Below are 144,179 nucleotides of genomic sequence, written 5' to 3'. Positions count from 1 at the left end.
CTAAAGGTAACTCAAATCACACAGAAGTAAAACAATAAACCAAGGATTACACAAGGAATAAAGATATCATGTGGGACAAAAAGGAGACTGTATCTACTATCTAGGAACAACTCTGATGTTAACACTGTAATGTATTACAAAGAATACTGCAAAATATTGAAGCAAGTAATCCAGAAATCGAAGCAGGCTTATTATGAGAAAAAGATGATTACATCGAACAACAAACCAAAAACTGTATGGTATATAGTGAAGACAGAAACGTGGGGCCAAAAAGGAAGGGGAACAGATAGCTCTAAAAATAAATGAGACTTCAGTAACAAGTTCATGTAGTGTTGCAAACCTCTTAAACAAGTACTTCATTTCTGTTACAGGCAGCTTGGTGTCATCAGGTTCGGTGGGCAGTGCAATTGTGTATCAAAGACAAGTCTTTAAAAATAACTTCACTAAAATAGAAATGGTGATCAGGTCTCCCAGAGAAGTAGCATCCATCATAAAATCCATCAAATGTAAGTATTCTAGTGGGTATGATAGTATATCAAAAGAAGTTAATCAGGCCGGCCGCGTTGGCCGTGCGGGTCTAGGCGCTGCAGTCCAGAACCGTGGGACTACTACGGTCACAGGTTCGAATCCTGCCTCGGGCATGGATGTGTGTGATGTCCTTAGGTTAGTTAGGTTTAAGTAGTTCTAAGTTCTAGGGGACTGATGACCTAAGATGTCAAGTGCTCAAAGACATTTGAACCATTTTTTTTAAGTTAATCAACGAGTGCTCGTGTGAGTTGAGTTCTATCTTAAGTTGTTTCTGTAATCCTCAAGCACCTGACTGCAAATAATATACTGTCAAAGTCAGAGTGTGGGTTACTTAAATGTTCTGATATAGTGAAAGCTATTAGAGGCTATTGGCATTTTCTGTGACCTGTCAAAAGCCTTTGACTATGTGAACCACACCATTCTCTTAAGTAAGTTAATATATTATGGTGTCACTGGCAGTGCTGTGAAATTGAATGTCTCTTATCTAACAGGAAAGAAAGGGTGTTGTTGTGAAAAACCTAAGCGGTCAGCCTTCATCTGATTGGGAATTAATTACATGGGGTGTTAAAGGTTCCATCTTGTGTCCATTGTTTTTTTCTTGTTTACATTAATGACCTCATCTGTTACATTGCCCTACTCAGATTTTCACTGACATTGATAAGTGATAGCATTGGAGGTGCTGCGCTAGGTCTTCACCTGAAATCGCAGTTCATTAGAAGTTAAGTGATTGGAGATATGTTGTTTCATTTACTTGTTAAATTATACTAGTTTTCTTGGTGAGGTCACCAGCTGCTTTGTTTTGTAATCGTCCCACCATTCTTCTCTGCTTGCCCACCCATGGGAAAATGGCTGTTTATGAATTGGGTGGTCGATTTTCGCTTGTGGAGTGGGGGCAACTTAGAGCAATCTGCAGTTCAGGTTGTTTGGTAATCTCCCCGTCAATCTGCCATACGTTAATAGCTGCCTGTGTCCTGTTTGTCGGTTTTGGTGTTAACGAATTTATTGCTTCAGGTGTAAAGGCCGAATTCCTGAAATATGTTTTTATCTTGTCTATCATCTTGCGAGGTGGTATATGTATAATGTAGAGCATGTTGGTATATTTTATGTAAAATTGCATTTAATGGATTTTATTTAAATGGTCAATTTATCATATAAGGGTTCTTTTAAAACAACTTACACTTTCGGCAGCAAATAATTTTTAATGTGAGTGTTTTGTACCATTTACAACCTCTTACAGGGCGCATAGTTTATGTGTTTGTGTGAGTTGTTAAAAATTTTAATTTAGGGTAATCTGGTGTTTTGCAGATTTGCACCAGTGCAGTCTTTAAGAGGTGTTGTGAGCGGTCTTGTCAACAGCCATGTTAAAAGGGAGCGGCAAGGTTCTCAGCCTGAAAGCTCATACCACAAAAAAAAAAAAAATAATTATTTCTGCCTCTGAATAAATTGAAACTTGGTATTTACAGGGTGCTTTCAGATAACAATTTTAAATCTGTTTAAAAAAAGGCTTTTAGGAATAAAAATTCCATTTATTGAAACTAAAATTTTTAATTTGTTTTTTCAGTTACCATTGGCATCTACTTACACGTTCACATAGTCCAATTAAATGTGTTAATGTTCTTCATGAATCGCTAGTAAATAAAATAAATTCTTATGGATATTCTTTGAAAATAAATCAGGTTCAATGGAGGAGGGGATACTGTGGGGAGGGTTTAGATCCAGTAAGGTGATGGAAGACTGACCAGTACTTGGATGAGTTTATAATTAGGGTATCATTTAGGCAGGTGCAGACCTGGCGCCAGTCCTAGCGTTTTTTGGCTGTGAGGAAATCACGGGCATGTCTTTGGAGTTGCCGGTGGCATCGGAGTGTGTCCCGGTCCCGTGTGTGGAGAAAGGCATGGTGGAGATGATAGGATTCTCAAAGGAGGATGGCATGTGGGGGGTAAAGTGTGGTGGTGTGCGTGAATTGTGGTAGTGGGCCTCAATGGCCTCAGACAGGGCCTGTTGGAGAAAGGAGGCAGCATGGCTGATATCATCCAGATGCTGGATGGTCAGAAGATGGCCACTGACCTGGGTATCTAGGGCTGCCCAGTAGCCATTCCAGTCAGCATGGACGAAATTTGGGCAAGGATTGGTGTGAGGAGTGAGGCATGGGTCTTGTCCATCTGTCACGGTAAGGAGGACACAGAGATGGTCAGGGAAAAAGAAGCTGAGGATAAGGTGTTCAGTGGGGTCAGGAAGGAGGGTTTGGAGCCCAACAGAGATCTGGTGAAGGTAGCCGATGGCAACTCCACCATGCGCAATCAGGTGGGGATTATTGGATTGTTGAAGTGGGTGTGGTGATGTGCTGATGATACATGGGGTCTGGAGAAATGTTTCATTGATGAGGGAGGCATCCACACGGTGGGTTGTAAGGATGTGCATGAAGAGTTGCTTGTTGGTAGGTAGAGAACTGATGTTGCTGAACAAGATACGAGGCTGCCGCGCCATGGTGTGGTTTAAACTAGGGTGTCGAGATGGTAGAAGGTAAAATGGGCTTGGTTATGGGAGTAGGTGGCGAAGGTGTTAGGGTGAAATATTGAACGGTAGCTAGGGAGATCTGTTGAAGGGTATGGGGGCGTTGAAAATGGCGGATATTTTGTAGGATGATGGTTACGAATCTAACGATGTCCTCGACTGTGGGGAGAGGGCAAAGGCTGCTTCCAGGAGGGGTGCGATCGTAAATCGGTCGTACGGGGACCAAGAGTTGGGGAGATGTGTGTGGTGGGGGGATCTTGCCTTACATTTTTCAATAGTTTCTTTTTCCATTCATGATCAGGGGCAGGCTGGCAGCAGCTTAAGCAAGAAGACATGTAAAACAATATAACGAAGGAAACATGGCGGAATATAGAAACAAAAAAGTCGAAACAGAAGAAAAGAAAGCATACAAAGCACTGACATTAAATGAGAGTTAAAAATCTAAAAAAATTATGGTACACAAAAAACACACACTAGATTAAATGGCACCAGGCAAATTATGGAAACCATGGGGTGGGGAGTATCTAGCCTGCAGACAGTGTAAAGGATGCAGGGATGTTGGAGGAAAATAGGAGGTGGGGGAAGGGTATGAGGTCGTACAGGAGGTGTGTGGTGGAAGGAAGGCGGATATGGAAGATAAGGCACAGCACATGCCATTTGAAGATATGGAGGGTCTTGTAAAAGCTGGTGGGTGCAGAGATCCAGGCAACACTGGCATAACAAAGGATAGGACAGATGAGGGATTTGTAGGTGTGGAGGATGTTGGAAGGATGTAACCCCATGTCCGGTCAGACAGGAGTTTCAGGAGGCGGAGGTGGGAATGGGCTTTCTGCTGGATGGTAAAGAGGTGAGGGGTCCAGGTGATGTGAGGGTTGAGGGTGAGGCCAAGGTATCTCAGGGTGGGGGTGAGCTGGATGAGACGACCATAAAGGGTGAGGTAGAAGTCATGGAAGAAGCAGGTGGTGCGATCTATGATCATTTCCTGGGTTTTGGAGGGGTTGAGATGAAGGGACCACTGGTTACACCAAGTGGTGAACAGGTCAAGGTGGTTTTGGAGGGTGTGTTGAGAAAAATTGAAGGGTAGGATAGAAAGCCAGGAAGGTGGTGTAATCAGCATATTGGAGAAGGTGGACAGGTGGGGAATGATTGGGCATATCAGCAGTGTACAGGAGATAGAGGAGAGGGGAGAGGATGGACCCTGGGGCACACCGGCAATGGGATAAAAGGTTGGTGTTGCGGAGGATGACATAGGAAGGACAGCGTGAGGGGAAGGAAGCGATCATACGGACAAAATTGATAGGCAGGGTGTAGGTACTTGTAGGTGGAGGAGACCGGGATGCCATACATGGCCATAGGAGTTTTGGAGGTCGAAGGAAACAAATATGGTGGAGCAAACGGAGTTAAGCTAGTGGAGATGAAAGTGAACTACGTTAAGGAGTTGGTTTTCTGCAGAGAAGCGGTGTTGGAAGCCACACTGGGTAAGGGGGAGGAGGTGGTGTTGATTAAGGTGCTGACAGATACGCCGGGAGATGATTGATTCGAAGACCTTACTGAAGATGGAGGTGATGCAGATGGGACGATAGGAAGAGGCGATGGAAGGTGGTTTGTTGGGTTTGAGGAATAAGAGGATGGGGGAAGTCTTCCACAGGTCAAGGTAGAAGGTGGTAGAGAGGATGACGTTATAGAGATGGGCAAGGACAGTCAAGAAGGAGATGGGGCTTTCTCTAAGGTGGCAGTAGATGACACTGTCATGAGACAGTGGGCTTTGTTGCATTTGGACCAGAGGAGAAGTTTAATGTCTTGTGCTGTGATTGGAGTGTTGATTTTGGAAGGGGACAACTGCCCCAAGTACTGAAGACTAGGGGCAAGTGGAGTGACCGAGGTATTGGCGCATTCCATGACGATGGGGAAAAGAGAATAATCTAAGTGGGGATCATCTGGGATGGAGAAGACCTCAGAAAGGTTAAAAGCAAAGTGGTTGGCTTTACTGCGGTTGTCAGGAAGGGGGCAGTCGTTAAGGAGAAGGGGGTAATTTGGTGCGGAATGGGAACCAGTGAGGCGATGGAAGGCGGACCAGTACTTGGAGGAGTTGATAGGCAGGGTGGAATTCAGTCGTGTACAAGTCTGGCGCCAGTCTTGGCGTTTCTTTTCTGTAATAAGGTTCTGTACGTTTTGCTGTATTTGCCGGTGGTGTTGAAGAGTATCCCTGTCATGAGTGCACAGGAAGGAGCGATAGAGGTGGCAGGATTCACAGAATAGGAGGACAGCCTGCAGATGGAGTGGGACGGTGGGGGTGGATGGTTTTAGTGGGAACATAGACCTCCAAGGCGTCAATAATTACCTTCTGAAGGAAGGACGAGGCATGAATGATGTTGTCAGGATGGTGATAAGTAAGAGGATGGCTTTCGACCTGGGTGGCGATGGATTCCCAGTAGACATCCCAGTTGGCACAATGGTAGACATGGATGACCTTGGGAGGGGGTGCAGGGCAAAGAGATGGAGGGGCGTGATGAGCAGACATGATGGTGAGAGGACGGGGAAGTGGTCGGTACCTGTGGGGTCAAAGATGTCGAAGGTGATACGCCCACGAAGGTTGGTGGAGGTAATGACAACATTGTGGGTGGTGTTGCTTTTGGGATGGATGTGTTTTGGAAGAGGAACAAAGTCACCTTGGGTCGTGGAGAGGAACTGATGCCACTACTGAAGGGGGGCAGGGGAGCAGCTATGGATGTTCATGTCGATGGCTATTACAAAGGTGCAGAAGGTGTGGTCAACGTGGGAATTGTTGGGATGGATGGGGTACAATAGGACCAACAGGGACAGTAAGCTCAGAGGTGGTATGAGGGGGTTTACACATGTGGCAGTAGGTGGGATGGGGGTGTTGCAGGTGTTACGGGAAGAAGGGGTGGCTAGGTTGGGGCAGTTTTTAAGAAAGTGGGAGACCTTGCAATGGGGACATTTGGGGAGGCTTTTGCAGTTGGGGGTCAGCTGATCATTGTACATGAGGCAGTGCTGGAAGTGGTAGGATTGGGGAGGGATTTGGAGGATTCAACTGGAAGGTGACAGTGGTAAATCTGGGCACCCTGGGAGTGTAGGTGGTCAATGGAGGGGGTGGACTCTGGGAAGACCCTCATGAGATAGGTGGGAACAGCAGCATTGTGGATACGTTGGGCAGAGCGGATTTGCAGGTTAGGGTGTGAGTTCAGTTCCACCAAACACCTCATCCTCTGTGATCACTGGGCTGAGTTTGGTCATCATGGCGGTGTAGGTGGGGGGATGATCGGGAGGCTGTGGCTGACGGGGAGAGGAAGAGGAGAGGAAGGGAGTCAGGGATGCGTGGGGGCAAACATAATGCACAGTAGTTTACGGAGGAGGTCTGTGTGAAAGAAGGGGTCTCGATGAGGACTGAGTCCCTGCAAGGAATCGATAAATGGTTCAAATAGCTCTGAGCACTATGGGACTTAACATCTGTGGTCATCAGTCTCCTACAACCGGTGGTCCCGGTCGCCTATGGTGGACTGGATGGCCGAGCGGTGACCTCTCCAGCTGTTAGGATGTTAGGAAATTGCTGTAGAAGCATCAGAAACGCCAAAGAAACATTATTAATCCGTAACACCTTTATTCGTGCCGAGTGCAATGTGACTTGGTGATGTCAACGACCTTCCCCGAGTTCTCGCTGACTCGTAGCGATGACACCAGATCCGGGCCGCACCAGTCTTGCTAGCGCAGCGCCGCGTGCAGTGATGTAGCGGCGGAATGTCCTCACTTTGGCCGCGCGTGGCTGCCAGCGCCCCTCTGGTCAGCCCGCTCGCGACAGACAGCTGGCTGCTGAACATAGAGGCTCTGGGTTGGAATCCCCAGCGCTGTCGGCACCAGAAGCGTTCTCGTAGTGCGGAGTGTACTCTATCCCACCCCATCTCCTTCCCTGCTCCTCCTGGTGGCTCGTCCGCGGTGGGCGGGCGGAACAGGCTACAGTCCCCCAGCGTCGTCGGCTCACCCGGTTGTGATGGCGGATGCACAGGGCCTAGGCCCCGCATGATATCGACGACGGCTCACTGATGTGGTCAGCATTGGCGGCGAGCGAGTCTGCCGCGATGTCTGCTAATCCTTGGTCGATGATTGTCAGTGGCAGCGGAGAGAACCAGAGCTGGTACTGTCCCCTCACGTCTATTGCTGGATGGGCCGCCCTTACTGCACCATCTCCTTAATAAAGATTAACATGTCGATCACCGACCTGAGCGCTACGCAGCAACCCAGTACACATCTAACTGCGAGTCTAACTGCGAGTGCGAGTGCCCTGTTGCTATCAAAGCTGGCGTATTTAAAGGAAGCACGAACGACGTCCTGACGTCATTCTCGTTTGTAATGACCACATTCGTTCCACTTATAGTGCTGACTTATCTGTCGTACTCGCCCCTTAGGTGTTCTTGCGACAGAGTTACGTGTTGTTTCGGCAGACTTACGCGAAGTTGTGAAATGCAGTACAGCTGACGCTATACCTCTGTCTTGCACTCTACGAAAGTCTCCGTCTAACACAAACCCGCGTGCAAAGCAATTCTCTCTCGCCTGTTGTGTGGAACCAGGACATTGCCCATGCGTGACGACACATTCCATACATGTGCAATCCTCTTACTTTTTGGCCGACCTACTGCATCTGGCTTTCGGCATAGGCAACGAAACTTGACAATAGTCCACATCTCCAAATCTTTACCCCTTCTGCGACACTACAGAACTACTTAAACCTAAATAATCTAAGGACATCACACACATCCATGCCCGAGACAGGATTCGAACCTGCGACAGTAACAGTTGCGCAGAATCACTCGACCACAGCGGCCGGCTGCGAGAAATCAGCTTTGAGATGGGAGCACCAGTGTCTGGGGTGGACAGGACAAAGGTTTGGAGGGAGGGGTGTGGGGTACGGTTGTCAGGAGGAGTGGTAGTGTCCATGGAGACAATGGGGGAGGGGGAAGAGGTGGTACCTTTTTGCTGGAGGGGTAGAGTCGGCAATGACGTGTTTGTGGGGTTCTTTGGAGACCGTAGGCTGGGAGGAGGAAAGAGGGATGGGGAGGAGAGGGAGGTGGCGAGCAGCAGATCCTGTAGGCGTGGTGGACGTGCTGGGAGAAGCAGCTGGTTCAGTGGCGGTGATTGTAGCATGGCATAGTGTGGTGAATGCGGTGGATGCAGATGATGAAGTGACAGGGGGGTGAGAGGGAGCAAAGGGAGAAAACCGACAACCTGAGAGGTGGCAGCGGAGGCGGCAGCAGAGGTGTACTTGAGGGTGGGGGCACGAGCTGTTGTGGGTGTGGTGGCCAGGGGAAGAGTGTAGATGTGGGGGGGGGGGGGTACACAGCAGAGGAGGAGATGGGCGAATGGGTGAGTGGGGGGAGGGGAGACGAGGTATAAGGAGGGAGGTGAGAAGCAGCACTCCAGGATGGGACAGTGGAAGAGGGGGAGGGAGAGGTGTAGATGACAGTGGAGATGGGAAGGTTCATGATGGACGGATAGCGACAGACAGACGGACAGCAGGCAGCGGTGACGATGGACAATGGATGGACAAATGGACAGATGGACGGACAGTTGGACAGCAGTTGGCAAAGACGATGGATGTCGGTGAACGGGCAGGTGGGCAGGCTGTCTGCCTGACATCCAGGGCCACACTGACACCTCTCCCTCACTTGGGGGCCACACCACCATCCTATCTCAACACCCCCATCGTCACACAAGACATCGTAACCACAATACACACGAATCGTAATATGGCTCCCGGGCACGACCGTATTACATACTGCCAACTCAAAGAAGCCCCCCTCTCCTTCTTTACAGTCCCTACCACTCTCTATAATGTTATCCTCTCCACCGGCTCGTACCCTGACATTTGCGAGTCTTCCCAGATGCTTATGTTTCTCAAACCTGCCAAACTCCATTCCGATACCTCCTCCTAGCGCCCTATGGGTCTCACGTCGGTGTTCAGCAAGGTCCTCCATGAGTATGATTGAACCCACAAATAATTAAAAATACTTCAAGAAAATTCCGCAAGACAGATCGTGGCTACGTCGCGATCAGAACAGCTTGCTCTTGAGCGTCTCCTAGTGCTGTGGCGGCTACCAGCCACCGGCCAGGGGCCCCATTCTGTATCGTTCATACCGACTGGTGTAGTAGGTTTGTCTCGGTAGTGACGTCATTTTGGGTTCTTTACCGAAACATCCTAGTCAGTAAGCTTCTGAGACGTGTTACCGAATGGTCCTCCCAACGATTTTACGACAATTGTAACGAAAGGTTTTGGATTTCGGGTGGCCCTGTTGATCGGTGAGCTGTGGTTTATGTATACCTATAATTTGTTATTTTAAACATATTTATCGGTTTTAGCTTTCGATTTAGTGATTGTGTTACTAAAGAATCACCAAAGGATGCATCCAGTGTGAAAGTGAGTTCTTAATAGACAATTTTCCTTTGTTAGAAATATGGTTAGGTTAGGTTGTTTCTGTTAACGAATACATAAAAAAATGTTTTGTTTCATTATTCTCTCAAAAAACATGTTATTTTTATGAAAATAAGAGTTTGAAGGTCATTAAATGTCAAGACATCGCCTCTGCTTACGTATATTACATGAGTGTGAACTGACGTTACTAGTGACTTCTTGTACTTTTTCCCACAAATGGTGTAGTTAGTAATAATCGAAACGTGTTTATAACTTTGAAGTAACAAAGGAAAGCAATTATTTGAAACCTGATACTGGAAACCTTCCAAACTATCATGTATTTATGACTTACGGAGCACCATTTGGCAACAAAGTCAGCCTACGTTACTGTGCACAATAGTACGAGAACTGAGCGCTATGTTTCTGTTGTTTGGCGTGGCCAAGTGGTAGCCGGCACGGTAGCTCAGCGTGTTCTGTAATAAAAAAACTGAGTTAATGGATCAAAAACAAACTGAAATGGATGTCTTTCTACGTCTGCACCGAGCAGATATAACGAACGAAAACGAACGAAATGAGAGTGTACAAAAAAATATAGTGGTTGAGCGCATGGGTATGCTGTATACAAACAAGCATCTGGGTTCGCACATGGATGGGTGAAAAATTTTTTTTCCGCCTCATGTATCCAGCACGTTGTGAGACATTGTTATTTATGTAAGTTAAGATTTTTGAGCAATATTCGTTATTACTTACATGTAAGAGCACACTTCCTCAGTAATGATTTCGTGATTTGTGTGTGTTTAAAAAACGAAATACGACATTGCTGGAGATGAAATTGCTGTGAGTGAAACAACCGACAGTGGCCTTTATATTTTTTCTTGTCAGATATAATTTTCCATTTCTTTCCGAATGTATAGCGATTTCCTAGTTTCGGTTAGACAGGAATCTAAGAGCACAACTTAAATTACTGGGAATGTAACTAGCAGCAATCATCTTCAGAAGCTTTCTTGTCACATCTGTTTATCTGCGATCGAATCCTCAACCACAGTAGACAGAGATGAATGGTCTCCATCGTAATATTTTTGGACTGTAGCGCCATATACGAAACGTTTTCATTCATAAGATGCATGTTATAAACTTCGACGAACTGCAGGAGCTCCCCAAAATGTTTTTTTTTCAGTTTTGTTTTTACGCCCAAATCGTTAACCTATCATATAGGGAAGTGGGCTACTTAATCATTTGAATCTCTAGGAGTGAGTTATAACCACATTCTGTTCATCTTCTTATTCTTTGAAACTCTCAGAATCAATTTTTCTGGCCTTTTTAGGTATATTAGTACAATGTGGTACTACACAATATTCCTTAACTCATTTTCCGAAACGTAAACTCCACCATAACCCAATGTCAGTGTCAATGATAATAAGATGACATAATGCGGCCTTTACGACAATCTGCAGAATACAGCCAAATACGCTATCGTTATTATGCATGCATGGAAACATGCGGACAGGGAAACTGTAAAAATTTCTATGCATTTCAGCTGAGGAACATGGAAATGGATATACTGCGCCTGATACTTTTAAGGAGGAGGTACGACCGATGAAGGCAGGCACATCAGCTCGATGGAATGCGGCGTCATGCGTTATGGCAACGTAAGCGCAATTTTCGGTACTTGGAAGAATAGCGCGCCTGTGTCATGTGCTACCAACTTTGTGTCCATGGTGCTGTGTGCGCTGCAGTGTGCATGCGCGGATCTGCAGCTGCTTGCTTTTGATTGGCAGGGACTCTAATTCGAGTTCTAGAGCTTTCGGTGCTCTGGAGTACCGAAACGATCGGCACAATGCCGGAAAGATACAGAATAGGCACCCAGACGCCACCCACTGCATGGAATCCGGCGCCGCCCAGGTGAACGAGGCGCGATACTGTCGTGTATGTATCAACCGTCATTTTAGAATTTGAAGTTCTAGTTATATCTTGCAGTTAAGCATTGGATTTTGCATACTTGAAAATTATGAACTACAGTTAAGCGTTGTAAAATTGGGTCGCAAGTGGAAAAAGGTATAACATCAGCAACACAATATTTGCTTTTTGTATAATAGAGGGCTGAATGCAGAGGAGGTAACTCGAATAATTTGAACTGTGTCTGGAGCGAGTGCTTTTGGTAAAAATACGCCAGAAAAAGATATTCTTGGTTCAACAAAGATCGTTCTGGCGTTAATGATTTTCCACGTTAAGGAAGTCTCGACTACTGTAATAAGTGATGGATTACCATTTAACCGTCATGCGACATTTGCATTCAACAGGCAAGGTTCAGAAGTCTGGTGTAGGAGTACTGGGTGCTTCAGTTTGAAACAACAAAAATCAATGGAATGAGTATTATAGCAGTTTGGCTTGAACGTCATCAGGTCGCTCATTGAGCATTCCTATGCAGTTCTGTTACTGGTGACGTGTTATGATGCTTTTATCGTTAACTTTCTAGGAAGAAATGAAAGGTTGAGTCCCACCAAAAGACGTAAACTCGAGCAAAGAGTAGTGTGAACATAATATTTTCCATCTGATAGCTCCAACAGTGTGTTTTGCACTACTACTACAGCTGGAATTTGTTGCCAAGAATTGAGACACCATTCAGTCGCAGTGTCTCTGCGTAATTGATTGGTGCATGTGTTGTTCAACAGACAGCAGTCGTCACTCTCACTGCAATCAGTGACTCTGTGTGTGTGTGTGTGTGTGTGTGTGTGTGTTCGATCTGAATCAATACTATCAACATAAGAGAGACAAGCAACAATAAATATTGCATCAAATGTAACTGTGAACCACTGTAATGTAGTGGCTAGTTACTAAAAATTGAATTTTTACCCAACCCGTGTCCTGCAAATTACGGTAAGCAAGTAAGATGTATAAACTCCATTATATCGTTGCCACAGACAATGTGCTCTTGTTGTCGCGACCGGCGACAAGTGCAACGATTAGCAGTGCCCAATGCCGTCACGATTTGTTTATGTTGGCTGAGCGTGGACGCTGCTGCAGACGCTTCTCCATAAACAGAAGGAAATAAACATGGCTCTGACTGCAGTGAGCGGACATCACTGCCTGCATTTTCTTATAGCAACAAACGTGAGACTCTACTCACAGTTGCATGGAGCAATTAGACCTGGTATCACGTCATTAGTCATCATGTTGTTAACCAGTTATGAAATTTCCACGCTCTTTGAATCCCAAAAGTCGGAACCTTCTCACAAAGTAATGTGAGATGATATCAAAATTTATCCAACACACAAAAATTAACTGCAGAGCTTTCATGCATGCAGTAGTTGCACACAAGGAAATATTATGTCTTGGAAGCGGATACTTCATTTCCTCCTCTCATATCAACGCCCTTGTTTTAGTATGAAGTGAGGAAATAAACACAAAAAGCTGAAGATTCTGAGAGGCACGTAAGCCATTTCCTCTTCTCATATTATATGTTTTGTTTTCGTATGAAGTAAAAAAATAAACAGTTTAGGGTTCTGAAGTATAATGTGACACCAGATTCTTGTCATACAATCTATTGGAAACGCAAAAAGCAGGGAGCTCTCCATTCTTTTGTCCAACAGTTTGTTTCCTTTCATGCATTACTACCGCACGGAGATTCTTATTTAAGGACTTGCGGGCATCAAGTTCTTAAGCAGAATGAGCCTTAAGTTATTTTGATAATTACGGTACGAAAAAATGCAACAAAGACGAGTTCTCCTAGAGCAGTGAAGATATTTGCACATGTCTGTATTCAGAAATGACTGCCAGGATCGCACCTACATGCAACCTGGTACCTGAGCGTTACTACTGTGCAACGAGGGACTACCGAAGCAGCAGGACACCAGGTTAGTGATACTAAAGCAGAGAAGTAAGGCAGAGTTGCTTCCTTCTCACTACAATGCCACTGTCGAAACTTAAGTAATTGTGGTTGCAGGAGTTACAAAGAGTTCTTCCAGAAGTATGTGGAAAAGAACTTGTATTTAGATGATCCCCTGAAAGAAACGGATTTAATATCAGTCATTTTGATCAAGTTGCCTCTGAGGGTACAAGGAAAATTGATAGGAATATATAAGTCAGATCTAAACGCAATTGTGCAAGCGCTGGACCAATTGGATTCATTTTCAGGGAACAATCAGAATCTAGAAGGTTGGAGAAGGAACCCCTGGGAAAATAACGGACCTAATGAAGATAGGATACAAGGAGAACTGACAAACAGACAGATACAATATCCTCAACACACAGATAATGGAATAACTCAGCAGGAGACAATGATAGACAGGACACACACAACTAGTCAAAGGATCAACTGAAAACCTCAGTTGGCTGGGGTGGCCGAGCGGTTCTAGGCGCTACAGTCTGGAACCGAGCGACCGCTACGATCGCAGGTTCGAATCCTGCCTCAGGCATGGATGTGTGTGATGTCCTTAGGTTAGTTAGGTTTAAGCAGTTCTATGTTCTAGGGGACTGATGACCCCAGAAGTTCAGTCCCATAGTGTTCAGAGCCATTTTTTTTTAACCTCAGAGGGCGTTGTGTTCTGTACAACACAAGGTGTTTAACAAACACCTGGCACTTAAGTTATTGACAATTTTATTTCAAAAAAAGGTTCAAATGGCTCTGAGCACTATGGGACTTAACATATGTGGTCATCAGTCCCTTAGAACATAGAACTACTTAAACCTAACTAACCTAAGGACATCACACACATCCATGCTCAAGGCAGGATTCGAACCTGCGACTGAAGCGAATATTATTTCAGTTTCCCTTCATATTGTCAATCTTCATCTTCTTTCAGTCAGAACTATTTACTATCATCTTTAATTCATCGCTATCCAACTTCAGAGTGTACAACTGCTTTGCAAGGTAAGGTGCGTGACACACACCAGGTGCTCAGGCATTGCCAAATTATTCCAATTCTATTCATATTGCCAATATTCCCTTATTTCTGTCAAAACGATGCTCTATCATCAGTCCCTGCTTCATCTTCGAATATAGGAACATGGGAATAGTGAGTAACACTGGTAAGTGACAAAAAGAGACGGTACAAAAAAGGAAAAGCTATTTATAAAATTGTGTTATCCTGTTGGAAAATGTTTAGCAAAATCTGAAATTATGTGATTATAACATGTAACAACCCTAAAAGACAGTCAGTACAACAAGGAAAAAGCTATGATTGGAGTAAACAAGGTATACAGAGACAAAGAATATTATCCTGTTGGAAACAAATTTAACAAATTCTAAAAAGACACCATGGAGACAGTGAACAAACAACTTAGCGAAAACAAGAAAAATAGATATTAGTGGGTATCATTCTGCAATTGTGCTTAGATAAGAGAACAGTAAAGAAATCGAATGGTAACAAAATTCGAAAGATATGTTTAGCCAACTGACAAGGTAAATCGTGACCAAAGGATAAAGAGGTAAGTGCAGCAGAATAAGATGAAGAATTGAAGTTATGTAAGTATGGGAACTGGGTCCAAACCCCAAGGAATAAAAGAAAGAAAAGGTATAAGTTAATGAGTGGCCGAGGATGGTATTACTATACATTATGAAGTGTAAAGATGATGAGGGTCATACAAAGGTGTCCCCACATCCAATAATGGGTAATAGTAACCCGAGAGGTACCTTGAGTAAAGATAAGAAGTATTGAAATAAGTTAGAGGGAATGCTTTATAGTTATAAGAGTGAGAAGGACGGTATTCGCTGGTGAAAAAGAAACAAAAAGTAGTGAACCAGTGAGTAATAGGACGGCAATTACTTAGCCGATGATTATGGAACATGTTCTTGTATGTAGTAGAAAATGGGCATTATAAAGTAAGATTAGCCAAATGCGAGTTTTATAAATTTTTGATTAACTTGTTCTGTACTGGATGTAGAAATAATTAATATGTAAATGTATAGATGAGCTAAAAGGAAGGGGCATACGAGTACATGTTCCATCTCAGATAAAACAGAAGTACATCAGAATAAGTATTCAATTTTAATTAAGGTATGTATTATATAGTGTTCATGGTATATCCAGAAATGATTTAAATCTAAAATGGTGCCACTCTCAAGGCATCAGATAAAGATCGAATCAGATAATGATCAGAAGTAATTTTAAAGATACATACTCACTTCAATGGGACATGTATCTGTATAGCTATATCGTGTTAAGGATGGTGTGATAATAAGAACAGTAGTCGATAAGCAATGATTGTAGAGTATATGTAAGATGAAGTAATACCAATGATTAAAGATGTAAACCGAAGGCAAGAGACACCCAACCGACAATATTTCAAAATTAAACACGGTCTTCGAGCATATTGAATTTTGAAAATAAAAGAAGAGGGGGGGAATGTGTAATGCACGTGTAATCCCTTCACGTGTTTAAGCCAAGTATTACGCACATTTAAGCATTCAGGAATGCTCAGTAGCAGCCAGGCTACATGTTCATTTGACAATTAAGCGTCAACAAGGAGCATTAGTGATGAAACCATAGGAGGCAATGTTCTGCAACCTTAGTAGGGACGAGATCTGTCTATTCGGGGTAGGATCTTACAATCTGAGACAGTGTTACGAGACAAACTTCCGTCACAATTCCCGCAAACATGATGTCAGATCCGCCTAGCAACAGCGATCTGAACGCCCATTGGCTGAAAGTTTGGATATATATATATATATATATATGCGTGTGTGTATGAAATGAGCGAAGTGTCCTCACTGGCTGAGAGAGAAAGGTGGGGTTTCTCTTGTCCATCGGGAAGAGTGGGCGAGTTAGTAGCGAGGCGCCACTGAAAAAGCACGTTCGAGTAACTGGGGGTGGCTCCAAAAGAACGATGACGAAGAAATGTTCCAGCTGTTAAACATGAGATAGTGAAAGTTAGTTATCAGTGAACGCCATGTGTCGTGGGCAGTGTGTATTACGATTATGGGAAGTTAGAAAAGTGTTAATGTGTTGTAAAGGGTTTAATAACGGCGTAGCCAAGAGCCGCCATATTGGAAATTCAGCGAAGTGTGTTTCAAAGCATTTTCTTTATTAAAATGAGTATAGTACAAAGCGTTGTTGACATTTAACTACTGGCATCCAGAAACACTCCACTTCAGCAAGATCGCCCCTTCATTGAACCTAGTGCCTGAGTGCTAATACTTGGGATGAGGGACTACCGAAGCAGCAAGACACCAGGTTAGTGATACATAAACCAGAGAAATAAGGCAGAGTCGCTTCCTTCTCGCTACATTGTCACTGAGGGCATTGTACTGGGTTTCCATCTGAGCTCTTGATATTCAAACAAGTGGTTCTCTTTTCTCCAAAGGTCTCTTTAATTTTACTGTATGCAGTATCTATTTCTTCCCTGGTGATATATGTCTGTACCTCCTTTCTCTTGTCCTCTAGCCACCCCTGCTTAGCCATTTTGTACTTCCTGTGGATCTCATTTTTGGGACGTTTGTATTCCTTTTTGCCTGCTTCATTTACTGCATTTCTAAATTTTCTCCTTTCATCAATTAAATTCAATATTTCTTCTGTTATCCAAGGATTTCTAATAGCCCTCATCTTTTTACCTACTTGATCCTCCGCTGCCTTCACTATTCCATGTATCAAAGCTACTGATTCTTCTTCTACAGCATTTATGTCCCCATTCTTGTCAATCGTTCCCTAATGGTCTCCCTGAAACTCTCTACAACCTCTCGTTCTCCCAGTATATCCAGGTACCAAGTTCTTAATTTTCTTACCTTTTTCCAGTTTCTTCAGCTTTGATCTACAGTTCATAACCAATAGATTGTGGTCAGAGTCCATGTGCAGAGCTAGTTGGCGCATAAACTTGTTCTATTGTGGCAGGTGTGGGCTTCGTGTCTATCTTTGTTACAATAAGGTGTTAACTATGCTGTTCACTGTAGCTCACCCGCACTCCTATTTTTTAAATTCATTATTAGACCTTCTCCTGCATTACTCTATTTGATTTTTTATTTGTAACCCTGTATTCGCCTGACCAGAAATCTTGTACCTCCTGCCACTGAACTTGACTAATTACCATTATATGTAACTTTAACCTATCCATTTCCCTTTATAAATTTTCTAACCTGCCTGCCTGATTAAGGGATCTGACATTCCACACTCCCATACATAGAACGCCAATTTTTTTTCTCCTGATTACGACGCCCTCCTCTGTAGTCCCCGCCCAGAGATCCGAATGGCGGCTGCTTTACCTCTGGAATATTTTAACCTAGAGGACACCATCATCATTTTACCACACACTGAAACCACACGCCCTCGGGAAAAATTACGACTGTAGTTTCCCCTTGCTTCCAGCCATTCCCAGTACCAGTACTAGTGGTCCCAAAAAATAACGTAACTGATAGAAATAACCAGTTTCTGAGAAGTAACGGTTACTGCTATAACCGTTCCTCTGATACAGGCAGTTATTTCAATAACTGTCTAGTGTCAACAGTGCCTTACGCCATCTCTTGACTAAAGATCATACTATGCTTTCCTGTCAACTCATCAGAGATCAGGCTACGAACGAAAGAGAGGGATACACCATTTGGAAGGCGTTCCATAGGCCATGGGAATAACTGTGAGACTGCGCGCCATCTGTTGACAAGAGCTGTGTACTATTTCGTGTGCCTTCGTTGCTTTTAGCACAAACAATTAAATAAAGTTAATGTCAGAGCGGTGGATGATAGGAGCTGCAGTACAGGCATTAACAAGTACGGTTGTTCTCTTGAGCCACCGCCTTATATGTCAATTTAGCGTGGATGGGTAGTATAAAGAGAGTTACCATAAGGAATTCTCTCCCACCATCCTTCCTACGTCACCATCCATAACACAGATTCCTACACCTTTTTTCCCTCCGCCAGTGTGCTCCAAGGCTCCATCCTCTCCCCCCTTCTGTACCTTTTGTATACGGCGGACATGCCGCCGCCGTCTCCCCCCATCCACCTTCTCCAGTTTGCCGATGACACCGCCTTCCTTGCCCTTGAACCCAACCTGCAGCGCTCCCAACAACACCTTCTCCAATCCCATCTTGACCGGTTCACCGCTTGGTGCAACCAGTGGTTGCTCAAGGTCAGTCCCTCCTTTTCCTCGAACGGATACGGGTCCTCTACACTTCCCGCAATCTCAATCCTCCTCATCCGCTTGTCTCCCCCATCCTCTCCCGACCCTGCCCGCTGCCGTGCCTGTATTTCCACTTCCCACAAGCTCTCCATCTCTCCACTCTCCTTACCCTCTCTCAAGGAGGCTTCCACCAGCTCCCCTTCCCTGATGATGCCCTTCTCCCCTCCATCTGCCCCTCCTACCATTATTGATACTCTTCTCCCTTTTCCTGTGTAGGCAAAACCATCCCTTCCTTCCGCCTCCTCGATTTTTATCTAACCATATATCTCTTTTCTCCCCTCTCCCCTCTCCCTCTCCCACCTCCCCTCCTCCTCTCTTGGCAGGTCCCCGGACTCGCGCACGCAGTGAACATTCGCTCACTGGATATCATCGCCATCAGTGTCTCGTGTGTGTGCCTTCGTTTTATGTTTAGTGTTCTTTCGCCATCACGCCACCACTGTTCACATGTGCCGTCTCAGTCATCCTTGTTATGTGCGCCGTGTCAACTATTGTTAGTGTTTTTTCTCGTCCAGCGTGACCAGCTCCATGTTTATTATTTTTCGTGTCTACAGTTTTTGCCCACCGTTTTAACTGTATTATCTGTGCCACCTATATGTAATACTTATTGTACGACTCGCGGCTGAAGAGCAGCGTAATATGCTGCTGCCTGCCCGCCTTTGTATAAGGTGATCAAAATAACAATAAAAAATTTAAAAAAATTTCCTCAAGGCTGACTGAAATACCTACCGGGATACACTCTCACCTACCACAACCCTGATGATATTACCTGTGCTGCCTCCTTTCTCCTGCAGACCTTGTCTGAGGCCGTAGAGGCTCACGTAACTTCCGTCGCCATCCACCCCCACCATCCTACTTTACCCCCACAGGCCGTCCTCCTTCTCTGTGAATGCCGCCGTCTCTACTGTGCCTTCCTTCACATGCATGAACTGGACGCAATACGACACCACTTGCAACTATAACGACACATCAGAAACTTGCTCGCGGCTAAAAAACGCCGGGACTGGCGACAGACATGCACCCGTTTTAGTGCTACACTTCCTATCATCTCGTCCAAGTACTGGTCAGCCTTCCGCTGCCTTACCGGATCTAAACCCCCTCCCTACTACTCTCTCCTTCATGATGATGAACCTTTCCCTGACAACCTTAGTAAGGCCAATCACTTTGCGTCCTACCACTCCGAAGTCTTTATCATCCCTGACGATCCCCAGTTCGATTGCTCCCTCTTCCCAGATGCCCACAATCGAACTCACACCTCTGTCCCTCCCCTAGCCCCTGGTTTCCAGTACTTGGACAACACTGCACACACCAAACTCAATGACCACATCACTACTCAGGATATCATCGCAACACTCCGCACGGAATGTAACACCGCTCCTGGTCACGATCATGTCACCTATCGCCACCTTTGTGAAGTTCCTGCCTCCTTCCTCTCCACTCTGGCCAGGCTCTACAATGTAGTCCTCTCCACCGGCTAGTACCCCGACCTGTGTAAAACCTCCCGCATCCTGATGTTCCTTAAACCCGACATACTACCGTCCGCTTTCTCCTCCTACAGTCCCATCAGCCTTACCTCGGTCTTCAGCAAGGTCCTGGAATCCATCCTTACCCGACACATCCACCAGCATCTCCATCAGCACCGCCTCCTTCCCGTTACCCAGTGTGGCTTTCAGCTGTCCTTCTCTACCGATGACCTTCTCCTTCACCTCACTCATCTCTTCTCCCAACAGCTCAATTCCTGTTGCTCCACTATCTTCCTCTCCCTTGACCTCGAATGCACCTATGACCATTTGTGGCATTCCAGTATCCGCGTCAAGCTCCAAACCTTCACCCTTCCTATTAACTACGTCCGTCTGATTGGGTCCTTTCTTTACCAACGTCCATCCTACCTCAGCATCCATAACACGGATCCCTACAACTTTTTCCCCTCTGCCGGTGTGACTCAAGGTTCCGTCCTCTCCCCTCTTCTGTACCTTTTACATACGGTGTACATGCCGCCACCTTCACCTCCGATCCACCTTCTCCAGTATGCCGATGACACTGCCTTCCTTGCCCCCACCCGCACCCTGCAGCTCTCCCAACACCTTCTCCAATCCCATCTTGACCAGTTCACCACTTGGTGCTACCAGTGGTTGCCTCAGGTCAATCCTTCCAAGACCCAGGCGATCATTGTAGGCAAATCCACCCCTTCCTTCCGCCTCTTCGACTTCTATGTCACCATCTATGGCCGTCCTATCGCCCTCACCCCCACCCTTAAGTACCTTGGCGTCACCCTTGACCATTTCCTCTCCTGGACCCCCATCTCCAGACAATTCAAGCCAAAGCACGCCCATGACTCCGGCTCCTCAAGCTCCTTTATGGTCGCACTTGGGGTCTTGACCCCTCCACCATCCTCCACACCTATAAATCCCTCATCCACCCTATCTTCTGCTATGCCCACCCTGCCTGGATCTCCGTCCCTCCTACCTTTTACAAATCCCTTCAAATCCTCGAACGCCATGCTCTCTGCCTCACCTATCGCATCCGTTTCCCCTCCCCCACGTGCATCCTGTACGATATTAATCCATTCCCACACCTCCTCCTTTTCCTCGAATGGATACAGATCCTCTACACCTCCTGTAAACTAGATCCCCCTCACTCACTTGTCTCTCCCATCCTCTCCCACCGCTGTCCGCTGTCGCACCTGTATTCCCACATCCCACCTCCTCTCCATCTCTCCACTCTCCTCACCCCCTCCCAAGATGGCTTCCACCAGGTCCCCTACCCTGATGATGCCCTCCAACCCTCCATCTACCCCTCCTATCAACTTTGATCCTCCTCTTCCACTTCCAGTGTTTTTTCCTCAGGGCACCCTCCCTCCCTTCTGTCCCTCCTCCCTCCCCCAGGCTTCTAATGTTACTTAAAATACGTCTTGATTGCAAATTTTTTATTCATATGACCGGTTTCGGTTCATTCAGAACCATCTTCAGATCTGTAAAAATAATGATACTATTTTACTATTTCACGGAAGCAAATCTTTTTCATCCTATCTAATCAACATCAAATGTACCAGAACGTACCTGATATTTCAGTTACAGGAGTAACCCATCCAAATCCAGCAACTTTCACATGCTACGTCACATAAAATTGGTTGACAGTGTGCCCGCCATTTATAGTAATCATAACACTATAACCGACAGGTGGCGTCTGGTACATTTGTTACATTCCATTTGCACCTACTGTATTCAGTAGATCTTTTTTTATATTAAAAATACTTAATTAAAATATGCAGATGTCAAGGTTAAAATCTGTACTTGTCAGAATTCAAAAACAGTAAAATTATCATTTTTATACGATCTAAAAAACATAGGGCGATTTATATATCTATGGTGCTGGTGGGAACTTGTTTTCCTCTACAGTCGGTCTGCTTCTGCGGTTTCTGCTATTTCGGTGTTGTGCCGCGGTCCGCTCAGTCGTCTGATGTCCATCGCCGCGGGCAAGAGGGCTGCACACGACGCCAGGCGCTGCACGCGTCTTCCGGCTTCTCCACCGCGCATCATCTCTCATCCCTCGGTCTGGATCTCCACACGCAACACTTGTCATCTTAGTAGGTCGTCATGAATGCTAAAATAGGCGTTACGATTGAATTCGCTTTGCTCGTTGAGGATTAAATCCGGATCTTTATTTTTGTGGGTGTATATTTCAATTTCTTCCAAAATGTTAAGAAACCGTCCCTTATGAGCTCTATGCAGTATGTCTAACTTGCGTTCAATGTTCGTGACTGAGTGCTTTGTCGCAGCCATAGGCGCCCCAAAAGCTGTTTTGTTTTTAGAGTAGGTGTGCTCCCTGAATCTGGTTTCAAAGTTCCTACCAGTCTGCCCTATATATTGTTTACAGCAGTCATTCAATTTGATCTTATATACCCCTGAATCCTGAAATTTATTCCTACTATTACATATTCTATGCCGGAGCTTCAATTTTAACGTGTTATTTGTTCGGAACCCTATTTAAACGTCGGATTTACGAAAGCATCTTTCAATTTTATCTGTAATTCTTCCATTGTAAGTGAGAGCTACATATTTTTTCTTGTTGTTCCTCTTAACTGCTACTTGACTTCCTTCTATTTGTTCCATTTGCCTCTTCTTTATCTTCCTATAAATATTCATCACCTGCTTACACGAATATCTGTTCGCTACGGTTACTTGTTTTAAAATACTTAACTCCTTTTCTACTTCCTGTTGGCTTTGTGGCAATCTTAGTAGCCTGTATACCATCCAAGTAAAATATGCCCATTTGTATCGCGGTGGGTGACAAGATCGCTCATTGATAACTAGATCCGTACATGTAGGTTTTCTGAATATGCTAAATTCATGCTTCCCATCTTACTTTATTAGTGTTAAATCTAAGTAATCTATACAGTTGTTTTCTTCAAATTCCATGGTGAATCTAATTTTCGGGTGTTGGGAGCTCATTTTTGTGCTAAGTTTTCGATATCATTTTTATCTCCTTTGTATAATAAAATGGAGTCGTCAATGTATCTCCTGTAATATACAATTTTCTCATCGATACTAGGATTTTCACAAAGAATTTGTTTTCTAAGTGATTTACAAAAATGTCAGCCAGCTTCCCAGCTAAACTATTCCCCATTGCCAGCCCATCTTTGTTGATAAATTTTACCATTGAAAGTAAAGTAATTGAACGACAAGACTTGATCCAACATTTCCACTAGTTCAATCACTTCCCCCAGTGCCAATTTACCATGAGTGAGGAGATTGTTCTTAATGATCACAATCGTTTCTTTTACGGGAATGTTTGTGTACAGATTGGTGATATCCAATGAAGTTAGTGACGCATTCTGAGGTATAAGTACGTCTTTAATTTGCTCGGCAAATTCGTAGCTGTTGCTAATGTTGAAAGTCCGACGATATGTATATGCCGCCTTCGATCTGTTATTTAGCTCTTTATTTAATTTATAACTTGGGCTGCTAGTGTTATTAACTATTGGGTGAATCGATTTTTCAACTTTATGGAGCTTTATTTGTGACCGTAATTCGGGGATTCGTGGATTCGTTACTTTCAGTTTAAACTTTTCCTCCTCTGTGAATAGAAACACACTGTTATCTATTTGTTTCCTTATTTCTGTTTGAAATTTCTTGGTAGGATCTTTCTTGACTTCTACTATTCCGTTTTCCATAAAGAACTTTTCAGTTTTCTCTATATAGTCTGTATCATGTATTAAAACCATAGTGCCGCCCTTATCTGCCTTTGTGATGATAGCCTTACATGATTTTAACTTCTTATTCAAGCCCTTAAGAGTTAGTAGTTCGTCTCTGTTCTTGTGAGCAGAGTGCATTTCATCTATAATCGACTTCTTTACTTTAACTGCCGTGTTGGTCTGTTCGTATCTATTCATATTTGCGATATCACATGCAATTTTCACTTCTGCAACAGTCTTTTTTTATTGTATTTGAGTTAATTGCGGGATTTAGGTTATATTGCAGCCCTTTATTTAAAAGGTTCTGCTCATCCTTTGTTAATTCTATCTCATTTAAGTTCACGACCCTCTCACAAAAATTATGCAACTTTTTATACGCCATTTCGTTATCAATATTAAAATCTACACCTAGGTTAAAAAGCTTCTTCTGATGTCTGTTTAGAGTTAGTTCTCGCTCCCTGACAATTCTATTTTCAATCTCTCTGCTTGCGTATGTGAACTGTAATGGAGATAAAATGTCACCTAAAATCAAGTGAAGATTGAAAGCTTCTCTATTTAACTTGTCTTTCATTTTATATGCTTCTCGAATTTGAGTTTTAACCCATAATACTTCACTTTTACGTTTTACTATTTGTGCTATGTTTGACATATTCCTGAATTTTACTTTTGTGTAATTATGAGTAATCCCTGCGTCTAAGCATGTTTTGTTAAATTTAATTTTCAGGTTTTCTTTCATTATCTTTGTCCTAACACATAAGAACTTCGTAATGTATCCCTAAGCCTGACGTGGCACAAACTTTGCAAAAACAGACATAATGTCTTATGGGATAACAGCAATCAGTGATTTTATAATGTTACTTAAAATCCGTCTTGATTGCAAATTTTTTATTCATATGACCGGTTTCGGTTCATTCAGAACCATCTTCAGATCTGTAAAAATAATGATTCTAATTTACTATTTCACGGAAGCAAATCTTTTTCATCCTATCTAATCAACATCAAATGTACCAGAACGTACCTGATATTTCAGTTACAGGAGTAACCCATTCAAATCCAGCAACTTTCACATGCTACGTCACGTAAAATTGGTTGGCAGAGTGCACGTCATTTGTATTAATTATAACACTACTACCGACAGGTGATGTCTGGTACATCTGTTACATTCCATTTGCACATACTGTATTCATTAGATCTTTTTTTATATCAAAATACTTAATTAAAATATGTAGATGTCAAGGTTAAAATCTGTAGTTGTCATAACTAAAAAACAGTAAAATTATCGTTTTTATACGATCTAAAAAAACATAGGGCGATTTATATATCTATGGTGCTGGTGGGAACTTGTTTTCCTCTACGGTCTGCTTCCGCGGTTTCCGCCATTTCCGTGTTGTGCCGCGGTCCGCTCAGTCGTCTGATGTCCTTCTTTCCTTCCCCGAACTCCTCTGCCACTTGCATCTCTGTCATCCATCTTCCTCCTCCCCCACCTTTTTCCCCTTTTGGCAGGTCCCTGGACTCGCAATGTTCAGTCAACATTAGTGCGCCAGACATCATCGCCATTGGTTTTGTGTGTGTGCCATCGTGTTTGTGCTTCAGTGTTTTCGCCGTGCACACTCCATCATTCATGTGTGTCATCTGCATCATCAGTGTTAGTGTACAGTGCAGCAGTTTGTTTGGTTTTCTTCACGTGTGAATGTCTTCATGTTTCTCTTGTAATACCTGTGGCTGAAGAGTGGCGTACTGTGGCCGCTGCCAGCCCACCTTGTCTAAGGTGAGAAATGACAATAAAGAAAAAAAAAATAATTTTCTCTGGTGATCGTTTTGGCTCACAGTTCTCGTTCTCTGGCAGTCATCGGGCTACCACTAAAGGTAACCTGGAAGTTGGTAATGGAATAACTGTGTGTCTGTGTTCCTGACACAGTGACTCCAGTCTTGGAACCCACTGATATTTTCAGAAAGGATAGTTACTGGAGCGAAATAATATTTTCGTACTTCTTCGAAAATAGCCACTGGCCATCGCGCATGACAAATAACATGTCAGAAAGTATAAATGGTTCAAATGGCTTTGAGCACTATGGGACTTAACATCTGTGGTCATCAGTCCCCTAGACCTTAGACCTACTTAAACCTAACTAGCCTAAGGACATCACACACATCCATGCCCAAGGCAGGGTTTGAACCTGCGACTGTAGCGGTCACGCGGTTCCACACTGAAGCACCTAGAACCGCACGGCCACACCAGCCAGCTCAGAAAGTATAACATAATAGATTTGAATATAATAATTATTATCCTCATCATTTGTCAAAATATGTGAATAATAGCTAATATTTACTGCTTGTGAGTAACTGCTAATAGTTACAGAATTGATACACTGTCAGAATAAAACACAGTTACGCACTTTTAATAAATATATCATACACAGAATACCCGATCTTGACTGTTGCGACCAAGTGCTGTCAAAACTGAAATATAGCAGAATTTTTACTTAAGCTGGTGTCTCTGTTAAGAGATCCATCTACAGAGTAGAAGGAGGGGTCAACGGAAGCGTCCGATTCCACCAGTCTGCTTTGACGTAAAGATGTTGTGGTGTGTGAAGTCATTATGACATGGTGTTTATGTGTTGTTTTGTGTGGGGGAGGGGGGGGGAAGGAGGGGGCTGGCTGATCTAGTTTGCAGTGCCAGGATTTGCTGGTGACAATTAATTTTTTTTTCTAGTTGTGATGTTTTGTGTATTTATGGAGTATTGAAAGTGTTTTAATTTATGTAGGGATGTTTGATTTGTGGATTTTTGAGGTTGTGGTTTTGGTTTTATTTTTCGCAGTTGTAGTTGTTGGTTTTTTGGCATCAGTAGTTGTGGTGGACGTATATAGGCCACTGGAAATGACCGATTCCCATTTTCATAGTTGTATGTGTTGATGTGTTGGTATCATCATCTGAGGTTGACCTATGTAGGTCAAGGGAAATGTCTGATTCCAATTTTCGTACTTTTAGTTGTGGATATTGGTGTTTTGGTATGGTCACCTATGGTTGACCTATTTTGTTAAAGAGAAGTGTCCGATTCCTGCCGATTTTGTTAGTGTAGCGGAATGCTGTATTTTTTTTTCCTTATTTCCTTATGTTCTTCATTTTGTGTTTTTGGATCATGGATTTTTTTTTTTTTTTTACTAGCTTGTCCTCACCCTAAAACCCCCAACATCCCGCAGTTGTCCCGTTGGTTTGATTTTTTTTTTGTGGGAGATGTTATTGTATTATTTATATGTATCTTAGTGTTTGTTGCCATGTGTATATAGTGACGTCATAGAAACACTTAAAATAGCCATTTCCGGCATATTGATGTCGTCCTGGGGCAAAGCACACGCGTGGAATCGGACATTTCGGTATCAAAAACTCTTTCAAACAGTCTGTAAACCGTGCTTTATCTAAAACCAAGTTTTTAATGGTTGCTGACTTGTTGGCAGTTTATTGAAAATGCATGTTCCTGAATATTGGACCCCTTTTGGACCAAGGTAAGTGATTTTAGGTCTTTATGTAGATTGCTGTTCCTATTTCTGGTACTGATATTATGTATTGAGCTATTGGTTGGAAATACTTGTAATACATTTCATTAAGGAATAAATATATTAAGAAGCAGTGGTTAGACTACAAAGTTCCTTGAACAGGTTCCTACATGATGTTCTTGAATTTATACCACAATCGATCTTTATTACACGCTTTTACATGCGAAAAACTTTTGCTCCGTTTGATGAATTACTACAGAATATGATCCCTTATGAAATAATAGAATGAAAATATGTAAGCTTTCTATATCTATGTCTCCTACATCTAACATCATTCACACTTTAAATACAGACCTGTTTAGGCGCTTCATCTATTCTGTGGTATGCCCATTCCAACTGAATTTATTATCGAGTTGTAGTCCCAGAAATGTAACACTGTCAACCTTTTCGATCTGCATGTCTTCATATGTTGTAAAGATGCTGTAGCTGGAGAAACTGAGCAGTTTCCAAATTGCACATAAAACTTGGATTAGCGTACTTACACTTACCCCAATAGGACTATCTTGTACAGGACAGGAATAAACAAATCTGATACATTATGTATATTTTTTGTTGTATTACAAGGCTGTACACTTATTCTATTAAGTGAGCAGCACAAGAAATTAAGCTTCGAATTTAATCTACACTATTCAGATTACATATTACTTCATACGTTACGCACGTTGTTAACATTTTACTCAAACAGTGCTGTGGCGAAGTTCCGCTTACTTTCTGTTGCAGCTGTGATGCTAATATTTCTAATAGCGACCGATAACCTACATACATATAATATGAAACACTAATAATCGTTCTAACATCAACTAAAATGTACCCAGAGTTAATTAGCTAAGGATATGACACGATTCATACAACATTCCTGCCATTTCACACTACTCGCAGTTATACTGATAACAAAACTGATGGATTCCAACTATGTCGTTATTTAACTGTAGCCCCATCGGAGTATTCGGTATTCGCTAGCGAAATATAACTTGACAGTTATTAATAGCCATTAAAAATAACGGTTATCAAAGACAAACAGAACTGTGATAAACGTTACTCCAGAATAACCGTTTGACCTACTACTAACCAGCACAATTAGTCCATTTAAGTTTACATACTCTCAAGCCTCGAACGGGCCCAGACCACAACATCACAATCAGGGCCGCTCAAAAATTTACTGCTTGAAAAAATACCAATGAAATAACAATACTACTTTTTTTTCTTTATTGTATTTCAATTCCCCTTCGGGGCGGGCTGGCAGCAGCATATGTGCTGCTCTTCAGCCAAAAGACATAGAACAAAACAATAGAAGACATTTAAAAACAGCAAAGGAGAGAATAAGGTGAACTTAGATATAAAAAAGGGGGAACATCATGAACGCCAATAGACAAAAAACGGGGTGACTGTAAAATGGAGATAAAAAACTGTTTAAAAGTAGCACACACAAAAAGTCACACACTGCAACGATTAAAAGAACACAACACACAGTATGACTGGAGCATAAAGGTATCGATTGATGGCATAGCACATAACGTAACACTGACAGCGAACCTCAAGGCAGTACACAATTAAAATCACACCTCTTGACGTACAGGAGAAACAGCACTAAACACAACACTGATGTGGCACACTGATGCTGATCAATACAGAGGATCTGCCAGGCGCTAGGAGATGAGGGAGACCTGAAGAAGGGAGGGAGGGGAAAAGATGGGGGAGATGAGTGGGGGGCGTGCTGAAGAGGGCCAGGTAGAGAGGGATGTGGGAAGGAAAGAGGCAAGTATGGGGTGCAGGGTCTCAGGGGACGAGGGGATGGAGGAAAATCCGCTCTGGGAGAAATAGGGAAGACGAAAAAGGGGGCCCTGGGGAGGGGGGGGGGGACAAGGCCAGGTTATAGTTGGAAGGAAGGGTAGATGTCACGGAGAAGTTCGTCATCTGGGAGGGGGAGGCGTTGCAAATTGCCCTGATGAAGAAAATGGAGGGTGTGAAGGTGGAGAGAGAGAGGGATACAGTGACAGAGGCGAGGCAAACGGGCGGGGGGTGGAGAGTAAGGAGGAAACCAGAGGGTGGGGGGGATCAAGCCTGCGAACAATGTAAAGGATGCGGAGATGTTGGAGGAACAGGAGGAGATGGGGGAAGGGGATCAGTTCATACAGGAGCCGTGTGGGGGAAGGAAGGCAGATACGGAAGGAAAGGCAGAGCGCATGGCGTTCAAGATTTGGAGGGCCTTGTAAAAGCGAGTGGGGTCGGAGATCCAGGCAACGCTGGCATAACAGAGGATAGGACGGATGAGAGATTTGTAGGTGTGGAGGGTGGTAGAAGGATGCAATCCCCATGTCCGGCCAGACAGGAGTTTCAGAGGGCAGAGGTGGGAATGGGCGTTCTGCTGGACGGTCTGGAGATGAGGGGTCCAGGTGAGGTGTCGGTCGAGGGTGAGGCCAAGGTATTTCAGGGTGGGGGTGAGTTGGATAGGACGACCATAAAGGGTGTGGTAGAAATCATGGAGGCAAAAGGAGCGAGTGGTGCAGCCTATGATGATTGCCTGGGTTTTGGTGGTGTTGAGACGGAGGAACCACTGGTTACACCAAGTGGTGAACTGGTTAAGGTGGGTTTGGAGGGTACCTTCAGACCGTTGAAGGGTAGGATAGAGAGCCAGCACTACTACTTTTTTTTTCTTTATTGTAATTTTAAGCACCTCATACAAGGCGGGCTGTCAGCAGCATATTACGCCGCTCTTCAGCCATAAAGTTCAAAATGGTTCAAATGGCTCTGAGCACTATGGGACTCAACATCTGAGGTCATCAGTCCACTAGAACGTAGAACTACTTAAACCTAACTACCTAAGGACATCACACACATCCATGCCCGAGGCAGGATTCGAATCTGCGACCAAAGCGGCCGCGCGGTTCCAGACGGTAGCGCCTAGAACCGCATGACCACGCAGCCGGCTTCAGCTTTAAGGGGTACAATAATATGACATAGATGTGACACAAACAATACAAGAAAAACGGCGGGCAAAAAAATGTAGATACAAAAACAATAAACATGAAGCTGTTCACGCTGGACGAAGAAACACTAACACTTGTTGATACGGAGCACAGAATAAGGACGACTGCGACGGCACACGTGAACAGTGGAGACGTGACGACGAAAGAACACTAACCGCAGACGAAGGCGCACACGCGAGTCACTGATGGCGATGATCTCCAGCGTGCGAATGTTCACTGAGCGTGTGCGAGTACGGGGACCTGCCAAGAGAGGAGGAGGGAGGGTGGGAGAGGGAGAGGGGAGAGCAGATGCCATGGGCAGGGGAGATAGGGGGTAGGGAGGAAGAGGGAGGGGAAGCCCGGGGGAAGAGCGGTGGATGGGGGGTACGGGGGAAAAGGAAAGAGAAGGGAGGGAGGGTGCCTAAAGGAAAGGACACAGGAAGTGGGGTGGAGGATCAAAGTTGATAGGAGGGGTAGAGGGAGGGGAGGAGGACATCATCAGGGAGAGGGAGCTGGCGGAAGCCACCTTGGGAGAGGGGGAGGAGGGTGGAGAGATGGAGACCGGGTGGGACGTGGTAACACAGGCACGGCAGTGGGCGGGGGCGAGAGAGGATGGGTGAGACAAGTGGATGAGGAGGATCGAGTTTGTAGGAGGTGTACAGGATCCGTATCCTTTCAAGGAAGAGTAGGAGGTGGGGGAAGGGGATGAGATCACACAGCATCCGCGTGGGGGAGGGGAGACAGATGTGATAGGCAAGGAGGAGAGCATGGCGTTGAAGGATTTGGAGGGATTTATAAAAGGTAGGGGGGGCGGAGATCCAGGCCGGATGGGCGTAACAAAGGATAGGGCGGATGAGGGATTTATAAGTGTGGAGGATGGTGGAGGGGTCCAGACCACACGTAGGGCCGGATTGGAGCTTGAGGAGACGGAGTCGGGAGCGTGCCTTGGCTTGGATTGTCCGGAGATGGGGAGTCCAGGACAGGTGACGGTCGAGGGTGACGGAAAGGTACTTAAGGGTGGGAGTGAGGGCAATAGGACGGCCATAGATGGTGGGATAGAAATCAAAGAGGAGGAGGGAAGGGGTGGTTTTGCCTACAATGATCGCCTGGGTTTTGGAGGGATTGACCTTGAGCAACCACTGTTTGCACCAAGCAGTGAACTGGTCAAGATGGGATTGGAGAAGGTATTGGGAGCGCTGCAGGGTGGGGGCAAGGGCAAGGAAGGCATGTCTGCCGTGTACAAAAGGTACAGAAGGGGGGAGAGGATGGAGCCTTGTGGCACACCGGCAGAGGGGAAGAAGGTGTAGTAATCCGTGTTATGGATGGTGACATAGGAAGGACGGCGAGAGAGAAAGGAGCCGATCAGACAGACGTAGTTAATGGGAAGGGCGAAGGTTTCGAGCTTGAAGAGGAGACCGGAATGCTATACGCGGTCATAAGCACCTTCGAGGTCCAGGGAGAGGGAGATTGCGGAGCGACGGGAGGTGAGTGAGGTGAAGGAGAAGGCCGTCGGAAGAGAAGGACGGCCGAAAGCCACACTGGGTAATGGGGAGGAGGTGGTGCGTGCGGAGATGCGGGTGGATGTGTCGGGTGAGGATAGATTACAGGACTTTGCTGAAGACCGAGGTAAGGCCGATGGGACGGTAGGAGGAGACGGCGGACGGCGGTTTGCCAGGTTTAAGGAATATGACGATATGGGAGGTTTTCCACAGGTCGGGGTAGTAACCGGTGGACAGGACTACGTTGCAGAGCCTGGCCAGGGTGGAGAGGAAAGAGACAGGAGCTTCACGAAGGTGACGGTAGGTGACACGATCGTGACCAGGAGCGGTGTTGCATTTTGTGAGGAGTGCAGCAATGAGATCCTGTGCAGTGATAGGGGCATTGAGTTGCGTGTGTGCAATGTTGTCCGAGTACTGGTAACCAGGAGCGAGGGGAGGAACAGAGGTGTCAGTTCGATCGCGGATATCGGGGAAGAGGGAGTAATCGAACTGGGGATCATCGGGGATAGAAATGACATAGGAGAGGTAGGAGGCAGAGTGATTGGCCTTACTAAGGGTGTCAGGGAAAGGGTGATCATCATGGAGAAGAGGACAGTAGGGGGAGGGTTTAGTTCCGGTAAGGCGACGGAAGGCTGACCAGAACTTGGACGAGTTGATAGGTAGGGTATCAGTTAAACAGGTGCATGTCTGTCGCCAGCCCCGGCGTTTCTTAGCCATGAGCAAATTACGAATGTGTCGCTGTAGTTGCCGGTGGCGTCGTAGTGTGTCCGGGTCACGCATGCGGAGGAAGACACGTTAGAGACGGCAGGATTCACGGAGGAGGACGGCCTGTGGGGGTAAGGTAGGACGGTGGGGGTGGATGGCGACAGTAGGGACGTGGGCCTCCATGGCCTCAGACAAGATCTGCTGGAGAAAGGAGGCGGCATGGGTGACATCAGCGGGGTGGTGATAGGTGAAAGGGTGGCTATCGACCTAGGTGGAGAGAGTATCCCAGTAGGCATTCCAGTTCGCACGGGAATAGTCATGGACGTACTTAGGGGGAGGGTCATTACGAGGGTCGCAGTGGGGGCGACGACCGTCTGAAACGGTGAGGAGGACAGGGAGATGGTCGCTACCAATAGGCTCCAAGACATCCACTGTTATGCGGCCAAGGAGGTTGGGGGAGGAGAGGATAACATCGGGAGTGGAGTTGGATTCGGGACGGGTGTGCTGGGGGATGTGAATGAGGTCGCCTTGAAGGGAGGAGAGGAACCGATGCCACCGCCGTAACTGGGCAGCGGAACGACTATGGATGTTGAGGTTGGCAGCGATCACGTAGGAGGAGAAGGTATGGTCGATGTGGGAGAGGAAGTTGAAAGGAATAGGGATGTTGGGGCGGACATAGATGGTGGCGCACCTAACGGTAAGGCTGGGGAAGAAGAGACTAAGGATCAGGTGTTCAGTGGGGTCGGGAAGGAGAGGTTGGAGCCGAACGGGGATCTGGCGGTGGTGCCCAATGGCAACTCCACCACGCGCAATCGGGAGGGGATTATCGGAGCGGTGGAGGAGGTAGGGCGAAGTGTGGAAGGTGTGGTGGGGTTGCAGGAAAGTTTCATTGAGGACGAAGGCATCCACGCGGTGGGTGGCAAGGGTGTGCAGGAAGAGGTTTTCGTTGGCGGGAATTGAGCGGATGTTGTTGAAATGGATATGGTGCTGCCGCGCCATGACAGGGATTTAAACGAGTGTGTCAAGACGGGAGAAGGTGAAATGGGCCTGGTTGTTGGAGTAGCTGGCGTAGATTTTGAGTTGGAAAACGGAGCAGGCGGCGAGGGAGATCTGTTGGGGGGTGTGCAGGCGCTGAAAAGGATGAACATTCTGAAGGACAATGGTGAGGAATCTGATGATGTCCTCAGCGGTAGGGGGTGGGTGAAGCGAGTTACCGGGAGGGGTGGGGGCGTCCAGAGGGCGGACAGGAACGGTGAGTTCAGGAGTGGTAGGAGGGGGCCAGGACTTACACTTCTGGGAGTAGGTAAGATGAGGGAGGTTACAGGTATTACAGGAGGGGTGGGGTACTGGAGATTGGGGCACTGCCGTAACAAGTGGGCTTGCCTACAGTGCGGGCAGGTGGGGGCCTCGCAGCACTCAGATGTTGGGTGCGCATTATACCGCAAGCACCTTTGGCAGCGGAGGGATTGAGGAGGGGAACAGGAGGGGTCAACCTTATAACGCTGGTTAAAAAGGAGGGCACCCTCCTTCAAAAGACGGTCTATGGAGGGGGCGTGCTCAGAAAAAACCCGCATAAGGTGGGTGGGACCTACAGCGTTGTGGATACGGCGAACCGCACGCACCTCCAGATGGGGATGGGCCTGAAGCTCCGCCAACACATCCTCCTCCGTGATCACTGGACTGAGCCGAGTGATCACGGCGGTGAGGGTCGACGGGCGATGCTGGGGTTGGTGTTGACGGGAGGGAGGTGGGGAAGGAGCAGGGGTGAGGGAGGCATGAGGGCGAAAGCGGGTGACAGGGATGCGGGAAAGGAGGTCGGTGTGGAGGGTAGGGCTGGGGGAGGAGATGAGTACCGAATCACAGCGAGGAGTGAGGAGAGAAATGAGGGCACCTGGACAATTCTGGCGAAGGAAGAGGGTGAGGTTCCAGGCTTCAAGGAGGGAGGGATCAGGACGGGAGATGAGGTAGTGGTAGGAGGAGGGGGTAGGGGAAGAGGAGGAGGGGGCAGGGACGGGTGTCGAGGCATCCATGGCATCAGGGGTGGAGGAAGGGGGACGAGGTGGAGCCTTTTTGGGAGCAGAAGAGGCAGGGGTGCCACTGGGGCGCTTGACGGCGGTGGATGAGGTGAGGGGGATCGGAACAACTGGAATGTGGCGGGTAGTGGCAGGTCCCGGTTCGATGGTGAAGGCGATGGCGAAGACGATGACGAGGACGATGAAGATAAAGGGTAAGGGGAGAGCGGAGCATGGGCCATAGCCGGCTGGGCGACCACCCTGGCAGGGGCCGCAGAAACAGAAGGAGCAGAGGGAGAGAGTGGAGGGAAGGGATCAGAGGAGGTGCGGGAAGGAGGAGCCGGGGACGGGGCGACAAATAGGGAGGGAGGTGAGAGAGTGAGGAGTGGGGGGATGGACTGAGGGGGGAGTGAAGCGGCACACCACGTGATAGTGGTGGCAGCAGCAGAGGGGGAGGTGTACATAATGGCAGTGGTGGTGGCTGTAGAAGAGGTGGTGGAGGTTGACATTATTATAAGGGGGAAAAAAACACAGTACTAGACAAAGGAGCAAACGAGAGACGGGCAGGGCAACGAGAGACACAGAGGAGAAAGGGACGGAGAATGACGAAGGAGACTGGGGCCTAAGCCCCACTCTGCTGCCGCTGGGGGGGGGCGACCCAGCTGGCTTGCTGGCTGGTGGGGACGCCTCTGTTGCTGCTGCTGCTGGCGGATGGTGGGGGCAGCTAGGACCACCACTGGCCGCTGGCTGCGACCGCTGGTGGCGGGGACTGCTGCTGGCTGCTGGCTGCTGGCTGGACTGACGCACGCCGACGGGCTGGCTGACTGGCTGACTGGCTGGCTGGCTGACTGGTTGGCTGGCTGGCTGGCTGGCTAGCTGGCACCTGCAACACCTATCACTTTGATTGGAACCAGAATAGCACTAATCGGAGGGCGGTATTCAAACGAATTACTGTCGGAGGTGACACTACTACTTTTTTTTTCTTTTTTTTTCCTTTATTGTAATTTTCATCACCTCATACTAGGTGGGCTGGCAGCAGCTTAATACGCTGCTCTTCAGCCTTATGGGGTACAATAATATGATATAGGTGACACAGACAATACAAAAAATGGCAGGCAAAGAAAGTAGTTACAAAAAACAAAAAACAAGAAGCCGTTCACGTTGGACGATAAAAACACTAACACTGGTTGACCCGGCGCACAAAACACGGAGAACAGCGACGGCACATGTGAACAGTTGAGTTGTAACTGCACGAAACACAAAACGAAGCACACACACTAGACACTGATGGCGATGATCTCCGCTGCGTGAATGTTCACTATGCGTGTGCGAGTCTGGGGACCTGCCAAGAGAGGAGGAGGAGGAAGGGGAGTGGGAGAGGGAGAGGGGAAAGCAGAGATGCCACGGGCAGGGGAGAAAGGTGGGAGGGAGGAAGGGGGAGGGGAAGCCCGGGGGAAGAGGGGTGGAGGGAGCGGACGGGGGAAAAGGAAAGAGAAGGGGAGGGAAGGGTAGAGAAGGGAGGGAGAGAGGGTGCCTAAAGGAAAGGACACCGGAAGTGGGGGGGGCAGGGTCAAAGTTGATAGGAGGGGTAGATGGAGGGGAGGAGGACATCATCAGGGAGGGGGAGCTGGCGGAAGCCACCTTGGGAGAGAGTAAGGAGGGTGGAGAGATGGAGACCGGGCGGGACGTGGGAATAAGGGGCGCGGCAGTGGGCGGGGATGGGAGAGAATCGGGGATACGAGCGGGTGAGGGGGATCACGTTTACGTGAGGTGTACAGGATCCGTATCCTGTCAAGGAAAAGGAGTAGGTGGGGGAAGGGGATGAGATCATACAGGACCCGCGTGGGGGAGGGGAGACGGACGCGATAGGCAAGATGGAGAGCTTGGCGTTCAAGGATTTTGAGGGATTATATAAAAGGTAGGGGGGGCGGAGATCCAGGCTAGATGGGCATAACAAAGGATAGGGTGGATGAGGGATTTATAGGTGTGGAGGATGGTGGAAGGGTCCAGACCCCACGTACGGCCAGAAAGGAGCTTGAGGAGACGGAGTCGGGAACGTGCCTGTGCTTGGATTGTCCGGAGATGGGGAGTCCAGGAGAGGAGACGGTCGAGGAAGACGCCAAGGTACTTAAGGGTTTGAATCAGGGCGATGGGACGGCCATAAACGGTGAGATAGAAATCAAGGAGGCGGAAGGAAGGGGTGGTTGTGCCTACAATGATCGCCTGGGTTTTCCAAGGATTGACCTTGAGCAACCACTGGTTACACCAAGCGGTGAATCGGTCAAGATGGGATTGGAGAAGGCGTTGGGAGCGTTGCAGGGTGGGGGCAAGGGCAAGGAAGGCAGTGTCATCGGCAAACTGGAGAAGGTGGACGGGGGGGTGACGGCGGCGGCATGTCCGCCGTGTACAAAAGGGGGGAGAGGACGGAGCCTTGGGGTACACCGGCGGAGGGGAAAAAGGTGTAGGAATCTGTGTTATGGGTGGTAACATAGGAAGGACGGCGGGAGAGAAAGGAGCTGATCAGACGGACGTAGTTAATGGGAAGGGCGAAGGTTTCGAGCTTGAAGAGGAGACCGGAATGCCATACGCAGTCATATGCACGTTCGAGGTCCAGGGAGAGGAAGATTGCGGAGCTACGGGAATTAAGCTGTTCAGAAAGGAGATGAGTGAGGTGAAGGACAAGGTCGTCGGAAGAGAAGGACGGCCGAAAGCCACACTGGGTAACGGGAAGGAGGCAGTGCTGGCAGAGATGCTGGTGGATGCGTCGGGTGAGGATGGATTCCAGGACCTTGCTGAAGACCGAGGTAAGGCAGATGGGATGGTAGGAGGAGAGGTGGACGGCGGTTTGCCAGGTTTAAGGAACATGAGGATATGGGAGGTTTTCCACAGGTCGGGGTAGTAACCGGTGGACAGGACTACATTGTAGAGCCTGGCCAGGGTGGAGAGGAAAGAGACAGGAGCTTCACGTAGGTGACGGTAGGTGACACGATCGTGACCAGGAGCGGTGTTGCGTTTTGTGCGAAGTGTAGCAATGAGATCCTGTGTAGTGATAGGGGCATTGAGTTGTGTGTGTGCAATGTTGTCCAAGTACTGGAAACCCAGGGCGAGGGGAGGGACGGAGGTGTCAGTTCGATCGCGGACATCCGGGAAGAGAGAGTAATCGAACTGGGGATCATCGGGGATGGAAAATACATCGGAGAGGTAGGAGGCAAAGTGATTGGCCTTACTAAGGGTGTCAGGGAAAGGGTGATCATCATGGAGAAGAGGATAATAGGGGGAGGGTTTAGTTCCGGTTAGGCGACGGAAGACCGACCAGAACTTGGACGAGTTGATTGGCAGGGTAGCATTGAAACGGGTGCATGTCTGTCGCCAATCCCAGGGTGGTGGTAGGGGAAGGGGTGGCTATCGACCTGGGTGGAAAGGGTATCCCGGTAGGCATTCCGGTCGGCACGGGAATAGTCGTGGACAAACTTAAGGGGAGGGTCAGACCGAGAGTCGGGGCGAGGGCGACGACCGTCTGAAACGGTGAGGAGGACAGGGAGATAGTCGCTACCAATAGGCTCCAGGACATCCACCGTTATGCGGCCAAGGAGGTTGGGGGAGGAGAGGATAACATTAGGAGTGGAGTTGGATTCGGGACGGGTATGCTGGGGGATGGGGACGAGGTCGCCTTGAAGGGTGGAGAGGAACCGATGCCACCGCCATAACTGGGCAGCGGAACGACTATGGATGTTGAGGTCGGCGGGAATCACATAGGAGGAGAAGGTACGATCGACGTGGGAGAGGAAGTCGAAGGGAATAGGAGCGTTGGGGCGGACATAGATGGTGGCGCAGGTAACGGTAAGGCCGGGGAAGAAGAGACTAAGGATCAGGTGTTCGGTGGGGTCGGGAAGGAGAGGTTGGAGCCGAACGTGGATCTGGCGGTGGTGACCAATGGCAACTCCGCCACGCGCAATTGGGTGGGGCTTATCGGAGCGGTGGAGGAGGTAGGGCGAAGTGTGAATGGTGTGGTGGGGTTGGAGGAAGGTTTCATTAAGGAGGAAGGCATCCACGCGGTGGGTGGCAAGGGTGTGCAGGAAGAGGTTCCTGTTGGTGGGTAGGGAGCGGATGTTATTGAAAAGGATACGTTGCTGTCGCGCCATGATAGGGATTTAGACGAGGGTGTCAAGGCGGGAGAAGGTGAAATGGGCCTGGTTGTTGGAGTAGGTGGCATACATCTTGAGTTGGAATATGGAACGGGCGGCAAGGGAGATCTGCTGGAGGGTGTGGGGGCGCTGAAAGGGATGAACATTCTGGGAGATGATGGTAAGGAACCTGATGATGTCCTCAGCGTTGGCGGGGGGACGAAGGGAATTGCCAGGAGGGGTGGGGGCGTCCAGGAGACAGACAGGGACGGTGAGTTCAGGAGTGGTTGGAGGGGGTTGGGCTTTACACTTTTGGGAGTAGGTGGGATGGGGGAGATGGCAGGTATTGCAGGAAGGAGGGGATTGGAGGTTAGGGCACTGCCTGAGGAAGTGCGCTTGCCGACAATGCGGGCAGGTGGGGGCCTCGTGGCACTCAGCTGTGGGGTGCGCGTTATGCACAGACACCTCTAGCAGTGCAGGGATTGAGGAGGGGAACGGGGGGGTCAACCTTATAACGCTGGTTAAAAAGGAGGGCACCCTCCTTCAGGAGACAGTCAATGGAGGGGGCGTCCTCAGAGAAAACCCGTATAAGGCGGGTGGGGACGGCCGAGTTGAAAATGCGGCCGACCGCCCGCACCTCCAGCGTGGGATGCGCCTTGAGCTCCGCCAACACCTCCTCCTCCGTGATCGACGGACTGAGCCGAGTGATCATGGTGGTGAGGGTCGGCGGGCGACGCGGGGGTTGGGTTTGGTGGGTAGGAGATGGAGAAGGAGCAGGGGTAAGGGAGGCATGAGGGCCAAAGCGGGTGACAGGAATGCAGGAAACGAGGTATGTGTGGAGGGTTGGGCTGGGGGAGGAGACGAGGACCGAATCATGGCGAGGAGTGAGGAGGGAGATGGGGGCACCAGGACAATGCTGGCGAAGGAAGAGGGTGAGGTTCCGGGCTTCAAGGAGAGAGGGATCAGGACGGGAGAGGAGGTAGCGGTAGGAGGAGTGGGTAGAGGAGGAGGATGAGGGGGCAGGGACGGGCGGGGAGACATCCATGGCATCATGGGTGGGGGAAGGAGGACGAGGCGGAGCCTTTTTGGAAGCAGAGGAGGCAGGGGTGGCACTGGGGCGCTTGACGGCGGTGGAGGAGGTGTGGGGGATGGGAACAACTGGAATTTGGCGGGGAGGGGCAGGTCCCGGGGCTGGAGTCGGCGCCGGAGATGGTGACGGTGACGGTGAAGGCGAAGGCGACGGTGACGACGGCGGTGGCCGCGGCGGCGGCGATGGCTAAGGCGACGGGGAGAGCTGGGCATGGACAGTGGCCCAACGGGCCACCACCCGAACCGGAGCCGCAGTGACAGGCTGGGGGAGTGGGGGGAAAGGATCAGATCGAGAGGAAGAAGCTGGAGTGGGGGCGACAAAGAGTGAGGGCGAAGGGAGAGTGAGAAGAGGAGGGATGGAAGCAGGGGGGTGGGACTGGGCACACCAGGTGATAGTGGTGGAGGCAGCGGAAGGGGAAGTATAAACTATGGCGGTGCTGCTGGCGGTGGCAGCGCTGGTGGGGGCGGACATGATGGTAGGGAGAAACAATAACGAACAGAACAAAGAGGAAAGGACAGAAACTGGGGACAGACTAAGACGAAGACGGATGAAGACGAAGACGGCCGTAGCCCAGGAGCAGGACCCAGGAGCAGGACGGCGGCGACGGCGGCGACCAGGCGGCAACGGCGGAGGCGGCGGGCACCGGCTGGCGGCGGCGGCGGCGGCGACGAACAGACGGACGGCGGCGAACAGACGGATGGACGGACAGCAGGCGGCGGCGGCGGCGGCGGCGGGCACCGGCCGGCGGCGGCGGCGGCGGCGAATAGACGGACGGACGGACAGCAGACGGCGGCGAACAGGCAGATGGACGGACAGACGGACGGACAACAGGCAGCAGCGGCGGCGGCGGACAGCGAGCAGGCAGGCGGACAGAGGGACGAACAGCTACAGCAGGAAACGACCGGCAGGCAGACAGACAGACAGACAGACAGACACAACCGTCGAAGACTGAGATTACAACCTGAGAGTAGCCCAGGCGTTGCAACCAGACGTCGTCGACTGAGGTGATCCAACCCTCAGATGACACTACTACTTGCGATTGCATTTATGAATAGCATTTGCCGTAAATAGTAGAAACGAGTATGAAGCCATCGTCAGGAACCATTCAGTCTAATTCTCACTCACATGATTATCATTAAAGAATAAATATCTTTTTTTATAAATAAGCTTTCCTTAAACGAATCGACCACGAATATCCGAACAGGGGCCGTAAACCAGACTTTTACGTTAGGCAGGTATCGAAGAACGGCACCACCCCTGCCGTCATCAACAGATGGCAGCACAGTAGCCACTCTTGCAATTGCTGCAGTGCCGATTCTTTCTCCCTTCAGTTTTGACTCCAGTTTAGAAGAAAGAGCGAGTTGAATGTTTTAATTAGGGTCTTAACGTGTTCGCCAGAAAAAGATAACAGACTACCGCCATATGTATTAAGGCAGTTCCCAGCAATTGCGTGACAAACGCTTTCCTCTGTGATGCAGCTGCTTCAGGAAATTGGCGTTGTCACCTGAAAGTGGCAACCTCCTGTATCCTGATGTTCTCCAAACCAAACAAGCCTCCATCTGATTCCTCTTCCTACCGTCCTATCTGTCTCACATCGGTGTTCAGCAAACTCTTGGAATCCATCCGTACCCGGCGCATCCATCACCACCTCCACCAAAACCACCTCCTCCCTGACACCCAATGTGGCTTTCGACCTTCCTTCTCCACCGATGACCAACTCCTCCACCTCACTCATTTCCTCTCCCTCCAGCTTAACACCCATCGCTCCGCCATTTTTGTCTCCCTTGACCTTGAAAAGGCCTACGACCGTGTCTGGCATCCCGGTCTCCTGTTTAAACTCCAAACCTACGCCGTTCCTGTCAACTACATCCGACTGATGGCCTCCTTCCTCTCCCGCCGCCCCTCCTATGTTACCGTCCATAATCCCAATTCCCGCACCTTCTAGCCCTCTGCCGGTGTGCCCCAGGGTTCTGTCCTTTCTCCTCTCCTCTACCTCCTGTACATGGCAGATATGCCCCAACCCCCCTCCAGTACGTCTCTTGCAATATGACGATGACACCACATTCCTCGCCCTCACTCCTACCCACCAACGGTCCCAAAGCCTTCTCCAGAATCACCTTGTCCTTTTTGCCACATGGTGTAACCAGTGGCTCCTGAAAATCAATCCCTCTGAGACCCAGGCAATCATCGTAGGTCATACCACTCGCTCCTTCTGGCTCCTGGATTTCTCCCTTACCATCTGCGCCCGGCTTTCCACCTCAACCCCACCCTCGCCTACCTTGGCCTCACCATTGACTGTCACCTCACTTGGATCCCGCATCTCCACTCCATCCAATCCAAGGCCCACAATTGCCACCCACTCATCAAACCCCTCTCTGGCCGGACATGGGGGTTGCACCCCTCTACCATCCTCCACACATACAAATCCTTAATCTGTCCCATCCTCTGTTATGCCAGTCCCGCCTGGATATCTGCTCCCCCCAAATTCTATAAGTCCCTCAAGATCCTTGAGTGTCATGCAATCCCCCTCGCCTTCTGTATACGCCTCCCATCCCCCATGCGGATCCTCTATGACCTCATTCCTTTCCACCATCTGCTCCTATTCTTCCAACATATCCGCATACTCTACACTACCTGCCGCCTAGATCCCCTTCACCCCCAGGTTGCTCCTCTCCTCTCCTATCCCCGCCCCCTGCCCCCTCTTCACTGTTGTGTCACCCTACCCTCCATCTCTACACCCTTCATCTCCTTTCCCAAGGTGGCTTCCATCAACTCCCCCTCCCTGATGATGCCCTCTCTCTCTCCATTTATCCCTCCTATCAGCTCTGATCCTCACCCACTCCTTACCTCCGTCCTTTTCCTGGGCTCCCCTTCCATCCTCTTTTTTCCCCACCTACCATCTCTCTGCCTCCCTTCTCTCCCCTGTGTCCTTTTGCATTTCCATTCTCTGCCTTTTCCCACTCCCTCTCGCTTCTGCCCTGCCCCTCCCCCCCTTATGAGTCCTCTACCGCCTTTGGTTCCTCCCCCTTTCGTTTTTCCTCTCCTCCCTCCTTGTTTTACCCCCCCCCCCCCCCATCTGTCCAGCCCCCCCATCTGCCCTCGGCTATGGTGTGTCATCTTTGTGCCGACATTTTAGTGCAATGTTTACAGTGAGTGTTCAGCGTTGTGTGTCTTTTCCGAAGTGTTGCAAACAGACGTCATACAGTCGCTGGGTGTGATTTTTATATCTCTTGCGAACGGAAACCCGACTGTGGCCGTGTTTTTTAATTGTCTGTTTACTATGTTACCTGTCTGCTTCCTGTGTATCTTATTGGCTTTGCCAACTGTTTGCTTTATGTTTTAGCTTTCCATAATTTTCCACCGTTTTACAATTTAAGTCACCGTTTTATCCCCTGTTTTTATTGTTTCTTATCTTCTTCTTACGTTTTAAAAAGTCTGTAGGCTGCAGAGCAGCGTACTAAGCTGCTGCCAGCCCGCCCCCTTAGGGCGGAATCGAAATTCAATAAAGGAAAAAAAAAGAAATGGAAGTGGCGCTAGCGGTAGACATGGCGTTATGGATATGGAGTTCATCATAAGAATAAACCTGGTGTAAAAAAACACAATCTCGATGATAGGTCAGAAGCACTAGCAGACGTACACTGGTGTTATTACGTTCTTGGAAGTAGGTTCTACTTATGTATTAGCTACATTACATAAAACATTATGATGTTCAAATCTATTAAGAGCCACCAACCTTTTTCTTAATAACGCTTTAGCTACGTATTTTAATTTAATTTCAAAAATGTTCTACAGTCACAGCCTCTTTATTGTTGAGCTCTGATTGTCACGCTGTTAATACGCGGAATGAAAATACCTGAGGCTGCAGACTTTTCCATAGTGAAACAGGGTTAAAAAGAGGGCCGAAAAATAGGTTGTTCTTAATGTTTTTCATAACTTTACAGAGGTAATCGGCTTAAAACTTTTCTGAGGGACTGTGTTAGACACAGTGCAGTTACACATCTAAACTGCAGGTTTCGCTGAATCGATAGCCTGCTGTGGGCGTTTGTTCCCTGGTTACAATTTCCCCATAGTCATTTTTTTTTGTCATTCAATTTGAAATAGCTACATCTCGTAATTGTAGAACTCATCATAACTTTTTATGAATAATGTACGAATTCTTGTTTCTAATTACATATTGCATGCGAAATTCTCTTTTTTATTGGGTATATAAATTCTGAATCATCGATTTTTATGAATGACTGTTAACAAAAGTTGCTTAAATTATGAAAACATAAGAATATAAGTTTTAAGAGAAAAATGAAAAACCAAACACTTTTATTTGAACTATCTTCATCGTTTTATACTACAGATGTAGATAAGCCTCGTAGAAACATGAAAAACAAATCTTTTCACAGCATCGAGCACGGCATACAAATTCTGCATTTTTACATTTGCCACTGTACCATTACAATACGAACTCAGCAGAACTGATCTGCTGCCAAATTAAGGGAATTGGTCCAAGAAATAACAAGACTTGCCAACTGCCAGACGTAGACTACTGGTACAAACGCACGCAGCTTTTTCTTACGTCGCGCCGAACGCTGGCGGGATACAGAACGACTCGTCAAAAAAGGGGAAAATGGGGCGGCTGGTTGGCTTCGTGTATTCTGATGTCGATAGGGTCGTTATCAACGTAGCAGGTGACACTTCCAGAACTGAAATGTATTTCTCCGACTCCGATAACGCAGGAGCTAAGAGATAACCAGATGACTGACTGCAATAAATACATTAGTGGCTTCAGTGTTCAACAGTACAATGAAATCCCTGCAGTATGCTTTTACATTACACACAGCTCGCTATGTTTAAGTTGGAAATTTTCATCACTTTTGTTTGTAATTAGAACACCATGTCAGGTGACAACAATTGCATTTCATGCTTGCCGTCTGGTGACTGAAGAAGTGAGCGGTAGTGGTGGAGTTTCTCCAAATATAGTTTCATTCTGTTTAAAAATTAAATGACATTCGAAGCTATCTTGTTGCTTTCCTCGTCTCGTTTTACATCTGAACTGCAACTGTTCACATCATTGCAGGTAAGTTGGACCGCAGGCTGGCCAGTGCTGTCCAAGTTTGATGCTCCGGTATAGCTGTTGTCCCGCATTATCGCTCCCTCTGTGTGCGTGTAACACAGCACAAAACGTATCCTTATGATCGTACTTGACTGTACTGGTCTCAGATTGGTTTCCGCTCCACGTGAAACGAAATCCAAGTATATTGAAGCAAACATACAAGAATACATGACGTAATGGTTACATCAGTTTTATTCTTATGATTAACAGATTATAATTACGCTGTGCTGTCTTCCAGCATCGTCATTATATCAAACCGGCGAATGCATTGATAGACGACATTGGAGGCAAACGACCAATCTGAATACTACACGGTTCGCGTTATAACATTGCCCCGATTTTGAGAGAAAAAAAACGTAGATAAAAATAATCTCAGGGACGTATGAATTATAATGTGATTGATTAAAGTATGAATTATAATGTGATTGATTAAACTGCGAATGACCGCTAACAGTGTTCGGCCATGACCCCCAAACAATCCCAGAAACAACTTCTCTCCGATACAGCCCGAAACTGCACTAAGAAATCCATACTAAACTCATGTGTAACGTGAACAGCAAGGAAAGGGATCTTCAAATGAAACACGGCTACTTAAGATGAGATTGACATAATTATTTCACAAAAGCACACGTGTGACACTACACAGCTTATCTCGGTACCGCAGGACAAAAGGGAGAGGGGAAAACAAGTCGCCTTCCACTTTTTTTTATATCGTTAGACAAACGAGCATACCTACTACATTTTGTTTAAACATTTTAACTCAAAGATACTTCTTTACAAAATAATTCATAAATAACTAGAAATTCAGCATCTCATTAGTACATCGTTTCTTTCAATTATATACAAATTTATTTTTATATGCAAAATTATTTACGATATTTTCAGGCGATAATTAAAACTAGGGCTACTTCTTTATACATTTATAACGTAACATTTCAGCACGCTAGCTGAACGTTCGTGAAGGGATGTGGCGGGACCGCATGTGATGACCAGTTATGAAAGAAAATGTAGCACTATGGATGTTCGGACATACAGCCACCTACATTGTTGAGAACAGCGATGCTACATCCTTCGAATATCTGTCCTACGTTGAAGGGGAATATTTTCGGTTGGCGCGCGATGACAATCATCGGAAAACATTTGGCAACATGCTGCATATCATGACCATGGAATCCGCGCAAGTACTCTCGATTGCTGCACTTAACCCATAACCGACACGCTATAGAAGAATTCCGTACAATGCTATAGCCTGTTCATGTGGGTGATACAGGTGCGAGATTAGTTGTAGAAGTGGGCAGCACGGGGGAAACAAGCACATGGACCAAAGGCACTTCATTAAAAATAAAAAAAATCAAACCTGATGTATGCTGAAATTCATGCGTCATCCTGACGATGACGATGGGGGCTATCGTCGAAAGCTCGCGATTTTATCCCGAATTGATGCGGCAAGAAAACCGAGAATGTTTTACATATAAATGCTGTTGCGAAAGACTTTCTTCTCATGATGATTAAATTCAGTCCGCTGTTTATCTTCAAATAAGGAATTTTGTTACTTACCAAGTCAGAAGAACGACGAAATCCTATCTATTTCTTCATTTCCATATCATTATTTTAAAAAATTGGGCCGTTGACAAAAGGCTGCCAAGCACTTCATTTGTGTATATGGGAGAATTAATCTAATTAGTATTTACTTTATTATACAGCGTGGTGTGAAACATGCAGATATATTTTACACTGTGACAGGGGAAAAAGAAGAAAAAGGTGCACCACAAACAACTTGTGCAGATTGGTCAAAAATTGAAATGAATGCAGATATCGACAGAAAATGCAAATTTGTAAACTTTGGTGGTCGATGAATGAATGTGTGACGCTGCAGAGCAATTTCAACGCGCAACTGGCTAAGTTAGTAAACGAGGGACATGTCGGCAAGAAAAAATACAATCTTTACGAATTTCATTCTGTGTACTCTTCTGGACAGCAACTATGCCTGGCAGACAGGTACGTAGACACTATATACAGCTGTCATCATTTGGGAGACTTGTTGGGCTGAAAGAAGGCAGTTGGAGTAATAGACGAATCGCTCGTCATTTGAGGGGAGTGATGCCACTGTTTTCCGATGTTAGCAGGAATGGGTAAACAGTGTTTAAACATAGCATCAAGAAGGAAGTGCTTGACCTCGGGAGATGACAGAACGTGAGGTCGGAGCAGTCATCAGAGAGACACTCAGAGCGCCGGATTTATCATTATTGTCGAGCTGACGTGCAACTGGTACTTCATTTACTGCAGGGACTATTAACAGGCGGCTCACAGAAAGGAGCTGTGTCCACGTCGCCCCTGTACAGAACCAAGCTCATATTCAGTGGTGTCGGGCATATTCGGCCTGGAATCTCTTTGAGTCGAGTAGAATTGTCTTCAGTGATTAGTCACACTTCAAACTGAGCCCCGAACACCAACAAACACTTGTCCTGAGATGCTGCAGACAGTGGTGGGATATCAAACAGACAGTCCCGCCATACGGGAACACAATCAGGTGTTATCGTCTGGGGTGCTACTACATTTCCCAGGGTATTTGACAATCTCTCTGTTCAACCAGTTCTCACACATCTGAACTCAATAAAGGGACATAGATGGTTAATTTACAGCCTTTCCCAATCGTACTTCACGATATCTTCTCGCTTGCAAAAGGATGCGCAAAGTACAGGGTTATTACAAATGATTAAAGCGATTTCACAGCTCTACAATAACTTTATTATTTGAGATATTTTCACAATGCTTTGCACACACATACAAAAACTCAAAAAGTTTTTTTAGGCATTCACAAATGTTCGACATGTGCCCCTTTAGTGATTCGGCAGACATCAAGCCGATAATCAAGTTCCACCCACACGCGGCGCAGCATGTCCCCATCAATGAGTTCGAAAGCATCGTTGATGCGAGCTCGCAGTTCTGGCACGTTTCTTGGTAGAGGAGGTTTAAACACTGAATCTTTCACATAACCCCACAGAAAGAAATCGCATGGGGTTAACTCGGGAGTGTGTGGAGGCCATGACATGAATTGCTAATCATGATCTCCACCACGACCGATACATCGGTTTTCCAATCTCCTGTTTAAGAGATGCCGAACATCATGATGGAAGTGCGGTGGAGCACCATCCTGTTGAAAGATGAAGTCGGCGCTGTCGGTCTCCAGTTGTGGCGTGAGCCAATTTTCCAGCATGTCCAGATACACGTGTCCTGTAACGTTTTTTTCGCAGAAGAAAAAGGGCCCGTAAACTTTAAACCGTGAGATTGCACAAAACACGTTAACTTTTGGTGAATTGCGAATTTGCTGCACGAATGCGTGAGGATTCTCTACCTCCCAGATTTGCGCATTGTGTCTGTTCACTTCACCATTAAGAAAAAATTTTGCTTCATCACTGAAAACGAGTTTCGCACTGAACGCATCCTCTTCCATGAGCTGTTGCAACCGCGCCGAAAATTCAAAGCGTTTGACTTTGTCATCGGGTGTCAGGGCTTGTAGCAATTGTAAACGGTATGGCTTCTGGCTTAGCCTTTTCCATACGACTTTCCAAACTGTCGGCTGTGGTACATTTAGCTCCCTGCTTGCTTTATTCGTTGACTTCCACGGGCTACGCGTGAAACTTGCCAGCACGCGTTCAACCATTTCTTCGCCCACTGCAGGCCGACCCGTTGATTTCCCCTTACAGAGGCATCAAGAAGCTTTAAACTGTACATACCAACGCCGAATGGAGTTAGCAGTTGGTGGATCTTTGTTGAACTTCGTCCTGAAGTGTCGTTGCACTGTTATGAGTGACTGATGTCAGTGCATTTCAAGCACGACATACACTTTCTCGGCTCCTGTCGCCATTTTGTCTCACTGCGCTCTCGTGCGCTTTGGCGCCAGAAACCTGAAGTGCGGCTTCAGCCGAACAAAACTTTATGAGTTTTTCTACGTATCTGTAGTGTGTCGTGACCATATGCCAATGAATGGAGCTACAGTGAATTTATGAATCGCTTCAATCATTTGTAATAGCACTGTATATTCATGTAAAAGCTTGAAAATTAGCAGTAGTTTCCCCCTACGAAACATACACTATGTGATCAAAAGTATCCGGAAACCTGGATGAAAATGGCTTACAAGTTCGTGGCGCCCTCCATCGGTAATGCTGGAATTCAGTACAGTGTTGGCCCACCTTTAGCCTTGATCACAGCTTCCACTATTGCAGGCATACGTCCAAACAGGTGCTGGAAGGTTTTTTCGGGAATGACAGCCCATTCCTCACAGCGTGCTGCACTGAGGAGAGGTATTGATGTCGGTCGGTGAGGTCTGGCATGAACTTGCCGTTCCAAAATATCCCAAAGGTGTTCTGTAGGATTCAGGTCAAGACTCTGTGCAGGCCAGTCCTTTAGAGGGATGTTATTGTCGTGTAACCACTCCCCCACAGGCCGTGCGTTACGAATAGGTGCTCGATCGTGTTAAAAGGTGCAATCGCCACCCCCGACTTGATCTTCAACAGTGGGAGCAAGAAGGTGTTTAAAACATCAATGTAGGCCCGTGCTGTGATAGTGCAACACAAAACAACAAGGGGTGCAAGCCTCCTCCATGAAAAACACCACCACTCCATAACACCACCACCTCCGAAGATTACTGTTGGCATTACATACGCTAGCAGATGACGTTCACCAGACATTCGCCATACCCGCACCCTGTTCATTGGATCGCCAGATTGTGTACCGCGATACGTCACTCCACACAACGTGTTTCCACTGTTCAATCGTCCAATGTTTACTCTCCTTACACCGAATGCGGCGTCGTTTGGCATTTACCGGCGTGATGTGTGGCTTGTGAACAGCTGCTCGAGTACGAAATCCAAGTTTTCTCACCTGCTGCCTGACTTTCATAGTACTTGCAGTGGATCCTGATGCAGTTTTGAATTCCTGTGTAACAGTCAGGATAGATGTCTGCCTACTACACATAACGATCCTCTCCAATTGACGGCGGTCTCTGTGAGTCAACAGACGAGGTCGGTCTGTACACTTTTGTGCTGTATATGTTACTTCTAGTTTCCACTCCACTATCACATCGGAAACAGTGCACCTAGGTATGTTTAGGAGTGTGAAAATTTCGCAAACAGACGTATGTCACAGGTGATACCCAATCACTTGACCATGTTCAAAGTCTGTGAGTTCCGCGGAGCGTCCCATTCTGCTCTCTCATGATGTCATTGATATGGAGTACCTGGCAGTAGGTAGCTGCACAATGCAGCACAGAGCTGGTTGATGTAGGGAATGGTATCTGTGGATCTGAATGCCGTCATAAAAATTAGAAATCTAGATTCCAGATTAGTATTATTTTGTCAAATAAAGGGCGCTCAGGCCAATCATGTCGATTTATCATTCCACTCCCAGCATCATTGTACATACATTTATCCATTTGCTGCCATGGATTAAGTAGCTAGAATTGTCTGTGATTGCTGTGTGTTTTCGCACTAAGAAAAGCCCGGCTTTCCGTTCCAATCTATCACGTAGTCTTTTGGCACTCTGCACAGCACTCAGAATGGGCCTGTATGTGGTTGGTAGAAATCAGACACGTGTTCTTCAGACGATAGTTTCGTTGTTTTGCCTGTCAGTAGCTCAGCAGAGTGGGAGGAGAAAAGCAGAGAGGAGCTTAAACAAGTGTCTAGGCATATGAAGATAAAGTGGGCCTGGTTGTGAGAGTAAGTAGCGTAGCTATTGAAATGGAAGACGGAGCAGCAGCAAGGGAGATCTGCTGGATAGTGTGGGAATGTTGCAGTGGGTGGATATTCTGCAGAACAATGGTCAGGAACCAGATGTCTTCAGCTGTAGGGGGTGGGTGGAGGAAATTGATGGGATGGATGGGCTGGTCAATGTGGTGAATGGGGACAGTGAGCTCAGGATTTGCATTTGGAGGAAAGGGTGGGGTGGAATTCGTAGCAGGTGTTGCAGGAAGGAGGAGGACAAGGTTAGGACATTGTTTAAGGTAGTGGGAGGCACTCCACGAGGTAATGGTGGATGCGGGGCAAGTAGAGGTGTAAATGATGGTGCTAGTGGGTGTGTCCATGATGGGATTCGTTGTCCACTGGCAATAGGAGTCACTGAAATGGGGAAATAGACAAATATGGAGGGTGGCTGTGATGAGGACAGGGGGATGCCGCCAGCGGCGGTGGTGGTGGGGAGCACCGGGCAGCAGCCAGCAGACAGATGGCAAAGGCACCTCGAGAGCAGCCCGGGTGGCATAATCCTCCGATTTGAAAGTGAGGGGATCCAACCCTCGAGATGTTAATTTTTTCCCCTTACTGAATGTCAATCCCCCCTGGCGATAGATGCGTAAAGCCCAAATAAGAAAAGAGAAAAAAAAACACATTATGGGAAGATAACAAACGATATAAAAAGGCAATAAAACGGTGACTTTGTTAAAAACGGTAAAGTGGCGGAAAAGTTGCAGAAGTTAAAACAGAGAAAATATGGGGATGATAACGCTAATGAAGACATATAGAAAGTACACAGGCAAAATTTAAAAAACATGGCGACGGTACGTTTTATGTTTGCAACGCGCATGCGTGTGAGCCCGCCGGCGACTGTTTCAACAAACCTATTCGTACTTCTCCTATCAACACCACCAAGAAACAAAGCTTCACAACGCCTGCAGTCACGTCACAGCTCTGCATACTGTATCACCTAGTTTGTAAATGATGAATTGTGGCGTAACACGATCAAGTGAAAAAGATTTATATAAATATTGGATCCTGTATCTTCAAAGGCAGTTCATATAGTCACAACTACCTACTTTTTAGAATTTTAAGCACTTATAGCGTCACCTTGCTGCTGATTAGATCTTACAATAAGGTAACCAACGCAATATTTCGACTACCTAAGGCATAATGATTTTCCTTGAATACAAAAAAAAAACATAAATAAATAAAAATAAATAAAAAAAATACACTAGGACCTTCAAAATTCGCCTACAAATAAAATAAATCATTTATCCTATTTTTTCAGTCACCACTACCTACTTTTTATGCAACGTAAAATTTTAAGCACTTACAGCATTGCCTTGCTGCATATTCAATTTTATAATAAGTAATAATGATTTTCCTTGATTGTTAATAAAATTACACTAGGACCTTAAAAATTCACCGCAAATAATGTAAATCATTTATTAAAAGTTTTTTCATTTAATAACTTACGAAAAAGGGGCATGTGATACTTAACAAGCTTCACTTTAATAAGTAAATGTCCAGAAAACATTTATTTCACAATTTTTTGTGACAAGGAGTCAGATGTCAAGACTTTTTCATTCTTTTGTAAATACTTACATCTTTTGTCACACACACATCATTTTTTAGTTTTACAAAGTTGTTTAGTAAAATATTTGCACTGCAAGTCAATATACAATGTGTGATAGATTCAAGAGTGTGACCTTTTAAACAATGGAAACCAAGAAGTAAGTCTTTTGGCACATTAATGGCTGCTTCTTTCACAAGCACATTTCTTTGATTTACTTAGTGCAGGAACAAATTTTTCCTTTTCTTTAAGAATTTTTTGTAGTGTTACGTATACATAGGAAACACATGTGACTACATCACTGCTAGGGTATGTTAAACCTCCCCTGTCATTTGCCATTATCAAATCATCTGCTTGTCTTGTTTCTTCGGATGTTACAAACCCTTCACAATATGGACAATTTATTTTAGATGCACTTGGTGTGAGCAATATAATGGAGTAATGGCCAAGTGTTTTCGTCTACTTCATCAACATCACTATCATCAACTATTACATTTAACAGCTCTGGGTTGTCGATATCTTGAAAGCCTGGGATTCTACAACAAGCAGCATCGACATTATTAGGTCTTACAACAACATCACCAAACACTTTGGACTTTAATACAAGAGAAAACATACTCTGGGCCCTTAATTTTCCTTGTGTTTCAAATACCTGCCTTAGCGATACATGGTAACTTCCCCCATTAAGCTGGCAGTATTTCCCAAACCTGTCCTTCAAACTGTCTGTCTGTATTTTCCCAAAGAGCAAATATGTCCTCTTCTTCTCACACAGCCAGTATTCACTAAAATCAATAAAGGTTGCAGTAGTATGTTTGAGAGCAAAGTGTGTTTCTCTGGTCAATTTCTTTCCTCCATTGCAATCTTCCCATGGCCACAACCACGAGAGAAAGTTTCTCAAAAAGACATGAATATGTTTTTAATTGAGAGTAATCTGTTCTTGGTAAACATTTCTTAGCCATTTATCCTTCAGCAGCGTTTCAACATTTAATATCAAACCACTGACTTATTATTTTTACAAATGTGGCAGTACTCTGCCAGTTTTCAATTTCTTTGTTGCACCTAGTTGTTGCATTGCAACAACTGTCATGTTATTAAAAATATGCAATGCTAATTTCACATTTTGCCATTCAAAAGAATTTGGATATAGTGACTTAAGTGTTAAAGTGCTGCCATACTGCAACAGTTCACCTTTTTCTAGTAAATATAGTTCCTTCAGTGCTGTAACAGAAGCAAGACCTACCTTCAAGCTATCACTAAAAGAAGGAAAGCATATAATTTGGTCCTTTTCATTACCCCAGTTGTTCCGTTCACATTTTAAAATGTGTACAGTATCCACAAAGTAGTAAAGTGGGCGGTCTGCAGAAGTCTGCTCAGGATGAACATATTTTATCTGTACACTAGGAGGGAGAGGGGGGGGGGAAGAAAAGTACGAAATAGCTTTCTTATTAGTAGCATTATTGTCAGCTACTACTCCTATTACCTGAAATCCCACTGCTTCTAGTTTAATTGAATTGTGTGAACTGGGAGAATATGCACCACATCTTTGTACACTGAATCCATACTCTGGATCATAAAAACGTAAGCACTAGTTGCACACAAAACCACATCTGTATTAAAAGCACCACCTACAACATTGCCACCTTTATAGTCAAGTTGTGACTTTAAATAAATCTCATCCATCAACAGGACAGTTTTATCATTCACAGATAAAGCACCAACTTTTTGTGGTATGTAACTGAGAAACTGATCACTCTGATGCTCAATGATTGGGTTAGTTGGAAGTTTACTGCAAAGTTTTGACAAAGTACTGGGACTTGGAATGGAATAATTACGAGCACTCATCAAAATCCTATATGCATGTGGCCTGATAGAATAAGCTAATGACCATAAAATCATTGAAACACTCCCGTACCTAATCTCTGTTGGACTATTAAATCTTGGAAATGAAACTTGTTCCTTCAAAAATTTAATTTTATGCTCACTTTCTGGTAAATTTTCTTACAAGTTTTCCAAAATGTCTTCAATGCAAGACAAACTTGCGTCAAATGGAGCCTCATTTATATGAAACATCACATACAACTCTTTCAAAATATTGCTAACTGTACCAGTATCACTTACTTGGTTTGGTAATTTAATCGTACCAGCACAATTTAGCTCAGCTTCCTTCACAAATGCACTTAACACTAAATCACTATTTATAACGACATGCCACACAACATTTAGATAAGGAGCATCCTTTAACACAAGACACAAATTATTTGATTTAGTTACCGTGACCCAGTCACTGTGCTTTTCACAATCAGATAATTTTGATTTAAAATCTTCTAAACTAGCAAATGAACTCTTTTCCATCATTTTTTGTGTGATCCCACACTCTGCTCAATGACTTTCTCAAGTGCTTGGTTCTCCAAACGTTCGCGATTCTCTGGATCTTCTCGAGCTGGTGCTTGTTTTGAAGATAAATACGTAGTTCATCCTTGCAACTTTGAAGGTACGGCATCTGCAAATAGAGAGAGATAAACATGAGATCCGTATAGCAATGTTTCATGATCTTAGATATTTAACAATATCGTAAGAAAATTAAGGAACCTGAACATTAATCTGAAAACTGATTACAAGTACCCTTTACGATAAATTTTCACGAACGTTTCTTTAAACGTGGACGGTCCAAAGGTGCTGTAAAGAGTTTGCCAGTTTTGGGTCGTAAGCACTGGTAATTTTCTCAATGTCGTCTGCAGTGAAATCAGTTCACATATCTGAAAAGAACCATATATTTTACTGTTAACGTAAAGACAGAATGTAAACCGACAAATGAAATCTAACTGAGGACTGCATAAAGTGAGCTTAAAAGTATAATGCTTCGTTATAGATAGGCTATTGATTTGAATTTTCAGTTCTGTAACATAACAGTATTAAAGAGTAACAATATAGAAATAAAGTTAAATTACAGATACTTACAACGAACTGTTTACTGGGTTCCCAGTCATTCCTATGAACTGCAGCGATCCGTTTCAATCTTAATGCTTCATCAGACGGGAATGAAAAGATGCTAACTGTTAAACCGTTGTCGTAGTTTCCCCTACAATAGGGCATACAGCACTTGTGTGACATTTTGAGCAGATTCTCATTAACAATCCGAATCGCATATGGCAGTGAGAACAAGATTTCCGCCACAAATGTTACGAAAATAAAGCCATGCTTTCAGTCACTGCTACGAAAACCGACCCACAGGCGTCTAAAGCTAGCGAAATGAGGGATGCTCAACTACCGGACCTACCGATAGATGGCTCTACCATTTGATTACTGTCGTCCGTATTGCCCGCCATATTTGAATTTGCCAAGAAGTTTCTCTCGGTCTGTACGGTGTATAAGGAATTAAGGATTATCGAAATGGTGATTTCTTGTTCCGCTTTCAAGTGTACGAAGCGATGGAGTAAGGAAAGTGACTTACCATTTCACAGGTAATAGGACTACCGGTACAATACTACAACAATACAGACTTAGTGCGTTTGCGAATTCGATGTTTTTGAACAGGTTTCCTCTAAAGCACCCAGAGCTGCTAAAGAAGTGGATTACTTCCGTGAAGCGGAAAGATTTCAAACCTACATCTTGCAGTTTTCTTTGCGGAAACCTTTTCCGGCAAGATGATTACGTAGTGAGCCCTGGAACGTGGAAGAAACGTCTCAGACCCGAAGCAGTGCCATCAATTGTTGACTTTCCGACACATTTGATGCCACCAAATAAACAGTCACGACGACATGTTAGCATTTTGAGTGACAACGATGCTTCTCCATTTGAGGCAGCTAATTAATTTCTTTGCTATGTGTGTGGTTTTGACCTTTGTGAATTTATTTCGTACGGACACTAATGGGCTACATAGGTCTACGCAATGTTGTAATACAGTTCCATATTTTTGTTTTCAGCGTTTTGTCCTGGAATCCGTGCTTGATTTGCCCTCTGCAGAAGCTACTGATTGCGTGGACAATGTTGTCAATGAGAATTCTTCCGTGGAAAGCATGTCCCATTTATCCAATGCAGAAGCTGCGAATTGTGTCGAAATCGTTAGTATAAGGATGTTTTCACACCCCCAAAGTTTTCTTATAATATTTTTTCATCAAGCCTTGAGTTATTTCAATCATATATAACGAAATTATTTCTTTATTTCAGAGTGCAGTTGGTTCTCAAGTAATTGATTGTGGTATACAGTCGAAAGTAGAAATGGAAGACAAGGCGACCAGAACTTGCAATTTTTTCTCAGACATTGTGCACGAATTAAAACGTAAACTGAAGTGTGTACGTGAAAAACTTCGAAGAAGAGAGAAGAAAGTGTTTTCGATGGATGACATCATAAGTTCATTGAAGGAGAAGGGGCATCTTCCTGAGAAGTTACATAACTTCCTCAATCATCAGAAAGGAACACAAGTGGAATTAGTGTGCAATTTAGTGGACAACTCTCTCTCGTCAAAGGGTAATAGATACACAACAAATGTGAAAATGTTTGCGATGACTGTGTACTTTTATTCACCAGCAGCATATGAATACCTGCAAAAATTAAAGCCTCTGACCCATAAATCATTGATTTCGAAACGGGTGGCAAGTGTCGACTGTGAAACTGGCTTCTTAAAAGATGTTTTTAAGTACGTTGATTCGAACCCAATCGTAAGGGACCAGTTCAGCGATTCATGTCTAATTGTAGACAGTGTGGCACTTAGGAAGCAAGTAGTTTGGGACCAAGGAACTAAGCAATACACAGATTTTTTAGAGTTTGGTGGGGAAGTGCCTCAGTCAAAAGAAGTAATAGAGGCATCTGAGGCTCTGGTTTTCATGCTTGTCTCTATTAAAGGCAAATTTATATGCCCGATTGCATATTTCTTTATCAACGGTGTACAGGCAAATAATCAGGCCACACTGATGAAATCCGCTTTAGAGAGGCTGCATAGTTCTGGCATTAGGGTTTAATGTGTTACATGTGATGGCTGCAAGGTAAATATAAGCACTTTACGTACACTTGGCTGTACTTAAAATTTTTCCAAGGGTGATTTTAAGAGCTACAATGTTTATTGTATGTTGGACATGTCATATGATGAAGTTTGCCAGGAATGCTCTAGCAGAAGTATCTGCTATTGAGTCTCCAACTGGCATTATTAGATGACATTTCATTGAGCAATTGAACAAGGTACAACAAGAAGAAGGTATGACATTTGCCAACAAACTATCAGGACAACATATAATTTATGTAAATAGAAAAATGAATGTTTCATTAGCTCCACAGACTTTGAGTTCTAGAGTGGCAGATAGTATAGAGTTTTTGAGGAGGGTTGGTGATCCAAATATTAAAGGAAGTGAAGCAACAGTAGAATTTTTGTATAATATTGATAGGATTTTTGATATTCTGAACTCCAGAAATCCATTAGGTAAAGGGTATAAGAGCCCCCTGAGACTTGACAACAAATCTTATTGGCTTGGTATTTAAAAAAAAAATAAATTAAAAAAAATGGTTCAAATGGCTCTGAGCACTATGGAACTTAGCATCTATGATCATCAGTCCCCTAGAACTTAGAACTACTTAAACCTAACTAACCTAAGGACATCAAACAACACCCAGTCAACACATTGGTATTTTCAGACACACTGAAAATTATATCAAAAGCTTAAAAATCATTGGTGTTCCATTGCTGCTCCATGCAAGAAATACTTTTGCTTTTGGGATAATTTTCAATATGCAATCAGTAAGGCACATAGCTCTGACAAGTATGCTTCGTGTTGAATCTCCTTTGAAGTATTTGCTAACATATAAACTGTCACAAGACCACATAGACCTTTTTTCCCCCTGCATTCGGTCCAGATGTGGTTGGAACAACAATCCAAATGCATACCAGTTCAAATGTGCCATGAGAAAGTTGCTCTTGGGTAACAGTGTCACTGCAATGAATGGGAATTGCTCAAATTTTAATGTGTGTTGTTTGCCACCTGTTTATGATTTTCATGCAAGAAAGCATGTAGTAGAAAGTGATGAAAGTGCTGCAGAAAATGAAGTAGAGGAGTGGTGTGCACTTCTTGATGATAAGATTAAGTTCTCATTTCACAAGTAAAACATACTCTATTATATTGCAGGGTATGTGTCATTGCACCTTTCAAGGCAGATCACATGCAAAGACTGTCTTCACATACTGAAGCCACCAGTAGTTAAATCTGCATTAGAATGTGATTCTCTCTATGCTTTTCCCAATATGGCCAATAAAAATGCATTTGTAAATTTTGTTAACTGGGGAAAACTGGTTAAAACAAGTGACTGCGTGTACTCTGTTGTAGAATACTCAGAAACTGTTTTAGATGTTTGTGACTGCTGGGGATATGTGACAGAAATATATATACAGGCCAAGATTTTGCATTGTGTTAAAAATAAATTTGTAGATTACCCATTTCCTGCTCTTGGTCATGATTACCATTATGAAATTAGGATAGAGGACTTACGTCAGACTCAACTTGTTTGTAAGATTGCATCCCTATACTCCTGCATACGCTTAAAAACATGTGGAAAAAAAGCCTGCTGAGAAAATTTTAAACAACAAATCAAGTATAGGGCAGAAGTTAAATAAACTCATATTGTTTAATCATGTATAGTGCTCAAATTGGAAAAATTATGTAATGGGACATTCCATGCAGATGGGTGTGACATTTTGACAGATTTTTTAAAACTATTTTGTCCATAGATTTGTTGTTGTGTAATGACGAACTTCAAAAGATGAATCACATTGAAGTAAAATTAAGTCTTTACATCCTGTGTAGATATTGTAACAAAATTATAATTGTTTATTATATAAGCTTATTTTAAGATGTTTGAAGTTACAAAATATGCACTTGCATTAAAAACAGGTGATTTGTGTGAAATTAATGAAAAAAAAAAATGTTCTGAGACTTATTTGACAGATGGCTTTCAGTGTGAGAAAATTTGTCCCTCAATAACTATGTTAACTTGAATTTTTCACTTTAAGAAAACAGTTTAATCTCAGGATGGGTGTGATCTAATGAAGTATGCAGTGGCCCTATGTTTCAAACAGGACAGGTATACAGTCTCACACACACACATATCCATCCACACATACAGACACAAGCAGACCTGTCCTTTTTCCCCCCTAAGATAAGTCTTTCCGCTCCCGGGATTGGAATGACTCCTTACCCTCTCCCTTAAAACCCACATCCTTTCGTCTTTCCCTCTCCTTCCCTCTTCCTGATGAGGCAACCGTTGGTTGCAAAAGCTAGAATTTTGTGTGTATGTTTGTGTGTCTATCGACCTGCCAGCGCTTTCGTTCAGTAAGTCACCTCATCTTTGTTTTTATATATATTTTTTCCCGCGTGGAATGTTTCCCTCTATTATATTGATACAGTGAATACAGGTACACGTGGAAATCTAGGAAATTTCAGTATTCATGTTACATGCCTAATTTTCATTAACATTTACCTTAATTATATGGTTACACTTTTTGCTGATTTGAACTGTGTACTACATGTTAAAAAGATTTTGTTTGGTCATAGTAATAAAAGCATTTCATTTTGTTAGTTCATATGTCCCACACGGAACTGAAATTATCGAGTTATGATGACAAAGGAAGGAAATAACATTAAGGAATCTTACTTCACAGAAATTATGTAACAATGGTTACACTTTTTGCTAGTTAACTTTAACATAAACCATTTAGTTTTCCATTAAGAGTGAAAGCAGTTGCATGAGTCACGTAAAGAACAAAGTTTCTCATAGGGAACTAAAGTATTTTACGTTTGAGTTATTGCAGACCCAAAGTATTGTGATCTTCATATTTCTATTTAAAAAAGTTTGTAACTCAAATTCACAGACATTTTGGAATCTGTACATACATGTGTGTAGCAAGGTACTTTTCATGTGCCATGTGGAACCTTTAATTTTCTGGTTTAAATATACACTCCTGGAAATTGAAATAAGAACACCATGAATTCATTGTCCCAGGAAGGGGAAACTTTATTGACACATTCCTGGGGTCAGATACATCACATGATCACACTGACAGAACCACAGGCACATAGACACAGGCAACAGAGCATGCACAATGTCGGCACTAGTACAGTGTATAGCCACCTTTCGCAGCAATGCAGGCTGCTATTCTCCCATGGAGACGATCGTAGAGATGCTGGATGTAGTCCTGTGGAACAGCTTGCCATGCCATTTCCACCTGGCGCCTCAGTTGGACCAGCGTTCGTGCTGGACGTGCAGACCGCGTGAGACGATGTTTCATCCAGTCCCAAACATACTCAATGGGGGACAGATCCGGAGATCTTGCTGGCCAGGGTAGTTGACTTACACCTTCTAGAGCACGTTGGGTGGCACGGGATACATGCGGACGTGCATTGTCCTGTTGGTACAGCAAGTTCCCTTGCCGGTCTAGGAATGGTAGAACGATGGGTTCGATGACGGTTTGGATGTACCGTGCACTATTCAGTGTCCCCTCGACGATCACCAGTGGTGTACGGCCAGTGTAGGAGATCGCTCCCCACACCATGATGCCGGGTGTTGGCTCTGTGTGCCTCGGTCGTATGCAGTCCTGATTATGGCGCTCACCTGCCCGGCGCCAAACACGCATACGACCATCATTGGCACCAAGGCAGAAGCGACTCTCATCGCTGAAGACGACACGTCTCCATTCGTCCCTCCATTCACGCCTGTCGCGACACCACTGGAGGCGGGCTGCATGATGTTGGGGCGTGAGCGGAAGGGGCCTAACAGTGTGCGGGACCGTAGCCCAGCTTCATGGAGACGGTTGCGAATGGTCCTCGCCGATACCCCAGGAGCAACAGTGCCCCTAATTTGCTGGGAAGTGGCGGTGCGGTCCCCTACGGCACTGCGTAGGATCCTACGGTCTTGGCGTGCATCCGTGCGTCGCTGCAGTCCGGTCCCAGGTCGACGGGCACGTGCACCTTCCGCCGACCACTGGCGACAACATCGATGTACTGTGGAGACCTCACGCCCCACGTGTTGAGCAATTCGGCGGTACGTCCACCCGGCCTCCCGCATGCCCACTATACGCCCTCGCTCAAAGTCCGTCAACTGCACATACGGTTCACGTCCACGCTGTCGCGGCATGCTACCAGTGTTAAAGACTGCGATGGAGCTCCGTATGCCACGGCAAACTGGCTGACACTGACGGCGGCGGTGCACAAATGCTGCGCAGCTAGCGCCATTCGACGGCCAACACCGCGGTTCCTGGTGTGTCCGCTGTGCCGTGCGTGTGATCATTGCTTGTACAGCCCTCTCGCAGTGTCTGGAGCAAGTATGGTGGGTCTGACACACCGGTATCAATGTGTTCTTTTTTCCATTTCCAGGAGTGTAATTTGTTTCATGAATTACCTTTAATACCAGCACTGTCTGAATGCATTATTTACCATTTAGAAGAAGAAATATTAGTGTACAGAATAACAAACCTCATGAAAAATGCGAGAAATTGTTGTGTACAGAACTTGGAATGGCTCTTTATCAATAGCAGGTAAAAAAGAAGTCTTCTATTAAATGTTCAAAGAAACCAGTCAGTACCTCTTAATTCGCCATAGAGGTGATACAGTAATAAAACAATTTACTTTTTTCAGAATTTCTGCTAAGTATTAAAAGTGTGAAGACGTATTCAATTAGTATTTGCTTTACCAATAACCTGAAGTACAAGCACACGTATAAGCAGATAATTATGGGAGGCAAGAGTTATGTTAAAATTAAAGATACTGACTGTTATTACTTGCTCACTGTGGTGTCACCGCCAGACACCACACTTGCTAGGTGGTAGCTTAAATCGGCCGCGGTCCATGTAGTACATGTCGGACCCGCGTGTCGCCACTGTGATCGCAGACCTAGCGCCACCACCTAGGCAGGTCTCGTGATACGAGAGTGGACTCGACCCCAGTTGTACGAGAACCTAGCTACCGCCCAGTTGTATGAAGCTTTTCTCTCTCATTAGCCGAGAGACAGAATAGCCATCAGCTAAGTTAATGGCAACGAACTAGCAAGGAGCCATTTGTATCAGTGCCTATAGCTTACGAGTATGCAAGAGAGATGTATTCCAAGGATTATTAAAGATAAGTAAAAAGCATCTACATACTTTTCTTCTTATTCATTTATAAGTTCTCATGTTCCAGACTTCACGCCCGCCTGCTTGATGCCGTGCGTGCACTATCGGCTACAGCGTTAGTCTAGCTTTCCTTTTCAGCAGTCCACATCGCGGTGTCGGTCCGGCTACCGACACTACAATTATTGGCGACGAGGGAAAAGGACCTTTTTCTGATTGCTTACATTTATTTCTGATTGCTTACATTTAATTGTGTCATGGCTTCGCCACAATCTCCAGATGTACTGTCCGAATTTTATCGCTTGCAGAATCAGCAGACGCAGGCGTTACTGGATGCCCTTGGACAGCTCGTCCAGGGTCAACGTGCGCTGCACACCGATGCGGCCGCAGCCGCTTCACCGCTACCGCAGCCACAACCTGCCGTTGCACCGCCTTTTAGGCACTACGACCCGAACCACGAGACCTGGCAAGAGTGGTCTCGTCAGTTCGCCTTCCACCTTGCTGCCTACAGAATTCAAGGTAATGAGCGGCAGCCGTTTTTGCTTTCTTGTGTCGGTGTGTCCACATACCGTGTGATAGTGAAATTGTTTCCCCGACGAGACGTAGCAACTTTGTCCTACGAGGAAATTTTGTCTGCATTAGATGCCTATTTCAAAGAAACCGTTAATGTGGTTGCAAAACGGTATACGTTTTTTCGTACAAAACGTACGGCCGGTCAAACTAATAGGGAGTGGGTAGCAACATTGCAAGGACTTACTAGGGACTGTGCCTTTGAATGTGAATGTGGTCTTTCTTATTCAGATACAATGGTGCGTGATGCAATTGCACAGAACGTTTCTGATGTTCGCATACGGGAGCAAATTTTGAAACTAGTTAATCCCTCCCTTCAACAAGTGATAGACATATTGGATAGACAGGACACACTGGACTGTGCTCAAGAATCTTTTGAAACTTCGCCAGCCGTGTGTAACATTAACCGGCCCGCTGGACGCGCTCCGCGGCCCGGAAACCGGGCCTCGCGCACGGACGCACAGCGACCGCCGCGTGCTAAGCCAGGTGTGCCGCGCCAGCACACAAATGCAGTGAAATCATGCCCGCGGTGTGCTACTAGACATTCGCGTGAACAATGCCCGTCACGCCAAGCTATTTGCTTTTTCTGCAATAAGAAAGGACATGTTCAAAGTGTTTGCCAGAAAAAGCTCAGATCAGACAATCACAATCATTCCAGGCCCTTTGCTTTGCGCCGGAATCGAACCACGGACACTCAGGCTCGTGGACCTTCGCCTATGGACATTCATGTCGTTAATTCCACTTCGTCCAGTGACACTTTCTCTAACTGTAACTGTGTTCGTCCCACAAAAACTGTGCGTCGACGTCGCCGGAAGTCACGTCAATTAGCAAGTGATTCTGTACCAGTGTCTGTTCCAATTGCACAAAACAGTCGCTCTTGTCGTCAGCAGGACAATAAACTTTTTGTGGACTTAGACTTTGAAGGCAAAGTGATACCATTCCAGCTCGATACCGGAGCTGCAGTTTCATTGCTCAATCACGACACGTACAAACAACTGGGCGCACCTCCGTTGCGTGCCGCACATGTTACGCTAACTACATATTCCGGACAGAAAATTCCTGTGTTCGGACAGTGCAGCCTTCTTGCAACATACAAGGGACAAACAAAACTTGTGTCATTTTACGTTCTTCGTTCTTCTTCTGCAGTGAACTTGTTTGGTCTCGATTTATTTAAGTTGTTTAACATGTCTATTGTCAATCAGGTCCTATCAGTGAATCAGGCTGTGCCTACAGACAGTGTTTCTCGGCTGTGTGACGAATTTGCAGACATTTTTGCACCGGGCTTAGGTTGCGCTAAAAACTATGAAGCACATTTAGAACTGAAGGTAAACGCGCAACCGCAAATTTTCAGAGCGCGCAATGTTCCCCACGCATTGCGTCAGGAGGTCGCAAGAACATTGAACAATGTAGAATCACACGGTGTGAGTGAATGTGCGCAATGCCTCTTTCATTTCAGCTCTGCTTCATCGCTTACGCCGTACAGGTGTTCCGTTTCTCTGGACGACGGAATGCGAACGCGCCTTTCGCCAGTTGAAATCGGCGTTGCTTTCTAATACTTGCCTTACGCCATTCGATCCCCAGAAACCCCTTTTGTTGATGGTCGATGCATCGGATTTCGGGATCGGTGCTGTGCTTGCGCACAAAGTTGGCTCGCATGATCGCCCTATTGCCTTTGCGTCCAAATTGCTCTCGTCTGCGCAAAGAAATTATTCACAGATAGAGAAAGAAGCTTTGGCTCTCGTGTTTGGTGTTACTAAGTTCCATGATTTCTTGTATGGTCGTCACTTTACCATCATCACAGACCACAAACCTTTGACATCGCTTTTTCATCCGACCAAGCCTGTACCTCCACGTACAGCGCAGAAATTCATTCGCTGGTCTATTTTCCTCTCGCAGTACCGCTACGATATCTTGTATCGGTCCACTGCTAAGCACGGGAACGCCGATGCGTTGTCCCGTTTGCCTGTTGCTGAGGATAAAGCATTCGATTCTTCCGAACTTGCTTGCATGTTCATTGATTCGGAAACCGATGAAGTGGTCGAATCGTTTCCGATTGATTTTCGTCGTGTAGCTACAGCCACAGCTGCTGACCCTGTCCTTGCTACTGTTTTACGTTTTGTTGCTACGCAATGGCCTTTGTCAAAGTCTCGGATCGAGGATCCGTTGGTTCGCCGATTTTTTGCTCACAAGGAGAGACTTTTTGTTCGACGTGGTGTTTTGTTGTTGCGTTCTGATAATGATCAGTCCAGAGTCGTGGTCCCACGTTCGTTACAGTCCTCTGTTTTACGGCTTCTTCACCAAGGACATTGGGGTATAGTGCGAACGAAACAACTTGCTCGTCAGCACTGTACTTGGTTCGGAATCGATGCTGCGATTACGAATATGTGTTCTTCGTGCCCGGCGTGTGCCGAACAACAGTCCGCACCGCCGCGGAAAGTCTTTGCGTGGCCAAAAGCCACTTCCCCTTGGCAACGCTTGCACATTGATTTTGCTGGTCCATTCTGGAATGCTCGATGGTTGGTTCTGGTCGACGCCTTCAGTAATTTTCCTTTTGTTGTCCGGATGTCTTCCACGACGTCCTCCGCCACCATCCAAGCGTTGTCTGCTATCTTTTGCATTGAAGGTCTTCCGCAGACTATTGTTTCCGACAATGGCCCACAATTCATGTCCGCAGAATTTCAGTCATTCTGCCAGGCCAATGGTATTCAACATCTGACGTCCGCGCCGTTTTCGCCTCAGTCCAACGGTGCCGCTGAACGTTTGGTCCGGACTTTCAAGTCACAGATGTTGAAATTGAAAGAGTCGCATTCTCGGGAGGACGCATTGTTGCTCTTTTTGTCTTCGTATCGCTCTCAGCCCCGAGATGGGCGCTCGCCGGCTGAGTTGCTCCACGGTCGTCCTCATCGCACCTTGATGTCTTTGCTGCATCCGCCGCATCAGGTTCCTGTGCAGCGGCAGCCTCCTGCTTTTGCTCCAGGCGACGTTGTATTTTATCGCAACTATCGCGGTTCACGGCGTTGGCTCGCAGGGCGCATTCTTCGCTGCCTCGGCCGCGCGATGTATTTGGTTTTGGGGGCCTCTGGTGAGGTGCGTCGGCATCTCAATCAGCTGCGCCTCTGTCGTCGCTCGGGTTCTGCCGCTCCCCGTCTGCTTTCAGCGACGGTGCCGTCCGGTCAGCGCCCTGGGGACCCATCTACTGGCTCGCCTCATCCCCAGGTGTTACCGACGATGCCTTCCGTTTTGCCCCATGGCGACGCGCCGCCGCCGCTGCAGCAGCAGCAGCCGCCGCCGCCGCCGCCGCCGCCGCCGCTTGTTCTCCCGCTGACGCCGACCGCATTCGACGCTTCGTTGCAGCCGCCAGGCGCCTCCCAGGGTCACGCGCCGCCGATCGCTTCCCGTGACCAGCTGTCCTCCGCCATGGAACTCCCGACCGCTCCGGACCACATGACGTCATCGCGCGTCGGCTACCCCGACGCAATGGAGGTCGACACTTTGGCCCCTCATGTTTCTTTACGGGCGCATACACCGCATGTTGACGTGCACCCTGGACTAGTTTTGCAGGCGTTTCCTAGCTCCCCTCGGACCGGATGGCCGGGTGCGGGTGGCACAGCCTCGCCTGTTGTTAGGCTCCCCACCTCATCGCATACGTCAACATGTGGTCCTCCCCACGGCGGGCGGAAGCCTTATCTCACGACCGTTCGCCGATTTGCGGGGGAGGAATGTGGTGTCACCGCCAGACACCACACTTGCTAGGTGGTAGCTTAAATCGGCCGCGGTCCATGTAGTACATGTCGGACCCGCGTGTCGCCACTGTGATCGCAGACCTAGCGCCACCACCTAGGCAGGTCTCGTGATACGAGAGTGGACTCGACCCCAGTTGTACGAGAACCTAGCTACCGCCCAGTTGTATGAAGCTTTTCTCTCTCATTAGCCGAGAGACAGAATAGCCATCAGCTAAGTTAATGGCAACGAACTAGCAAGGAGCCATTTGTATCAGTGCCTATAGCTTACGAGTATGCAAGAGAGATGTATTCCAAGGATTATTAAAGATAAGTAAAAAGCATCTACATACTTTTCTTCTTATTCATTTATAAGTTCTCATGTTCCAGACTTCACGCCCGCCTGCTTGATGCCGTGCGTGCACTATCGGCTACAGCGTTAGTCTAGCTTTCCTTTTCAGCAATCAACTCCACAGTGTCGGTCCAGCTACCGACACTACACTCACAAAGCATTGTAGTTGCTGCACAGTTTATGCTGTATGTGGTGTACCCAATGTGATTCCTGGAGGACATAATATTGTTATCCCATGGGAGTGCACTGGTACCACACCTTTTGAAAGTACGTTTTGTTGTGGAATAGTTGTATCAGATGTCTGTACCCCAAAACAAATCTCCACTGTGACACCCTTATGTTCTTGGTATGCTATTAGCCATTATTACAGGAATACTCTTCACATGGAGGAGGAAGCATAGTGAGATTATCTTTTTCATCATTTCCAACATTGTACACAACTTTCTTGCACTTTTATGTTATCACATTTTTTCCCTTGATAATCGAAGAGAGAGAGAGAGAGAGAGAGAGAGGGGGGGGAGGGGGGGATTTAAGCGAGCTTTCATAACTGAAAACTCTACTTGCGTCATTTGTTATTTTCAAAATGTTACTCTCTTTCCAAATACTGTCCTATTTCTTCAAACCAATTTTGAATTTCTCAGGTTATTACATATTATTTACTGTACGTTGTCCACCAATATTTCTGTTATTACCAGATAGTTTGTAATGTGGCACTACCTTTGTGCCACTGGTATTGGCTAGTGTACTTTTGCGGATAAGAAAATCGACTGGACTAGATTGTCCTGTCAGTATAGGACAAATTCAGACAATATGGAGCTTTTTACACTAAATTTGCAATATAATGTCACCCTTGTCTCACACATATTGTAGCAGCCATTGAGGTGCCTGTCTGGCCAGCTTCTGCAGCTTTCACTTTCAGGTTTGTTTTTTGCTTGGGCCGTATACTGACAACCAGTCATTCCAGTGATTGACACCATGTCAAAGACTGGAACCAAGATTCACAGAAATAGAATTCTATGGTTGTAATTCAAAGTGTAATTAATTTTGCTCACTGACATGTTTTGAATTCAATTTTAAAATTGTTTGGGTGTCACATGACTGGAAAATTACAGTTTTAAGACACCCCAACCTTAAAATTAGCAGCTGTGATCGAGGTTATTTCCAACAAGTTCCTTCACTTCCTACATCATCATGGATCAGTCTAATATATTATTATTGCTAGACTTAACTTCCAAATGATACAAGTCAAGCAGTTAAGAGGAGCCTTAACGTTGGGCTTTGTGCTTATCTCATTTAAATGTATTTCTTGTCTCGTATCAAAGACTGTAGCACTGTTAAAAACTGGTGCTTCTACCATATCACTCAGTTTAAATACACGGTGTCATGTACAGGCGTTAATAAAATCATGGCATTTAAATTACTGATCAAAGAGTGTTTCAAATTCGTAAGTGCATGTTGCAATTACAGTGTCAGCATATATGCAGATCGGTAATGCGTCACTTCAGATAAAGAAAAAATAACGATTTTTTCTGTTTATACGTAAGTAATACTTTAATAGTTCAGTTGTAATTTCTGTTGTCAGTAAAGATACCCCTAAGCACACGATGTCAAATTTTTTTCAAGAGACGTCTTCACTGTTGTCCACACTTGATTTTCCGAATTATACCAGTAGTTAAAACTTCGGCAAGTAAGGTAATTTGCTGACCTCCATTGAATCTTAAATAGTGTTTTAAAATGGACAAATAAGTAAAGCACTCATAAATAGTAAACAATTTATAGGTCAGCTTGTCAACCTTTCAAAACACACCGAATTTAGGAATTTCATAGCAGAACTGTCACTGTTTTTTCTCGCTAGATTAGAAACACTTAATTATGTTGATGTGTAGATATCTAGAACATCCAATTTAAAATACTTATGAGGGCGCAGAACGAAAAACATTTTCATCCGTGTTTTGACACTTCGTTTTTTTGCCAAATTCAGATATGACGGACACTCAATGATATAATCTCTTGCCGGCACGCGCTAGACCCATCTATCGGTAGGTCCGGTGGTTGAGCATCCCTCGTTTCGCTAGCTTTAGACGCCTGTAAACCGACCCATGCAGTGACCACGCTTCCAAACATGAAACACCGCTTCTACCACAGATAGCACTGCTCAACCGCAGAACGCCAACGTCACAGCTCCCACAGAATTGTGTGCGTAAGCTTTGTTTTTAGGTGTAGTTGCTCCAATTCGACTCGTTTTCGGCCAGTCACGAATTGCAGACGGAGCTAAAATGATCGCCATATTTTCTGAGGTAGCGTCTCGCATCTAGAGGGTTGGATCCCCTCCTTCGAAAGCGTCAGATTGCAAAGCCTGCTGGCTGTCCTTCGCCGTCGTCGTAACCGCTGCCGCCGCCGCCGCCGCCGCCGCCTGCTGTTTGTCCGTCTGTTCGCCGCCGACGCCGACGCCGCCTGCTGTTCGTCCGTCTGTTCGCCGCTGCCCATCGCCGACGCCGACGCCACCTGCTGCACGTCCGTCTGTCTGTCGCCGTTCGTCTGCAATGAGTACTCCCACCTCCACCGTCATCTACACCTCCCCCTCCCCCTCTCCCACAGTCACTTCCTGGAGTGCCGCCTCTGGCCTCCCTCCTTCCACCTCCCCTTCCCTTCCCCCACTTACCCACCCCCCTATCTCCTCCCCTGCTGTCTACCCACACCTCTACACCCTTCCTCGAGCCTCCACACCCTCAACAGCTCCCACTACTACCCCCGCCCTCACGTACGCCTCTGTTGCCGCCTCTGCTGCCACCCCTCAGGTGGTTGGCTTCCCCTCTCTCACTGACCCCGTCACTTCATCTTCTGCATCTCCCGCACTCATGACGTCGCGCCGAGCCACCATCGCCACCACTGAACCAGCTGCTTCTCCCAGTGCCTCCACTATGCCACAGGGATCTGCCACCCGCCACCTCCCTCTCCTCCCCGTCCCTCTCCCCTCCATCCAGCCTCCAGTCTCCAAAAAACCCCAAAAGCGCGTCCTTACCGACTCTGCTCCCGCCACTTCCCACAAAAAATCAACACCACCTCCCCCTCCCCCTGCCGTCACCATGGACACCACCCCTCCTCCTGCCACCCCTACCTTGGCCCCCACCCTCCACACCTTTGTCCTGTCAACTCCCGATCCTAAGTTCCTCGACGCTTGTACCCTCACCAAGGAAATACGAAAGTACTTACCTGGTGCTCCCATCTCCCAACTCATTCCCCGCAGGGACTCAGTCCTTATCAAGTCCCCGTCCCCATCCTTTCACACAGACCTCCTGCGAAAATTCCCACGAGTTATGTTTGGCCCCCACGCCTCTCTGACACCCTTCCTTTCTGCTTCCACTCCTCGTCAGCCCCAGCCTCCCCGTCGCCCCCCCCAACCTACACCGCTGTGATCACCAAGCTCAGCCCGGTGATCACAGAGGATGAAGTGTTGGTAGAACTGAACTCCCACCCGGACTTGGAAATCCGCTCTGCCCGCCGTATCCACAATGCCTCTGGTCCCACCTACCTCATGCGGGTATTCTCAGAGTCCGCCCCATCCATAGACCATCTCCTCACCCAGGGTGCCCTGATATACCACCGTCGCCACCCTGTTGAATCCTCCAAATCCCCTCCCCAATCCTACCGTTGCCAGCGGTGCCTGATGTACAATGACCACCTGACTCCCAACTGCAAAAACCCCCCCACCTGTCCCCATTGCAAGGCCTCCCACTTTCTCAAGAACTGCCCCAACCTCGCTGCTCCTCCTTCCTGTAATACCTGCAATGGCCCCCATCCCACATACTCCCACAAGTGTAAAGCTAAACCCCCTCCAGCCACCCCTGAACTTACAGTCCCAGTTCGTCCCGTCGATCCTCCTGTCCATCCTAACAATTCCCTCCGTCCACCCCACACAGCCGAGGACATCATCCGGTTCATTACCGTTGTACTCCAAAACATTCACCCTTTTCAGCGCCCGCACACCTTCCAACAAATATCCCTTGCTGCTCGCTCTGTTTTCCACCTGAACACCTCCACCACTTACTCCCACAACCACGCCCACTTCACCTTCACCCGCCTCGACACCTTAGTTTAAGTCTCTTCCCTTCCCTCTCTCCCCCCCTCCTTCCCGTCATGGCGCGGCACGAGTCTCGCATCCTCTTCCAGAACATTCGCTCCTTCCGCTCCAACAAATACCTCCTCATGCACACCCTCTCCCACCACCAGGTCGACACCTTCCTCTTGAACGAAACCTTTCTCCAGCTCCACCACTCTATCCGCACCTCCCCCTATATCCTCCACCGCACTGATCCTCCTGGTCCTCGTGCACAGGGTGGAGTCGCGATTGGCCACCTTAAGCATATCCCCGTCCGGCCACAACCTCTCCTCAATGACCCCACTGAACACCTTATCCTTAGCGTCTTCTTCCCCTCCCTCACCATTACCTGTGCCACCATCTATGTCAGCTCCACTGCTCTTCTTCCTTATGACTTCATCTCACACATTGACCACACCTTCTCCACCTATGTGATTGCCGCCGACCTCAACATCCATAGCCGCACTCCTGCTGCCCTTCGGCGGTGGCATCAGTTCCTCTCCACAATCCAGGGTGACCTTGTTCCCATTCCCCAGCACACCCGACCCGAAAGTAACACCACCCCCGATGTTGTCATTGCCTCCGCCAACCTCCTTGGGTGTATCACTGTCGCCGTCCTTGACCCCACAGGTAGTGATCACCTCCCTGTCCTTCTCACCATAACGTCTGCAAACCGCCCCCCTCCGGCTCTGCAACCTGTACCCCCTCCCAAGGTCGTCCATGACTATCGCCGTGCCAACTGGGATGCCTACCGGGACTCCATCTCCCCCCAGGTCGAAAGCCACCCTCTTACCTATCGCCATCCTGATGACATCATCCGCGCCTCGTCCTTCCTTCAGACGGTAATTACTGACGCCGTGGAGGCCCATGTTCCTACTAAAACCATCCACCCACACCGTCCCACTCTCCCTCCGCGGGCTGTCCTCCTCCTCCATGAATCCCGCCGCCTCTATCGCTCCTTCCTTCGCACTCGTGACAGGGATACACTCCAACGCCACCGGCAAATACAGCGACACGTACGGAACCTTATTACAGCAATGAAACGCTGGGACTGGCGCCGGACCTGCACACGACTCAATGCCACCCTCCCTATCAACTCCTCCAAGTACTGGTCCGCCTTCCATCGTCTTACTGGTTCCCTTTCCGCTCCCCACTACCCCCTTCTCCATAACGATCGCCCCCTTCCAGACAACCTCAGTAAGGCCAACCACTTCGCTTCCCACCTTTCTGAGGTCTTCTCCATCCCCGATGATCCCCACTTTGATTATTCTCTTTTCCCCACCGTCATGGAACGTGCTGATACCTCAGTCGCTCCACTTGCTCCTAGTCTCCAGTACTTGGGGCAGTTGCCCCCCTCCGACGTCAACACTCCCATCACAGCACAAGACATTAAACTTCTCCTCCAGTCCAAACGCAACACGGCCCCTGGTCACGACTGTGTCACCTACCGTCACCTTCGAGAAAGCCCCTATTCCTTCCTAACTGTCCTCGCCCATCTCTATAATGTCATCCTCTCTACTGGCTTCTACCCTGACCTGTGGAAGACCTCCCGCGTCCTCTTATTCCTCAAACCCAACAAACCCCCTTCTGCCGCCTCTTCCTATCGTCCCATCTGCCTCACCTCCGTCTTCAGTAAGGTCTTTGAATCCATCCTCTCCCACCGTATCCATCGGCACCTTGCTCAACTCCACCTCCTCCCCCTTACCCAGTGTGGCGTCCGACCCTCCTTCTCTGCTGACGACCAACTCCTCAACCTTGTTCACCTTCTGTCCCTCCAGCTCAACTCCCGTCGCTCTGCCATTTTTGTTTCCCTTGACCTCCAAAATGTCTATGACCGTGTATGGCATCCCGGTCTCCTCTTTAAACTCCAAACCTACGCCCTACCTATCAATTTTGTCCATCTGGTCGCTTCCTTCCTCTCACACCGTCCTTCCTATGTCACCTTCCACAACACCAACTCCCGTATCTTTTATCCCACGGCTGGCGTCCCCCAGGGTTCTGTCCTCTCCCCTCTCCTTTATCTCTTGTATACAGCTGATATGCCCAAGCCACCCCCACCAGTCCACCTTCTCCAATATGCTGATGACACCGCCTTCCTGGCTCTCTATCCTACCCTTCAACGGTCTCAACGTACCCTCCAAACCAACCTTAATCAGTTCACCACTTGGTGTAACCAGTGGCTCCTCCGTCTCAATCCCTCCAAAACCCAGGCAATCATCATAGGCCGCACCACTCGCTCCTTTCGCCTCCATGATTTCTACCTCACCCTTTATGATCGTCCTATCCAACTCACCCCCACCCTGAAATACCTTGGCCTCACCCTTGACCGACACCTCACCTGGACCCCTCATCTCCTGACCATCCAGCAGAAAGCCCATTCCCGCCTCCGCCTGCTGAAACTCCTGTCCGGCCGGACATGGGGATTGCATCCTTCTACCATCCTCCACACCTACAAATCCCTCATCCGTCCTATCCTCTGTTATGCCAGCGTCGCCTGGATCTCTGCCCCCACCCGCTTTTACAAGGACCTCCAAATCCTTGAACGCCATGTGCTCCGCCTTGCCTTCCGTATCCGCCTTCCTTCCCCCACACGGCTCCTGTATGAACTGATCCCCTTCCCCCACCTCCTCTTGTTCCTCCAACATCTCTGCATCCTTTACATTGTTCGCAGGGTTGATCCCCCCCGCCCTCTGGTTTCCTCCTTCCTCTCCACCCACCCCCCCTGTTGCCGCGCCTCTATCGCTGTATCCCTCCCTCTCTCCACCTCCACACCCTCTATCTCCTTCATCAGGGCAATTTCCAACGCCTCCCCCTCCCGGATGACGAACTTCGCCGTGACATATACCCTTCCTTCCAACTATAACCCGACCTTGTCCCCCCCCCCTCCCCAGGGCCCCCTTCTCCTCTTTCCTCCTTCTCCCAGAGCGGATTTTCCTCCATCCCCCCCCCCTGAGATCCTACACCCCATACTTGCCTCTCTCCTTCCCACATCCCTCCCTACCTGGCCCTCTTCCGCACGCCCCCCATTCCCCTCCCCCATCTCTTCCCCTCCCTCCCTTCTTCAGGTCTCTCTCATCTCCTTGAACCTGGCAGATCCTCTGTATTGATCATCATCAGTGTGCCACATCAGTGTTGTGTTTAGTGCTGTTTCTTGTGTGTGTCAAGAGGTGTGATTTTAATTGTGTACTGCCTTGAGGTTCGCCGTCAGTGTTACGTTGTGTGCTATGCCATCCGTCAACACCTTTATGCTCCAGTCATACTCTGCCTTGTGTTCTTTTAATCGTCGCAGTGTGTGGCTTTTTGTGTGTGCTACTTTTAAACAGTTTTTTATCTCCATTTTACAGTCACACCGTTTTTTTTTTGTTTTTTTTTTGTCTATTGCCTTCCATGATGTTCTTCCTTTTTATATCTATGTTCGCCTTCTTCTCTCCTTTGCTGTTTTTAAATGTCTTCTATTGTTTTGTTCTATGTCTTTCGGCTGAAGAGCAGCGCATATGCTGCTGCCAGCCCGCCCCGATGGGGAATTGAAATACAATAAAGAAAAAAAAAAAAAAAGTATCTCGCACTGACATCTGTTGGCAGCGCCCAGCAACACTGAAGTATTCAAGCGCTGCTTATTTTACTTGACAAGTACAGCAGGAAAAATATCGAGTAAGAAACAATTTCGTAGTTATATGAAGTATTTATTTCTATGCTGCTAATAAAATAGCAATAACCACTCTCGCCCTCGGTTTGTCTGTGAAGAATATATTTCATACCCACAAAATTTCTTGGTAAGGTATTATTTAGATATGGTAACTTTCAGCTGTAACCTGCATCTCCGGCGGTACACCGCAAGGTTACCGCCCTTCGATAGTGCCATTTTCGCGCTAATCGAAGTGCTAGGGGTTCCAGGTGCCAGCCAGCCAGCCAGCCAGCCAGCCAGCAGTTCCCGGTCCCGGCCTGCAGCAGTGGTCCCGCAGCCAGCCAGCCAGCCAGCCAGCCAGCCAGCCAGCCAGCCAGCCAGCCCTCCGGTGGCAGCAGCAGTCCAGCCAGCAGCAGTCCAGCCAGCAGCAGCAGCAGCAGCAGCAGCAGCAGCAGCAGCAGCCGCCGCCGCCGCCGCCGCCGCCGCCGCCCCGGCCCCGTCCGCGGCAGCAGCGTCCCTGCCTCTCGCCGTCGCCGTCGCCGTCGCCGTCGCCGTCGCCGTCGCCGTCGCCGTCGCCGTCGCCGTCGCCGTCCGTCGTCCCCCAGTGTGTGTCCTGTCCTTTTAGTGCTGTGTTTTTCTTTCTTCTTCTTGTCGTCATGTCCGCCCCCACCACCACCGTCACTACTACCACCACCGCCATCGTGTATACGTCCCCTTCCGCCGCCTCCACCACTATCACTTGGTGTGCCCAGTCCCACCCCCCTCCTTCCATCCCTCCCCTCCTCTCTATCCCTTCGCCCTCGCTCTTTGTCTCCCCATCTCCCGCCTCTTCCTCTCGTTCTGATCCTTTCCCCCCACTCCTCCAGCCTGTCACTGCAGCTCCGGCTAGGGTGGTGGCCCGTCGGGCCACTGCCCACGCCCAGCTCTCCCCATCGCCATCGCCATCGCCATCACCGCCACCACCGTCATCATCGTCACCATCACCATCACTGCCACATTCGCCTGCACCGTCACAGTCACTATCTCCGGCGCCGACTGCTGCATCCGTGCCGGGACCTGTCCCTTCCCACCACCTCCCCATCGTTCCCGTCCCTCCTGTCACCACCCGCCCATCTGCCGCTGTCAAACGCCCTAGTGGCGCCTCCACTTCCTCTGCTCCTAAAAAGGCTCCACCCCGCCCGCCATCCCCACCCCAAAATGCCATGGACGTCTCCCCACCAGGCCCCGCTCCCTCCTCCTCCTCCTCCTCCTCCTCCTCCCCACCCGGTCTCTACAAATATCTCCTGTCCCGTCCCGATCCTTCCTTCCTCGAGGCCCGGAATCTCTCCCTCCTCCTCCGCCAACATTTCCCTGGCGTCCCCATCTCTCTCCTTACTCCTAGACGGGATTCTGTTCTTATCTCCTCCCCCAGCCCAACCCTCCATACTGACATCCTCTCCCGCCTCCCCATCACCCGTTTTGGTCCTCACGCCTCCCTCACCCCTGCTCCCTCCCCATCTCCTACCCGCCAACCCCAACCCCCCCGTCGCCCGCCGACCCTCACCGCCGTGATCACTCGGCTTAGCCCGTCGATCACGGAGGAGGAGGTGCTGGCGGAGCTGAAGGCCCATCCCACCCTGGAGGTGCGGGCGGTCCGCCGCATTTTCAACGCGACCGGCCCCACCCGCCTTATGCGGGTTTTCTCTGAGGACACCCCCTCCATTGACCGTCTCCTGAAGGAGGGTGCCCTCCTCTTCAATCAGCGGTACAAGGTCGACCCCTCCCGTTCCCCCCCTCAATCCCTGCGCTGCCAGAGATGTCTGCGCTACAATGCACATCCAACAGCAGAGTGCCGCGAGGCCCCCACCTGCCCGCATTGTCGGCAAGCGCACTTCCTCCGGCAGTGCCCCAACCTCCAATCCCCTCCCTCCTGTAATACCTGCAGCCTCCCCCACCCCACCTACTCCCAAAAGTGCAAAGCCCGACCCCCTCCCACCACTCCTGAACTCACCGTACCTGTCCGTCCCCTGGACGCCCCCACCCCTCCTGGCAATTCCCTTCGTCCCCCCCCCACTGCTGAGGACATCATCAGGTTCCTCACCATTGTCCTTCAAAACGTCCATCCCTTTCAGCGCCCCCACACCTTACAACAGATCTCCCTCGCCGCCCGTTCCATATTCCACCTTAAAATGTACGCCACCTTTTCCAATAACCAGGCCCATTTCACCTTCTCCCGCCTTGACACCCTCGTATAAGTCCTTATCATGGCGCGACAGCATCGTATCCTTTTCAACAATATCCGCTCCCTTCCCGCCAACAAGAACCTCTTCCTGCACACCCTTGCTACCCACCGTGTGGATGCCTTCCTCCTCAATGAAACCTTCCTCCAACCCCACCACTCCATCCACACCTCCCCCTATCTCCTCCACCGCTCCGATAATCCCCTCCCAGTTGCGCGTGGCGGAGTTGCCATTGGCCACCACCGCCAGATCCCCGTTCGGCTCCAGCCTCTCCTTCCCGACCCCACCGAACACCTGATCCTTAGTCTCTTCTTCCCCGGCCTTACCATTACCTGTGCCACCATCTATGTCCGCCCCAACGCCCCTCTTCCTTTCGACTTCCTCTCCCACATCGACCGTACCTTCTCCTCCTATGTGATCGCCGCCGACCTCAACATCCATAGTCGCTCCGCTGCCCAGTTACGGCGGTGGCATCGGTTCCTCTCCTCCCTTCAAGGCGACCTCATCCCCATCCCCCAGCACACTCGTCCCGAATCCAACTCCACTCCCGATGTTATCCTCTCCTCCCCCAACCTCCTTGGTCGCATTACGGTGGATGTCCTGGAGCCTATTGGTAGCGACCATCTCCCTGTCCTCCTCACCGTTTCAGACGGCCGTCGCCCCCGCCCCGACCCTCGTCATGACCCTCCCCCTAAGTACATCCATGACTATTCCCGTGCCAACTGGAATGCCTACCGGGATACCCTCTCCACTCAGGTCGATAGCCACCCTCTCGCCTGCCGCCGTCCCGATGATGTCACCCATGCCGCCTCCTTTCTCCAGCAGACCTTGTCTGAGGCCGTGGAGGCCCACGTCCCTATTGTTGCCATCCACCCCCACCGTCCTACCCTACCACCACAGGCCGTCCTCCTCCTCCGTGAATCCCGTCGTCTCTACCGTGCCTTCCTCCGCACGCGTGACCCGGACACACTACGACGCCACCGGCAACTACAGCGACACATTCGAAGTTTGCTCGCGGCCAAGAAACGCCGGGACTGGCGACAGACATGCACCCGTTTAACTGCTACCCTCCCTCTAAACTCGTCCAAGTTCTGGACCGCTTTCCGTCGCCTTACCGGAACTAAACCCTCCCCCTACTATCCTCTTCTCCACGATGATCACCCCTTCCCTGACGCCCTTAGTAAGGCCAATCACTTTGCCTCCTACCTGTCCGATGTGTTTTCCAACCCTGATGATCCCCAGTTCGATTACTCCCTCTTCCCAGATATCCGCGATCGAACTGACACCTCTATCCCTCCCCTCGCTCCTGGTTTCCAGTACTTGGACAACATTCCACACACGGACCTTAATGCCCCCATCACCACACAGGATCTCATCAATACACTCCGCACCAAACGTAACACCGCTCCTGGCCACGATCGTGTCACCTACCGTCACCTTCGTGAAGCTCCTGTCTCTTTTCTCTCCACCCTGGCCAGGCTCTACAATGTAGTCCTGTCCACCGGTTACTACCCCGACCTGTGGAAAACCTCCCGTATCCTCATGTTCCTCAAACCTGGCAAACCGCCGTCCGCCGTCTCCTCCTACCGTCCCATCAGCCTTACCTCGGTCTTCAGCAAGGTCCTGGAATCTATCCTCACCCGCCGCATCCACCAGCATCTCCGCCAGCACCGCCTCCTCCCCGTTACCCAGTGTGGCTTTCGGCCGTCCTTCTCTTCCGACGATCTTCTCCTTCACCTCACTCATCTCCTTTCCGAACAGCTCAATTCCCGTCGCTCCGCAATCTTCCTCTCTCTTGACCTCGAACGCGCATATGACCGCGTATGGCATTCCGGTCTCCTCTTCAAGCTCCAAACCTTCGCCCTTCCCATTAACTACGTTCGTCTGATCGGTTCCTTTCTCTCCCGCCGTCCTTCCTATGTCACCATCCATAACACCGATTCCTACACCTTTTTCCCCTCCGCCGGTGTGCCCCAAGGCTCCGTCCTCTCCCCCCTTCTGTACTTGTTGTACACGGCGGACATGCCGCCGCCGTCACCCCCCGTCCACCTTCTCCAGTTTGCCGATGACACCGCCTTCCTCGCCCTTGCCCCCACCCTGCGACGCTCCCAACACCTTCTCCAATCCCATCTTGACCGGTTCACCGCTTGGTGCAACCAGTGGTTGCTCAAGGTCAATCCTTCCAAAACCCAGGCGATCATTGTAGGCAAAACCACTCCCTCCTTCCGCCTCCTTGATTTCTATCTCACCGTTTATGGCCGTCCCATCGCTCTCACCCCCACCCTTAAGTACCTTGGCGTCACCCTCGACCGTCGCCTCTCCTGGACTCCCCATCTCCAGACAATCCAAGCCAAGGCACGTTCCCGACTCCGTCTCCTCAAGCTCCTTTCCGGCCGAACGTGGGGTCTGGACCCCTCCACCATCCTCCACACCTATAAGTCCCTCATCCGCCCTATCCTCTGTTACGCCCATCCCGCCTGGATCTCCGCCCCCCCTTCCTTTTATAAATCCCTCCAAATCCTTGAACGCCATGCTCTCCGCCTTGCCTATCGCATCCGTCTCCCTTCCCCCACGCGGATCCTGTATGACCTTATCCCCTTCCCCCACCTCCTCCTCTTCCTCGAAAGGATACGAATCCTATACACCTCCCGTAAACTCGATCCTCCTCACCCGCTCGTCTCCCCGATCCTCTCCCACCCCCGCCCGCTGCCGCGCCTGTACTCCCACGTCCCACCTGGTCTCCATCTCTCCACCCTCCTTACCCTCTCCCAAGGTGGTTTCCGCCAGCTCCCTCTCCCTGATGATGTCCTCGTCCCCTCCATCTACCCCTCCTATCAACTTTGACCCTGCCCCCCCCCTCCCTCCTGGTGTCCTTTCCCTTCGGCACCCTCCCTCCTTTCTCTTCCCTTCCCTTCTCTTTCCCTTTCCCCCATCCCCTCCCTCCCCCCTCTTCTTCCGGGCTTCCCCTCCCCCTTCCTCTCTCCCCCCTCTTTCCCCTGCCCGTGGTGTCCCTGCTCTCCCCTCTCGCTTTCCCACTCCCCCTCCTCCTCCTCCTCCTCCTCTCTTGGCAGGTCCCCGGACTCGCACACGCCTCGTGAACTTTCGCGCGCCGGAGATCATCGCCCTCGTTTTAGTGTCTGTGCCGTCGTGTCTGTGCCTCAGTGTTTTTTCGCCGTCCACGCTCCTTCGTTCACGTGTGTCATCTACATCGTCAGTGTTTGTGCCCAGTGCCGACGGTTTTTCTTGTTTGTTTCATCAAGTGTGAACGGCTTCATGTTTTTTAACTATTGTATCTCCTGTTTTTTAAACCGCCATTCTGTTACTTGTCTGTCTCCCTTTCTTTTTTATTGTACTGCTTATGGCTGAAGAGCGGAGTACACTGTTCCGCTGCCAGCCCACCTTGTATGGGGTGTCCAAATTACAATAAAGAAAAAAAAAAAAAAAAAAAAAAAAAGCTGTAACCTGTTTAAACCTATATCGAGTTTACAGTAAAGCACCCACCTTACTTTTATTTTCGTGTTTATCTTCCTTGTCCGCCCAATCTGTAACTTTCATCGATTTAATGATTGCATGATAGTTTAGTTTTTTGTATGAAATTCCAAGCGTACTTTCGCCTTCCCTCGCTCCAGTATTGAAATGACAGTAAGCTTTTCTTTCGTCGCCGGCGCTCAGCTTTGGAAATCTAGGCAAGTAGATTCTAGATAGTAATGGGCTTTGTGGTATTGTGAGTTCTAAGAGACGAAAAGCAGAACACAAAATTGTTGGAGAGGAAACAGGAAATGTAATGTACATTCGGATTCTGGGATGCAAACAGGCTGATCGGTTAAAATGATTGTGGCTAGAATATCGTATTTTCCCATAGAATATAAATGTATAGGATCTATTTGAACTGTATGTACTAAAGCTGCACGTGTAGTGTTGTACTCGTGAACGTTATAAACGGCAGATTTATTTCATAGCTGTGTTGTATGCAACTTACTACAGTTGTAGTCGCATCCGTCATATCCATTCCTGAACAAAAAACAACAACCGATTAATTTAACTAAAATTACCACACGATCTACAATGAACAACACCAAATTAAGCTTCACACTCACTGAAACGAATTCCACTACAAACACAGCCGACACTCGCACAATTCTGGATAATGAGCAAAATCAAACTGAACCCATTACACCACACAAACGAAAACCCTGAACACACCACAAGAGAGCACAACAAACCACAACACGACGACATCTACAAACACGCCACACTCACAAGGCAAACTCCACGTCGTCATGACGTCACACGACAACACCCGTACGTCACGGGTCAAAGCCGACACGTGGGATCGGACGCTTCTGTCGTCCCCTCTCAGATTATATTAGTGAATTATATAAGAAAACTTTTGTGGTTGTTGTTGAACACTTTTGTGAACCTTTGGCAGACTTAGTGATAAACAATTGTTATGTTTTCTTCTAAATTTTCATTAAAATAACCTCATGGCTGGCAGACAGCTATGGTGGTGCAGGGTCATTCATTATATACAACATTCCACATAGAATGAGCAAGAGCTGCACATGCAATGCAAATAGAGCAAAACATACATTCAGATTACTTTTATTGTTGTCAAGTACATCAGTGGGGATGGTGGATAGAGCAACAGTTGGCTCTCGCCTTCCTGTGTATCGTACTGCAGCTGAGAAAGCTGTGTGGTGCCTAAAAATCAGTCATTATAGTGGGCACATAAGTGTCAAGAAAGAACAGCAGTTGGCTGACTCTTAGTCACTCCCACAATCACAGTTACTTTAATCAAGGCGTAGTGTGGTTGTGAAAAAATCATTTCATGCTGAAATTTGATCTGCACTATCAATACAAGACAGAAAGTAACTTTTGTGTAAACTTTGCATCCTTAACTAAGATTTAACAAAGTTATGTATTATGGTATGAAGATATTTGAGAAGCTCCCATCTAACATACAACAAGAAATTAGTGTGCTGTAAACTGTCCTATGTAATTACATATGTAGGTTACTGTTTTTTCTAAAAAATACTTGATTAATGAACCAAATATCAAGTTTCTTATGACATCCTGAAGGTACCTAATGTAACTGAAGTAGCAGCAGCTTTCTTTCTAATTCACTAGAACACATTTAACTGGCATAAAAAGAACTAGCATTAAGCAGTATTGTGATATTTTCTTATTAATATAGTGTACAGCTTAAGCAATGTTTGGTTGTCTTTTGTTAATGTTTACCTTCACTTACTCCCTGTAGGTTCACCTCCTTGGCGGTAGAGTAGAAGAAATTTCTATTCTTTTTCACCTTCTTGGTGGGATGTACAGAATATGATGAATGAGCAGAATAAATTTCTATTCTTTTGAAATTGTGATGGTTTATTTATGTCAAGAAATGTTAGTAAATGTATATAATGTGAAGGTGATACTAGAATGCTTAATGCCTTGAACACGTACCTATATAATGAGTGTCGGTAAATCTGTAGCATCACAATCTTCAGCTGTCCAGTTGCAGTGTGAATGCAATACATGATCAGATTAGCTGATTAAATGTGCCACCATTTAACAACTTAATATGAAGTTAAATGTGGGAGTTTTTTGAAAATGATTTGCACCTAACTGGCCACAGAGTGGTGTATTCTACATACAAAATTCATATTGCTGATCAGTACATACATAATTCTTTTCTTATTTGACATGTATTGATGTTATTCTAATTTGACATCTAATGATGTTATTCTACTCATGTTTGTTCTTTCCGTTACTGCCAGGTTCTATCTTAAAATATGCAATAATTCATTCAATATATCTTTTATGTATTTTCAGAAACGCATTGCAAATCCAGTACCACAACAGAGTGACTACAGGATTGCACAACCAAACGTTCTCTGCCACCACCCTATATTTTCTGGGATGGTTACTAGGAATAGGCAACAGCCAGTACCCAAGATCATTATTTTTATTTTACCATCTGTGTCAAATTAATGTGTCTGGTAATATATTAATAATGTTATGTCACTGTCTGTAGTAGTATCATAGATACACTTTAAGAAAATGAAATGGTTTACATTGCACTGTGAAAACCCATGTCATAAAATGTTTATTGACGTGGATGACACGTTTATCTCTTGTGTTGGAGTTATTGTTGCAGTGAATGTGATTTTTTAGTATGACATGTTAAAAACATCAGCAGTAAAATAAATTTGTTTATTGCAGAAGGAGTTACCGGTATGTCTTTTAAATATGTTGTATTGTCCCATCTTATACATGTGTTGTTCACAATCCCTGCTCCCATCCCCACCCACAGAAAGTAATTACAGAATCAAGAATCTGTGTTGTGATTGGTTCTGCATGGAATGTTGTTATAATATTCAAAATTTGTTTGCTTACTGTGAACTATTAGACATCAGCTGTATTAGGTATATTAGTGACATGTGAAGATTTGTGCCGGAGTGCAACGTGAGCCTCATCAAAGATTCACTGTGTATATGTTTAAAATAAGGTATAATGAGCTAATTGTAGCACATTCGGCCAGTGATACACAGCTTCTTATTTGGCATGTGTTCAGTTCTTTTTTTTTATTCATTCCACGCATCACCTCTCCTCTGCTTGTAACTTCAGATTGATCAGTCTGTGAGAGTACATAATGGGCTATGAAAATGAACACTTATTTACAACAGTTCCTTCTAGATATGTTCAGTTTGGTTTGACCTTCTGGATGCGACATGATCTCGAATAAAACAAGTAGAAGTAGTAACAGTTATGACCAGTGCTTGATTTATAAAAAAGAACAGGTACCAGTACTGTGACTTGTCAGAGGTATCAGTATGGCATACCATCACTAATCGAGCACTGGTTATAACAACCAAAGCAGTTGTTTGGTTTAGAATAGTGATGCCAGTAACTGTACCTGGATTGCTTCGTCTTGTCACAGCAATGAAAAATGAAGATATATGTTCGACAGTTTTATGAAATGGATAGTTGCTACCCACCATATAGTGGAGTCGCTGATTCGCAGATAGGCACAACAAAAAGACTGTCAAACACAGCTTTTGGCTAAACAGGTCTTCATTAGATTTAAACAGCACACAGCACAACACACAAACACAACATGCACAGACTTGGACACAGTCTCTGGCTGCCAAGGAAAGAGTTTGAGCATCTTGCACTGCTGCTCACATTCTGTCCTTGGCAGCCAGATGCTGAGGTCAGGTATGTGTGTTTGTGTTTACGCACACTGCCATTGCCACTCAAAGAAACTGATAAACAAAATAGGTCTTATGAATTTTTGTGTGGAGGAGGAGGGGAGGGGGATGGGAGGGGTTGGAGACAGAGGGGAAGGTTTGCACTGCCCACATGCAAAATTCTATCTTAGTATGCGTTAATTAGGAAATCCCAACCTAATCATGGATCTGCCACTATAGATTTAGCATTGCGTTAATATACCAGAATTAAACAATAATTTGAAAGTGATGAATGAAATCAGAATATTTTGTGATTGGCTCTGTATGGGATCTGAACCCTGTCACATTCATCTTTTTTTGTTGTAATATATTTGGTTACACTGATGCAAAACTTCAGAAAGAATACACAAGATGAAAACTCCATAAAACAAGATTGATGGAAAAAAGGAAGTTAACTGTTTAGTATTTCAAAACTAATCACCATAGCTGTGAATACATTTATGACCCTGTGAGACAAGATGGTCAACAGCTTAATGGAAAAATGTTTGCGGTGTTCTACGAACGCTTGGTGTGAACCAAACGAATGACCAATCTCTCTCCAAGTGATTTTCATATTTTTAAAGTGCTGAAGAAAGGCATTCATGGCTGTCCCTTTGCTTCAGATAAAGAGGTGTGTGCCTGGCAACATTTTTTCACAAAGGCGTTGACCATTGTAAGGCAATTACAGTGGAATAAATGTGTTAACAACTATGGCAAGTTCTTCAGTATTAATAAGTAGTTTACTTACATTTTTCCACATTTTTCATATTTGACTGCCCTTGTATGCCACTCTCTTAAGTTTGCTTTTGTAGCTCTGTGTACTACGTACACAAGTACTCTATTATTATTTTACAGCATTTTTTAATGCCATGTTCCCTTCATGATCTTGCAGCTGTGTGCTGGGTTAAAGCTATCCCAAATTTGGTAGGTTTTTCCTAGAGGGAGCTGTAGAGGGCAAAAACTGTAGAGGAAGACAGAGATTGGAATACGTCAAGCAAATAATTGGGGACTGGGGATGTGGGTTGCAAGTGCTACTCTGAGATGAAGAGGTTAGCACAGGAAAGCAATTTGTGGTGGGCCGCATCAATCCAGTCAGTAGACTGATGACCAAAAAAAAAAAAAAAAATGTAATGAACACTCTTAGCTGCTTACAGGCATTGACATACGTCAATGGGGACAGATGAAAATGTGTGCCCTGACCGGGACTCGAACCCGGGATCTCCTGCTTACTTGGCAGACGCTCTATCCATCTGAGCCACTGAGGACACAGAGGATAGTGCGACTATAGGGATTTATCTCTGGCCTCCCGCGAAACCCACGTTCTCAACGTATTGTCCCGCACTACATTCGTAGTGCCCCCACCCATTATACTCATTTCTCGCAGTGCGTTGCCGATTCCCGTAAGAGTTCGGGCACTGTTTGTGCTGGTGCACCTTAACTTCTTCTGTGCGAATGCACAAACAGTTCCCGAACTCTTACAGGAATCACCAACGCGCCGCGAGTAATGAGTATAATGGGCGGGGGCACTACGAATGTAGTGCGGGACAATATGTTGAGAATGTGGGTTTCGTGGGAGGCGTGCCACTGATGAATCCCTGTAGTCGCACTATCCTCTGTGTCCTCGGTGGCTCAGATGGATAGAGTGTCTGTCATGTAAGCAGGAGATCCCGGGTTTGAGTCCCGGTCGGGCACACATTTTCATCTGTCCCCGTTGACGTATGTCAATGCCTGTAAGCAGCTAAGGGTATTCATTTCATTGTAATTTCAAGACATCTATCACATTGGCAGGAAAGATCATCAATTCACGTTTCACAGAACACAGTGGGCCGCTGACATATCCACAACCTCACCCTCTTGCACTTCCTAGTCTGACTGAAACTGATGTCCACACATATTTCTTCAGGTCATCAAAGATGTGAAAATCACAGAGTCAATTCAGAGAACCATAGCCTTCATCTGATTGGAGGTGTGGGGGTGGGTGTTATCGTGCAATAGGATGATTCGATCAGACAGCATTCCTTGATATTTTGATGTGATAGCACGTCACAGTTTTGGCAGAGTGTCTTCCTGGCATTGCACATTGATTGTGGTTCCACACTTGAGGAACTCAACAAGCAGAGGACCCAAGGAGTTGAAGGAGGAGGTTATCGTGACCTTACTGGAAATTGTGTGAACAGCTTTGGATTTCTTAGGCAGGGGAGACGTGGGATCTTTCCACTGTCTGTTTTACAATTTGCCCTCTGGCTGGAATCAGCTTTTGCACAATAATGCCTGCCACCACACCACCAATCGAACCAAAGCTGTGCCTCAACAATTTGGTTGGGAAATACTGCAACATCCTGAATACAGTCTGAATCATTCGTAAGATTTTTACATCTTTGGTAACGCCTTAACAAGTTTGGTGATTACTGTTGAATGGAACCATTCCACGTGTTCAGTTTTCGGATCCCTTATATATTTAAGTCATCATATATTTGAGTACTAACAACTAAAATTAATGAACTACAGTACTTATCTGCCTTGGTGAATAACAGTCATCAAATCCATCGACATAATTTACCTCTATGAACATTACGTGCCCACTGATACATAAGTGTTAAGTGTAACAGGATTTAGATTAGTCTCTTGCTTCTGTAGAGCAGAAATGGAAACAGAAGGAGCTGCTGCATTCATCAGGAATTGTCATCTGCCTAAAGCAGCTTGTGGAAGCATGCAGGACAGAATTAGAATTTCATATTAAATCATTTATAATGGTAAGGGTGTACTGAACGCCACTGGGTAATTTTAATCTGTTCATAGATCACATTGATGTTCTATAGGCCTATGTAACAGCAATAAAAAAAGATAAACAGTGATTCTGATAACTTTAATGTAGATTATCTTAAAGACTTGTCCAGTAAGGATTTATCAGTTAGTAACACTATCATTCACGTAATCCATACTGTCAACTTCCAAAATAGGGTAGCTAATTGCTCAAACACAGCTATTGATAACAATGCACTATTAATATTATCTGCAGGGTCATTTATATACAACAGGAACAGCAAGGTCCCAACACAATTTCCGCACATCTGAAGATGCTTCTACATCTGACAATAAAATTCTATGACTTCTCTACCAAAAGGTCCTCAATCCAGTCACAAATTTCACTCAACACCCCATAAGATCGTAGTTTTGATAATAAGCATAGGTGAGTTACTGAGTCAAATGCTTTTCAGAAATGAAGCAACACAGCATCTTCCTGACACCCTTGATCCAAAGCTTTCAGTAGGTCGTGGGAGTAAAGTGTGAGTTGGGTTTCACATGACTCATGTTTTCGGAATACATGGTGCTTGGCAGTGAGGAGATCATTCTGTTAAAGATGCCTCATTATGTTAGCATTCAGACTATGTTCTAATATTCTACAACAGATCAGTGTGTGGGATATAGGACAGTAGTTTTGTGGTACACTTCTACAACCCTTCCTGTATACATGTGTGACCTGTGCTTTTTTCCAAGAACTGAGCGAGGATTTTTGGTCAAGGAATCTGCGATATATGAAAGTTAGACAAGTGGCCAACTCGGATGTGAGTGCAATCAGACCTGCACCGAGGAAGAGAGGAGACAAGGATGAAGGGAGAGATGCCAGAGAGAGTAGCTCAGGGATAAAGTGCACTGCCAGCTTCAGTGCAGAAATGACACTGGCACAGTTAAAAGTAAAGATAGATTAGAAGGAAGAGGAATGAATAGTACAATTAGGAACTATGACAGTATAAGGGGTGGACGGAAAGAGGGCAGGTAGTTAAGAGAGTGAAGGTGGACAACAAAAGGAGAGAAAAGCTTAATGAAAAAAATGAGGAGGAGGGATGTGTTAATGAAGATTAAGATCAGGATGGGATGGTGTCGAAATGTGAGGATGTCACAGATGGGCAGCTCCAGACTATGGAGTCCAGGAAAACAGTACCAGGTGGGGACTGGAGGGGGGAATGGGGGGGGGGGGAGGAGGGAGATCCAAATGACCTGTGTTGTGTAGCACCCTTGAATCATGTGGTGGAGTATATTGAGCAACTGGGTACCAGATGTCCCAAAGGCATAAAGTTCTTCCATGCACATTTGTATGCTCCACCAGTTTAGTGATGGTCAGGTATGTATATAACACAGTGCAGTGGACACAAGTTAATTGATAAACAACGTGCACAGTTTTGCAAGTTGATCTGCCTTTGATATTGTAGGATTTACTAATGGTGGAACTGGAGTAGGTGGTGGTCGGTTGGTGCACGGAGAAGGATTTACACTATGACAATCCCAATGGCAGGAACTCTGGAGTGTGGGTAATGGTTTGGGAATGTCATATAGTCTGACTAGGATGGTACGGAGATTAGGAGGGTGTTAGAAGGTGACACTGGTTGGTGCGAGAAAGATATAAGTGAGAGATGATCCCATTTCAGGGCTCAACTTGAAAAATCTGTAGCTGTGGCCTCATAAAGTAATACCCGATATTTGAGGCTGACTGCTGAATAAATCCACTGCTCCCAAAGTACATTTTCCACAAGGTCCATGATGATAAGATGTGAGATATTAGGGCTTGTATTGACATTTTTAGGCAGTTGTTTTTTCCTCACTCTATTTGCGAGTGGATTAGTACAGGAAATTATTAGTATGGTAAAAGTTACCCTCTGTCATGCTCTGTGCAGTGATTTGAGCAGTGTGTATGTAGATGTAGGAAGTATAGAAGCAGTTGAGGCCTGGGTGGACCTGGGCACGAAGAGGGGTCCGTCGTCACTCTTTTGTAATTGAGAACTGCATTAACGAGAGGGAGAGAGTATTAAATTGCCCAGAAGATTTGTTTGTGAATAAAATCTGTGAGGTAGCTGTAGTTGAGGACAGTCTGAGAGAGACTGTCAGTGTCAGTGTATGTGTTGAGGGATTCTGTGGTGTTGTTGTGGTCTTCAGTCTTGAGACTGGTTTGATGCAGCTCTCCATGCTACTCTATCTTGTGCAAGCTTCTTCATCTCCCAGTACCTACTGCAGCCTACATCCTTCTGAATCTGCTTAGTATATTCATCTCTTGGTCTCCCTCTATGTATTTACCCTCCACACTGTTCTCCAGTACTAAATTGGTGATCCCTCGATGTTTGAGAACATGTCCTACCAACCGATCCCTTCTTCTACTCAAGTTGTGCCACAAGCTCCTCATCTCCCCAATTCTATTCGATACCTCCTCATTAGTTATGTGATCTACCCATCTAATCTTCAGCATTCTTCTGTAGCACCACATTTCGAAAGCTTCTATTCTCTTCTTGTCCATACTATTTATCGTCCATGTTTCACTTCCATACATGGCTACACTCCATACGAATACTTTCAGAAATGACTTCCTGACACTTAAATCAATACTGGATGTTAACAAATTTCTCTTCTTCAGAAACGCTTTCCTTGCCATTGCCAGCCTACATTTTATATCCTCTCTACTTCGACCATCATCAGTTATTTTGCTCCCCAAATAGCAAAACTCCTTTACTACTTTAAGTGCCTCATTTCCTAATCTAATTCCCTCAGCATCACCCGACTTAATTAGACTACATTCCATTATCCTTGTTTTGCTTTTGTTGATGTTCATCTTATATCCTCCTTTCAAGACACTGTCCATTCCATTCAACTGCTCTTCCAAGTCCTTTGCTGTCTCTGACAGAATTACAATGTCATCGGCCAACCTCAAAGTTTTTATTTCTTCTCCATGAATTTTAATACCTACTCCTAATTTTTCTTTTGTTTCCTTTACTGCTTGCTCAATATACAGATTGAACAACATCGGGGAGAGGCTACAACCCTGTCTTACTCCCTTCCCAACCACTGCTTCCCTTTCATGTCCCTCGACTCTTATAACTGCCATCTGGTTTCTGTACAAATTGTAAATAGCCTTTCGCTCCCTGTATTTTACCCCTGCCACCTTTAGAATTTGAAAGAGAGTATTCCAGACAACATAGTCAAAAGCTTTCTCTAAGTTTACAAATGCTAGAAACGTAGGTTTGCCTTTCCTTATCTTTCTTCTAAGATAAGTCGTAAGGTCAGAATTGCCTCACGTGTTCCAGTGTTTCTACGGAATCCAAACTGATCTTCCCCGAGGTTGGCTTCTACTAGTTTTTCCATTCGTCTGTAAAGAATTCGTGTTAGTATTTTGCAGCTGTGACTTATTAAGCTGATAGTTCGGTAATTTTCACATCTGTCAACACCTGCTTTCTTTGGGATTGGAATTATTATATTCTTTAAGATAAGTTGTAGGGTCAGTATCTCCTCATGTGTTCAAACATTTCTACAGAATCCAATTTTGTGGTGGAGCAGATATTTTTGCTGCAGATGTGAATGTTTATCAGAGATGAGAGTATTGTCATGAGTGCCCCAGGGAAGTGTAATCAGACTGCTGTTGTTTTCTATATACTCGTACATAAATGATTTGGCGGACAGGAGAAGCATCAATCTGCTGTTGTCTGCTGATGATGCTGCAGTGTATAGTAAAGTGTAAAAGCTGAATGACTGCATGAAGATTCAAGATGACTTAGACGAAATTTCTATTTGGTGTGATGAATGGCAGTTAGCTCTAAATGTGGAAAAATGTAAGTTAATGAGGATGAGTAGGAAGAACAAACCTGTGATGTTCAGATACAGTATTACTAGTGACCTGCTTGATACACTCCAGTCAGTTAAATATCTGGTCATAATGTTGCAAAGCAATATGAAATGGAATGAGCATATAAGGTTTGTGGTAGGGAAGGCGAATGGTCAACTTCAGTTTATTGGGAAAATTTTAGGAAAGAGTGATTCACCTGTGAAGGAAATCACATACAGGATGCTGGTGTGACCTATTCTTGAGTACTAGTCAAGTGCTTGGGACCTGTACCAGATCAGATTGAAGGAAGACATTGAAGAAATTCAGAGATGGTCTTCTGGATATGTTACTGGTAGGTTGGAACAACACGTAAGTGCTACGGTGATGCTTTGGGAACTCAAATGGGAATCCCTGGAGGGAAGGCAGCATTCTTTTCGAGAAATACTATTGCGAAAATTTAGAGAACTTGCATTTGAGACTGAGTACTGACTGGTTCTACTGCCACAGCAACATACATTGCGTGTAAGGACCAAAGAGATAAGATATGAGAAATTAGGGCTCATACAAAGGCGTACAGACAGTCGTTTTTCCCTTGCTCTATTTGTGAGTGAAACAGGAAACAAAATGATTAGCAGTGGTACAGTGTACCCTCCACCACGCACCATACGGTGGCTTGTGGAGTATCTCTCTAGATGTAGATGCAGATGCCTGGGTTGTAGGGAAGGGAGCATTTGATGTAGACAGGGTGGCAGCTTTCATAAAGTGTAGGTATTGTTGGTTTTGATATGGACTGAGGTTTGGATGTGAGTTTCAGTGAGGCAGAAGTCAGCATGAAAGGAATTTGCTTTGGGTCTGAAAAAAGACCAGGTGAATTTGATTTGGGAAAATTAGTTAAGTTTTTGCAGGAAGAGGAGAAGAAATTGTTCTTCACCACGAGTCCAGACCACAAAGATGTTGTCAGTGAATCTGTATCAAACCAGGGTGGGGTGGGGTGGGGGGGGGGGGCTTATAGGTCTTGGGGAAGGCCTCTTTCATGCACCCATGAAAAGGTTGTCATAGGAATGGGGTGCCCTGGTCCCCATGGCTTTGCCTCTGATTTGTTTGCAGGTCTGGTCCTCAAATGTGAAGTAGTTATGGGTAGGGCCGGAGCCGGCTTGTGTGACAATAAAGGAAGTTTTAGAAAGACTTTCAGGCTACTGTTGGAAGAGGTGGCATTCTAGGACAGAGAGACCATGTGTATGTGGGTATTAGTGTAAAGCAAAGCTGTGTTGGTGGTACATAACAAGGATAGCACCCTGTGGGAGAGCATTGGAAATAAATTGGACACATTCCAGGTGGTGATTGGTGTAGGAGTTGGACACAACTATTGAGGTATTTGAGCAATTGGCTACACAGATTCTTAAGATGGTGAGAGGTTTTGTTCAATTTTATGGCTGGCTTCAAGGAGAACCACACTGATTGTGTTAGCACATTAAGGGGCTGAAAGGTAGTATTTTCAAGAGAGAATGCATCTGTCGGGAATGGCAGTTTGGGAGGCAGTTTATTTGTCAAGGGCAAGGTGGGTAAGTAGTACAGATTTTTCAGTCTGGAATTTAAGGAGGGAATGGTAGAATAAAGGGTCACATCCAAAGATGGGTCTTGGCCTTTTGGAACAGAAACAAAGGTTAAGCATGTTGGGAATGTGCATCTCGCGGGGAGCATGCAAGGGGTAAGTGCCTGCAGGTGCACTATTCTCTGTGCCCTCGGTGGCTCAGATGGATAGAGCATCTGCCATGTAAGTAGGAGATCCCGGGTTCGAGTCCCAGTTGGGGCACACATTTTCAACATGTCCCCAATGAAGTATATCAACGCCTGGTTACAGCTAGGGTGTACATTTAATTATCATTTCATTCTAGCAAAGCTGCATGGTCATATATGGTAACTGTTCTTTTGGGAACAGATACTAATGTCATATATAGTTAAAAAATATGGCTTCCCGACCATCGACCTTCTTGTGTGAACGCACACACTATGCCCAAACTTGTAAGGGACTTGGTAGATTAATCTGCCACGAGTAATGAGAATGATGGGCAAACATCTATTAGGCACACTACGAATGTAGTGGTGTGGACATGTTGGGAATGTGCATCTCACAGGGAGCATGCAAGGGATAAGTGCCTGCAGGTGCACTATTCTCTGTGCCCTCGGTGGCTCAGATGGATAGGGCGTCTGCCATGTAAGGAGGAGGTCCCGGGTTTGAGTCCCAGTCAAGGCACACATTTTCAACATGTCCCCAATGAAGTATGTCAGTGCCTGGTTGCAGCTATGGTTTCCATTTAATTATCACTTGATTGTGGAATTAATCAGGCCATAAAAAGGAGTAATTTTGCTGTAGTGTTTCTAGAACAGTTTTGACATCTTGTGCTGAGTTTGATAGCATTATCTTTATGAAAAATCAGTAAATCACACAGAGCATATTTCCTGATGGACTTCAATATGCTGTCACACCAATCTAGAAACTGGACAATCACAGAAAATCACTTTTAATTACAGAACTATATCAATCCTTCCAGGCTTTTCAAAAATGATTGAGAAAGTGGCATGTGATAGAATACGGACTCAATTAACTGAAGAGAACTTGTTAACCGCCTCCCATTTTGGCGTTTATAAAGGATTATCCACACACAAAGCAATACAAGGCCTCCGAAATAAAGTCTTAGCTAGTGGAGCTAAACAAGAAAAAAATCTTATTGTCATATTCTGTGACCCAACCAAACCCTTTGATTGTGTGGAACACAAAGTTATACTTTGCAAAATAAAGCATTACAGCATTAATGGTGTCTCTCTTGCATGGATGGGACCTTACCTCCATGACAGGAACAGACTGTACCTCAGGCTTGAAAATAACTTCAGAATGGAGAAACATAACACATGGAGTGCCACAATGATTGGTACTAGGCCTGCTCTTGTTTCTAACCTACAGACACTGATCAGCCAAACCATTATGACCACCTGCCGAATGGCTGATTGGTACCACATCTGCACACACGTCACCTGGGGTGATGAGCTCTGATGCCAGTTCTACATCTACATCTACATCCATACTCCACAAGCCACCTGACGGTGTGTGGCGGAGGGTACCCTGAGTACCTCTATCGGTTCTCCCTTCTATTCCAGTCTCATATTGTTCGTGGAAAGAAGGATTGTCGGTATGCTTCTGTGTGGGCTCTAATCTCTCTGATTTTATCCTCATGGTCTCTTCGCGAGATATACGTAGGAGGGAGCAATATACTGCTTGACACTTCGGTGAAGGTATGTTCTCGAAACTTTAACAAAATCCCGTACCGAGCTACTGAGCATCTCTCCTGCAGAGTCTTCCACTGGAGTTTATCTATCATCTCCGTAATGCTTTCGCGATTATTAAATGATCCTGTAATGAAGCGCGCTGCTCTCCGTTGGATCTTCTCTATCTCTTCTATCAATCCTATCTGGTACGGATCCCACACTGTTGAGCAGTATTCAAGCAGTGGGCGAACAAGCGTACTGTAACCTACTTCCTTTGTTTTCGGATTGCATTTCCTTAGGATTCTTCCAATGAATCTCAGTCTGGCATCCGCTTTACCGACGATCAACTTTATATGATCATTCCATTTTAAATCACTCCTAATGCCTACTCCCAGATAATTTATGGAATTAACTGCTTCCAGTTGCTGACCTGCTATTTTTTAGTTAAATGATAAGGGAACTATCTTTCTATGTATTCGCAGCACATTACACTTGTCTACTTGAGACTCAATTGCAACTCCCTGCACCATGCGTCTATTTGCTGCAGATCCTCCTGCATTTCAGTACAATTTTCCATTGTTACAACCTCTCGATACACCACAGCATCATCTGCAAAAAGCCTCAGTGAACTTCCGATTTCATCCACAAGGTCATTTATGTATATTGTGAATAGCAACGGTCCTATGACACTCCCCTGCGGCACACCTGAAATCACTCTTACTTTGGAAGACTTCTCTCCATTGAGAATGACATGCTGCGTTCTGTCATCTAGGAACTCTTCAATCCAATCACACAATTGGTCTGATAGTCCATATGCTTTTACTTTGTTCATTAAACGACTGTGGGGAACTGTATCGAACACCTTGCGGAAGTCAAGAAACACGGCATCTACCTGTGAACCTGTGTCTATGGCTCTCCGAGTCTCGTGGACGGATAGCGCGAGCTGGGTTTCACACGACCGTCTTTTTCGAAACCCATGCTGATTCCTACAGAGTAGATTTCTAGTCTCCAGAAAAGTCTGTTTCAGTCACATCGCAGATGGTTTTGATCGTGTTCACATCTCGAGGGTTGGGGGGCCAGCACATCAATTGCGACTCGCCACTGTATTCCTTGAAACACTCGATCACACTCTTTTCATTGTGACATAGTGCATTATCTTGCTGAAAAATGCCACTGCCATCAGGAAACATGAACATCATGAACTATGTGGTCTGCAACGAGTGTACAATACTCCTTGGCCCTCATGGTGCCTTCCACAAGCTCCGCTGGACCCATGGATGTTTACATGAAAGTTCCCCAGAGCACAATGTAGTTGCCACCAGATTGTATCCATCCTGAAGTATGGGTGTCAAGGAGCTGTTCCCTGAAAGACTGGGATTCATCACACTGTGCAATGCTCTTCCACTACCCCAACGTCCAGTGCCGATGGTCACGAGTCCATTTCAGTCGTAGTTACCGACATTATAATGTTAACATTGGCACTTGCCAGGGTCGTCAGCATCAGAGGCCCTTCGTTAGGAGTGTTCCGTCTTCTGTGTGTTCAGACACACTTGTACTCTACTCAGATTAACGTCCGATGGCACAGGTTGCTACCTGTCCTGTTTTACGAGTCTACTCAGCCTACAATGTCCAACATCTGTAATGAGGGGTGGCCACCCAACCCTCTGACATCTGGACTTGGTTCCACCTCGGTTTCGCCACATGTTGAAGACACTAATCACAGCACTCCTTGAACACCTGACAAGTTGTGCTGTTTCCGAAATGCTTGTGCCAAGCCTCCGGGCCGTTACAGTCTGCCCTCGCCCAATCTCAAATAGATCACGTACCTTCCACATTGTACACACAGACGGCATGCTCACCGATACAACATATACCGTGCATTTGCTGGACTACGTTATTCCTTGGCTATCGCCTGGACGGATTTATATTTATAGTAGGTCGATAATTTAGTTCTGTATAATTTTTTTGTGGTACAATCTACATCGCACAAAATATTGTTCAACCTTTTAGTAAGGATTCGAAGCTTTCTTAATAAGCCAATAGTCCAAAATACTTTGAGCTGCTTTCATGCTATGCCTCCAACCCATGTTAACTAAGTGACAGACTTCTTTTAGTCAATAACGATTTACCGTTGTAACTTACATGAAAGCCATGGCCGGTATGCAAGGAATTATCTAACATGATTACGTCTTTCAAGTTCACCTATATTAGTTTTCTGTGCACTTCATTCATCTCACTGTTCACTTTTTTCTATGAATTTATTTTCGCATGACCGAGTGGACAGACAAACAATAAAAGTGGATTGCTGGTGACACCGCGATCGACGCAACTTGAACTAAACATTTCGCCTTCTGAAAATGATGTTTCTACTGCAAGCAATTCTGGCACAGAAGAATTACTTTGACGCTCCTGATCAAACAGTCGCGCATCGGACATAACTCATGAGTGTTTAGAGCACACAGTGACCAGTGTTGAATTAATTCTCTGCACTGCAGTCTGCAAACCACTGTGAACGTGTGAAATGCATGACTCACTCTATACACACAGCAAGTTACACTGACATGCGTAACCGAAACAGATTTTCGGGAGTCTAGCAATGACTGATGCAGCAAATGGGCGATCGAAAGAATTTGAAAATGCAGTCTCGATATAAAAAAATTCTCACTTCCATGTCAGTGAGAGAGTGATTTTCGATGAACTAAAATGAAGATACAACAGGTTCACGTAATTTAAACGCCTTTAGAAATAGAATTAATGTTTGAAACAACTTAAAAAAAGAAATTTGTGATATTGAGGAGGGTGTAGTGATACTTTCGCGATTTTGATCTGCCTTCAGCTGTTGGGTAAGCTACGATTCGGTTTTTGTCGCCAAAGCTACGTACTACGTTGGTAGCTTTGGTCTCTGTTCATTTGTTTTAGAGTTATTCCGTAAATCCGTAATAGTATGTGGAGCGATATGTTTGTTGTTGGTTACAAACAAAAACAAATTAATAATAGTGTGGTAACGGGATTACTGTGTTCAGTCATGCACGATTTGAATTCAAAAAACGTTACCGAAGATCTGCAGTTTTTGTACATTTTAATACATGGCTGTAAGTGGTTGTACATCACTAGTGTACCACTTTTGCTGTTAATCAAAGCCTGTGAACAAATAGTACAGTAACTTGAAGAATGAGCATGTAATGCGATGCAGGTATTTATCATCCTTATTATTCGTTTATTTTTGAAACTATGTTAGGTACGTCACGTTACATTGAAAAATGCATAAGCGTTGGCAGACAGGCAGATGCTTTCAGTTTTGCCGTAATTTAAGCTCAAAATATACATTTGAACTTCATCTCACTCATACCACTACTCTAACGCTTCTTCCACTGCCTTAATTTTGTACCCAGCGTAGATAATACTAGATCAGACAAATTTGATTAAGTTTTGGACCTTGATGTCTCAGTTGTGTCAGATTTTTTGAACATCTGACCATACCCAGGTAGTTAACAAACACCGCGAATTCCAACAGCGTTTCTCTATGCTAGACTTATTTCTTCGAAATCGTGAGAAACTGCGTGATTTTCCAAACCTTTTGAGAAATATTTCTGCATTTAGCTCTTTAACTATTGAAGCTAGATAGTTAACTCTTGTCAGTTGAAAGCACCTGAACTATGCGTTAATTACTGTGAGATTAAATTTTACTTTCAAAAATTGAAGAAAAAATCCATTTGAAAGTCTCAAAAACACACTTTTTATTTTTCTAAGAAAAATATATTGCTGCCGTATTTCTGTTTGCCATTGATAAAATTTGAAGGTGAGGAGAGGATGAGTAGAAAGGGGAATTGATTTTTAAATGTACAAGTCTACTGCACTACATTGATTTTTCTTAAGTTACAAGGGATCATCAATAATGAAGAGTGGAAGTTTTGGTGTAGCTTCTATTCTAATTTTAGATTAAAATTACGCTGTTATGTTATTGGAGAGATTTTTTGGAAATTTGTGGTAAGATCTTATGAGACCAAACTGCTGAGGTCATGGGTCCTTAATGTTATTAAGGGGCAATCAGTTTTCTTATGATACAAGATGACTCAAAAGTTCTCATAACCTATAATTTTGCTGAAAATTACTCATTTGTGCTTCGATGTATGAAATTCGGTCTTACCGGTGGACCGTCTGCCAATCCACAATGCATCCTTCGGTTGTATACTGCAATGAGGATAATACTGAACTCGGATACATGTATTACACATAGACATTTTAGAATGCGTAAAATGCAACACAGTGATATTTAATGTTTTCCATTCAACAGCCTATCTTAAAATGGCAGCATTCACAAGACTTCAACAATAATGAAGCAGCATTCACTGTCTTCTCATAACAAATTGTAAAAGTGCTTATAGCATATTTATGGGCCAGTGACAACAGACTTTCTGCTAATGCGGTGTTGATTTGAAAATGAAATTATGACACACAAACAGCTGTGCAATAATAGCTCAAGAAACCATTGTCGGAATCTGATTTGAACAAAGGAATACCGTCAGAACCAAGCGATTCAGAAATCATCCCAGGGACTTCCCTCTCTCATTCCAATGTGTTAATTTTAGGTTGCATTTAAGCCATATGCTGTGAATGATAAATCAGGTGCACAGACCATAGACCATTCCTAAACAGAAGACTTCTACAGAAAATGTGTCATTGAACCTCGATTGGTTGCATCTGCTTGAACCGAGAGTAGCTTAACATTTTTCAAAGTTGATAGTATGTTGCTTGCCAACATTCAAAGAAATTAAAAGTTAGTGTTCTGTGCCCAAAAGGATCAACAGCTTCATTGTTTTTTTCCTTATCTATATCTTGAAATAACTTACACATCTTAACTGGTTGTATTCTAGGGTAAGCTGAGCCCAGTATGGCCACTGGGAGAGTCTGTACTTTGATTTTTGATAAAATATCATAATAACCACTTTGTTTGTTCTTGTTTACAATTTGTTGTAAAATCCTAACGAAAGGCATCTTTGGCATCTTACAAATGAGACTTCAGGTAACATAGCTCAAGTGACTGCTTTGTGTAATCTTATTTTATTCATTTTTATTCTCTTGTGGGAGAAAAGGATTGCTTAAACCTTTCCAAACAAAATGCAAATGATGTTCATTAAAGTCATTGTTAGCCTCTGTTTCTACGGTGGGTAACTTTTATTACTTAAATATATCATCATATTCATACTATATATAGGATTGATAAAGATGTAGTTCAGTTCTTAGTAAGACTAATACCATAGCTTTGCTTCTGGAAGAAAGTTGTTGGTTGGTCGATTTGGGAGAGGGGACCAAACAGTGAGGTTATCAGTCCTGAAGAAAAGTCATCATTTCACGGCTTGTTACTTAAACAACTTAAAATGTACATAATAGATTGGTCTTAACATTGTATCTCAAATACCCTTGCTTTCTTTATCTTGAAATTTAACCCATTGTATGTAAACAAGAGGACTGTTTTTGACACTTACCAAACTTTAAAAAAAAAAAAAAAAAAAAAAAAAATTGAGCATCACTTTAGATTTCTAATCAAAGCTCAAACCTAGACATTTACATTATTTATGTTGATGGTGATTGACAACTGTTTGAAATTAATTCGCTAAATAGGAATAACTTGGTGCCATTGTATTAGGTACAGGTGTTGTACCTTCTGGTGTTATATGAAAATATGTGCCAGACTGGGACTCGAACCCGGATTTCCCGCTTATCGCAAGGAGTCCTCTTACCATTAGGCTATCTGTTCATACCTTCTGGACCGATCCAAACACTGCGTTGCTATACTGTAGTCTTACTTTCATCACTGAATGCCTGCAGCTTAATTCTGTATGCCTGCATTAGTGAGAATAAGACTGTATAGAATAGAGACCTATTCTTTATAATCTAGGGCCTGCACCAATATGGAGTATTACATTAATAATGATTAACAGCCGCTTGAATTCAGATCAAAATAAATTAACTGAATGTGAATTACTTGGTGTCAGCTATTTTAGGTACTAATGTTTTACCTGTTGGTGACATTTGAAAATTTGCACCGGACTGGTACTCGAACCCAAATACCTTGCTTATCGTGAGCGGTTGCCTTAGAATGAAGCTATCTGTGCACACCTCTTGGATCGACACAAACTTCTATACGTTACGTTGTCTTCATCCCGACACCATAGGTGCTAGTCGGTCTGGGAGGCAAGTACAGAGAGCCTAATCCTGAGGCGAGCACATGTGATGAGTGGGAAAACTGGGTTCGAGTCTCCGTCCAGCACAAATTATCACGTGACCATCTGGTAGGACATCCGTATTGTAACAACTGATGTCAAGTTGCTTGGATTCGGTGAATTTATTTCGATCTAAGTCATTTATGTTAACATCAGTTTCAGATTTCTAGCAACAGTAGTTTTGAAGTTTCATGGCAATCTCAAAAAATACTTCTCTTGTTAATTGAAAAACAAATAACCTGTGCTTCAACAGAATATTAAATTTATTAGGCCTACTTTTTGTTTACTCTGTGGGTATATACTGTAAATAAAAAATATGAAATACCTGACACTTTGATGTCAAAATCTTTTGGGGATTTGATATAAACTAGCCCACAGGTACCAGAAGCACAGGTGATAATTTCCACATTGTCCATATTGGTATCATATATCACGTTTAATAATGATGACGATAAGATATGTAATAATAGTCCTAAGCCTTGATAGTACTAAGAAGAGGATTTGACATTTTGTATTAAATAGTCACAAGGGGACAAGATCACAATAAAGTAATGGACAGCACTAGATCTGCTGTTCCAAAAAGCTGACAAAACAGAATGGGGAAAAATAGCACTGTATTGCACCACATGATCAAATAGTGTTCACTCAGTGACAAACCCCATTGCAGTGTCCTTGCTAATCAGTGAAATTACATTTTCACCTGTCAGCCCCAAACACACACACACACACATTGATTACATTTTGTGTAATGTAGAATGGAGTATATGGGAAGCGGTCTGTTATTTTCAGTAATCACAAAGTTTTTCATGCCCAAATTGTAAACATTCTTAGTGTGCTATCCACATTTTTAGTGTCTCCCAACTTATCTTCAACCACGTTGTTGCCATTTGACCTGAATTATATCCCTAGCCGTATTGCTTAGCAATCTCCCACCACAATCAAGATTTCAGGTGAGAAAGAGTGCCTTAGTGTTGGCAGTAATAACTCGCATTTAGAGGGGTGCATAAACATTTTCAGGAAGCTGTTTCTAGGAGTTCTATGTGACACGGTGGGGGTGGGACTAGTGAATACAAAAGGGGGGGGGGCCCAAAAATCACTGGAATTTCTTTGTAGAAAGCATTTACTTTATTGTTTTTCAAACACAACCTTGACCTTCTCCTAAGTACACTCCATTAGCATTAATGCACTTGTCCAAATGTTTATTCCAGTGTGGGCAATACCTTCTAAATTCGTCCTCTTTGTGAAGTGCTAATACCTTCGTGACACTGCATCTTACATCTTTGATATCGGCAGAAAACTTTCCTTTCAAGTCTCTTTTTATCCTCAGGAACAGGAAGAAGTCAGAGGCTGGTAAATCTGGCGAATAAGGCAGGGGGTCAAGGTAGTCAACTTTGCTGAGGACAAAAACTGGTGAACACTGAGAGCTGTGTGTGTGTGTGTGTTAGTGTTGACAAGATGCAGGGACCAATTGCTGGAATCCCATAAAGTTGGACGTTTTCACTCCAAACTCCTGTGCAGACTTTTCATAACTTCCATATAGAATTGGTGTTTACTGTATGGTCTTGAGGGACAAATTGTGAGTGTGCAATCAGTTTGATGTGAAAAAAAAAAAAAAAAATTGACAGTGTCTTCACGTTCGATTTCACTTGCTGAGCTTTTTCTGGACAATGTGGGCCAGTTAACTTCCATAGAATTGACTATTGCGTACTATCTGGATCATACCGATAGCACTGTTGCTCATCACCTGTGATGATTTTGTTGAAAAAGTTTAGATCATCTTTGAATGTATCCTTCAGTTTGTGACAGGCTCAAACGTGATGATCCTTTTGATCTGTGGTGATAATTTTCAGCACAAACTTTGCTGCTTCTTTACACCTCCCCAAATCAACAGTCAAAATGCACTGAATTGAGCTCCAGGACAACCCTGGCATGTCGTCAAATTGGTCAGTGGCCTGCATAGATCTTTGTTAATCACATCACGCATTTTGCTGACATTGTCCTCGCTTCGAGCAGTCGAAGGGCGATTGGAATTAGGCAGATCTTCAGTGGCCATTTCTCTGATTTTGAACTGAGAAAATTGTTTGTACACTTGAGTTTTACAGAGAGCATGTTGTTTGTGCTATGTTTTAATCATCACGTCTGTTTCCGTTACTTGTCAAGAACGTAGCAGAAACAGCTATGATGATGCAAACAGCTCACAAACAACACGCTCTCCGTAAGACTCAAGTGGTTATGTGAATTTTGAAAATAAAATGAAAATGATAGTAATGATGAGGAAAATAATAAGAAATGATAATAGCAAGAAAAAAATGCATATGTTTACCTTATATAACAGGAACGTGTGCCTTTTAAAAAGCAGACATAATTAACATGAAAGTTTAAGTAAAAGGAATTGAAGAAAATATGTTTAAGGTCAAAACTGATTATTTTCCTTGACTTCAGTAAGTGTGGTAAAACTGTAATAAGCCTGATCATAAACTATTTGTACTGACATTGTTTCACTACTTCTGTGGACTACACTGCAAAGAGAACCAATTAGCTGTTAGCATGTCTTGCTTAATCATTAATCTTTTAGTTAAACCAGATTAAGCAATTAATGTAACTACATGAAGTAAGTTAAATTAACCTCCCCTGAAAATCCATACCAATTAATATTACTGCCACCCAGAATAAAACAGTATAAACCCAGTTTTGTCACGTAATATACAAAACCCATTTTAACTTATACAACATAAGAACTTCGTATGTAATTTGTTGTTGGAGAGACCTAATCATTTATTCACATAATAACCTTAATCTACACTTGTTAAGGCACCAACATCAGTAAATTATAACTTACCTCTCATAGAAGACTTAGAGGATGTTCCTTTTCTTCAAGCATTTTGATTACTGTTAGCATTACCATTTCTGGAGGACTCTCCCTTCTGAGCAATTCCAGCCAAAAACTAGCCAGTGTCTGTAGCAGGGGAAAAAAAGGAAAAGAATTGTGTCTCTGCAGAGAAAAAAGGGTTTAATTACTATTAGATACGTCGGTAAGTCAATTGTTATCCACAATTTAGTTATATTTTTGTTTATTTTGGTAGTACTGTCATTTTACGTTGATGACGCATACTTTGTTCATTGGCTGCTCCGCTGTCTATTTGCACCAAAGAAGAGCAACGTTCAGTGATACATTTTTTGTGGTCAGAAGGCGTATCGGGCCGAAATTCATCGAAGACTTTCAGTACAGCACGGGAATAGTGTTTTGCCACAATGGAGTGTCTAGGAATGGATTGAAAAAATTCTGAAATGGTCGCACAAGTGTTACACATGATGAAGGAGCCGAACAACCGTTTACCGCCACAAATGAAGAAACCACTGAGCATTCATGTGAAATGATTCTCTTAGATAGACGATTAACTATTGATGACGTGGCACATCGTCTGCAAATTAGTCACAGTTCTGCCTATGTAATCATCCACAACAGACTTGCGTTTCATAAAGTTTGTGCAAGATGGGTCCCAAATTAACTCACACAGTTGCATAAATGAATGTGGTTGGACACCTGCAGAAAATATTTGGATTGCTATGGTAATGAAGGGAACAACTTCTTAGACAAGATCATTATTGGTGACGAAACATGGATCCATCATTACAAGCTGGAAAGTAAACAGCAGAGTATGGAATGGAAACAACCAAATTCGCCATGCAAGAAAAAGTTCAAGAGACAACCATCCGCAGGAAAACTGATGCCTACTGTTTTTTCGACGCACAAGGCCCAATACTGGAACATTATGGGGAAAGGGGCACAACAATAAACAATGTATGTTATAGAGAGATGTTTACTACCAGGCTAAAGCCTACAGTTCGAAGCAAATGCCCAAATGCTGAGGATTGCTGTCAAAAGGTGTTGTGTTGTTGCACGACAAAACCCTTCTGAATACTGCTGCCCACACTGCTGAAACACCCCAGAAACTCAAATTTGAAGTACTGGATCATCCTCCATATAATACTGATCTTGCCTGTTCTGACTATCACTTGTTTGATCCAATCTAACAGGCATTAAAGGGCCGTCGATTTGCCTTGGATGAAGCAGTGAAAGAAGCGGTGCATTCCCGGTTCACAGCTCAACTGAGAACCTTCTTTTATGAGGGAATCAGGAGGCTTATACAACGATGGACCAAGTTTGTTGAAACGCAAGGAGGCTATGTCGAAAAACGATGTTCTTGTTAAGTTTCCTGTTTGATTACAATAAAATTTTATAACTACTTTGTGTATAATAATTGACTTAACCTCGTAGGTTCTTCCTTGTAGCAAGGGGAGAAAGATTTCGCGCTACGTTAATCTACACCATGTAGGTGCTCACCCCCTCCCTCTTTTTTTAATGAAAAGAAGGAAGAAGAAACATTACTTGACCTCAATACTAATGTTAAGATTCGTCATGAATTTTTACATCATTTGGTTCATCATAATAGACCCTAACAGATGGTACCTTCTAATCAGGGCACAAAGTCCTTAGGCCACCATCCAGTCACACTTATAGAGGGTGTAAATGATAGAAGCTGCCATAATTATACAGCAGGTACATGTCATTGTGCTTGACAAAAAAAAATCTATTGAGATATCACTGTATCACATTCTTTATTTTTGTATTCCGAAAAGGCAGATATTTGTGGGTTTGATAGTTGATGCACTTCTGTTTACATTGTCATCTGATGGCGTACAGCGTTTCTTGTCTATTAAAGACATTGACACAGTGGTCAGAGAAAGGTAATGGATGAAGCAGAGCAATGTAAGCATTGGACGTGTACAAGAATGCTGCGTGGTGTCTAGGTATTAAAATACTACCGAAACAAGCAGTTTAAACAGTCACTGGCTGGTTGACAACATATAATCCATTTTACATAATCAATGAACTAAGTACAACCAGATGTTTTCTCTGTTGCAACATTACCATAAAGGAGGTCATGGTAGTAAAGAAAAGCTACATAAAATAAAATGTGTTTCCCGTAGTACAAAATGAATCAATTATAATTTGTTGTGCATTAATACAATCAACTGTTTTCTCTTTTTACAATAAAACTGCAATGAAAATTAAATTCAGGTTGTTTCCCCTTGCTACAATAGTACTGTAATGAAACCCACATTACTTTGTTTAGTGTTACACCAGTGTTCAAAATGCCCGCCATTCATTTCAACACGTGCTTCATGACGGCGAACCCAGTCTTGTCGCACTCATTCACGCGTGTGCTCATTTGCCTTCACGGTATTGGCAGCATCGAAAATCCTCTGTGTAAGTTCATCCACACTAATTACTTTCTGGACATAAGTAATTCCCTTCATAGGGCCCGAAAAGTAAAAAAAATCCAGTGAATTTAAATCAGGACTGCATGCTGGCCATCAATATGCACAAAAACATCCTATCCATTGTCCTAGAAATCGTCCATTCAAAACCTCCATACTGTGTGACCAGTGTGGGGTGGAGCACCACCATGGAGGAACCATGTGTTGCGACATATGGCTAATGGAACATTTTCCAATGAAGTTGTTAGCAATGTCTCCTCTAGATAGTTTCGGTAATTGTTAGGAATCCATCATGCAGGTAAAACGTAAGGGCCAATAATTAAATCATCGATTATACCTGCCCGTACATTTACAGAAAAGTGATACTGAAAATGTGTTGCTACTACTTGGCATGGATTGTGTTCATTCCTCGTGTGCACGTTATGAAAATTAGTTATTCTGTCGTGAGTCAAACACGGTTCAATCTGTGATGAGTATTTTGTTTACCATGCAATCTGTTGTTGTCTACTTGTTTCTGATTCACTCTCGCTATATCTTTATGCGCAGGGGCAGGGGTGATCCTAGAAGTCAGTCAAGGGGGGTTTTTGGGGGAATGGAATATCGCTTAACTAAACGAGAGTTGGGGTCCTCCACCGACAAATTGTTAAAATTTGGTGTTGCTTAAAGTAGTTTTTGGTAACATGTCTACAGAATGTGTGTGCTCATGAAAATAATACAATTTGTCCCAGATGTCCGGCAATTTCGAAGTTTTTTGTGTGGGGTCAGCAGTTTGTGTTGGTAGGCATACGCAGCATAGGCCTATTTAGCTTCCTTGATTATTGTAAGAGGTATTCGTACATTAATAATCATCCAGTGTATATTATTAAATAGTAAGATGCCCTTTTTAAGTTAAATGCTATTTATTGGTTTAGCTACATTGCAACCTGTATTGCTATATTATCATAAAAGTGGTTGAATCTGTTGAAGTTATGTAGTTGCTGATTTCTGAAGTCATTTTATCCAGTGTAACATGATACTCCATTGGGGGGTGGGGGGGTTGGGGCTATAGCCCCATAGCTAACCCCTTGCCACCGCCCCTGCGCAGCACTAAATAATGCGAACCGATCGCTTACATAAGTGTACCTGTGTTGGAGGATGTGTGGGACAGGTGCCCTTAGTTTTTGATTCTCTTTAATGGATTCTTCCAGTCTACTATGCATAATGTTTCCACAAGTCACATCTAATCTTTGTGCGCTGTCCAGTGTCAACTTTTCCAAAAACATTGTCCCGAGTCGAACACTTTTTTTTTTTTTCCTGGAACATTTGTAGGAAATGGACAAACATTTTACTAGATGTTTTAAATCATTTGGTTGTGATTTACTAACATGATCTTTTTTTGGCAGCTTATACCAATTACATCTTGTATGTCGGTTCGTATATGCCTAAAATACTTCTCCTTAACTTTCTGCCAGTTACTCATCTTGTTCCCATTGTGATAATCTAACTACTTCTCATCTTGTAGCAGACTCTTAGAGTTAATGAGACAAATGTATTATCATCTATGAAACTTCCAAAATAAATATAATCTTAAATCATTACAGTGCCAGATGTTTTATCTGCCAAGTGCCTGAACCTAGTCTGAAGAGCCAGTAGTTACTCAGATACCCTGAATTTTGAAACTACGTGTTGGTCAGTTGATATGACTGTCAGGTTTTCCATGATAATAGCTTACCCTTGCTCTTTGTAGGAAGGTGCTCCCACAAACAGTGATGTTATTTTATTCCTTATTTGTCTTCCACATGTACACTACTGGCCATTAAAATTGCTACACCAAGAAGAAATGAAGATGATAAATGGGTATTCATTGGACAAATACATTATACTAGAACTGTCATGTGATTACATTTTCATGCAATTTGGGTGCATAGATCCTGAGAAATCAGTACCCCGAACAACCACCTCTGGCCGTAATAACGGCCTTTATACACCTGGGCATTGAGTCAAACAGAGCTTGGATGGCTTGTACAAGTACAGCTGCCCGTGCAGCTTCAACACGATACCACAATTCATTAAGAGTAGTGACTGGCGCATTGTGACGAGCCAGTTGCTCGGCCAACATTGACCAGAAGTTTTCAGTTGGTGAGAGATCTGGAGAATGTGCTGGCCAGGGCAGCAGTCGAACATTTTCTGTATCCGGAAAGGCCCGTACAGGACCTGCAACATGTGCCCCTATTCCGGCTGAAATGTAGCGTTTCGCAGGGATCGAATGAAGGGTAGAGCCACGGGTCGTGAAACATCTGAAATGTAACGTCCACTGTTCAAAGTGCCGTCAGTGTGAACAAGAGGTGACAGAGACTTGTAACCAATGGCACCCTATACCATCACGCCGGGTGATACGCCAGTATGGCGATGACGAATACACGCTTCCAATGTGTGTTGACTGCGATGTCGCCAAACACGGATGCGACCATCATGATGCTGTAAACAGAACCTGGATGCATCCGAAAAAATGACATTTTGCCATTCGTGCACCCAGGTTCGTCATTGAGTACACCATCGCAGATGGTCCTGCTTGTGATGCAGCATCAAGGGTAACCAGAGCCGTGGTCTCCGAGCTGATAGTCCATGCTGCTGCGTCGAACTGTTTGTGCAGATGGTTGTTGTCATGCAAACATCACCATCTGTTGACTCGGGGATCGAGATGTGGCTGCACGATCCGCTACAGCCATGCGGATAAGATGCCTGTCATGTCGACTGCTAGTGATACGAGGCCGTTGGGATCCAGCACGGCGTTCCGTATTACCCTCCTGAACCAACCAATTCCATATTCTGCTAACAGTCATTGGATCTCGACCAACGCGAGCAGCAGTGTCGCGATACGATAAACCGCAATCGTGATAGGCTACAATCCGACCTTTATCAAAGTCGGAAACGTGATGGTACGCATTTCTCCTCCTTACACGAGGCATCACGACAATGTTTTACCAGACAACGCCGGTCAACTGCTGTTTGTGTATGAGAAATCGGTTGGCAACTTCCCTCATGTCAGCACGTTGTAGGTGTCGCCACCGTCGTCAACCTTATGTGAATGCTCTGAATAGCTAATCATTTGCGTATCACAGCATCTTCTTCCGGTCGATTAAATTTTGCGCCTATAGCACGTCATCTTCATAATGTAGCAATTTTAATGACCAGTAGTGTAATAAAATAATCTTCAGTCTTGATAAATTTGCTACATGATCAAAGTCCAAACAGAAAAGGGTAATAAATTCCTGTAGTAATTTCTTGATGTAAATACTTAGCCTCCTCATGTTAAGTTTCAGTACAGTCCAGATATCTAACTCCAAGGCATGAGATGACAAAAATATAGTAAATTTTGATTACAAATATGTGTAGCAAGTTGTTAGTAATTATTTTCTATTTTAACTGTCAAACCAAATTTCTTCCATTCCAGATTCATGTTACACTCCAGGACTGCCATGTGAGAGAGTCTGCTGTATGTAAAATCCATTAAAATTTTGTTACTCTTAAAGTATTTTCCTTTTCACTATATTCTTTACTATTATTTATCATTATTATTTACTCCTTCATACTGGGAAATAGTTATCGACAGAATTAGATAACAGAGTACCTTGTTATATGCTACCTCTGTATATACATCAGAGCAATTTTTAGTACTCACTGTCAGCTTTTCTGTACAAGTTTTTACAGAAGCATTTTTGCATGTAGCTTTCATTGACAGTGTTAGATATCTCTTACTCTGAGGTGCTCCTTAAGACATCCATGTAGAGTTGGAAGCTCTGTCGTGTACTTGGTGTGACATAAAGGCATTTTCTGACAAATTTCTAATGCCACACATCGCCCAAGGAATATCTCAAATAAACAATAATACAACACAAACAAAATATGTGTACTAATATGTAACAATACATGCAAAATGTGGGCCTATGTGCCTTACATTATTAATAAACTGCACAATTCCTCATTTTTAGAGTTCCGTATCTCAGCTGATAAAAATGGAACCCATACAGGATCACTATGTTATCCGTCCGTCTGTCTGCCTACCCGTGCGGCCATTTTTATTTTATTTATTTACGCGTCAAGTTCTGTAAAACCAAATTGAGGAGCAAATCTCCAAGGTCCTGGAATGTGTCAGTACATGACATTACAACATAAAAGTAATAACAGATAAAAATAAAATGTGTATGAGCCTGAAAAATGTCAAGCCATAAGTTTCAGTAAACCCAGTCAGCAATATAACGTAAGAATCAGCTTGATTTTTAAGGAACTCCTCAACAGAATAGGAGGAGTGACCCATGAGGAAACTCTTTAGTTTATATTTGAAAGTGCATGGATTACTGCTAGATTTTTGAATTCTAGTGGTAACTTCTTGAAAATGGTTGCAGCAGTATACTGCACACCTTTCTGCACAAGAGTTAAGGGAGTCCAATCCAAATGCGGGATTGATTTCTGCCGAGTATTAATTGAGTGAAAGCTGCTTATTCTTGGAAATAAGCTAATATTATTGACAAGAAATGACAGTAAGGAATATATATATTGAGGCCAATGTCGAAATACCCAGACCTGTGAACAGGGGTCTACAAGAGGTTCGTTAACTTACGCGACTTATTGCTCGAACCACCTGTTACTGGGCCAAAACTATCCTTTTAGGATGGGAATAGTTACCCAAAAAACATAATACCATATGACATAAGTGAATGAAAATAAGCAGAGTAGACTAATTTTCATGTTGGGCGATCACTCAGTTCAGATTGCATTCGAATCGTAAAAATGGCAGCATTAAGTCTTTGAACAAGATCCTGAGCGTGTGCTTTCTACGACAGTTTACTATCTATCTGAACACCTAGAAATCTGAACTGTTCAGTTTCACTAATCATATGCCCATTCTGTGAAATTAAAATGTCAGGTTTTGTGGAATTGTGTTAGAAACTGTTAAAACTGAGTCTTACTGTGATTTAGCGTTAGTTTATTTTCTACAGGCCATGAACTTAATGTCGTGAACTGCACTATTTGAAACCGAGCCAATGTTGCGCGCAACATCCTTTACTACCAAGCTAGTGTTATCAGGAACAGACATATTTTAGAGTTATCCATAATTATTTATTTATTTACATAGTTTATGCCCACATTGGAGCACTAAAATCAAACATAATACAACAGTCTACAATGATTAAATTTAGGTCTTAGCAGTCAGCAATTTCTTCGTTTTCCAAAACTTCTTCATTCGCAGTGATCTGGCTGCTCGTTCTTCTGCAGATATGAAATATTTCCTCCATTCTGATGGTTAGAATCTCAGCCGTGTGTATTTGTTCTCCAGAAGCAGTTTCTCTTCACTTTGTTGAATTTGGTGCGTGGTGATGTTCAGTTCATCCAGATCACTTTGTACTTCTTTAAACCAGATGTTTTTGGTTTTACTGTTCCAGAAGTAGTCAAAAAGTTGCTTCAGGATTCTAGTATTTGGAAGGTGAGATATGTGGCTGAAAAATGCAATCCTTGTTTTCTGCATTTTATCAAAAATGGATTCACTTTGTTTATACACTACTGAATTTGGCAAAAGTCTCCTCTGCCCATTAACTTGATGTTTCTTACTGATAATTGTTAGGAGTATTCTTATCTCAACTTTCTGCAATTTGTCAGTTGTTGCTTGAGTATTTAGTCGGAATAGTGTTTCACTTGCATATGTTGCTTCCAGTTTAACGATGGAGGAGTAATGTCGAAATTTAGCATTTATTGAGAGAGATTGTTTTTAGTAGGTGGCCACATTGTTCTCTGCGCTCACAGAAGTTCTAATGTTCTACTATCTACTGATGCTCTTTCATTAACATTCCAGGTAATAATGTCACCAAGACATTTAAACTTTATTTTAATTATTTGATCATTATGGAGTATGATACGGGATGTGTCAACCGAGAAAGCTGGGCATCATTTCTGTTTTCCCAAACGAAATTTGCAATCCGATCTTTGCCGCTAGTCGTTCTATTTGTTCTGTCTGAACCTTTGCTTCATTAATATTGTTTGCTAACAGCACCAAATCATCTGCAAATGCAAGGCAGTTAAGTTGAATCTTTCATCCAGTCTTAACAGGTGGTGAGCATATCTTGTTCCATTTGCACATGATTTTGTCCAACACCCAATAGAACAATAATGGAGACAATCAATTGCTTTGTCATAGGCCAGTATGGATCTCAAAAGGTTTAGAGAATTCATTTCTGAACCTTACTCTAGCTTTAGTATATTGAAGGGTGACTGCAACGAGGTTGACACGTTTCTGACGTAAACCAAATTCTTTAAGAATTGACAGTAGAGTTTCACGATGGATACTATCGTAGGCCTTTTTAAAATCAACAAACGTGATCACTAGTTTCTTGTCCCTGACCCTTCGATGTTTCATTATCCATATGAGACTAATAATTTGATCAGGACAGCTTCGTCCTGGACAAAAGCCTCCTTGATATTCGCCTAGTTCACCATCAAGCTGTTCATGAATTCTGAAATACAGAACCTTGGAAGAAATTTTATAAGTAATATCCAGTCGGGATATACCCCTATAATTATTTGGATCCAATCTATCTCCTTTTTTGTGTAGTGGATGGATTATCGCAACATTCCATTCCTCTGGCAACTTGTCAGTATTCCAAATGTCAGTAAGATGTTTAAGTTCAGGATAATTTGTACATTTGCATATTTCTAAAGTTCTGCCACTAGTTGGTTCTCACCTGCTGCTTTATAATTCCGAAGTGAGTTAATCGCTGCTTGTACTTCATCTGGAAGTGGTGGTATAAGTCTTTCTAAATGTGTTTTGTTTCTTGGATAGGGGTCAGATTCAGAATGATGTTCAGGTTCCACACTATTTAGTAACTATTTGAAATATTTAGCCAATATCATTGAATTGTCGTAATTGTTGTGTGCTGCCTTTCCGTTTGTATCCTTCATCATAAGAGTAGGTGGAGTGTATTTCGACTGGTACTGTTTGAATGTCTGTTAGTAATGTCTGGTTTTGTGGTGATTGAAAGCATCCTCCATAGATTTTTACCGATTCCTTATGAAATTGCCTTTTGACCCAACTGATTTCTTTGGCAGTTGATCATCTAGCATTTATTAATTCCTCCCTGGAGCTTTCAGTTCTCTTTTGTCAGTAATTTAACCAGGTCTTACGTTTACATTGAATCACTACATCACATTCCTCATTCCACCAAGCATGTTTCTCGCGTTTCCATACAAGAGCTACTTCTTCAGCTAAGGCTTTTAATCAATTGACAGTGGCTTCTAGATTGTCACTTAAAGGTATTCTTGATCTCTCTTAATATATTTGATTATTAATATTATAAGTAGGATCATATGTTCTCTTTGTATCTAACTTTTGAGGCTTGCATTTTCTTTTAGGTTTCAGTTAGATTTTAATTTTAGAAATGTGGTGGTCTGAATAAACATCAACGCCACACAGCACTTATAATAGACTTCCTTATGGTATTTCTGATCCATGGCCACATCTATCTGGAACTCTAGTAGCTTGATGTTAGGACATTTCCATGTCATTTACTTATGTGATCTTCTCTTAAACCTTGTTGTCTTCAACACCAATCCATTTGTAGAATGAAATTCAATTAACCATTCCGCATTCCTGTTAATAAGTTTATGAACTGGCCATCGCCCCACCACACCTCGAAATTTCTTCTCTCGTCTTGTCTTCGCATTACAGTCTCCAAGCAGAATTTTAATGTTAGTTTCTAGTATGGTCCTTACTAGTTGATCAAGTTCATCCCAGAATTTTTCTGTTCCATCCTTGTCAGTTCTATTTTTAACATTAGTTGGAGCATCAATATTTATCAGTGTATATCTTTTGTTTTCCACCTTAATTGTCAACAATGCCATTCTTGAGGAATTGGACGAAAGATCGTCAATGGAATCAAGTATTCTATTGTGTACCAAGAAACCCACACCAAATTGGGGAAGATTTTCTATTATCCTTTCTCCTGGTGGTCCCTTATAAATTCGATATCCCCCTGATTCGATAGTGTCCCGGTTAACTCTTGAAGGGCTGTGATAACTATGTTCTGTTGATCTAAGACATCTGTTAAATGTTTCAATTTACCAACTTTCCTTAAAGAATTAATTTTAGCATCTTCTTATGTGGAATATGTTGCTTGTTTGTTCATTCAGTGCATCGCTAGGTGCTCAGACTCGCCTTTGTACTCTACGTGACACCCCACCGTATCCGAATGGTGTCTTCGCCTGGATAATCTCTACGTGACTGTCCAAACCGGTGGATTCTTTTAATAGAAGACTCCTCATATTTGTTTGATTATCTGATCAATGATTAAGTGTCTGACCAAGGTCAGGGTTTACGATTCCAGTTACCCGTAATACTAGAGGGCTTATCATTTATATAAATAAGGAACAGGAGTGGCCCCAACATTGATCCATCTGTTGAGACTCCTTTTTTCCAGGAATGGGTACAGGTATCAAGTGTACCAAGTTGAAATTTTTTGTCAGCTACTATGGTTCCTTGGCAGTGTAAAATATTTAAGCTTCTCCAAGTCAGTGCAGTATGGCCACTTATTTCACATATTTGACACCCACAAACCCACTCGTCAAATCCTATAGCGTGCTTTACATTGACTTACAATAGTAAAATTTGGCAAGAAGCACGGTTTCACAGTACGAATCTCAGTTGAATAATGGCTTTTTCAGTCTTCATTTTAAAATAGCCTTCACCTCCCAACAATGTGAGAAGTCTCCAGAAAGCCCCATATCTAACTACAGTCGGGAATAAATCCGAGATTCATCAGTGGGACTGGATTGTGTACATAGCATACACTTACGACACCACCTCCAGCTGGTTCATACCAACTTGTGTCAAAAATATACACAAAGACAAAAATGGTGAACAGTTTAGAGTCAGAAAGGAAAAAGTTGCACAAAAATACCACACTCAGTTTCCATGAAAGCAGTTGGAATTTATGGATCTGCTATGTGATATAAGGCATACGCATATGTAGTGTATGTGTGTTCGCAAAATGACTGGACAGAATTCACACCCACACTCAGAAATACACCTCCTATTGTTGTAGTCTTTCCAGGATTGGAAGGTAACTGTTGATGGTGAATACTTTGGAACACCAGCTCCACCCCAGACAGCACTAGCCTCCTCCTGCAAACCCTACAAATGCTATCGGTCGACTCCTCGATTTCAAGAATTCCAAACTGCTTTCACCCGATCGACTTAAGCAACAGAATTCAGGCATTTCCATTGCCTGTTATTGACACCCACTAACAACACGTACTGCTCAGTAATTCGTGGGAAGTATATCGAAGAGACATTGATAAGAATATTTTCTCTATTGAGTTTTAATTAGAGTGTGATGGTGAAGTTGTCTGGTCCTATATAAGGACAGTTTTAGAGTCATTCGAAGATAGTTTGACCACTGCACGGACCCTCATATGGAAGATACAATAACAGATACACTACTGCTAATTAATTTCAGTACACCCAATAAATGACATCTAGATTCTGTAGATAAGGTCTAATACCATGGGTACGGTTGACGAAGCAAAGGAATAGTACAACAGTTGTACAGATGTCATGATTTTTGTTTGTGGTCATAGAGATACAACAGTATCCAACAAACAGTGTTGTATACATAAATATTATGTACCTATCTGATATGTTTGTTTACCTATTTGGCGACAGACGCCGCATTTAGTGGACCTGTATTTTCCCTGTAGTGATGTGATGTCCGCAGCGAATGACAAGCGTTGCTAAGATACATAACGTGTGGTTCCTGCATTTCAGTTCCTTCGTGACATTGAAGCAGAAGGGTGTGGTCTTTGCTTCGGAGACTTGGAGGTGGAGGTAAAAATCTGCGAATGACCAGCGCTATGTCCCCAAATACAGTTGCGGTTCACATCAGGAAGACGTCCAGGGCCCCAAAGGAACGAGCCCATACTATAAAAATTAAAAAGGAGCTTAAAGAGCTAAAATCGACAGCAGAGAACAATACATCTTATTCCCAACCCTTTTCAGTTGAAGAGTTAAATATGGCCCTGAACGATATAAAACCAAGAAAGGCCCCAGGGTTTGATGGGATTCACCCAGAATTTCTGCTCCACTGTGGTAAATTTGCAAGATTATGGCTTGCGCGATTCTTCTCTAATGTGTTGCAAACTGGACAAATTCCGCACACTCTCAAAAAGGCTAAAATTGTTGCCATATTAAAACCGGGCAAACTGAGTGACCAACCTCAGAGCTACCGCCCAATCGCCTTACTCAGCATGATCTATAAATTACTGGAGAGACTTACGTACAACAGAATGAGCGAAGTCATCCTGGAGGCTGTACCGGTAGAACAGGCGGGCTTCCGGCCGAAAAGAAGCTGCACGGATTGGGTCCTCGCTCTAACAACCTACATCGAGGCGGGCTTCCAAAGACAGCAAAAAACATCAGTGGTATTTGTTGACCTGACGGCGGCGTTCGACACTGTCTGGAGACAGGGCCTGATTTATAAGCTCCTCCGCATCGTGCCATGTCTAAAAACGGCTAACCTTATCAACGAAATGCTCTGCAATAGACCATTCCAGGTTGTCATTGGTAACAACAGAAGTAAATTCATGAAAATAATGGCCTGCCCCAAGACTCAGTACTGGCTCCACTGCTTTTCAGCATGTATATAGCCGATATGCCTAGGACGAGATCCAAAATGTTCGGATATGCGGACGACTGGGCCTTGGCCACACAACACCGAGTGATGGAGGGAACTGAGATCACACTATCCAGCGATTTGACCACTCTAGGAAAATACTTCCGTGACTGGAGGCTCCAACCCAGCCCATCCAAAACAGAGGCCACTTGTTTCCACCTGAATAACAAATTAGCAAACAAAGAGCTCAAGATCTGCTTTGATGGCGGCATTCTTCCATATAATAGAACACCAAAGTATCTGGGCGTGACACTCGATAGAACATTGAGCTATAAACAACACCTTGTAAACACTGCTGAAAAAGTCAGAACTAGAAACAACATTGTCTAATAGCTTTGTGGCACTAGTTGGGGGTCCACTGCCTCCGTTCTGCGTAGCTCTGCACTAGGACTTGTCTATTCTGCAACAGAGTACTGTTCCCCAATATGGTTAAATAGTGCTCACATCAAGAAGGTGGATGCAGTCTTGAACCAAACGATGAGGGTTATCTCTGGAATGATCAGGTCAACTCCTGTCCAATGGCTGCCTGTATTGAGCCATATCCCGCCACCACATTTGCGCAGAGAACACGCACTTGTCAGGGAGTGTCGAAAAATCCAAAATAGCCCAGATCTTCGTATCCACACCCTGAGTAATGGAATTGAGCAAAATAGATTGAAATCCAGACACCCCCCTCTCGCAAGTGCCAAAGATCTGGTAAAGAACGCTTTTATTCTTGAGGACCGCTGGAGAGAAGAATGGGAGGAAAAGACACCGCCTCAGGTTAACACCTTATTGGGAACATCTAACAGACCTCGGGGCTTTGATTTGCCCTGCAAAATCTGGTCTACCCTTAACAGGAGCAGGACGAGCCACGGCCGTTGTGCGGACTCCTTGTACAAATGGAGCATAGTGCCATCACCACAGTGCGACTGCGGCGCTGACAGGCAGACAATTCACCATATCGTGGTAGAATGCCCTCTGAGGGCCTACCCTGGGCCAACAAGGGACTTCATGGATGCGACTAACAGTGCAATCGATTATATTTCTAACCTAGATGTTTGTTTGTGATATTGTAACTGTTTTGTGTGTTATGTACTTTTAGATTTTTCATACGTGATTTGTACTTCCCATACGCTAAATAAATAATTGAAGTGTGCACACTGATAGTATGGCTTCACGAGTGGAGATGTCCGTAGAAAAACTGGCTGGTATTGTAGCACATAGCCAAGCAGGTTTCTCTATTCGCCAAATTGTGAAACAGTGTAGTGTGTCTGTAGGGGGAGTCAATACACCTTTCACTGCCAGGAGACAATAGGTAGCAATAAGGACATACCATGACCAGGACGAACTCGTAAAACAACCAAAAGTGAGATAAATATATCAGAATTACCAGTAAGAGAAACAGATTCAAAACAGTGCCTCAAATTCATGCTGAATTGGTAGAAGTGAACACGACAACAACATCTGTTGCAATAGTAAAAAGGAGGCTGACTGAAATCGGGTTGAAAGGATATGTCACAGTAAGGAAACCCCTTCTAAGGAGATTTGAATGGGCTAGAAAACACCGTAGTTGGACACTGGAAGAGTGGATGAAGGTGTTATTCACCGATGAATCGGAGTTACAGATTTTTGGAACCAGAAGGATAACATTTGTTCTCCGATTTGTAGGGCAAACGGTAGCCGAGAAGTGTGTTCTACCTACAGTTAAACACGGTGGAGGTTCTATTATGGTTTGGGTATGTTTTGCTGTGGATAGAGTTGGTGACGTAGTGTAAATAGAGGGGTGTATGGATCAGAAGCAGTACCACCACATACTTCAATATCGGGCAATATGAAGTGGATTGCACTTAATAGGGAAGGGGTTCACCTTAAAACAGGTTAATGACTCAAAACATTGGTCAGCATACTGTTGAACTACATTGCATCAAAGGAAGAACAGAAAGTACTGAATGATATGGTATGGCCGTCTCAAAGCCCTGATTGTAATCCCATTGAAATAGTCTGGGATGAAGTGTACAGATATATCATGGAAGTTAATATATCCAGCAAGGAATATCTCTGGAGTATTGTTAAGGATGTGTGGAATCATATAGATCCACAATACCTACAAAAACTGATTGACTGCATGCTTCGACTTTGTGAGACATTCATTAAATCCAAAGGAGGGTACTTTAATGAAAGTAAAATATAATGATTGCGATAGTATTATATATGTGGAAGTTAATATAATAATATTTTGTGAGAAATAATGTTCGATTTGTGTTGTAAATATGAAATAGCAGGGTGTATCGAAAATAATGAGCGGTAGTGTACCTCTGGCATAGAGAAACAAGGGAAACAGCTGAAAACAAGTGTCACCAGGTTGGTTTCAAAGAGTACTCTATGGCATTGGTCCTGTACTTAGCTTGCATTTATCATGAATTCCTGCCCAACTCAAAGTCCAAAGTGAGTGGAAAAAAGCGTAAGTGGCTCCTGTATGTAAGAAAGGTTGAATAACCGATTCACAAAATTACAGACTAATATCTTTAACATTGATTTGCTACAGAGTTCCTGAATGTATTTTCAATTCAAATGTAATAAATTTCCTGAATACTGAAATGCTTCTGTCCTTCAGTCAGCACAGTTTTAGAAAGCATCACTCATGTGTCATGTGAAACTTGGCTTTTCCTTTTCCCATATGATATCCTTTGAACTGTGAATGAAGGGCAGGATGTAGATTCCATATTCCTAGATTTCTAAAAAAAACATTTGACACAGTGCCTCACTACAGACTGTTAACGGAGATACGAGCGTATGGAATAGGTTCTCAAATATATGAGTGGCTCATAAGTAACAGAACACAGTATGTTGTTCTCGATGGTGAGCGTGTCATCAGGAGTGACCCAGGGAAGTGTAATAGGAGCTATGTTATTTTCTGTATACAAAAATGATCTGGCAGATAGGGTGAGCAGCAATCTGCGGCTGTTAGCAGATGATGCTGTAGTGTATGGGATAGTATCATCACTGAGTGACTGTAGGAGGATACAGTATGACTTAGACTATATTTCTAGTTGGTGTGATGAAAGGCAGCTACCTCTAAAAGTAGAAATATATGAGTTAATGTAAATGAGCAAGAAAATATTTGTAATGTTTGATTATAGCATTAGTAGTGCATTGTCTGTAATGTTTGATTATAGCATTAGTAGTGCATTGCTTGACAGTCATGTTGTTTAAATATCGAGGTGTAACATTGCAAAGTGATCTGAAATGGAATGAGCATGTAAGGATTGTAGTAGGAAAGGCAAATGCTTGACTCGAGTTTATAGAGAGAATTTTGGGAAAGTGTGGTTCATCTGTAAAGGCGACAGCATATAGGACACTAGTGCGACCTGTTCTTGAGTAACCTATTCTAGAGTGCCAGGGATGCGCACAAGGGAGAATTAAATGAATACATTGGAGCAATGCAGATGTGGGCTGCTAGATTTGTTACTAGTAGGTTCGATCAGCCTGCAAGTATTATGGAGATGTTTCGGGAACTCGAACTCAAATGGGAATCCCTGGAGGGAAGGTGACACGCTTTTCGAGGAAGACTGTTGAGAATATTTAGAGGACCGGCATCTGAAGCTGACTGCAGATTGATCCTACTGCCACAAATGTACATTTCATGTAAGGACCACGAAGATAAGAGAAATTAGGACCCTTAAGGAGGCATGTGGACAGTCATTTCTCCCTCACTCTGCTTGTACATGTAGAAGGGTTATGGATATCTCAGCCCTCTCCCTGGGGAACCGTAGCCCCCGTCGCCAGAATACCAGAAACCTAGTGTAGCACCCACAATGGCGAACACGACAAGGACACGTATGTGGCCAGGAAATGATATGCAACGAGGCTTTTTGCTACTGTGTGTTTCTTAACTATGAAAAGGTTTTTGAAATACTGCTACCAGTCACAAAATTTGTTGACGACTGAAATTATTTAATTAGCAACATACTTTGAGGTTAGGCATCATCATTGAGCTGCAGTGGCAGTAGAAAAATATTTAGCGCAAGGGTGCGTAGATGTTAAAGTTTGTGTGTAGTCTTGGCAGCTGCTGTGGGCATCCTGCAGGGAAACAGAAGGATAGCTTAATAAGAGGCGATGCCTCTTTGTTTGTTGGTCTGCTGTTCACACAGAAAAATTTTAAATAACAACTCACTTTGTTCATCTGAAGTGGCTGTCTTCTTACAATGTGTTCAGCAACCTCCATTTCTATGAACATTTCTATGAATTTGTTAGCCATCGTTGGCAAATTCCCGAAGGTAACTCGAAACACGATATCGCAAAAGAACTTGACTGGAGCAAAGCAACACGGCAGTCAGAACAGACTGTGTTTTGATCTACCTATCAGTATGTCTACCCGGCTGTTGGCAGTCACTTGCGATGCATTCTACATATTATACTGTCACATCACTGATATTGCTCGACAACATATATTACAGAATGGGAAACTGTGACAATTTTATTTTAGAAATGACACTATAAAATTTTATTTTAAAGAATTTCAAAGATGTTGCTGGGACCTAGGTTTGTGTATGATCTTAATGTGTATATGTGTTCTATTGAATTGAAGTTGGTCAAGAAATGTGGGTTGTTAAACTCCACTGTTTCATTTACGATCTTGTTTTTCAACTTTTAACGTGGATGACTCATCCGTTTCCTCCGAGATGGCCATTTTCCAGCTCTTTTTGAAATTATGCTGTTGCAACACTGTGGCCTGTTTTGTCCATGTGTTTTGCTGTGGCTGACTTCTTAGGTTCATCAAGTCTCAAACGGTCAACAAGTTCTTTAAAATGGGTTTTAAAATTTCTGCCCATTTGATCACTGTAGTATTACAGTAGTTGCAATGACTGCATATAGCTCTGTAAGTTTGTAATTTGCTCAGTTCTTCTGTTGTTTGTGAGATGTCATGAACCAGTTAAGTTGTTGTTGGCAGAAGTGATCCTGATACCTTTGGTTTCCAACAGGTTGGCTGTTTTGTATAAAATGGCTCTGAATTGCGGTATAGTTAAACAGTTGGGTTTTTGTATGTTGGCTGATGGCCCTGTCAGTTTGTTTGCTTTTGTTTTCTGGTATGTGTTGTGATAGCGCACCTAGTTCATATTCATCATAGCCATTGTTTTGTGAAATCTATTTGATTGTGTGTGTTTGTGGGTCATTGTCGCCAGCATGAAGTGGGAATTTCTGTATTCTGTTTAAGAAAGCAGTGAATGCAGATTGTTTTGCATGTGTTGGGGTGTGTGTGTGGTGGGGGGATTTGCAGTGACAGTGACTGTTTGTGTTGGTTTCTGTGCACATTGATGTTCAGGGTCTGCTTTGTATTTGTTATTGTCATGTGAAAGAAGTTTATATTGTTATCTTTCTGGTGTTCTCTCTGTGTGAAATGGCTGTTCTTATGAAAGCTGTTGAATCTACATAACATCATTTCTATTTGCTCTTCAATTTGATTATATGTTACGAATGTGACATCTACATATCTGCTGATTTTGTTACTGTTAAGTCAGGTATATGTACAGTACTGAAGTTGCAACATAAGCAGTAGCAGCATGCACTAATAAGTACCCCATGTGCATACCAAAGGAACCAACTTTACTTCCCCACCAAAGGGGTGACTGAACAACCTAATGAGTAGCAGACAGTTCATCTATTGCAGTTACGTCCTAAAGTGCACATTTTAATTTTAAACAAGTAGCCAATGAAATACAGTCAGTGAATTTTTAAGAAATACATTGTGTGATATATTTAAACAGCTGGAATCAGGGCAATTCTGATCAATGTAAACAAGACTTTTGAAACACTTGATTTATTCACAATATTTCAGATTTCGAGCTCTAACACCTAGACACAGGATTCGTTGACACCAAATACAAAATGAAAGATGAGATCTTATGATATCGAGATGCTGGAACCTGTTCAATATCATAACAAGAACAAATGAAATAGGCCAAATGACTTACAGTCTTTGGATAAACTATATATGTGAATCTAAAAAAAACTTAAGTCGTGCACAAAAGGATGCCATCTACTGATATCTCAGAACCACTGATCGAAACACTGATATGTTTCAGTTTGAACATTAAAACATTAACTTCCAAAATTCTTTACTCAACACTCATGTACGAGTACCATTTTGCTGCCTAAACAACATTACCAGATTGGCATCCACTGACAAGAGACCCCAAAACACTTCACATGCTCTCTGCTCAGCAAGTCACCTGAGCAAACTGCCCTAGTCAGAAGTCCACTGTGGTCAACCACATTTGGTTGCAAAAAGTCATTTATGCTTAGCATTTAAATTATAGAGTATTGAAAATTATTAATTACAAATATTGAAACATCCTTTCATTTCATGCATAATTGTTATAAAACTCTCTTATTTTTTTATATCATTACATCACTGGAATACACACAGTAGACAAAACTCTTACTTTAATAATGAATTAAAAACAGTTTCAACCGCAATAAAACATTTGTTTACAATGTTTATCAGTTTCGGTTACAATGTGACCATCTTCAAAAGATTTATACCACGATGCTAGGTAGTGGCAGTGAATGGAGCTGTTGTTATTACTCCATGAATGTCAAAAACTCGCTTTGTGGAGTCATAATACCTGTCCCATTCAGCACTGCGCCACCGCCTACCGTCGTCATATAAATGGTCTGAAGATGGTCACAATCTGACTGAAACCGGTAACACTTTTAAATAAATGTTTTATTGTGGTTGAGACAGTTTTTTATCCATTCTTGAAGTACTGTTAGCCAGTCTGATGTTTCTCCATGAGAATTGTTCTCAAAAATTTCTAGAAGTCTTTACTAAGTTTACTCCTACCATTTCCAAACTGTGTTATTCAAATATTTCCAGTTTCTTGGTGGATGACTTGTCTCGGCACTTGAATTTCGAAATCAGTTTCCTCTTCTCTTCTCTTCTCGGAAAATTCTCAGTAAAATTCACGCACATTACACAGGGTCAATGGACAGCAGTGCCACAACTATGATAGCTTTGCTATTTTGTTACACTTACAGAGTCACTTTCTAAAAACAGCTATTGAATTAAATTAAAACTTAGTTTCTGTAGGGAGTTATTCAACTCTTAGAAAATGGCTTTCCATGACTGCTACACGAATTACAGCTCTGTGGTGCTGACAATGGGGAGATCGAGTCACTAATTAAATTGCCGAAGACTAAGGATTCCCGTGGATTATAATGGGATGTGTAGCAGAATTTGTAAATGCTGTGGCACATATGTTAGCCCAGTAATTAGCCACATTTGTAATTTTTGCTTTGCGAATGGCCAGTTGTGTGAACTGCTCTATGAGAAAAGGATAATGTAGGGAATTTTAGACCCATTCCTATGCTATCTGTGTTCTCTGAAGTTTTTAAAAAGGACGTGACAAACAGCACTCGCTTTTCAGTGAGCTTTAAGAGCACGGAGGGAACTCACAGGCTGTGAGTTTGTGAATGGGTGTAGAGGCTACTATGACCATCACAAGGAGGATCGGAAATGGGGGGCTGGGTAAACATCATTGAAAATTCCAATATTATCAGGGTTGACAGATTATGGAAATCAGGGAATATCAGGGAATTTCAAACACATGAGGGAAATATGAAAAAAAACACTGGAAATATTTGGATTTTGTCTCAGAAAATGAAATGGTTTGTTTACTGAGGTGTTATGCATCATCGCGGCTGGGTGCAGCCGAGTAGTGTGCGCCGCTTCCTTACTTCCCCATTCCCACTGCTTCTTCCCTTCCTACCACTCCCCTCAGCTTGCAGTCAGTACTGCCACCACTTCTTGCCCCTAGCCTAGCAGCTGCCAAAGAGAGCCAAGGAGGCAAGAGTAGTAGTTTATTTGGATCTGATTCTCAGAAACTGCAGATGCAGTGGCCGGAGACAGAGGTTATGTGTGGCTGAGTTGTGTCTGAGTGGAGAGAGAGAGAGAGAGAGAGAGAGAGAGAGAGAGAGAGAGAGAGAGAGAGAGTGAGTGAGTGAGTGAGTGAGTGAGTGAGTGAGTGAGTGCGTGCGTGCGCACGCGCTCTCTCATTTTGTGACAAATACTTAGGATGAACATTTAGTTGTGAGAGTGTGATTGTTTTTTCTACATGTCTGTCTGAGCCTCAGCAATCATCTTTATGGTGAGTTACCGTAGTACCTATCCTCATTATTATTGATTCTCAGAGTATTTGAGCAAGTTACCTGTTGCATGGATTGATCACCATGGTCTCATTTCTTCAACTAGCTGTCTGTTGTTCGTGCTGGCTGTGCGCGGGATTTCCGAGGTGGGCCAAAAGTGCAGGCTGCTCCTGTGGGTATCTGTAACGGATCGGGCCTGCCGACCTAAAGCCATTTGGTTCCCACTGAGGTGCAGGCCCTGCCTGTCGGATCTAGTCTCACCGACCTGCCCGCAGGCTGGGTCTGTTTGTGTGTGACGTAATGCAGCAGATTTTCACGGTTTATCCGTGGGCCCAGGACTGTGGTGTTCCCCGGCAGGCCAGAGGCCGTGGGCGATGGACTTCAGGAATTACAACTGTCTCGTCATAAGTATGTTGTACAGTGTGGCATTTTATAGACATTTTATTTGTTATAGTTCATTTTGGCACTTAAAAGTACTGTATATGTTAGAAAGTGTGGAAAATAAGAAGAAAAAGATTATGCCAGTTGCTGGCGGTTTGTGCTTATATATTTCTCGAAAGAAAAATCCCTGAATACCTGTAAAATAATAGATATAGCACAGTGGGTAATAACCGACAATAAAGAACATTGTAGAATCGATATTTCATTGGGGGTCCCCTGCAGAGTTGCTTTACACAATTCTTTCCCACCTTATACACTTCTTTCAAAAGGCCAGCTTTCTCCTGAGGTTATTTCTGAAATCAGTGAAGGTATTTTAAATCTGTCTTGCAACTCCAAGGAAATATGCATTTTTATCACAATATGTGTTTTGTTTTATTGAAGTAAAATAATATCAGTGGGCCGAATGAAACACACATACTATTTGGCTTGGTTTCCCCATCTAAAAACAGTTCATTACAAAAGAGTTTGATGTTAGTACTTAAGATTTTTGCTCACATCAGGAAACCCCATCTGATTGCTAGATTTTTAAAATATTTCCTCATTTGCTCTATTGTACCATAGCTGCAAAGACAGATTGTCAACTTACGTCTTAACGTACCTTTGAGATCTCAAAATTTGTCATGGAAAAGTGCTAAAACTTGTCCGGAAATCAGGGAAATATCTTGGAAATTTGTGGCAACCCTGATTATTATCTTTTAGTATTTGGGGCTGATGTATTGCACTTTTAGTTACAGTTATGGAGAATGTTCTAGAAGTGTTGAAATGTAGAAGCTTATCTCTATCTTTCTTTTTTGTGTTGTGGTATTTTCTGAGAAATTGTTCATCTTCCTAAACACAAAGAGGCACAGGCAAACCTACATTTATACTGCATCTAGTTGATACAGGGTCTGTGTTAAACAAGAAACTATAATCAAGTGAGGAAGCTGGTTTATTTGAAAAACTATATGGTGTGTCCTCAGATGGAAAACCAGTCCTAAGCAAAGAAGGGAAAGCTGAAAGGTGGAGGAGTATGTATAAGGTCTCTACAAGAGAGGTGAACTTGAAGGCAATATTACAGAAATAGAAAATGACGTAGATCAGATGAGATGGGAGATACCATACTATGAGAAGAATTCGACAGAGCACTGAAAGACCTAATTCGAAACAAAGTCCTGGGAGTAGATGAGATCCAACTACTGGTAGCCTTGGGGGAGCCACACATGACAAAACTGTATCTGGAGTGCAAGATGTATGCAACAGGCGAAATAACCTCAGACTCCAAGTAGAATGTAATAATTGCAGTTACAAAGAATGTAGCTACTGACAGGAGCGAAAATTATCAAAATATCATTTAATAAGTAATAGTTGTAAAATACTAACAGGAATTATTTGCAGTAGAATGGGGAAACTGGTAGAAACCAACGTTGGGGAGGATCAGTTTGGATTTCGGAGAAATGTAGGCACACACGAGGCAATACTGACCCTATAACTTATCTTAGAAGATAGGTTAAGGAAAGTCAGACATACATTTATAGTATTTGTAGACTTAGACAGTGTTGACTGGAATATTCCCTTTGAAATTCTGAAGATAGTGGTGATAAAATACAGGGAGCAAAGGGCTATTTACAACTTATACAGAAAAACAGAGAGCAATTATAAAAGTCAAGAGGCATCAAAGGGAAGGAGTAGTTGGGAAGGGAATGGGACAATGTTGTAGCCTACCCTTGATGTTATTTAGTCCGTACATTGAACAAGCAGTAAAGAAAACCATAGAAAAATTGGGAGTAGGAATTAAAGTCCAAGGAGAAGAAGTAAAGACCTTGAACTTTGTCAATGAGATTGCAATTCTGTCAGAAACAGGAAAGTACTTGGAAGAGGAGCTTACGAAATGAGTGGAATATACAATGAACAGCAACAAAAGCAAAACAAGGATAGTGGAATATGATCAAATTAAATCAGGCAATTGTGAGGAAATTAAATGTAGTCAAATTAAATCAGATGATGGTGAGAAAATTAGATTAGGAAACAGGACACTGAAAGTAGTAGATAAGTTTTGCTATTTGGGCAGAAAAATGACTGAAGACTGTCATAGTAGAAGGGATATAAAATGTTGGCTGGCAATGGCAAGAAAAGCTTTTCTGAAGAAGATTATGAAAAGGAAAGTTGCTACTCACCACATAGTGGAGATGCTGAGTCACAAATAGGCACAAAAAGAGACTGTCACAAGTAAATAAAGCATATCTAATATATGGTGAGTAGCAACTTTGCTTTTCATAATATTGTTACATCCCATCCTGTATTTTCCATTGTTGAATTTTCTGAAAAAGAGAAATTTGTTGACATCGGATACAGATTTAAGAGTTAGGAAATCTTTTCTGAAAATATTTGCCTCGAGTGTAGCCATGTAGGGCAGTGAAAAATGAACTGTTAACAGTTTAGACAAGAATAGAAGTTTTTGAAATGTGGTGCTACACATGAATGCTTAAGATTAGATGTGTAAATGATGTAACTAATGATGAGGTACTGGACAGAGTTGGGGAGAAAAGAAGTTTGTGGTACAACTTGACTGAAAGGCACAATTTGACTGAAAGAAGGGATCAGTTGAGGGGACTTATTCTGAGACATCAAGGGATCACTAAAGTGTGGTGGGTAACAATCGTAGAGGGAGACCAAGAGAGGAATACAGTAAGCAGGTTCAGAAAGATGTAGGCTGCAGTAGTTAGTATGAGATGAAGAGGCTTGCACAGGATAAAGTAGCATGGAGATGTCCATCAGACCAATGTCGAGATTGATGACCCCGACAGCAACATGTTGCTTCTGTAAATTTAAATTTGCCCAAAAATTTATGTATTCTTCTCCCAGAGAGTAAGCTAAAAATATTGTTTATAGTCAAGTTTCATGTTACAGTGCATTGAGCATGTAAAATATGTTGCTTTATAATTGGTAGACAGTACTGGCACTTTTCAAAATTTGTTTAATAGAGGACTTGCATAAATAAATAACTGTGCAGTGTTCCATCATCTTTCGGGCGTGCACTCGGGACAGTGACAATTCTTCTTGCGATATTTCGGCTAGAAACCTCCCAGCCATCTTCAAGGCGAGTCGGAGACTCAGTTCATAGCGTTTTCGCGTTCCTATTTACACGGAGAGTCACGTGATGCAAAGCTGCTGAGGATTGAAAGCGCATGCGTCAAAGATATCAAAGTCGCCACTACTGCGCTAGTTATAGATAAGATGTATATAGCAAAGATACACATACAAGCGCAGAGTGCAAACAAAATAGTGCTGCTGCGAATCCACAGTGCTTGTAAATAAATAATTAATCTTTAAAAGTGGTAACATCTGTCGGAAGTGAAGAAGCAGAAATTCTTTCCGAACGAAGGTGTGAAATAAGCGGTTTCCAAGCATGCGCTTTCAATCCTCAGCAGCTTTGTATCACGTAACTCTCCGTATAAATAGGCACACGCAAACACTATGAACTCAGTCTCCTACTCGCCTTGAAGGTGGCTGGGAGGTTTCTAGCCGAAATATCGCAAGAAGAATTGTCGCTGTCCCGAGTGCATGCCCGAAAGATGATGGAACATTATGTCCGCCGGGAAAACTTCAAGAATCACATAACTGTGCAGTGGTGAGTAATCAGCTGGCTTGTTATGAGAATGATATGCCTTGCCTTATGTATGCCAGTGCCTTTATCAGAGCAACTAAAATATTCAGTCCTGTAAGTTCAGGTTTTTTAGTGTTAAATGAGATGGAAGAAACCTATGCAATATAAGAAGAATATTTCAACAGTTAAATGCTGCCAATCAGACTACTGGGTGTCGTACTTGTCATCAACATCTACACTCTGCATTCCACTGTGAGGTGCATGACAGAGGGCATGTCCCATTGTATCAGTTATTAGGGTTTCTTCCTGTTCCATTCACATAAGTAGCATGGGAAGAATGGCTGTTTGAATGCCTCTGTGCATGCAGTAATTATTCTAATCTTATCCTCACGATCCCTGTGTGAGCAATACATAGCAGGTTGTAGTATATCCCTAGAGTTATTTAAAGCTGGTTCTTGAAGCATTCTTAATAGATTTTCTTGGGATAGTTTATGTATATCTTCAAGAGTCTGCCATTTCAGTTCCTTATGCCTGTGTCTCTGTGACACACTCCCGTGGATTAAACAAATCTGTGACCATTTGTGCTGCCCTTCTCTGTACACATTCATTATCCCTCGTTAGTCCTTTCTGGTATAGACCCCACACACTTGATCAATATTCTAGAACCAGTTGCACGAGTGATTTGCAAGCAATCTCCTTTGTAGACTGATTAACTTCCCTAGGATCCTGCCATCTGCTTTACCCGTGACTGAACCTTTGTGACCATTCCATTTCATATCCGTACAAAGTGTTGCACCCAGGTATTTGTATGAGCTGGCTGATTCACAACAGTGACTCACTGATGTTATAGTCGTAGGATTCTACATTCTTTTCATTTTGTGAAGTGCAAAATTTTACACTTCTCAACCTTTAAAGCAAGTTTCCAATCTTTGCACCTCTTTGAAATCTCGTCAAGATCTCACTGAATATTTATGCAGCTTCTTTCAGACAGTACGCCAACATAGGTACCTGCAGCATCTGCAAAAAGTCTGATGTTACTATTAATATTGCCTACTCACCAAGCGGCAACAGGGGAACGCACACACACAAGGCTTTGACTTTTGCAAGCTTTCAGAGCCGGTGGCATTACATTGTATTATCAATAATTGATTATTTCCATTGTTATATTAATATTGTCTAAAAGGTCATTAATGTACATCACATATAGCAAGGGTCCCTACAAACTTCCCTGGGGCATACCCGAAGTTACTTTACATCTGACGATGACTCTCCATCCGAGATCATACGCTATGTTCTCCCTACCAAAAAGTCCTCAATCCAGTCTCAAGTTTCACTTTATACACCATATGATCATACTTTTGACAATAACAACAGTCATTCTTATCCACTGTACCCACTGAACACTGTGTATGAGAATTTGTAACTTCATATCTAAATGCCCTTATAATATTGTGTAATGTTGATTTTTTTTTAAGAAAGGGGAAAAAAAGAACAACAAAACCGTTTGTAAGATGGCTGTACGAATAAAACCAATTTAAAGAAAAAAAAGAGGAAATAAAGAAAAGAGGACAGATAATTGAGTGACCTTTTTTTTTCTGCTTTCAGATACCTGGCCAATGAGATGAAGTTGTACCACTTCCATCAGTCCAGACATTTGTCAAAGAAGTGCAGTTTGTAAGTATTCTGAAACATTGATTGTCGAGTATGCGCTGCAGTAATGTGAATATTGACTGAATTCTGTCATGTTGACACAGTCTGTGTTTCGTGAGGGGGAAAAAGCTTTCATTAGCAAAGATCACAGAAGTTAGTCTGTATTGTTGACAGTGGGTTTCAACAGTTGGAACTGTCGTTTTCTGGTCTTAAAAAATTTCTGTGATGAAACATGTGCCATTGTGAATTTGTAGCTTATGGATAAAACCCAGCACATAGGTTTTTCAAAAACACAACCATTTATAGTTAAAAAAGCAGCTTGTGCACACGAGCATGTTCACATACATAGCACTCACAGAGGCTCGTTAAGTCTTAAAATGTACAGTATACATTAAACTGTAGTTGCACCATATACTTCAGCTGAGGTGTGGATCCACAATGTGTGGAACATTTCTGCAAACAGAAACAGATGTGCATTTTGCTGTATATCATGTGCTTCAAGAATTAACAAGCCTCTGCGAGCACTACTTATGCAAACGTGCTCATATGTACGAGGTGCTTTTTAACTGTAAATGGTTTTATTTTTGGACAATATTATGTATAATATCCTGCATTTTAAGCAGTGTGGCATAAGGTACAAGCTCACAGTGGAACATGTTTCATAACAAACTTTTTTTGAAGACCAGAGGATGACAGAACTGTCAAAACCGGTTGTCCACAATAAAGACTAATTTATGGAATATTGGGTATTGAAAGTTTTGCTCAAGGAATAAATATTACTTCTGTTCCTTATAGCTATCGCAGAGAAGCTGTATGGATGCAGTTCCCTATCATATCTGCTACAGTGAAAGACTGAAGTTGAAACAAGGCTGCTGGATAGACACAGGGTGTATATACCCCAGGCTAACTGGGAAATCTGGGGAGAACACAGGAATCTTTAAGATTTCTGATAATTTTTCATTGTTTTAGTTTCCAGTTAAATTTTTGTAATTTTGACGAGTAAGAACTGATATTCGTAACAAAAATTTTACTTTGGCCCACTACAGCAGGATAATATTGCAGAAAGAAAACATAAATGAGAGAATAATGCTAAAATAAAATTTAGCTGCAAAGAAAGTGCGCTATTTACTACAAAACAAACTGCACACACAAGTGTCTGCCAACAGCAAAATGTGTTGAAGGCTTTAGGATGAAGACTGTGTTATATTTTGTAACAACAAATTGCTTTCAATTAGTATGATGTCACAACAGTTTACTTTTATAACAGGTCATGGGAAAATATTGAGGATGGTGGTTTGAGAAGCGTTATTTACGAAGTAAATTTCCTATTATGCAAGATGACTTACGTCGCATGTGAGAATCTGTGATTAATTTCTTAAATCACAGAGCGTTTGACTGTCACTCAAAACTTAACACTTTGAGGGACAGCTGTCTAGAAAAATTTTGAATCTAGAAGACCAGCCATTTATGCCATTATTTAAATATTTCCAGAATATTAGACCGAGCAACACCTTACAGTGGTTAGCACACTGGTCTCCCATTCGGCAGGACGACAGTTCAGGCCTGCGTCTGGCCATTCTGATTTAGGTTTTCCATAAAAAAAACCTCTCCGAACAGGCCTCGGAAGGCTCAATGGTACTGAACGGCCGCCGTGCCATCCTCAGCCCACAGGCGTCACTGGATGCGGATATGGAGGGGCACGTGGTCAGCACACCGCTCTCCCGGCCGTATATCAGTTTACGAGATGGAAGCCAGTACTTCTCAATCAAGTATCTCCTCAGTTTGCCTCACAAGGGCTGAGTGCACCTCGCTTGCTCACAGGGCTTGGCAGACCAGATGGTCACCCATCTGAGTACTAGCCAATCCCGAAAGCACTTAACTTCGGTGACCTGACAGGAACCGGTGTTACTACTGCAGCAAGGCCATTGGCTAGGTTTCCCATGATTTCCCTAAATTGCTTCAGGCAGATGCTGGGATGGTTCCTTATAAAAGGGCATGGCCGACTTCCCCATCCTTCACCTATCAGATGGGACTGATGATCTCGCTGTTTGGTCCCTTCCCCATAATCAACCAACCAGCCAACCAACCAACCAATCTGCGTATTTGTGTTTGATATATCTTGAAAGGTAACACACTAAAAAAGGACAAGCTTAGTTTTTCATATCTGTTTTATTTCTGTCATAGATTACGAATTATACAATAACAGTGGCAAAGAGTAAAATTATCCTTCAAAAGTAGTTAGAGGTGAAATCTTGAGCAATTTTCCATGTAATAGGCTTTTCTATGGAAAAGTTGGAGTGCTTGTCAAAGGATCCATCGTATCCTAAAAAAAAAAAAAAAAAAAAAAAAATGACAAAAAGCTTCCGATGACTGGTATATTGTACGTGATAGCTTATCTTTTCATGTAGCTATACTGAATGTATATTAATTTAAACCGTTAACTTTTCCTATTTGCATATTCGCTCTACTTAACAGTGATGTTGCTATTGGCCGACTACAACACAAGTCCTGTGCTCTGAATATCTGCTGTCATTGGCTGGGGAGTACTGTAACTTGAGCTATGATTGATTGCAATGGCTCATCGCAATCTCGTTTTCGGTGCTTCGAAAGATACCGTGCTTTAATTGGTGGAATTTGTATTTATACTTTTGTAATTTGAAAATATGTGCTGTACGTGATGGCTGCGCATCAAATATTTTATATTTTATATACAAGTTATTTTTTGCTGAAGTATCGGGAAGTTCTACACTTGTATACAATACCTTTACAATTCAAAGGATTTGTCAGTAGTTCGGCAGCGCCAAGGAAAAAGTGTATTGTCACTTAACAAAGGGAAAGTTTATTTTTAACTGGGAAATTCGGGAAAAAATCCGTTCCCCCCCCCTCCCCCCCCCCCTCCCATTCTTGCCAGCGTATATACCCTGAGACAACATTGGTCCAGTATTACTGATATGTTTGAGAGCGCCAACCATTATATAATTATTGCATGTGCTGTGCAAGATATATGAGACAGACAAACTATCAGTTTAATAACTCATGAAACTTCCTGGCAGATCAAAACTGTGCACTGGACCAGGGCTCAAACCAGAGATCTTTGCCATTCTCAGAGCTTTACCTCTGCCAGTATATCTCCTACCTTCCAAACTTCTCATTCAAAACCTGTGGGACTAACACTTCTGGAAGAAAGGGTGTTGCAGAGACATTGTTTAGCCTGTGGCTCAGGAAGTTTCCTAATGGCATACACTCCGCTACAGAGTGAAAATTTGTTCTGGTTAATAATTCATCGTATTGTCACAAATAATTTACAGAAGAATGAAAAAATTGCTAGAAACCGATCCCAGGGAAGGTAAGTGCAGGTTGTGGAGAAATGTAGCGGTATGTGAGGAAAAAATGACCCTGTGATTTATATTAGAAGATTAGTTAAAGAAAGGGAAACCTGGATTTATAGCATTTGCAGATTCGGGGAATGCTTTTGACAATGTTGACTGGAATGTACTCTTAGAAATTCTGTAGATAACAGGGATAAATTATAGTGACCAAACAGGTAACTGCATCTATTACAGAAATCAGACGGCAGTCACAAAGAGTTGAACGACGTGAGAGGGAGATAGTGGTTGGTAATGGAGTGAGGCAGGGTTGTAGCCTATCCTCGATGTGTTTCAATATGTACGTAGAGCATGCAGTAAAGGTAACCAAGGAGGAATTCTTAAATGAAATTAAAGTTCAGGAAGAAGAAATAAAAACTGAGGTTTGCCGAAGACACTGTAATTTCTTCAGAGTCGACAAATTAGTTGGAAGAGCAGTGTGGCGTGGGATGTGTAATGTCTTCAACAGAGGCTGTAAGATGAACACCATCGAAGGTAAAACAAGGTCAGTGGAAGGTAGATGAATCGTGATGTTGAGGAAGTTAGATTAGGAAATGAAATGTGTTTTTTTATCTGTGCAACAAAAAGCTGATGATGGTCAGTGAAGGAGAATATAAAATGCAGACTGTTAGTAGCAAGAAAAGTGTTTTGAGAAAAGAGAAATTTGTTAACATCAAACTAAAAGTATAAGTGTTTGGAAGTAATTTCTGAGGATATTTGTCTCGTGTGTAGACCGGTACTGAAATAAAACATGGTTGATAAACAATTCAGACAAGAAGAGAATAGAAACGTTTGAAATGTGGTGCTGTGGAATGATGCTGTAGATCAGGTGGGTAGATAGAATAACTAATCAGATTCGCCAAAAAAGAGTTTTGTGGCTCAGTTTCACTAAAAGAAGGGTATGGTTAATAATGCTCATACTGAGCAATCACCAGTTTGGTAACGGGAAAGTAACTGGGGGGGGGGGGGGTTAATAATTGGAGATAATGACCAAGGTTTGGCTACTGCTAGCAGGTTCTAATGGATGTAGGTTGCAGTATCATGCATAGATGAAGAGGCTTGCTCAGCATGGACTAGCATGGAGATTTGCATCAAACCAACCTTTAGACTGAAGGCTACATCATCAACAACAACACACTTAATATTGAGGAAATTTAGAAACCACACATTATAATAACGGCAGAGTCTTCTTTTTATTTTTGTTTCACCCGACTTTGCGATATGTTAAATTAATCACTTTTTAATGTTTTGTGCCTTTCTGTTAGCAGCTCAGTATTGTTTCATTCTTTTGACCTTGCTTTCCTATCTTCTTCAGAGATGTGGATGTTCGTTAGGATTTGATTTTGGAACCTACCCCCCCCCCCCCCCCCTCCTTCCCTCCCTCGCCTCCCATTGTGTTCTTTTCCTCCTCTCTCTTTTTCTCCGATTTATTTTTGAACATAGCTCTTGTGATTTGGAGTTATCTGAAGTCCTTTTCCATTTCAGTAATCCATTTTTTTCCTGCAGAAGTAGTCATAATTTATTCAGTTGATCTATTTTGGTTCAGAATGAAGATGTATCCATAAAAATGAATTCTTTTTGTCCTAATTGTGTCTGAGAGTTTTTCGGTAGTTGGGTAAAGGGTTTCATTTTTGGTGCGGATTAATTTTTGTGAAATCTGGGGTCAAGAAACGTTTCTAATACCTTTGTTTCTTCTACTCCAGTCTTTCAACTAGGCCATGGTTGGTGATGGTGTTTCAGCTGCATACAGGGCTTCTGGTTTGACTACTACACTGTTACAATGCTTATTTTTGCATTCTGTGAGAGGGGCCTTTTGTTGTATGTGTTTTTTGCGAGATAGAAGACAAGATCAACTTTACTTCTAATTTCCATTTCCTTTTTCTTGAGCCCATTCCAGCTGATGGATTCTGCAAGGTATTTGAGTTCTTTGATTATCTCTACTTTTTGTTGTCCCACTTTAAAATGTTGTGGTGGTTTTTTTGTGTTTGTTGTTACATTGGTCTTTTTGAGGGTTTTGAGACCTTGAGACCTGCTTTTTCTGTTCAAGGGTCTGTTCTTTGGCTATTTCCCAGGTCTCAGCTAGTAGGGTTATATCATCTGCAAAGGATAGATAGTTGGCTTTGATGCCTTTTGTTTTGTGCTCCTAGGCAGATTCCACTATCTCTGTGTTCCAGTCTCTCCAACAAGTTTTTCTTGGGAGCACTTAACTAGCAGTGGGGGATTCCATCTCCTTAGCTTATACCAGTTTTTATTTCAAAAGGGTTAGTGTTTTCCCATGAGTTTGGCTTTAGAATATGTGGTGATAAGGGTCTCTCTGATTGGATTTATATTTTTTGTTATCTAGGGCTAATTCTTTTAGTATATATAAGGGATTCCTGGTGTATTGAGTTTCATGATTTTAAAAACTCAATGACAGTCATAACATATCATTTTGCTCTTCATTTTTGGTATGTCATGAAGTTTTTGAGGTTTAGTGTTTGTTTTGGGCAGGCTCTTCCTTTCCTGAAGCCAATTTCATATACTTCAAGTTAATTGTCTAACAGGGATTTTGCTCTGTTTAGTAAGACTGTGGAGAGTATTTTGTATGTTATATCTAGGGGGAGATTCCTCCATAGTTGTGATCTGCTTGGGACACTTTCTTATGGAGTGGGTGGACGAGGGCCGTCTTCCATTCATCAGGGGTTTTTCTTGTATTCATATTTCTTCAAAAAAGTTGTGGTGAGCGTCTGTGACATTTTTTCCTCAAAGTTCAGCTCGATTTGGTCTCTCTGAGACCTTGTGGTTTTTGAGATTTGAAATGACTGTAATTCCTCAGTGATGGATGGTTCAGAGTTAGGGCTGGTTGTTGAGCTCTTCGAGACCACTTTTCTGTGTTCTTCGTAGTTGAGATGGTTTTGGAAATATTGGAAATTGTTTGCACGTATTTCCATTTCTGTCTTCATTTTCCAAGTTCAGTGGGCTGTATTTGGTTATTTTTCGTTTAAAATTTGTATAAAAGTTCCTCGTGTTGTTTTTTTTATTAAGATCATTGACTAATTTGTTTTCCACTTGCAGATAAATGACCAAGTGGATGAAGCAGCCACACTCTCACCGGTCCACATATTCCTCAAAGAAGAGGAAGGTGTAAGTATTCATGAAATACTGACTGTCAGTTACACACTGAAGTAATAAGATAACTCTTAATTGTATTTCATTTACCAGTAGTAGAAAATGCATATACATAAAATTTCTTATATACTATAGTTGAAAGTCAAACTGGAGAATATGCATTATAATAAGCCACAATTGTACTGTGTATACACACACAGATTAGGTGGATATTTCTAAGGGACTCTTTGCAAATGATACAGTTGTGTACAGTGATTTCACATAACTAGAAAATTATTGTTAAATGCTGGAGGACTTGATGATGATGTGCATGTGGTTCAGGGACAGGCAAGTCAAGTACTGTACATGTGTAAACAGATGAAAAGACTGTCGTTGCTCAGTTACTGGAAAAGGACACAACCAGCAATAGCAGCAGTTTCAGGAGAAATCAGATGGCAGAAAATTCGTACTGGACTGGAACTCAAACCCGGATCTCTGGGACTCAAACCCAGATCTCCCGGTTTATGTGTTAGGTCGCCATAACCACTTTGGCTATCCGTACAGGAGTCATGACAAGAAACACTTCCATATGTCGTCATCTGTGCGTCACAACCTGCACTCTTGCACTTAATTTATAGGGATTTGAAAAATTTACGTTTCCGCTTCAAAATGCAAAATTACGTTTTAGATGCTATTTTGTAGTAAATTGTATCCAGATGAACTATTTTATCAGAGATAATTTGAAATAGCTTGATTCCTGCATAAAAATATTGAAAATGTAACCAGTTTTTGGTTAATGGTATTGTGCATCTTCTGGTGAAGGCCAATTTGTAAAGGTAATGTGTATAAGAACCTTTCTGCAAAATGAAAGTGTACAAATGCAATGACATATCAGTGCACTAAATGATCTGATGCCAGGCCAGTTGTGGGCGGTTGAATGGTCTATTTAAGATACGTGCTGTGTAATACAATGTAGTACTCAGCTGTGGGACCAAGTATTTTATAACAAAGAAATGTGTACATTTGTTTGTTAAAAAAGCCCAAAATATGGTTTAATGTGGACATTTCTAAAGTGTCAAATTAGGTGGAGTATGTTTTGAGCAGTGGTTGTATCGAATACTGCTAGATATTAGGCCTGCACTGAGTCGTTAACAATAGTCCGCCAACATCAGCGAGCAGTTGAGCTGTAGCTTTCCCCCAAATATTTTGTGTCACGTGTTGCTTATCGTTTTCCGATTTTGAAATAAGTGAAGCTACTAATCCTGATCCGTTACGGATTTCGATTATGAACCTTACAACGTTAGAAGAGATGGGTGATCCCTTTGACAATACTGTTGGCTGTTGCCATGTGAAAGGGAGGCGGGGTATGTTTCTGCACACCACTCTTCTTCCCTCTGGCAGTCAAAATTCTAGTTTGTTTATGCTTGTTGTCATATGCCACTGAAGCCTGTAGTGTCTGCACTATGTGCCAAAATTCTTCTCGTAATGTTAACATAGCGTTATGATATGTTCAGTTCTGCTTCTATGCTAACTGCCTTGTCTGTTCTGTTTGTAGCATTGTAAAGCATGGGTTGCACACGTACGAATGCCCACAAAAGATAGAAATTAATAGTTTGTAGATTTTGTTATCATCGAATTGTGTAGAAAAGAGTGATAATGTCCAGAAACACCTTAAATTAGAGACGCATTCAGCTCACTGTCAGGAAAAAGCTGTGGCTTTTCAACAGAACAATCATTTTTAAATTCTTAAATATAGCCAAATGAAGAAAACAAAGGCTAGTTTGGAAGAAAAAGGTTTTGGAAGTTTTTGCAAAAGCAAACATTACTGTCACAAAGTTCCTAATCAGCACCTTTCTGTAGCAGTCAGTTTCAAAGAAATAAGGCTTTGTGTATTTTCACTCACGTGACAACATTTGAGGTAGGTGCATCTAATCATTAAAAGAAATATGAAATCAACAAAAATAGATGCAAATTATGCCAAAAAAGAGAGAGAGAGAGAGAGAGAGAGAAATTTCAGTACGTGGGGTACATATAGAAGTTTGGGCCTGGCCAAGAGTTGTGCACAGATAGCCAAAACAGTTAAGGTGACCGCTTGTGTAAAGCAGGAAACCTAGGTTCGAGTTCCAGTATGGCACAAATTTTAGTTGTTTTCATTCCATTATACAGCTGATGGTTGTCCGTATTTGAAACTCCTAATACGTTTTGTGTATTCCATGTGGGCTGTGGTCAGCACAGTGCTTGTTCTTTTGGGCATGCATGTATGTCCAAAGGAACATTGCATCATACTTTTAACAACACAGGCACTGAAATATCATAAAATGTCTGTGTTTATACAGTGTCTGCATCGTCACAATATAATGCTCTTCAGACACGCATGCCTAAAAGCTGTGGATGAACATTATGAAATAAATCTACTTATTTCATATCTGCATCGATGTCAGCATTTTGTTACACACGAACGTTTGTGCTGGACCGAGACTCGAACTCAAATTTTCCACTCGTTACGAGCGTTCACCTTAACTGCTTCAGCAATCTGAATGTTCCCCTGTGACTGATCCACACTTCTATACATTGTGTAGTCACATCCCGTATGCCCACACAATTTGCGATCTTCGTGCAGGGAGAGAAGAGTGTTATATTGTCATTTTAGCCTCTCGTTGGTGCATATTTGTAATATGTGAATTTTTTCACAACATTATATTATTGTATATAAATTAGTTGTCAGTTGACAGCTCCCACCAGCAATACACGAATGGGACCTGTGCTGGTTTTGCAGGCTCCAACCCTGTTGGCAGTTCCACTGTGCAAATCATTGTTCTTGCTGGTACTCAAGTAGCAAATGTATTTTAATGCGAAAATGTGTCTAAATGAAGAAAAAATGTAACCCTGGTCCTAAAGACAATTAACAGCACTACGGAGGTCTAGATCGTAGTCAACTTAGAGAATTTTTATGTACTTTTTGTAGGAAGTACAGACATCAAACTTAAAACTTGTTATGAGTTAAATGTTGACTAAATTTCAAAGCAATGTCTTCCTCGAGCATTATGCACGAGTCTCTATAGACCGTATGCTGAAGCTGTGGCGCGATCCCAACCGAGGGATGTTTGGTGAAGACTAGGGACCGTATTATACGCATTTGCATGCTGCATATGCATTTGCATATTTTGCTCCTTTTCACCAGTTATTGCATATTTTAATAAAAACTGGTGACGGTACATATTTCACTCTGTTTATAATATTTTAAAAATTGAGATGGGTAGTCTCTAGCTCTATCTAGTTTCTATGTCTCACACATTCACCGCACCTAAAACTGCATGTAATAGCTAATCGAAAGCCCACTGCATGGCGAAATCATTACAGAATAGGAACAGGAAGAGGCGTACAGAGTCAGTGCTCCTGCGCCTGTGCCCCCCCGGTTAATCCCCCCCCACTCTCCTGCCGTATGCGTTCACAACAAATAAATTAAATTACGCGAGCTTTTCAGTTTAGCTTTCTGCTTACTTGTACACAGTTGAACGTGTTAATGATGTGCAGTGTATAACGTGTCGTGTGCCATACCACCCGAAAAAAGAATGGTCGTTTCGTGGATAGCTGACCGTCCCGGAACATTTACATATGACGGAATTATTTTATGTTGTCAAGTCTGTGAAAAATATGTTTTGTGCAAAAAAAGAAGTTTCAAGTAGATCAGCATGCCGAGACAAATCTTCCTATCACAGGAATGCAGAAGAAAGGTGATGACAAAAATTTCTGATAACAGCAAGTTGCAGTAGCAGGGACTTGTCCAGAGGTAACTAAAAAAGTCTGTTTAACATGGATCTGTGCAGAGCATTCATTGCAAGCAATATTCCTCCTCACAAACTTATAAACTCTATCCTCTAAGGCTTCCTGCAGAAATATTGCTTAAATCAAAATATACCAGATGAATCGACATTGTGTAAAAATTACATACCGACAATGTGTGTAAATGTTCTGGAAGAAATACGCAATGAACTCGAGGGCAACATGATCTGGATTTCAGTTGACGAAACTGCAGACAGTTGTGGCCTGTACTTTGCAAATTTAATTGTTGGTGATTTAAATGAAGAGCCTTCTTCTTCCTATTTAGTGGTCTCCAAAGAACTTGAAAAAGTAAATCAGTCTACGATCACTAGATTTGTGATTGAGGGTATTAGAAAAATATATCCAGAATCTTCTGCAGATGCAAGTGTGTTTGTGTTTATTTGAGATGCTGCTCCCTATATGATCAAAGCAGGAAAAACCCTCAGAGTATTTTATCGTAATTTGATTCGTGTGATGTGCTTTGTTAACTGAGCACATCGCCTTGCTGAATGTAAGTAAACTGATTTCAGCCACAGAGAAAGTGTTTCTAAAGGCTCCTGCTCGCATCAAGACCTACAAAGAAAAATTACCAAATGTGCAATGATTATAAAGAGTCCGCCTCGATTGCAAATAGAAACCGGATGTTCGCCTAGGTTTCGGTGCAGATAACCACGCCTTCTTCGGAACACACTAAAACTACAAAGTGCGTAAATAGGCATCGCCCAGCATTAATACAGTTTGTAGTTTTAGTGTGTTCCGAAGAAGGCATGGTTATCCGCACCGATACCTAGGTCAACATCCGGTTTCTATTTGCAATTGAGGCGGATTCTTTACAATCATTAAATTATTCCAGTCGTAACTCATTGGGGTACGTAGGTTGAAGCTGTGTCATTTTACAATGAATATTTCAAGGCCATTAGAGGGGTAGTAAATGACTTTAATAGTGCAGAGGCTTTGGCAGTTTGCCAATCCAAGGAAGCTTTTAATGAGTCCGGTATTAAAAAAGACATTGCTGTGATTAGCACTACTTTTCCCATATGCCTGCAAGTATTAAAAAGCTTGAAACTCAAGGTTTGGCATTGAATGAATCTATTCAGTTAATGAATGAAATTATTCTAGTGAACTGCTCATTGCCGGAGGTATTCCTGAGAAAACTTACAGAAAAGTTTGAAAACATTTTATACAATAGCCCAGGCTTTGAACCCTTGTACCATATTGATAGTTTTATTAATGGGACGGGTGAACTTTTACCAGAAACGGTAAGTGCCAACATAGCACCCAAATTCAAATACTGCCCAGTCACCTCAGTTGATGTAGAACGGTCCTTTTCTACTTATAAAAATGTTTCGAGTGATCGAAGACACAATCTTACCACCAAACTTTTGAAACAGTACTTGTTTGTATCTATTTACAATAGTAGAAAAATGTAAAATAAATTGTAAATGATGCTTTGGTCCAATAGTATTAATTAAAAGTTAATGATGTCAAAAAATTCATGATTATGTGTTGTTTTTTAAATAAAATATTACTGTGTTTTTGAGTGTGCCCCCCCTGCGTGCAGGATATCTTGAAGTTGGTCCTGTACGTATCGATTGTTTTGCCGTGACTCAACTCACATCGCGTCTGTTTGTTACCGACAACAATAGTGAAGAAGGAACAACTCTTGAAATACAGTACGAGCCCCCATTTTGCAAATTTTTAGAAAATAATCCCAGAAAGCCTCCGCCCCCCCCCCCCCCCTTCTAACCTCTACCAGAAATTATTCAGAAAGTGATATCAACATTCTAAATGTACCGATGTTTGGCATGGCTGGCACTCTTCCTCGTAATTGATATGCACAGGTTCGACTTTGAGATGTAATGCATGCAGTAACTCCTATTTTTTTTTTATTATTTGATCTTGCAGATTTCTGCACTTTTTGTGCATTTTTAAGCGTTTTTCATGCATATTTTAAGATTTTTATGATGCATATAATCCAGTGATGACACACCCACAAGAATAGCATTTTAGAGCAGTGTTGAAAAAAATTGTAAGCTTTCATCAACCTGAAGGTGGTTTTGAGCAGCACAGTGCTCTACTAGGGACAGTCCTACTCAAGGCCATACACCATGGCCCTCCTCTGACCTTTGAACTCATTCATCTACAGTTTGTGAACTCCAAACTGTGGTGGAACTTGCCGTTTTTCACAATAACAGATCCATCAGGAGGTTAAGGAAGTGATTAACGACAAATAAAAACGTGTAGCTACCTCAGCTCTTACACCACTCTTCACCTGTCTGTCAGCGATGTCGCGAATGACCGACGGTGGAAAGATGGTGTGCTCCAGCAGTTAGTACCCTCGCTACATGCCATGGCGCGAGCATCAGTGTGAGTGCAGATAATGGATGTGTGTTACTTAAAGTAGCAAGCGGGATTATGATATTACGTGTGTTATCAGTTGCTTGTCTTATTACTGTGCTGACTAATAAAACATTATTATCTCAAAGTGTAGTGTTTGATTAGCTGCAAAGGTGTTACTCATACTGGCACGCTGCCAGCTTCATACTGTATTTACTTGAGTGTAAGACGCCCCTGAATATAAAATGGCCAATTTTTTAAATTTTTTTATTTATTCATTTTTTTAATGACAGGCTCCTTGAGAGAAATTTATTTTTAACAGATTCTGATTAACTAGAATTACAAACTGTTTTATTGACATAAAGTACCTGCCAAAAAGGTAACCTTATAATTATTCTAAACTTTTGCCATTTATTGATTGTCTAAATTTTGATAACACTTGGAGAAATAAAATAAACAACAAGAAATTGTTCACATTAATTTTTGGACTGTTTTCTTTTCTGCCTTTTATGCTTACAATCCCTGTAGTGTGTGCTACCACTATCTTGGGTCATCACCATCATCAACCTAGTGGCACAACCGTGAAATTTACACCTTCATTGTCACAAACATATGGCTGTTTCTTCAGAATATGTGGCTATTTCTGAGGTGGTTGTTATGTTGGAATTTGAGAACACAGCTATTTTTTCCTGTATACATACCAGATTTCGCCTCTATCCTGAAATGAGTATGTTATAATCTGACTTCCAAACATGTCACCTCCCCCCACTCTGTGTAGAACACCTGATATACCCTCTTTCATTCTTGTCATACGTCACGGAGAGTGTTGACAACATTGCAGCAAGAAACACAGAAGTACATCACTTGCCTAGATCTAGGCTTTTATAGTCTTGTGCAGAAATGAATACTATTGTTGAGTATTTGTCCAATTTTAAAGTCAGTTCAATTCCGACTACAAATGCATTTGGGCAAACTGCAGTTTAAACACAGTAGATGTTCATACACTGAAGTGCTGAAGAAACTGGTATAAGCATGTTTATTATAACACAGAGATTTGTAAACAGGCAGAATACGGCGCTGCGGTCGGCATTGCCTTTACAAGGCAACAAATGTCTGGGCAGTTCTTAGATCAGTTGCTGCTGCTACAATGGTAGGTTCCCAAGATTTAAATGAGTTTGAACGTGGTGTTACAGCCAGTGCATGAGTGATGGGACACAGCATCCCTGAACTAGCAATGAAATGCAGATTTTCCTGTACGACCATTTCATGAGTGTACTGTGACTATCGGGGATCTGGTAAAACAGCAAATCTCAGACATCACAATGGCTGGAAAACAGTCCTGCGAGAACAGGACCGACGACAACTGAAGACAATTGTTCAATGTGACAGAACTGCAACACTTATGCAAATTGCTGCAGATTTCAATACTTGGTTATCAACAAGTGTCAGTGTGTGAACCATTCAACGAAACATCATCGATACGGTATTTCAGAACCGAAAACCCACTCGTGTACCCTTGATGACAGCATGACACAAACCTATAGGCTTTGCCTGGGCCCGGTCAACACCAACATTGGACTTATGATCACTGTAAACATGTTGCCTGGTCGGACGAGTTTTGTTTCAAATTGTATACAGTTATGGAGACAACCTCATGAATCCATGGACCCTGCATGCCAGCAGTTGACTGTTCAAGCTGGTGGAGG

The 144,179-nt window shown here is 44.0% G+C and overlaps 2 long non-coding RNA genes across 2 annotated transcripts; one reads left to right on the top strand and one right to left on the bottom strand.

Moving 5' to 3' along the window:
• Positions 1-54,578: 54,578 nt before the first annotated feature.
• On the bottom strand, positions 54,579-55,366 carry LOC124553830. Its single transcript, XR_006968144.1, has 3 exons — positions 55,077-55,366; positions 54,708-54,874; positions 54,579-54,618 (listed from the first exon to the last, which is right to left on the bottom strand). It is a non-coding gene; the product is annotated as an uncharacterized LOC124553830 (long non-coding RNA).
• A 41,462-nt stretch (positions 55,367-96,828) lies between these two features.
• On the top strand, positions 96,829-129,884 carry LOC124553588. Its single transcript, XR_006968068.1, has 3 exons — positions 96,829-97,050; positions 108,798-108,839; positions 129,818-129,884. It is a non-coding gene; the product is annotated as an uncharacterized LOC124553588 (long non-coding RNA).
• The last annotated feature ends 14,295 nt before the right edge of the window (positions 129,885-144,179 follow it).

This window comes from Schistocerca americana, chromosome 11 (genome assembly GCF_021461395.2).
Source record: "Schistocerca americana isolate TAMUIC-IGC-003095 chromosome 11, iqSchAmer2.1, whole genome shotgun sequence".
Lineage (NCBI taxonomy): Eukaryota > Metazoa > Arthropoda > Insecta > Orthoptera > Acrididae > Schistocerca > Schistocerca americana.
The sequence above is the reverse complement of the archived record's forward strand: the minus strand, read 5'-3'. Positions and strand labels throughout refer to the sequence as shown.